The sequence below is a fragment of the Typha angustifolia genome, chromosome 13, assembly GCF_048772165.1.
Source record: "Typha angustifolia cultivar Huaian chromosome 13, ASM4877216v1, whole genome shotgun sequence".
NCBI classification, from domain to species: Eukaryota; Viridiplantae; Streptophyta; class Magnoliopsida; order Poales; family Typhaceae; genus Typha; species Typha angustifolia.
In genome coordinates, this window is record NC_133251.1 from 7,194,596 (window position 1) to 7,338,774 (window position 144,179).

The 144,179-nt window shown below is 35.4% G+C and overlaps 2 protein-coding genes across 2 annotated transcripts; one reads left to right on the plus strand and one right to left on the minus strand.

Annotated features, from left to right (window-relative positions):
• The first annotated feature begins 25,153 nt into the window (after positions 1-25,153).
• LOC140773597 (translation factor GUF1 homolog, chloroplastic) lies at positions 25,154-72,757 on the plus strand. Its single transcript, XM_073116231.1, has 22 exons — positions 25,154-25,548; positions 26,965-27,141; positions 29,587-29,673; positions 31,881-31,937; positions 32,100-32,165; positions 36,378-36,440; positions 36,603-36,647; positions 36,789-36,889; positions 40,803-40,899; positions 45,581-45,652; positions 45,779-45,933; positions 46,025-46,082; positions 47,346-47,426; positions 47,538-47,624; positions 53,313-53,384; positions 53,470-53,604; positions 54,536-54,609; positions 60,747-60,834; positions 63,153-63,230; positions 68,267-68,342; positions 68,537-68,577; positions 72,205-72,757. Exons 1-22 carry the CDS (start codon positions 25,294-25,296, stop codon positions 72,298-72,300), a joined length of 2,061 nt encoding a protein of 686 aa, XP_072972332.1. The 5' UTR covers positions 25,154-25,293; the 3' UTR covers positions 72,301-72,757.
• Positions 72,758-88,179: 15,422 nt separating this feature from the next.
• Positions 88,180-127,107, minus strand: LOC140773331 (uncharacterized). Its single transcript, XM_073115826.1, has 27 exons — positions 126,854-127,107; positions 126,632-126,747; positions 126,428-126,554; positions 125,656-125,754; positions 125,471-125,539; positions 125,258-125,392; positions 125,107-125,175; positions 119,908-119,957; positions 119,537-119,696; positions 116,295-116,459; positions 106,996-107,080; positions 106,714-106,917; positions 106,485-106,576; positions 106,357-106,399; positions 100,426-100,583; positions 97,341-97,451; positions 94,735-94,803; positions 94,460-94,603; positions 94,222-94,296; positions 93,968-94,144; positions 93,798-93,883; positions 93,147-93,201; positions 90,786-90,911; positions 90,558-90,671; positions 88,949-89,065; positions 88,633-88,780; positions 88,180-88,538 (listed from the first exon to the last, which is right to left on the minus strand). The coding sequence occupies exons 1-26, from the start codon at positions 126,983-126,985 to the stop codon at positions 88,715-88,717; spliced, it is 2,844 nt and encodes a 947-aa protein (XP_072971927.1). The 5' UTR covers positions 126,986-127,107; the 3' UTR covers positions 88,180-88,538; positions 88,633-88,714.
• Between the last annotated feature and the right edge of the window lie 17,072 nt (positions 127,108-144,179).

Genomic DNA, 144,179 nt, shown 5'->3' on the forward strand with positions numbered 1-144,179 from the left:
TGTAACACTTGCCGGTTGATCACATACATGCCCACATGCTCGCACGACATACGTGCGTGACAAAATGGATGGGTCAGTCACATAGAAGTAGCTGTGTACTTAAGATAATTCATCCTATAGGAAAATTATACTATAATCCAAATAAACTATTTAATATATGAACATCCAAATTCACAATTATAATACTAGATCATCACATAATTTGGTAGGATTCAAACATGTCATAATAAACTATCAAATTTATGACTAATATTTGAATAAAAATACGATTTAACATGTACAATATCTCCTATTATACAAATATAATCTAATATAATAAGATACAAATATGTAATATCAATACAACTTTACTCCCATATAAACTCTCATATACCACCTCACTTCTAGCCCACCTCATATTTGCTCTAAAATATTTTTTTTCTGATAGTTTAAATTAATATCAGGTACCCTATATATGAGAGTTAGAAAAACAAAGAGAGAAAAAGAGAGTCATAAATTAAGGACTCGATAAATAGACCTTATCCCGAATTAGGATGTCAAATAGAGCGTAAATTATATAATAGATATATAAATTAGAAAAGACCATCATGTCATACATGAACATGTAAATGTATTCTTAATAGTATGTAAATATATAAGAAGCACTATGTCATAAATGAATATGTAAATGTATCTTCAACAATATATCTATATGTTAACTGTATATATATCATATGATATAATCATATATAACATCCTCAAATATAACAATTTATGATACATGACGATCATGACCATGTTATAACAATTCCAATAATAATCACTACATGACAATCACTTAATAATTATGTACATCAAAATATTAAAATTAATTTATTTCTTAATATCTTAATTATATGTTAACTGTAAATGACAGAATTATACTAGACCACCGTATATGACCTATATCCAGTACTCGGTCTCACAATTTTTGGTTGAAGGCTTAACCATACTCTATTAATCATACCAGTATATCAATCATCCAGCCAAACAGATGCACTAATTTAGCTAATAGAAAGTACATGAGGATAGTTTATATATCAACAAACAAAAATAACATATAGTTTACCATCATATATAGTGGTCAATATAACATATAGCTACTCAGTACATATAGCGATTGATATAATATATAGCTATGTCATACCCATCACATATCACGATTGATCTATATTGACACAATATATAATTAATATACTTTGATATAATATATAATTGTCGATCACATATAGTAATTGATATACTTTTATATAAGATATAGCTACCCATCACATATAGTAACTGATATACATTGATATAATATATAGCCACTCGTCGTATATAGCGACTGATATAACATACAACTCATGTATTCATATGCTTTCTATCAACCATCCCAGTAATATATTTTTATGATTTCTTTTTAAATAATAGGTTATAAGTATTCATCCATTACTATAATATATTATATGACCCAGAAATTTAAGTGGTAAAGAAGTTAAAGGAAACTATGATGCTTTCTCCAATCATATATTTATTATATTACTGATACTAGAGATCAACATAATCAATAAAGTATGTATAATATGTCTATCTCTAATTACTTCTATATCATCTCCACACTCATGCTTGAGATTAACTTAATAAATAAAGTATAAATAATATGATCATCTCTAATCATTTCTATGTAGGATCATATAATCATGTTCGATATAGACATGATCATTGGGCGGGTCGGGCCGGGTTCAAGCCGGGCTTTTCGGGCCAACTAGGCTTAAATAGTTGTTCATGACCCAACCCACCAATTACTTGAGTCGGGCTAGAATATTCTAGCACATTACCACCCACTAGCCTATTAGATATTGGGCTTAGGTTGGATATAATGGCTCTAACATAATGGGTTAAATATAAAAATATTACATTTTATTGGGTCAAGTTTCATGGGCTTATATGGAGATATTTTAGTTATCTTTCATGGAAACATACTTATATAAAAATCCTAATTTAGGAACGATGTCTAAAGGGTAAGATTACTCGTCGCATGATCATAGAATACAAAAAACGTGTATTTCTTACGTCCATCAACAGACATCCCATTTCTAGTAGATTCCACAGGATCTCAAATAAGGGCTCGAGATCTAAAATTAATTATTTAGATAGTATGAAGTTAGTCATTTATTTAATTAAAATCTACGGATAATTTCACTTAGGCCCCCTGAACTATTACCATTTTCTAGATACACTTCCTAAACTTTTATCATTTTTTACCATATACACTCCCTGATCCAAATTTTTTTTTTTTGGTTTAGAGATTCATATAGTTAATTTTTTCTTTGTTCAAGGGGTATATATGGATATTTTTCTTAGTTTAGGAGGTGTATATGGATAACAAAAAAGTTTAGAAAATATATGTGAAAAAGGATGATAGTTTAGGTCTAAGTGGAATTATCCATAGAATCAATTCATATAAAATATGCTTGTCTATTAGGTTTCTAATTACTACTTTTTTACTTTTATTAAGTAACTAGCTTTATAGTATATATTTAATTATGATAACATTAATATACTATTACTACAAACTATATTTACTTGTTAGAAAGAATCGTTTGCTAATTATAAAATAAGCATCTAATGGTTAATCTCTTTCTATATAAATAGATAAAAAGGCTAACTGTAGATATAATCTAATAAAAATTACAACATCTAATTTGTAATTTAATTATTTTGTAATTATAACTCTTGCTTAACTAATCATTAGTTACACATAAAATAATCATTATCCAATCATGTAAAATAGATATGTAAGCTTATTATTTCACATTATACATAATAATATATGATAAATACTAAAAATACATATATGTGAACATGAATTGGAATATATATGAATTTAATTATAATTAATAGAACTATGTATTTATCTAATAATAGTATATAAGCTATAGAGATATTCATTTGCAAATATTAATAATTGTACAATTACATTTAGTAAATATTTATCTTAGTGAGTATATATTCTTAAAATAACAAACTGTCCCCAATAATCTAATTTACATAAATCAAAAAATAAAAAATAAAAGAAAAAGGAACATAGAGAAAATTTCCTCTATTATAGTAAGAAGAAGAAGAAAGGGGAGCTAGGCCGGTAGGCAAGGTTCGACCACTGTTGGGAGGTCGGGGGAGGGGTCTGGCCATTGCTAGATAGCAAAATGGTCGACCTCTTGTCGGCGGATTCATTCTAGGCAAATTCGAGCCCGATAAAGATAGCAAAAGAGAGAAAAAGAAGAGAGAAGAAAGGAGAGAGAGGGAGAGCTCATTGGCGAGGCTCAATGACAGTATCCGAGCACTACTCTATGGTGATGGTGCTGTTGGTAGCAGAGAAGAGAGAGTGAGTGATAGGGGAGGTGGATCAGAAAGAATGACACAGAGAGAGAGGGGTGGAGAGAGAGGCGATTGGAGTAGTTGGTGATAGGTGAGGTGGATCGAAAAGAACGAGAGAGAGGAGGGAAAGAGCAGAAGAGGGAGAAAAAGAGGTAGTTAGGGCAGTTAGTGATGGGGGAGGTGTGTCGAAAAGAATAAAAGAGAGAGGAAGGGAGAGAGAGAGAGAGAGAGAAAAGGAGGCGATTGAGATAGTCGACAACTATGATGATGGCACTATTATCGACTCCATATACATGGCGGCCCTAGTGTTGCTCACTATTCCTATCAAGTAGGGATCAGCACGAGGCCAGCGGCCATAGTGTGGCCTGTCAAGTCATGCACAAAAATATCATTTTTTAAAGACTGGGTTTATATGATTCGTAGCAACATACCATAAACCAGAAGCAAAGGCCATCTAATCATAGAGTAGTTAACTGAGGTGAACTTTGAGCAAGAGATGTACAACATTAGATGATGGATTATCAAAGAAACATTCTTAATTCATCACATCCCTCCTACGTGAGGTTACCCTCATGTAAGGTTTAGGTCGAGGTTGAGAGAATTAACTTACAAAATATACATCATCATGAAATAAGACAAAAATAGCGCAAACAAGAATAAAGCCTTCAGGCCACAACAAGTTCATTAATAATATAAAAGCGAGTGGAGCCCCCGAGTACAAAACTATATGCTGAAATTAAGCAATAAAATAGTCCCACTAGCCTACAAAGTAGCTGCTACAAAAGCTCCCACAAGAAAAGCAATCAATCTGCATCACATGTCAACTACGGATAATCCTAACACTTTGCAAGTGACACTATCACTAGAAGAATAACATAGATATATACACCAACAAAGAATGTGCATAAATATATATATAGTTTATCATCAAAATAGAAAATAAGCCATATACACAAATATATTAGTTAGCATGGTTCAGTTAGACACATGCCAACTCTATCCATCCCCAGCATAACTACTCAACACAACTGAAACTAGGCCCTACTGGCCATCACCTATACTCATCCACTAAATCTCCCCTCAAGTGAGGGCAGATCTTAGTGGTAGAATTGTCTGTCCCTCACCCAATAAACAACATAATTAATTATTTATCATCCAAACTAAGGACCTCAATTATAGGCCTATGAGTCAGCATTGCACCTCGATACCATCCATCTGAATCCTCGACTCAATATCATCACACTACTTGTGCAAAAATTATAAGCTATAGTTCAAGGACACTCTCATCCTACATCATTTGGTACCACTAAATTTATGTCATCTTACTTTTTGATCTCCAACTTATATCTTACTCTCGTCACTAAATAGTGTAATCGTCTATCACTCAGTAAACAACATGTCTAATTATCTAGGATCCACAGACTAAAATATCAAGCGTATGTTCTACTATATAATAATATAATATACTATAATTTCATCACTCTTTACTCTCGTTGGGGAGGTGTAACGTACTGTCAAGATGTAGAGGTCATTCTAAGTGCACATGTGCTAGTATTGTGATATTATATAGTAAAAGTAAGCATAATAAAAAATATCATCATCATGGAGTAATATGTGCTACCAATATAAGTAAGCTAAACGATATGCATAGCAATCATGGTAAAATAATCATATCATCTAGCAGGTTAAATCAACATATACAACTACAATGTTCCAGCTATCATATCATAGGTAATTATTTTAGAGTATAACTTACAATGTCACATCAAGCAATAATAGGGAGGGATGACACTCCACTTACCTAGAATCACAATTTTTCTCCTAATGGTGAGGAGGCTCCACAGTAAACTCAGTTTGATCTAGGGGTTCCCACTAGTCCCAAGGAGATCGGCTATGCTAGTTGTGATACCAACAAACTCATAAATTACAATGAAAAAAAATAACCTAATCATAACAAAAATGGTTAGCCCAAAGGCAAAAGCCCATAAACCCAAGCCCAAGCTAAAGGTCCAGCCTACAAGGGACTCGAACCAACCTATTTCATAAAGGGTGGGACTAGTCCAACTGCAAGGGGTTGGGGCTAGGCCAGGTCAACCCAAAGAAAAAGATCACGCTCTTTCTTTTCCTCCTAAGCATGCCACAACAACCAGTCAGCAAGGGGAGGAACTCCAGCGATTGCTCATCGCTAGCCAACGAAAGGGTAAGGAAAAGAGAAGGGTCCCAAGGAAGCAGTTTTGACAAGGTAGAGTTCCTGTGGGGGTGAGATTAGGGAAGGCATGCGTCGATATGGCCTAGGTTTTTGAGAGAGGAGAGGAGGTGTGGCAAGGCACTAGGCCGGGGCAAGGAGGCCGAGAAAGCTAGTGGTGGAGTTGGTGTGGCCCACAATAGACGATGGCGGCTCGAAGCACCACTCAAACTATTACAAACTAGATTTGAACCAATCCAGAGGTAAAAAATTATAAAAATATAGGTGACAGCCTCACAAGATAGAGTACTAATGGCTTTAGTTTTATGTCAATCGAATATTTAGATGAAAAGATATAATTTAAATAGTGGAGCAACGTTAGAACGGGGCATAACGGTAAATATCCGACGTTGCAATGGTCGTTGGAGGGTGGCAGATGGCCAAAAGTGGTGGTGGACTGCCATAAGGTAGGGTGGCTCGTGTAGGTGATGGCGGCTATGGTTTGGAGGTAGAATTAGAGTTTATACTTTAGATATACTCCTAATAAAATAAACGACTATGGTTAACTTACTTCTACTCCTAGATTATTTACTCTTACTCCTAAGATAAACTCAAGACTAAAATAATTTCTCAATGTTTGGATACTTGGATGATTAAATAAAAAAGCCTAGCCCCTCTATATATAGAGGTCGGAAATAATGAATCATAATCGTAAAGGCTTACATGACTCGAATTAGGACTTACATTATATGCTTATATAACTTAATTAGTCTTACCTTAAAGACTTACATAATTTAATTAGGCTTACCTTTTGAGGCTAACATGACTTGACTATACTTAGCCTAAATTACAATAGTAGTTGATATACACAAGAGAAAATGCTCCTTACATCTCAAAATTGAATTGCTATCATGCAAACAAATTACAATAGTCAAGGCATTTCCATACTCAAAGTTATCCGAGAGTACCAAAAGAACATTTTCAAGGTTCAAAACCTACATCCAACATCTCTATATGATAAGCCACTGAATAAAACTGATGAGGTGTGAGGAGTAGAGATTCACTTTCTTTCAAGGCTCAATAAACATTTTCTCTCCCCTTCATCTGATCAGATCTATTTGTCGGTTTGGTCCTCCCAGGAGGAAAAAGCTGGCAATGTATTTATCTTATTTCTTGTTGCTTCTTACCTATTCATAAATATATAAACAAATTTTTATAGTTTTATTATGTAATTAGCAATTATTATTCACCTCATCTCTATAAAATCATCTTCACAATTATAATAACTTTCATTCTTTTTATTACATATTTTAATATTATATTACCAAAATTTGTTGTTGTTATTACAAAATTCACAATTCTTGTCTATTTGTTTGTATAATTCTAAAGAAATTTTACCTATCATTAATGTCATTCTTATTTAAAACTGTATAAAATATAGTTAACATGTTGATACAAATAATAATCATGTAGAGTCATGCTAAACAAAATCCTTTAACATCGACACCTTGGAAGTCTCTTTCCTAACAATAATAACGCACATCTCAACCTTAAGTCTAGCCATGTCTTTCTATGTAAAACCAATTTTTTGGACTCGGTGGATATGGCTAATATAAGCCCTTATAAATATGGCATAATCGACCTCTATGGATGAATGAATGAAATATGAATTAGTTATGATTTGAAGAATGACTTACATTATACTTACTATTTTCTTCCTTCACCACCTCTCTATAAAGGATATCATATATTTGCAAAGTTAAAGTACTCATCAGTTTGTTGACCCATCCTAGCCAAATATATAATTAAATTATTCAAATATCTCACTACAAACACTTAAGTAAATGAGATAAAAAATAAATTCATCATTTTTCTTGCAGCCTATGCATATTTAATGTCCATAGAGAATTGTAATGAATGCCCTTCCACTTGTGTATATCAACCACTAAAAGATCTCAATAGTTACAATTATGAATAGGGATAAACTAATACCTTGAATTCTTAAGTTCTACCGGATAATTTTCAAACTCGAGTCATCTACACTTGAACCCCTTGATCAAGAAATCTTGATGAAAATATAGTGAAAAAATTGATCACTTTATCATCAATTAGTTTATAATTACTTAATAGAGACAGAAGCTGCTACTTCTCTACTATTGCTTGATTATCTTTCCAAAGGGGGACCCCAGTATCAGGAAATGAAAGCATCAATTTAATCAAGCATCTGTCATCTTTTGTTAGAAATTAGTTTCTAGAATAAACAAATGTGATGCTTTTCTTTTTTTCCTTTAGAATATACTTTCATTTATTTGCTAGCTTTGTCTTCCAAAGGAATTTCACATTTGCCGTAGAGAATATTATTTATCGATTAAATAAGTTCGACAATAATTAATGGATCTGATTTGCAAACATTACAGACTTTCCTCACTATGCCACTAGACTCTAAGTCCACCAAAGGCAAATTAGTTTTCGATACTTATTGATTAGATGCTTTTTTATTCTCTTCCCCTCCATTTTTCTTCATTCTCTTTCCTATCTTTCCTCTATTCAACTCCATTCTCTTCCATCTCAACTATCTCTTCTCCTTCCTTATCTTCTTTCTATTTCTTCTCTTCCCCTCCCTTTTTTTCTTCTTTTTTCTTTCTTCCTATCCTTTCTCCTTCCTCTTTTCTCCTCCCTTATCTTCCTTATCTTTCTCCTCTTCCCTTTGCTTATCTTTTCTCTCTAACGCTCACATTTCTTCTTTATCTTTCTCTTCTTCCCTTATCTTCCTTCTCGTTTTCCTCTTCTCATCCCTTCTCTTCCTTCTCTTCCTCTTCCTTATTCTCTTTCTCTTCTACTTCATTTTACTCCATCAATAAATGCTCGCTAGGTAACTAAACAATGGTGGGTCTGTTGCAAAGCATGTAATTAAGAACTTTTTGTAAGTCTGAACATCTCATTTAGGTCCATGATAATTGACTCAACAGGTGAACCGATCCACTAAACAATAGAAAGAAGACTCATTTGTGGACTAAGTACTACTTGACCAATCCCAATAGCCTTCTCATTTTTTTCTCCTGAAAACATCTCCTCAATTTGATGTTTCGGCCTTCAATTCCATATTTTTCTTGTTCCATTTCGCTCATCCTTCTCTTCAAATCATCCATCTCATATGTTCTACTTTTTAAATCATTCACAACTTTAAATAACTTGCAGATGGATGATTCTTGCTTGCTAGGAATTTCTAAGATGGATCACTACTAAAGAAAATAATTTTGCATATCTATAATTTATAATTTTATTGATAATCTAATATCAATTTAGCCTACAACTCAATCTATACTTAGATCAGTCTTTTTTCGTTTCTCAACACGTACAAATTGTATTCTCAATAGAGTTTAACTTGAACCACAATCTAACTTTAATCATTCATTTTTCCTCTTGAGTAATCTGAATGGGAGGAAGAATTTACAAAAGATAAAGTTTACATAAGCATGCCATGCACAAGATTAATTAACTTTGTAATAAATAATTTTATTATTAGACCTACCTATCTCCATCTTCAAACAGTAGCCACTATTTACCTCCATAAGCCACCAACTCATACGGCCGACACTACCATCCCATAGTTGTTTGCTATTCTCCAATGACCTCCGTAATATCAATTTTTTCTATTTTTATCCCATTTTGACCTTGCTCCACTATTTAGTCATAACTTTCTATTTGGATCTCTAATTGACTTTATTCTAAATCTTAGGATCATTCTACTAATAGATCATTCTAGATTTGGTTCGTAATATCTTTTCATTGTCCAAAGATCGACACAACCTTTATTTGCTTTCTCACTATTGTTATTCCATAAATATAATATCTCTTTATAAAAGGAATGTTATAGACTTTGCATCAAAGTACGCCTTTCTCTTTGATGGAGGGATCTGACTTGGCTAAAGTTTCATCAATTCATGCTTTTGAACTTTAGCACGATAAGTGAAATCTCTCTTCCTAGTCTTTATCATTAGATAAATTTAAATTATCTATACAAATTATAAGAATATAAAATTTCAAACAGTCAATGGGGTTATAAGTATACAAACAACAAATTATACGCCTCACATAAATTTTAAGAGGTTATACCACCAACTCAACAACAATGAATTCGTAATAAACTTCATTTGGTAATTAAAATGCAAATAATAACTGCAAATTTTTTCAATTGTGAAACCAAAATTATTGTGGCAACTTTGGTAATTTAATTACGAAAGTAACATTATAACTGTGATTGCAACTTACATTCACTAGTAATCCCTATAAATGCAAATTATAACTATATAAACTACTGGTCCTAATATTATTAACAGTAAAAAAAGCCCTAAAACAAATTAAATAGTCTTAGTAAAAGTACCATGAAATTAAGAGAGTTTTCTCAATAAATAGTCCCACAACAAAATGGGTATATATAATATGCCTAGTTGTTTTTTTTCTTCATTATGAAAGACTGAAAAAAAAACAATGAATTAAAAAGAATTTCAAAGAATTACAACGTTACTAAATATCAAAATTAACACCCTAATACATAGTGTAACAACCTATCCTTAAAAATAAAAATAAAAATAAACAAATCTGTTATGGGCACAACGTGGTTGGCCACAGTATGGCTGGCCTCGTGCCCATGCAAATGGGTGCGGCATAGGGGTGCCACGCACCCCCTAGCGCCACCGCAGCCAACCGGTTGTAGCCAACTGGCCGCAGTAGGCCCCAACGATGCCACAACCGCTACCAACCCCCACCGCCTCTCTCTTTTATTTCTCTCCCCTCTCTCTCTCTTACAGCCTTTCTCTCACTCTCCTCTCTCTCAAACTCTCTTTCTCTATCTCTCACTGTTACTATCACTAAACTACTGCTACTATTGCAATTGCCATGGTGGCCAAGGTGAGCTTCTTTTCTTCTCTCCGCTCCTCCCTTCTCTTTCTTTCTTTCTTCTTTCTTTCTCTCTCTCTCTTTCACTCTCGGGTTCACCAGAATCGAGCCACCGGCAAGAGGCCGGCTGCTAGCTGGCCAACAACAACCGAGCCCCCTCCCCGCCAGCCTGGTCCCCTCTCTCTTTCTGCTCTTCTTCTCCTCTTCTTCTTCTTTCTTCCTCCTTTCTTCTTCTTCTTCTTCCTCAGCTTCTTCTCCTTCTCTTTCTGCATAGTGCTAGGCTCGACCCAGCACTGTAGCAGGCAGTGCTAGGCCGAGCCCAGCATTGGTAGCAGTGTTTTTTTATTTATTTATTTATTTATTTTATTCTATTTTATTTTATTTATGTTATTTATTTAGGTATTTCCTTCTTAATTAATGCAAATAGATCATTTAGACATTAATTATTTTAATAATAATATATATTCTTCAATATGGTTATTATTAATTTGTATAATTAATGATTAATTAGGTATAAATATAGGTAATACTTATATTTATTTATTTATTTATATCTTTATTAGATTAATAGATAGATTTGTAAATTATAGTTATCAAATTTATATACTAATATTCTTGTGAGATACATTTTAAGTTATTCTAATAATTTATTATATATTATTATTTTGTAATGAATAAAATACTAGGCTTATTTATTTATTTATTTATTATTTTATAAAGTAATGACTACATAGTCCCTAATTAATCAAGATATAGTGAGAACCATAATTTAATAATAATTATTTTTATCTATATTTATATTTTTATTTATAATTAAAACTCTAGCTAGTTATAAAGATAAGTAGAAATTCTAAAATCTAATAAATCATCATATTTTACATGAACGGATTTTAATTAGATGAACGGCTAACTTCATGCTACTTAAATATTTCAAATCCCAAACTCCTTATGTGAGGCCCCGTAGACCCTGTTAGAATGAGTTGTCCCTCGATTGCCGGATGTGAGGGATACTTGAGTTGTGTCTTCTAATCAGAGGTGAATAGTCTTATCCCATAGACGCCTTTCTCAAATTAGAATATATTATATAATTATGTATATGCATATTTTGGCCTCCAGCATGATTATATGACTTTATCTAGAGATGATTTCAGTCGAGCATATTTTATTATTTATTTAATTAAACTGATTTGGGATATGAGTATGCTGGTGATATATAGTGATGGTTGGAGATGATTATATTGTTATGATATTATGTCGAAATGATCTTTAGCATGAGTATGCAAGTGATAGATGTATGATTCAAGATTGTATTGCATTATTTTTCTCTTGACTTTTTTATAACCTAATTCCTAATATGCACGACTTATTATAATACTAGATATGCACATGATCTATCATATAGAAGAAAATGTATAAATCTCATTGATAGAAAAGTAAATAGAAAAAGCATGTGGGTACCCAAGTAGGCACTAGGGTTAAGGATGCCTAGATTAATGATTATGGTCGTTGATATGCGATATCTCGTGGTCCACGTCCGAGGTTAGTTAAGTCTGTGCACATAGATAATCAGACCGGCCGTTTGCCAGGGCATGTGTGTGGTGAGTTATCCTCATGTGATTTCTATTAACTGGTGGGGTACCTAATCTAGATAGATTTTGATATACCCTTAACGTATGACAGAGTATAATTATGACTAAGATATCCTTAGCGTATGGTAAGGTATGATTATGACTAAGATACTCTTAGCGTATGGCAGGGTATGCTTTGAGCATACGAGAAGGATATTGAGATCGGGTACTGGATGTTGACTATGCATAGTGGTCTAGTATGATGATATTATACTGAGATGTCAATGATGAGGGTAATGTTGAGAAATACATATGATTTTATTATTATTTGATTTACCTAATTTTCAAGTGGTCATTATACGTCATATATGAGTGAATTTAGTATCATAACATAGTCATAGTCATCATGCATCATATCTGTCATATTGAGATAGTTATGATGATGGTATGACATGGAGATATGTTTATTCATTATTGAGAATTATATACTTTTATCAGTTATAACATGATATCTACCTTTCATTTATGTATTATTGAGGATACATTTATATATTCATTCATGACATGATACTCTTTTTAATTCATATCATCCAGTACATGATTTTCTCTTTATTTGGCATCACTAATTCGGAGTAAGGTCTATTCACTAAGTCTTTTGCTCATGACTCTCTTTATTTTTCTTTTCTAACCCCCTAGATATTATGGTAAGTGACAACAACTTGAAATATTCTGAGAAGGTATTTTTAGAACAAAGATGAGGTGAGCTATAGACGTGAGATGATATAGAAAATAGTTTATCCAAATATTAAGTTGTACCATTATTTGATATTTATACTTTATTGTATAGACAAGAATTTATATAATACAAGTCGGGTTATAGTGTACTCATGTATTAGTGATTTTAATTATATCTTGATTGTTTGTCGTGGCCTGTGTTGGTTCTACCAGATTATATAGCTGTCTAGTATAGTTGAGATATTCATATGTTAATCAGTTTATTTGGTTGATAGTATGATTGATCTCTGAGATGGATTACGTTGAGAACAAGTGTATCTGTGCACGATAGGCCCTAACCAATTATCGTGTGCACCGCGCATGCCGTGTGGGCAAGTGGGCGTGCACGTGCCTATGCCGGGCGGGGGCGTTACATTCGCACGGTTAAATAAGTGAACAATATTAACAATAAGGATGCAAGACAACTAGTCAAAATAATAGAGTGGAAGATCTTGCTTGCTTCTTGGTGATGAAAAACAACTTTTAATGAAAACCCTAGGTGAGATTTTTGGGAAGCACACAATTGATGGAGCAAAAACTCTAAACCTATTTAGAAGATAACAAACAATAGGAATGATGGATATCCCCCAAAAAACCATATTTCCTTATTAATTATGAAAATGTAAAATCAATTTTCTATTTAAACTCATTAATTGTAATCTTTTCAACTGTCCAACCATCCTATCGTACAAAATGGCAAAGTTGAAAGGAAAAAGAAAAGGTTTATGCCTCATCTACAATGGAAACCGATAATGAGTTTGAGTTATAAAAAAAAATCTACCATGTTTTTATTGCAAATTCCCATAAATAGTCTTTTTAAAAAAAGTTAAAGAAAAAAAGAGAAACAATAAACTCGGTGAGATGCATTCTAATTGACAATCTTGAGTTATGAGCTCCACCAGCCAGCCTAGGAGCTCTTCTCACGCCTTTACTCCAAAAGAGCCCCTTGATCCACCTCATCTAGATCCGCATGTTGCATCCCCCTTCGAGGAAAAGTCTTTGTTGTTTGAGGCGAACGTTAAGGGACAGACAAAAGGGCCATCCAGTAGTTAAATAGGGAACTACTAGTTAAATCTTTGCTAAAGGTAGGGGCAGGAGGTCCTACATCCTGGGCCCAGCTATTCAAGGGTGTCCATACTAATTTAGGGAAAAATGAAGCGGGGCAAACTTATACATCTATTCTTGAAAGGCTTCAATCGTCTTCATCCGGTAAGATTAACCTGGACCTTGATTGATTAAAGGAAAGTCGTGTTGAGTGGAGATTTAGCCTATTTGGTAAATTTTTGGGTCATCCTCCCCTACCCTCCTACCGACCTACTTGATCAAAGAGATGGGTCGCCACGAGAAGTTGGCCAAATCTTTAGATGTTATCGATATGGTTGCTGGTTTGTTTGCTTTCTGGTTCTCATATGATGCCAATATGCTAAATATTTTGAACTAGAGGCCCTTGGTTATTTTGGGGTCTCGTTCTAAATCTCATTCATTCCTTAGGGGCTTAATTTCTAACCTCTAAGTGAGGAGATCTTGATGGTGTCGATGTGTGTTGAGTTCTTGGGGCTCCTAAGAGAATACTGGTCGAAAGACATTTTGATGAATGTTGCCTCCAATATAGGATGCCTTATAAAAATTGTGTCTATACTAAGGCTAAGACTAGAGATAAGTTTTCTCGAATTTTTATTAAGATAGATTTAACTAACCCTCTTAAGTAATCAAAGCATGTCGAGCTTGATAGGGAAAAGGTGTTTCAAGCTATGGCTTATGAAAATCTTCCCGTGGTCTGCTTCTGGTGTGGGCAAATTGGCTATAATTTGAATAATTGTTCGAATTTAAGTTTGCATTGGAAATCGAAAGATCTTATGGCGACTATCCTTACCTAGGATCCTCACAGTCGGGCTCAGCTGACCATGCTGCTTGAGGCTCCTCCATCAAACTCCTTCGGTCCTTAGATCTGAATCCCCAAAAAAGTCCACAAGAGTCATAATACTAGTGTTGTTGGGTCAGGCAGTCTATAGTAATGGCTATCCAGCCATCTCTACGAGGCCTAGCAGGACCATTATGGGAGTGGTCTTCCAGCATCACCAAGTGCAATGATCAAAGATCAGCTAGTGGTTGAGGCTTCTCATACCCTAGGTAATCGTACAATCTTTAGCTAGCATGCGTAGTCACATGGCCTTCATATACATGGCAAGCAACAAGGATGACCCATGTGCTATCTCAGGTCATCCCCAAGGGTATAGAAATTCAAAATGGCTCTTGTTTGGGTTCCCAAACTATTTCACATGTCACTTTAAATTTGAAGCCCCATGCTCAAAATCTGTCCTCACTTCGAGCCTAACTCGCTGACATTCATAATAATCATACCACTTTACCTAGAAGTGCCTAAGCTGCCTCACCTATCGCTTTGAATCTGAAGCTCTAGATTCAAAACCCTCTCTCGCCTCAAGCCAACTCGCTGCCACTCATAACACTAGCCAACTATTTTGCCTCGAGCTCATTCCATTGGCTCTACTCAAATCACGAGATTTGGAAAATTTACTACCATTAATGCTGCTATCCCTTTGAATGATGGGACAACCTCTAGAAACTCGTTCATTGACTTGACCTCCTCTTGCAGTGATTGGATGGTCATTGATAACCTTTATATCACTACTTTTGCCCTCGATCCTAATAAACCCTAACTCGATTGCTCTCCCTTTAGATCAATCTATCTTGCCCAACTCTTTTTTTCTCTCCTCCCTCACATTATTTTAGTTTTCCTCCACATCTTTTCATCCTTTCTCCCCCCTTGCAAATGATCATACCGAGATGGTTCTCCTAGCTTCCATGGTATCCAACAAGCTCAGCAACGCACCATGGAGAATATTGTGGACATTCCTGAAGAGCCACATGATTCTGATCTTTTGTTGCCTCTTTGGTTGGTTTCCCGTAAGCAAAGAAAAGCCTTGGCAACTCATTCCTTTGTGAAAGTTGGGGCTCTACTTAGTCCTCATAAGAGCAAGAGTAATTAAAAAAAAAGAACTCTTCCGAAGTTGCCTTGGGGTCATGGAAGAATGTTCTAAAGACTCCATGATGATGCAGCAGGAGACTGACATTACCATGGTGGATTAATGCGTCTTATATTCTAGAATTGTAGGAAGCTTGGCAAGGAGGGTCATGCTTCACTCTTAAACTTTCTTCACTATTTTAATCCAAATCTTATGATTTTGTTAGAAAGCCACCTCGCCGCTAACAAATCTCATGGTTTTCTTTGTACGTTCAGACTGACATGAGAAGATGCCTTTATGCCGGGCTTTGGAGCAACCAGAGAGATTAAGTTCTCCTTAGTACACTCCTTTTCTCAGGCTATGCATGGTATCATATCCCAATTAGGTAAGAACTCTTGGATGGTCTCTGTGATCTATGCTAGTATTCATCTTATCATTTGTAACTGGCTTTGGCATGAAATGGGTTTCTTTGAGGTTGGTACAATTTTCTGAATTTTAGTATGTGATTTTAATTGTATGCTCAATCATGATAAATTAGGGGGTGCTCAATTCATATTAACTTACTCCATTCAAGTTTTTCAAAATTTTGTGGCTAAATATACTTTTATTGATTTGGGTTTTGTTTGTTTACTATATACCTTGTGTAATATTCGCTATGGTAGTAGTAGACTTCTTGTTTGTCTTGATTAGATTTTCATAAATAGCAATTTCACGATCAAGTGCCTAATGTTACTCATCTTCTCCGTATTGCCTCTAATCATTGCTATTTACTTATCTCACTTGTCCCTGACCTTAGGGCGCTGTTTAGATTTTAATGGTTCTAGTTGGATTACCTAAAGGTTAGGCAGCTTGTTGTTGATCATTAGGTTGACAATCGAGATACAAATATGAATTCCCCTATAGCTGTCATTCACAAGGCTCTAATTGATATCGAATTTGCTATTATTAATTGGAACAAAACTTGCTTAGGGAAATTTAAAGTAAATTTGCAAGATGTTAAGGACCAAATTGCTGACATTGAATCTCGCAAATCTTTGAATATCCTTTTAGATTATGATAGTTTAAATTTATCCTTTTACAAAAAAATATATTGCTCTTTTTTGACAAATTAGTATCAATTGGCAAAGTAAATCTAAGGTAAAATGGATTGCTGAGGATGATAACAATATTGCTTTTTTCATCTTGCTATTAAAATTTGTCGTCATGTGAACCATATTTCTGCTATCAATTCTGGGGACAACAATAGTAGATCTGATCCCCTAGATATTGAAAAAGAGTTTGTTTCCTTTTATAAGAGGCTCTAGCTCAATGAGGTCAGGCGAAATAATCCATCGGATGACATGGCTGGCCTTTGTGTCCTCGTCTTGAGGATGTCTGCGATGATGACTTCACAAATTTTTTTGTGAGTACGAAGTGAAAAAGGTTTTTGGTCAATGCTAGCTAGAAAAGCCTCAGGCCCAATGGGTTTCATGTTGAAGTTTTTTAAAATATTGGGATATTATTAGGACTAATTTTTGTAATTCTTTGATTTTTCTTTCAAAACTTTGGTGCTTTCCCCTTTAGCTGGGGATAGATGTTTATCACTCTCATTCCTGAGTGAGCTAATCCAACTTGTGTCGTCGATTATAGGCCTATTTCCCTTTATAATGTTATCTATATGATTCTGGCTAAATTACTCGCTGAGATGATTAAGCCTATCTTGGATACTATTATAAGTCCTAAGTAGATTATCTTCGTGGCGGCTAGACATATTCATGATAATATTGCTATTGCGCAAGAAATTTCTCACTCTATTAATCTTAGTAGCAATAGCAAAAAGTTTATCTGTATTTCCTCTGCTAGTTTTGTTTTGAATTTGAACGGTAGATTCTCTCAGTGGTTCAAAGGTGAAAGGGGTATTAGACAAGGTGACCCCTTGTCCCCCTTACCTTTTTTTGATGATTTGGAGCTAATTAGCCAAGCTATCCTTCTACATGATATCTCCCCTTTTAAATAAAATCATATCTTTGAAATGTATTTCTATTTGACAAATATGTGTATTAATCAACAAAAATAAAAGTATTTTATCTAGTAATTTTGCACCTGTTGATAAAATCGATATTTCAAATATGCTCTAAATAAGGGAAGGAAGTTTTTTGATACGGTTCGGACATCACCGATGTCGTCTCGAGCATGGATATATTTTATGAGTGTCTTTGTTTCTTTTTTTAATGTTTAATTTTCAAGAAAATAATTTTTCTGTAAGTTGCATTTGAACGCGGGTGAAGTGCATTTGAACACGGTTGTGAACGCGGTCGTGAACGTGGTTGTGAGAGTGTGCATTGTACATTCGAACGCACTGTGAACGCCTGCATCGCGTTCGCAAATCTAGAGAAGAGCAAACTTGGTGCGTTCGAACGCGGTCGATGAAATTGTATTGTTTAGCGTTAATTTTAAGTTGTTTGGTTAGCCTCTAAAAGGGATGTGAATAGCAACTAGAGGTCATTATTGAAGAATTAAGTTTTGCCTTGCCTCCTTCGTCTTCTTCGCTCTCGTTCTCTCAATTCCCCAGCGACACCACTTCTAACCTCCCTCGACCGGCCAACAACCCTAGACCCTTAAAGGCGGCCCTCTCCTCCCTCTTCTTCCAATCTATCTAACACTTGCCCTAACCCTTCTATCAGCCATAACCCTTCCACCACCACTTTTCACCGGTATCACCCCATTAACGCCGGTCCACCACCAACCACCATCATCTAGAATCTCGTGCCTCCATCCACGGATCCTGATCAGACCCCCTTTCATTAGTTCACTAATCGGACAATATCTCGTGATTTCCATATTCGATTCGTCTGAAACTTGATTTGTTGGAAAGCTCATTTTTGGGGCTACAACATATCCAAATTTTACGTCGATCCGACGACGGCATCTTTTGGGATCTTATTATAAAGTTCCATGCCAAATCAAGTCCAGATCAGAGAATTGAAAGAGATCGAACCTTAGCCTAAGGGGAGATCATATCAAGCTTTGGTATCAGAGCCACCATTCCTCGGACACGCACTTCCTATGACGACAACCAGATCCATGGCTGCACGGCGAGATGAAGAAAAAGAGATTCTCCCAATAGAGAAGGGGGAAACGGTTGTAGGGACTTCCACCCGCGGAACCGCCCGATCTAATCAAAATACGGAAGAATCTAGTGTTCAAGTTGTGTTGGGGTCTCTTTCCGAACAAATGGCCACCAACAACTAGATGATGATGGAGATGATGTGGGAATTACAAGCGACGAGGGAAGCCATGGCAAATGGGAACGCACCATCGACTCCACGACGTGAGTCCACTTCCATGAACCCACCACCGCCGGTTCCGAATTTCCAACCACAAGAGCCGTTGCTGCCACCACCCTTTGGGCAGAGGTAGGCAAGGATGGTTCCACCAGGCCCAGTTGCAAGTGAACACATCCGACAAGCAAACCACTATGGATATCACCTTAGAGATCAAGATCCGTGGGCGGGTCAATACAATTCGGAACCACGGTGAGTTAATCAAAACTGAAGGAGGATCATCAACCCTTCATGGTGCATCCTCCCCAAGTTAAACAATGACTTGGACATAATCCGGAATGAGACAACGGCATCCGTGGATAAGTCGTGCATCTGAAATTCCCCAAGTTCAAAGGTGGTGACCCGATCGATTGGTTGTATAGGGCGGAGCAATTCTTCGCATACTAAGACACGGCGAAAGAATACAAGGTGACGCTTGTGAGCTTCCACCTTGAGGATGTGGCGCTTCATTGGTTTCGAGCAACCAATGCCATTGAGGCTATCGAAACTTGGGCTTACTTTTGCACCGATATTACACGACGATTTGGAGCATCGGGGTATGAAGACTTTGATACTCTCCTCTTAAAGACGGTGCAAAAGACCACGATTGGGGCATACCAAGAAGAATTTGAGAGAATAAGTAGCCGATGTCATCCACCATGGATGGATCAGCAACTTCGCAGCACCTTCATCTCCAGGCTGCGGTGAGACATACAAGCCGGTCTAAGGGCTTTAAGGCCTAGAACCTTAAAGGAGGCCTTCGAAGATGCGGTGCTTATGGAAGACAAACATAGGGCCGGTGCTTATGGAAGACAAACATAGGGCCATGAAGTTACACCTGAAACAAAGTTGGACGAGCCAAGGAAGCTGCAATCAAGCTCAACCAACCATAGCGGCGGAAAATACCATTTGAGTACCAAGAATTTTTGTTGTAGTAGTACCTTCTCGAGCACCCTTGAAGCCATCCTAGGATGTGAAGTACACACCTAGAGGTCCGGGATGAGCACTCGCACCTCTTCAAGTGGAGGAACGAGGAGCCAAAGGCCTATGCTTCCGTTGTGATGAGAAGTATGTATCTGGGCATCACTGCGCTAAACCGATGGGATCAGTGATGCTAATCGATGAATTGGAGAAGGCTGAGGATGAGTTTGCAGCTGAAAATGAAGATGTGACTAGACATCAAGAAGAAGTAGCTGAGGAGCAACCCGTGGAGGACATGATAGCCGAAATCTCCCTCCACGCCTATCCGGGGACAGTTGTGCTAAAGACTTTGCGGGTGAACGGTGTAGTCAAGAAAACCATAGTGAGAATCTTGATTGACACTGGGTCCACCCATAACTTTATTAACAAAAGGCTCCTTAGGAAGATTGGGCTCGAGTCGGAACCTACGGAAGGGCCGACATTGGCTTTCCTTATGCAGGAGACCGAGCTCTACTATGCAATGACTGTTGCTGAACCTAAACATCCACCACCAAGGAAAATAGCCACTGACATGCAAGAGCTGCTGCAGGAGTTCCAGGATCTCTTCGAGGAACCCCGAGGACTGTCGCCGACCCGTCGGCACGACCATCGCATCCAGATCATTCCACGGGCTAAACTAGCAAATGTCTGGCCCTATTGGTACCCGCATGTCCAGAAGGAAGAGATCAGTAAATTGGTGGTGGAAATGCTCGAGTAAGGGATTATTCAACCAAGTAGAAGTGCCTACTCGTCGCCGGTGCTGCTGGTTCGGAAGAAATACGGGAGTTGGCAGTTTTGCGTCGATTACTGAGCCTTGAATGTAATTACCGTCAAGGACTGGTATCCAATACCAGTGATCGAGGAGTTATTGGATGAACTCACAAGGTTGGCTTACTTTAGCAAACTTGACTTAAGAGCGGGGTACCATCAAATCCGCGTCGACCCGGAAGATATGCACAAAACAGCGTTCCGAACTCACGATGGCCACTATGAGTTCTGAGTCATGCCGTTTGGGCTCACCAAAGCACCGGCCACCTTCCAAGGGCTGATAAAATGACCTTTTCCGCTCGCTCTTGCATTGATACGTGCTCGTCTTCCTTGATATTCTAGTGTATAGCAGGAATTGGAGCGAGCACTTGCGGCATGTGCGGGAGGTATTAAATATCTTGTGACAAAACTAGTTAAAAGTCAAGATGAGCAAGTGTCTTTGGGGATAGCCACGAGTGGAGTACTTGGGGCACATAATCTTAGCAAGAGGAGTGGAAGCCGATCCAAGCAAGATCAAGAATATGGTGGACTGGTCGATTCCTACTAATCAGCGGGAATTGAGGGGATTCCTTGGGTTGACGGGGTACTACTGGCGATTCGTTGCCAACTACGGTAAAATTGCTGCCCCGCTGACCTCCTTACTCAGAAAAGGTGGGTTTCAATGGATGGGCAGGGCGACAGAGGCCTTCGAAGCCTTGAAGACAGCTATGTCTACCGCTTCGGTTCTAGCACTGTTGGATTTCAGTAAGCCCTTCGTGGTGGAATGCGACGCTTCGGGTGAGGGCATTGGAGCAGCTTTGATGCAAGAGGGCAGACCCGTGGCATATATGAGCAAAGCATTGTCAAATCAGTCGCGACAGCTATCCATCTACGAGTGCGAAATGCTAGCGATTCTACACGTCGTCACCAAATGGCGATCCTACTTGATTGGCCAACGGTTTACTATCCACACGGACCAGCGTAGCTTACCCTACTTCATGGAGCAAAGTGTGCACACCCCAGCCCAACAACGGCGGGTCACGAAACTCCTTGGGTATGATTACAAATTAATATACAAAAAGGGGATCGAGAATCGAGCGGTCGATGCCCTTTCGCACCAACCGGACACAAGTGAGCTTGCCTCTTTTTCAGTACCAACATTTCCTCTATTTTCAGATATGTGGGGAACTAATGCAAAAGATCATACCATGGAGGAGCTGGAGTCAGAGTTCAAAGATCGCTTCTCAAATTTCAAACCTTGAGGACAAGGTTGCGGAAGCATGGTGGATTGATACGATTCAAGCTTCACCGATGTCGTCTCGAGCATGGATACATTTTAGGAGTGTCTTTGTTTCTTATTTTAATATTTAATTTTTAAGAAAATAAGTTTTCTGTAAGTCGCGTTCGAACGCGGGAGGAGTGCGTTCGAACATTGTTGTGAACGCAGTCGTGAATGTAGTTGTGAGAGTGTGCATTGTGCGTTCGAATGCACTGTGAACGCCTACATCGCATTCGCAAATCCAGAGAAGTGGAAAACAGACGCGTTCGATCGCGCCGCATTCGCGAATCCAGAGAAGTGGAAAATAGGCGCGTTCGAACGCCTGCATCGGGTTCACAAATCCAGAGAAGAGCGAACTTGGTGCGTTCGAACGCGATCGGTGAAATTATGTTGTTTAGGGTTAATTTTAAATTGTTTGGTTAGCCTCTAAAAAGGATGTGGATGGCAACCAGATGTCATTATTGAAGAATTGAGTTTTGCCTTGCCTCATTTGTCTTCTTCGCTCTCGTTCTCTTAATCCCCCGGCGACACTGCTTCTAACCTCCCTCGATCGACCAACCACCCTAGACCCTGGCCCTCTCTTCCTCCATCTTCCAATCTAGCCAACACTTGCCTTAACCCTTCCCTCAACCATAACCCTTCCACCACCACTTTTCACTAGTACCACCTCATTAACACCGGTCCACCACCAACCACCATCATCTAGGATCTCGTGCCTCCATCTACGGATCCTGATCAGACCCCCCTGATGTTAGTCCACTAATCGGACGATATCTCGATATCCCCATATCCCCATATCTGATTTGCCTGAAACTTGATTTTTTTGGAAAGCTCATTTTGGGGCTACAACATATCCAAATTTCACATCGATCCGATGGTGGCATCTTTTGAGATCTTATTACAAAGTTCCGTACTATATCTAGTCCAAATTAGAGAATTGGAAGAGATCGAATCTTAGCCTAAGGAGAGATTGTATCACTTTTCTTTCTCCTATCTTGGAGATAAAATTTTGCCCAAAAGATTACTTATCAAGGATCATAAAGACTTTCTTGCCAAAATTGAAGGTAAGTTTGCTAGTTGGAAAAGGCCTAATCTTAAATAGGCGGGTCGTCTTTACTCTTATTAATGTTGTTATTAGTTTTATGCCTATGCATTTATTATCTTCCACTTGAACTTTGATTACCATTAGGAAGTTCTTATGGGCCAAAGGGGATGGGTCTGCTAGCCTTCATCTGTTGGTTTGGGATATTGTTACCGGACCCCGGGTTGATGGTGGTCTTACCATCTGTAATCTTAAAATGGTACGTCTGTCCTTAATTACAAATAAGGCCTTATCGATTTTGAACCAAACCTTAGATCTATGGATTGCTTTAGTTTTGGCCAAGTATCACATGCGACATCTGTGGAAGCATACTTTCCATAAGTGATGTGCCTAAAGTTGAAGTTTGGTTCTTAACTCACTTTATGTCATTAAAGATGGCTCTGCAAGGTTATTAGTAATGGTAGATCTACTTATATGTGATTTGACCCTAGTTAACAAATATGCCGATGGATAAGTGGCCCACCTATGCTAATCCTATGATATGGGATAAAAATATGCTTGTCTCAGATCTGGTTCATCGTCATGTCTAGAATGAAGATAAAATTAGACTTATGTTTAGGCCTTGTCTTGTTGATCAAATTATGAGTATCATGTTACCTTTGGACAACATTGACGATTGGTGGATTTTGTAACCTCACCTCTCTAAGGCTACCTCTAAGTTCACGTATTAATTTTTTATGTCCATGGTTGAGATTGCCTTCGTGGGTGGTAGACCAAATGAGGGTTAGCTGCTCGAAGGTGATGCCCTGCCTAAAAAAAAAGCATTTTCTCCTTATTTTGATTGGTACTGTCCATTGACAAATATGGAAGAATCAGAATGAAAAATTTTTAATGGAGCATCTGAGATCCCTTTGCAAGTTTGGAACTATGCTTTAATCCTAACTCGAGAGTATTTTAATATTTTTACACCGGTATCTTCAAAGCCAATAAGCCTAATTCTATCATCAGATGGATACCTCCCCCTTTGGGGTGGATAATGGTAAAAATTAACGAGTCCATTAAAGACCTTTTAGAATTGGGTGGTCCTAGGTTTGTAGCCCGGTGGTCTAATGAATTGGCTTTAATTGCAGGGTATAGATGTTAGCATTTCTAGTCACCAATTGAAGCTAAAGCTTGGGTAGTTAGAGAAGCGCTGATCTATTGGTCATCCCTACTTGTTTGGATCGAGAGGGACTCTTAGCTGCTTGCGGATGTGTTGAATTGGCTGCACGATTCAGGATATGCTATCAAATGTATAGCTAATGATGTTTTTTTTTATCCTTTTAAACTATTTTCCACGATGTAAGATTTTTCATGTGCTCCGTGAGTCTAATCATGCTATCGATTGGTTACCGAACATGGAACGCCTCTCAGGTTTTGGGTGCTCTTGGGAAGGGTTCTTCTCTGCTACTCTCTTGCAGCTTTCAGATAATGGTAAACATTAACGAGTCTATTAAAGACCTTTTAGAATTGGGTAGTCCTAGGTTTGTAGCCCAATGGTCTAATGAATTGGCTTTAATTGCGAGGTATAGATGTTAGCATTTCTAGTCACCAATTGAAGCTAAAGCTTGGGTAGTTAGAGAAGCGCTGATCTATCGGTCATCCCTACTAGTTTGGATCGAGAGGAACTCTTAGCTGCTTGCGGACGTGTTGAATTGGCTACACGATTCATGATGGGCTATCAAATATATAGCTAATGATGTTTTTTTTTATCCTCTTAAACTATTTTTCATAATGTAAGATTTTTCATGTGCTTCATGAGTCTAATCATGTTGTTGATTGGTTATCGAACATGAAACGTCTCTCGGGTTTTGGGTGCTCTTGGGAAGGGTTCTTCTCTGCTACTCTCTTGCAGCTTTTGACCGCTAATAGTAGCGGATTTTCCTGTATTCTCGTGGCTAAGTTCTAATATATTTTTTCGTTATTTCTTTTTAACAGAAATATATTAAAAAAAAAGATGCATTCTTAGTACGTGTAACGTTGCGGGATACCCACTTCTTATTCCTGTGGCTAAAATATGCCGCGCCTATCTAATGCCATTGCCAACTCCAGCGGCAGTGGATAGACCGGCGCCCCCTCCACTCCAACGAGAGCAGAGGAGGCAAAATCCAAAGCCGGCGACGGGTAATCCCCTAAATGGCCACAGACTTTTGCCGCGTCCCCGACTTCCTTCCGCATCCCAAGACTCCGCAAGCATGGAGGCATCGTCCGCGCTCGGCTCCTCATTCTTCCAACGAGACCCATCTCTTCCGACGGCGGCCTTTTAGTCCCCTCACCACCGCCACCACCACCTCGCCACCTTCTTGGTCCCCGCGCTTACGCGGAACAGAATGTAAGGCCGTTTCCGATGCCGGAATCGCCGCCGATCCCGGGCAAGACCGTCTGATGAAGGTACTCTCGTCACCTACTTACGCTTGAGCTTTAAGACGAAGGATTTAATCTTTAATTCTTGGAAATTGGACAGCTTGGTGGTTGACTGTATAATGATCTTAGTTGCGACCATTTTAGCAGAGTTTGGTGTAGAATTTTCACACAATACCTTGAATTGTCTAGCATTTTTGCTGGGAAAACCTTCCATTAACATCTGCTTCTCCATATCTTCCCACGAATAAAATATTGACTTAAATTCAACATGTCCAGAGGGAATAACTCAGGAATTTCTTGAAATTCTTAAAAGCTTTAACTCTAGAACGAAGATTATGGATTTATTTGGAATGAATATCTCATGAGAACGTATATGTGATACCTTACTGACTTCTTGAGGGTTTGTAAATTTATTATATAAGAATTACGGCTGTATGAGTTTTGTTATCCATCTTCTGTAGTGTCTCTGGAGCCTGAAGAAGGAGGGTTGCACCACATTGCCTGACAACTAATATAAAGCAATAGCCTGCACAGACTCTTTATAGAAGCTGATATTCTCTTGATGATTTGATGAGAATAGTCTTTCTCAAGTGATCTTTTGGTTCTACTATGGAAAACCTTGTAGGATGTCATGTCTGTAGGCTATCCATCTTATGGTTGCGTATGAGATCCTTAGGATAAGGGGGACTGCGAATCTGAGGATTATCCCATTGGATTGCTAATGTTGTGTTTATCCTCTTACTCTTTTTTGCATCTGAACTACGCTGGAGATAGAATGAAGTAATGGAATCCAATCCAATGCCATATGCCATTTTCACTTAACCTAAATTTGATGACTATTCAAAAGGAAAACATAATTGAAGTCAGTTTTTTGTTCTATATAGTCATCAGATAAATATCACAAGGATGAAATTATCATGTTTAATTATATATTGAATCAAATCTGCAAACATGTCTGAAAATTTTGAATCTGCTGTATACAATTAAAATATAGAAGCAAGTAATATCACCTCCAGAATCAAGCAATTAGTCAACTTTTATATTACTAAAAAGCATGCCTTTTATGACAAAACTGGAAAATATAACCACATAAGTGAACAATGTCCTAGAAAACCATAATTACTAAATTAAACATAGTAATTAGAAAGTTTCCTACATCAATTATATTGATTAGGTCAAGTATCCTCCCCATAAATGAAACTCCGATTGCAATATGTACTGATTTTATTGGTTTAAGAGTTGACAAACCATGGGTAGGACAATGCCCTCTCAAAAGTGGCTGGAAGAACATTTTGAGTGGTCATGTGATGTCAATGCTACCATAGTGATTTCAAACTTATTCGCTTGTCAATTATCAACTAGTTTTTATAAAGCACACCATCATTAGAGTACTTTTACAATATTTGTAGTTGCAGACTAATAATTTGGTCTTCTTTTGTGCAGGTTCCCATACCAAATATTAGAAATTTCTGTATTATTGCTCATATTGATCATGGGAAGTCAACCTTAGCAGATAAGTTGTTGCAAATGACTGGCACTGTACAGAAGAGGGAGATGAAAGAACAATTCCTTGATAACATGGATTTAGAGAGAGAAAGAGGTATCACAATAAAATTGCAGGTAAGCTTGATAATGTAATCTTGGCTATTTATGAACTATTATGGAAACATCTTAATTTTGGTCTATAAGTTTTACGGATACTTATGTTTTGGATAACTAGCAACTAAATTCTATTTTTTTTTGTTTACTCCTTGTTATATCTGCTGAACTTTGTCATTTTCTGTTCTTTATATTGTTTTGAGTTTAATCTATAATTTTACTTTATAGACTTTTAGTTTCTCAATAGTAGAATAAGGGTGTCATTGACAATAAAGCTTTTCTCCATGTACCCAATTGGTTATGGTTTGAGTCATAGTAACTATTGCTCCAGTAATGTGGGTAACACTGCAAATATCTTCCTCTTCAGACACCGCACTTTCTGGAGCCTTATGCTGTGAAATTCCTCTCTCTTCTTGATTTGAATGCAAAATTGATCTACTCATGAACCGATTACAATGACAGTCATCTGAAGAACAAAAGATATTCTCATAGAGTCATAGTTATCCCTTCATAACTAGCAGGGCTTAAAATCTGCATTTAGTTTCTCAAATACACAATCACCTATGTCAATATAAGTAAGAAATGACAACTTTGCGGCCAAATCTGTCATCCAAATCTGAGATCCCTCTCCATTTTCCTTAAATAGCCACTTTATTACTTTATTTGATTATTGCATTCTTACTATAGGAACTTAGCCATCAAAAGGGTATCAAAAGTGGTATATATGGGCCTGTAGAATTAGATGATCATCCCTCTGTTAAAGAAATTCTGTAATAGTTTGATTACATTGCTGTGTCCCATTTTGTTGCATGAATCCTTTGTGCAAATTTGGGTAGTCGCCACAGCAATATGCCAATCTACCAGGAGTTTAGTCCTACTGAAGTGAAAATGCAGATGTATCCCAACTATCTCTCAATTTCTCTACCTGATTGTATTATGATAATATATCTGCATAGTTGGGTAATCACAACATTTCCTGTTGCCCTTGTTTTATCTACCGTCCTATCAAAAGTTGAATTGCATTAGGGGCCAGATGGGGAAAATTGAAGAGTAGAAGATATTAAGGGGTTTATTGTGCAAGATATCCTGGAAATCAATGTCCTCTGAATGGATGATTGGGTAGCTATTCCAACAATGTGAATAGAAGATTCCTAGTGGCAAAAACTTTCTAGTTCTCATAATCTTTAGTAAGTTATAATGCTGATTCTCAAAGATCTGGCTGTTATGACCTTTCTAGCCAGACAAAGTTATGTAGGCCATTTCTAGGTAACTAAGCACTAAGGTTGGTTCTTCTAGTTCTGTAACATATGTTCTAGGATACCAGCGCTAGGAGCAATAGTGTATATGGTAGGCCGATGAAATAGGAGAAGAGTCAGAGGAGAAAGAATAGTGTTGTCAAGAATTTGACGGTTAAATAAGCAACATCAAGCAAGATATCTGAGACAACCTTCTGAAGTGTACTTGGGATAGAGAAAGATCTTATGGAAAAAGATGGTTCTCGGTTATTTTTTCAGGATTGGAGGCAACTACTCTACTGCAACTTTCAGTAATAATCACTTTTCGTTTGTGTGCCAAATACTTACCAACTAGATAATTATCTTTCACAACATAGACAATGAGATTTCAGTAGTTTTGTTAAGGAGGGAAGGAGCAAATAAACCTTAATGCAATAATGGCTACGTGAAGTTGGCAACCTGATATTAGGGTCAGTTAGAGAAGTTTAACCAGTTACCCAATTGATTTGGTGCTTGCCAAAGCAAGAGCAGTTGAGACTAAGACTGTGGAGTTCTAGCAGCATTTCAAAGAACAATATTAGCAGAGAGACAACTGGTCCATAGTCTAGTAGGTTTAACTATAAATTCCTGATTAATTATAAAGGATGGCTTCTTTTCCAATGTCAAAGGCGAGGAATGCCACCTGTCTTAAGACTTTGACAGGCAATGGATGATGGTGTCCCTTTTGAGATGAAGATGTTTGCTCTCCCTTTTCATTCAAAGAAATTATGAAAGTGGAGTTCAAGATTTTCAAGGAGATCGAAGTAATTAAGAACTAGGAACATATGTTACAATTTACAACTGCTTGTAGAAAATATCAGTTGATGAAGGTAAGCTTTTCCAGCAAGGAAAAGAAGTTCAATTTTCTAATCCTAGTCTTTATTGAGCCATTTGCTTAATCTAGGTAACATTGCATGACTAGGAAACAAGATAGATCTTGTTCCAAGTTTTACACTTGAGAGATGCGATTCTTGAGAGTTGTGAACACAACATGATACAAAGAAGTTGATAGAAGTCCATATTACCTGTGTCCTCTGTTACATTGATTTTCTGTTAATAATGCATGTGCATGTATTATATTTTTCTCATATATTCTTTATCATTCATGCACTTTATATGATTAAATGGAACATAATCTTACTTAATAATTTGCTTTCTTAGATTTAATGTCATTCTGTTTCATCCTCTGTAGGCAGCTCGCATGCGTTATGTAAGAAACAATGAGCCATACTGCCTTAATCTAATTGATACACCAGGACATGTTGATTTCTCATATGAGGTAGGGTTCTATTCTTTATCATTATCTTATAAATTTAGTTTAGTAGCGGCAATTCGTTTCTATTCTCATAATAAGTAGAACTTCATTGTCTTACAAATCTTTATCTTCTGTCATTTATGAAAGTATTCAAAGAGATTAACATAGTACCTAAACAAGCTGTGGCACTTTCCAGCAGCTGGCTGTGCAGACATCTTCAGATTGGCATGGTTCATGCTAGTGCTTACATTTGACACCTATATAGATTATGGAGGAGTTTCTTATAATCCTTTGTAGTGATATTATTGATTGTCAGAGCTCTTAGGGAAACATAATTTGGGACAGTGGAATCTATTTGTCTGGAAACAAATGGATGCATTCTGCTCCTCCCCATTAATAATTCGGAGTAATGGATGTCATTCTGATTATTCTATTACTATTATGGCTAGAAACAAATGCAGGAATTTTCTCTTCTAGGAGTTTGATGTTGTAATGGTAGCATCACATACTACATGAAATCATATATCATAAGTTGATATCAGAATTTTCTTTTGTTTTTTGACCTTTCTGATAGACTCCACAAGATCGATATGTAATCATCAATCAGTTACAAGTTAATTGGAATAATTTTATTTCATGTAAGTAGAAATTTAGATCATGGTTCAGCTGAGTAGAATTCCTTGAGGAAATGAAAATGCATTATTGGATAGATGTATAAACTATAGCATGGTAGTGGCAAGTACTGGGCATTTTTAAGTTGCAAGCTGATTTCAAGATATAGTATCAACCTATGATATATGTTAATTGGTTTGGCTCATTAATATAATTTTCTTTCATTTTATAAGTTCTTTTTTGTGATAGTATATTTACATCATAAACTAAAAACTATGATCCAGTATCACTTATACCTGAACTAGAAACTGGACACAAGGACCCCCTGAAATATTGAAATGTTTCAAAAACCCCTTCTGTTAGTATGCTTTTTTTGTTTTCTTTCTAAAATAAGCATGTGATTATCATGTGAATAGTTGTAACTCCCATTACCCTTCAGTTGGAGGGAGAACTAATATTTGGACTACATTATCCTTCAGTGGGAGGGAAAACCTTTAGCTCTCCCTCTTTTGCTGACCTAACTAACCCATTGCAACTTATCTTATTCCATTTTCTCCTCTTTCATTTAACCTTTCCCACTTGTAAGCCCTCCTAATCTTTCAACTTCTCTCCTTCCCCAATCTTTTCTTCCACTAAGCAGTTTCTCTTTAGATAAATGTAGCCACCTCTCTGAGGTGACTTCAAGCACATGTAGTATGAATAGGCAGCCATGTGGGGAAGTGATGTGCCATTGTGAAAATAAAACAACAACAATGAGGATCTCATTCACTAAGCAATACCCTGGAAGAAGGTTCTAGGGTTGCTTTAATTTCAAGGCAATTATATCAATCAATTAGATTATTTTCTAGAGTACATTTTACTCATTTTCGTTACATTATATACATAAAGTAGATTTAGGTGGTTTTTCTTAATTATTATTTTTTTGGGTTGATCCACCTAAAGGAAGGGAGAATAATTCGATAGATAAGCTTGATGCATTGTAATTGGAAAAGCAAGTCTTAGAGAAATTGTTAAGCATGGAGGAGGCTAATCAAAAGTTATCTAGAAAAAAAATGTTGTTATGTTTGAAAATTGTAGGATTAGAAAGAATCGCAAAGAGTTTAATAGGGTTCTACATAGAAGAAAGGAGGTTGATTTAGGGAAATTCTGCCTTCAACCCACCTATAACAATGAGCAATATAGTTATTTTCCATTTTACATCCATTAGCCAATAAGAGTCGGCCATGTATTTATAAATATAGGGGGCAATTTAGTAAAGTTATCCGTTAACAGGGCGTAACTCCCTATGAGATTTTCAATAGTTCAAGGAGTCCTCATTTTTGGTTTTTTAGTTTAGGGGGTATAAGTAGTACTAGGTCATAATTTAGGGGGTGTAAGTGTAATTTAGCTTATATAATATGCATATGTATGTTTCTCCACATAGTCTAGTCATAATGTCCCAAAATATATGGTTTCTACTTTCAACTTATTGAATTTAACATTCTCATAGTTCACTTACGAAATACTCATAATTTATTTCTACTAAAGAAATGTGTACTTGTGAATACAAGAAAATGTTGCAATTAGCTATATTATATCTAAAGCATTCTACTAAGATCATGCATCCTATTGGTGGCTAGGTATCCCGTTCTCTTGCAGCGTGTGAAGGTGCTCTTCTAGTTGTTGATGCTTCCCAGGTGCAATTTTTTCTTCTTTACTAGTAAGTTTCAAAAATCAAGTTTTGCCATAAAAAGTTACATCCAGTCATCTGGCACTGATGTGACTAATTAGATGCTTCAGAAAATAAACATATAGATTACATTGCCATCGGTTTTCATTTAGTTGTTGTGATGATTCAGGGTGTGGAAGCACAGACTTTGGCTAATGTTTATCTGGCCCTGGAAAACAACCTGGAGATTATACCTGTGAGGGCATTCTTTATATCTACATTATCTTCTTTTTCAAGGTTTTCATAAATGGTGTCAGATATCTCATAATTTTGTGTTACAACAAATAATTCTTTCAACTAAAATTTACCCAAGTACAATGACTAAGGGTTACAGGTCAGCAATCTGTATCATCCTCACAGCAGTAAACTAGGTTTGTTTTATTTGTTTTAGAGCTGAGTCTAATCCAATCAATATTTGAAGAACCCTGTCATAAGCCATCCTTGTCTCAAGTTGGTGTTCTCCAACCTTATCCGAAATCAACCATATGTAGTTCCTTTTAGGATGGGTCAAGACAGTTTTGTTAGATCAAATGCAAGATGAAAGTCCTTAATCTATTGAAAATATGCTCAAATTGCAATAAATCAACTAAGAAAATATGTGCTGGTTATTTGTAGACCCTAGGTCATCGTGTTGCAATTTGTAAAGTAAGTGGCTTTGATTAAAAATCATATTGAATTGCGCATCAAAAAGACAATAGATTCATTACATCCAAGTATTTGAATTGGGCTATGTTGGACTAGATCTCGGTTGGGTTTGGGTTTCCAACCTAAAGCAAGGCAATATCTTGAGCCCATTCCAAGCTTATACATTCTGTTGGTTAGAAATTCTTCATTCTTGTTCCTTTAGTTTACTTTGCATTTGTATGATACCGCTTACAATCCAATCATAGTGTTGTATGCTTTTTCCTATTGATATCTTCATTGGATTTTTCGTTCGCTATGTTTTCTTTCTACTCCATGAAACATCAATAGCCATGTTAGGCAGCAAGGTCGGCATAGGTCTGATTGTAAATCATGTCAGCGAATTATCGGCATTGATACAAGAAGAGTATCGGATACTCTCACGTGCACCTGTATCAACCCTTGCCACTAGGTATTTAGCATATCTTAGTTCAAAGAGACCATCCCTTTCGATTCCCTTTTCCTTCTCTTGCTTAGTCTATATAAGTTACAATTGAAATTTTAGAAATCAAAGGTGCAATTTTTGTCTCAACAAAATTAATTGCTCTAATTTGAAAAAATCCAAATAATTTAAGGAAAATCTCAAATTCGATTATAATTCCTGTATTATTCAAGTAGGTCTTAACACTTTCTATTGGAACTTGGATGTGTTCCACTAATATCTAGTGCTAAAAGACTTTACTTTAATCCCTAAAATCTATTTTAAGACTATTAATGCCTTTAGTATGGCAATCCCTGCCAGAAGGTCTTGCTCATTAGCACTTTGATATTCTGGTAAATTTGTTTAAAATATCCATATTATGGATAATGCGTTAGGTGAATTGGATTATGGGTAGTCATATTAAGGTTGTCTTTAAGCTCAAGTCAAGAAGAGCACTATTCCTTCGAGTATAAAATTTCTGTCAATACTGACAACTCTACGGCTGGGTTTAATAAATGTGTTGTGTAAAGATCTTAATGCTTGTAATATAATAGACTGAGTTTTAAGGAATTTTCACTTAGATGTGAGGACTTCAGGACTTTATAATTAGTTTATAGCCAAATACCACCTATTGGTTCCTGTTTGGTTGAAGAATAAGGGACCAATATCTAAGGATTGTCCTGCCAGTCGCATGTGCCATTTGGTACCCTTTTGGCACGGGCCTTTGGCACTGCCATCCTTGCCCCTATGCACGAGTTTGAGATCTCTTGTTTATGGTTTGTAGCCAAACAATCTATTTTTTATAGTTTGTAACCAGACATCACCTAAATCTAGCATAACTATATCATACTTAGTAATTTAACGTTCCTATAGTATTACTAATTCCAAGGATACAAGACTCTTTATTCCTATTTTCTAATTCCAACTTAGAATTGGAATAACGGAGAGATGCCTTAACCATGTTTAAGATTAACATAGATATTTATCAAAATGTCCCTGAAAGAAGTTACACTCTTTTAAAAGCATCAAAGATATTTTTGATATTTGGCCTAAGTCCTCCTTGTTTTATACTTTAAATAATTAAATACCTCTTTATCCATGACGCCCTCTATTTTAGTATTATAACCAAACATAAAAAAACATAATTAAGGATAATTCTTTTCTAGTATAACACTAGTCATAAATTACCTTAATTCTTTTAACAATCAAATACCTTATTCTTTATGAAATTTCTTAAATACCTCATTATCCATTACATCCTCTATCCTAGTATTGTCAGTTTGCAACCAAGCACGAAAAGCATACTAAGGGATTATTCCCCTCTAAACCATGAATAAAAAATGAGTATAACACTACCCATAAATTATATCATTATTCAACCAAACAAGGCCTGGCTTTCCTTAAGAAAAATTAGAGGGCTAGGAAATTGTTTCTATTTGAGTGTTGGTCGATATTTTTGAGGGAAAACTTTTTACAGGAAATCCCCCTTTCCCAAGGAAAAAGTGAAAAAAGAAAAAATAAGTCAAACTTTTTTCTTCACACTCTTTCCCTCACTCTTTTCCTCAATCTCCGTTTCCCATCTCTCCCTGCCCCTCTCCTTCTCTTACCACTGCTCTCTTCACTCCACCTATCACCACTTCAACCTCCTCATCCTTTGTCCACCACTACTGCCACTACCTCCTCCCATCTCTCTTCTTTATAGTTTTTCCTTGAAAATTTCCTAAACTATCCAAACAAGATAAACTAATGCAACTCAAAGAAAAAAAAATCACAATGATCTTTTAGTTGCAGTTTTTCATTCATACATATTGATATTCTTATGAATCTCTTTTCCTAATTTATCCAAGTAGGCCCTAATTGTTAATGCATTCCTTCCTATTGAGGCCATGAAAGCTAAAGTTAGAGGTTCAATAAATACTTACATTGGTACTATGTTTATGAGATTCACATGAAAGTAGATAAGGCAAAGACCAAATTGTTTAGTTACTTGATTATGCTATGCAAGGATTGATGTGCCAGTGACACATGATGTGTCAAACCTAGCTCAGAACAACTTAGTGTGCTGTTGGCACATTGGCATGAAATTAAGCAGGTTTTAGACCTTTTTAAGTTTTTGTGCCTAAAATAGGCTTCAATGGCTAAATTGAAGAATTTAGCAGTAATTATTGGTGTAACAAATGCAATTTTGTATAGAAGTAAGAATATGACTTATTGTGAAGGTACATTAGGGGATCCCATATTTTAGATTCATGGCTGAAAATTGAACCGATAATTGTAAAGTTCATGTTGAAATCAACTGTTATGTAATACATGAAATGGATGTTACTACAATTAAGCTCTAATTTTATTTCTTACATAATTTTCCCTTAATTTTGCTCCTTTTTTTATTTTTATTTTATCAGAATACCTAGTTGCATGGTGTGATATCTTTGGTTCCCTTGAGCCCTATGCAAATACTCTATTGCAATGACATTCCTTGACATACATTTTTCACCCTTACTGAAACCATTGACATAGTTGTAATTCTGAACAGTTTTAACTATCGTTGATGGCTTCTAAATTGTTAATAATCAATTTTTTACAAGAAAAATAATTGTTGGAGATATGCAGGCATCATTACATACAATAGGCACTTCATATGGAAATTTAATACCTTTGTATCTTGTGATTGACATATGCATTAGTTTGTGATATTGATCAATCTGTTGAAATTGTTATTGACTTGGTGTATGTAGGTTTTGTCTCTTGTTAATAAAATTAAATGTTGGAGGGTATGCAAAGTAATTGCTAATTAGTGTTCAATTTGTTGATTCTGTTAGAAATAAAAGCAGTGGTATCTTGTAAAATCTGAGAGTTCTTCAATCCTACTGTTTAGCTATTCAATACACATGGGAGGAGGTTCTCAAATTATTCTCAAATTATTCCTTTGAAAGAAGAAACTAGTGTTTTAGAGTAAGAGATTCTACCAGAAGAAAGATTGCTTATAGCTAATGCCTATTGGATTGCTATGAAGTATGAACTAAGAGAAGCCTGTGCTTTTGTAGATAAGCGTTTCTGCACTTGCTGATTTTAATTCTTGAAGTTATCATTGAAAATTGAAGTATCGTTTAGTATGAGTTCGCCCTTTATTTTGGATGCAATAGCAGATAATTATTTAGCACTGAATTTGATTATTGAACTAACAACCTCCAAATTCAGATCTTCTGCTAGAGCTATATCTTTGTGCAGGCATACATGTATTATAATCTGAGAAACTTAGACTAATTTGAAGATTCTATGCAAATTATGGCCTGTGTCGTAATGTAGGTTTTGAACAAAATAGATCTGCCAGGTGCTGAACCTGATCGTGTCTCACGGGAGATTGAAGAGGTTTGTGAAGAGATCTTTGATTTACTTACCTTTCCTAACTTTATAACCTTTATCAATGTTTTCTTATGAAACTTAAACTTGCTCTTGAAGTATCCTTTTGTTAGTTTTGATGGCTGCAAGCCTACAACTTAGTTCTATAAAATGATTTTGTAAACTTTGCAGATTATTGGATTAGATTGCAGTGATGCAATCCGTTGCTCAGCTAAGGTTAGTTCCTCTGTAGATGATCTTATTAAATTGAGCATGTGAAAAATATTTGATCAGTGGTACATGTTAGAGAGTAGAGAGGTTCTTTTGCCAATTGATGAACCATGTATTTTACTTCTAGTTGTTTTGTCTCTTATGCAGGAGGGAATAGGCATAGCTGAAATTCTAAATGCTATTGTTAACAAAATTCCTCCTCCAAAAGATACCGCTAGGAGCCCTCTAAGGGCTCTTATATTTGATAGGTACTTTCCACAATTCTTAGTCTTCTTAGATATACTTGTATCAAATGTATTTCATGAATATCTTTGTATGCTCTTGTTGTGCATTTTTGTTGACACTAGACTAATGATGGCTGCACTAGTGGCATGTGCCGTGCCGTGCCACTATCGGCACCACACGGGGTGTGTCGAGCGGCATGCCTTGGCACGCCTCAACATGGCCGTGCTAGTGGCATGCATTTGTAATATTTTTAATAAAATTTTTAGAATATTTCGAGATGTTTTTGGATTTTTGGCATATCAATTTTTGGGTTTTAATTTAAATATATGTATTAAAATCCACATTATAGTATTTTATTTTTAGATTATTTTTGTAAATGACCTATTTTATTAAATATAAAACAATAGCTAAATATAAATATTATTTAACACATATTATGTTTGAATACATTTATATAAACTAATATTAATGATCGAATACTTCACAATATGATTGAATACTCCGTAATATAATTGAACACATAATAACATTCAACACATAATATTAATTGATAATAATTTAATAATTAAAATTAATATCTAGTTGAACATAGCATGACGAAGAGGATTAAAGGTTTTATTTTTGGCACAAAAATAACACAATAATATTGCACTAAATATTGTCGATAATATTCAAAACTTATCTACTGATAGTATTGCTTGTTGTAACGTCTCACATAGTCTTCATATAAGTAGAAATGTAATTCTCTTATAATATGATGTAAATATTGAACATGCATAGGAACTAAAGTTGATTTGATAATTATTGATAAAAATAAGAAATAGAAAAAAGGGCTTCACATGCCGTGCTGGACTATGATGTGAACTGGGTCAAATCGGATCGCATAATAAGGATATTGGGCTCGATGGATTGAGCTTATTTATTTTTTAATTGATTTATTCTTATGTAAGTCCTTAAGTTAAATCATACAAGTTACTAAGGCAAGTTCAATTAAGTCATGTAAGCTATAAGCCACCAACGCAAATTTAATTAAGTTATGTAAGACTCTAAGACAAGTTCTAGCTCAAGTTGTATAAGCACTTAGGGTAAATCTAAGTAGGACTTATTGTACTCGACCTTTATATATAGAGGGGTTGGGCTTTTTTTGTGAAGCATTCAAGTATCTAAGTATTAAAAATTAATTGAGTTACGTTATTTTTTTATTATCGCATTTATTTTTTTTATTGTAGCTGTTACATTGTCTTTATCTTCATAGGAGTAAATCGTAATCGTAGAACCCTTCTAAGCACCCAATCCCTAGCCACCACTACCCTTTCAAGCACCCTACTGTACAGCCTTCCACCATCACCCTTGGCCATCCACTACCTTTCGACGACCACCGTAACGTCAGATAATTATCGTTCTGTCCTATTTCGACCTCCCTCCACTATTTTATTTATATTTTTTCATTTAGACTTTTGATTTAGGTGAAACTAGAGCCATTAGAATTCTAACTCACAAGGCTACCACCACCTAAATTTTCATAATTTCTTATGTTTGAATTAGTCTAGATAGGTTTCTGACATTGGTATCAGAGTCCACGCTTCTTGGACGATGATGAACATGTGATCCAAAGCTAAACCAAGGGAGATCGTGGCCATGGAGGATCAAGAACTCATCTCAATGCCTGTGGAGATTTCCTCATAACCACCACCAATTGCTAGCAATGAGCCACCGATGTGGGTGAAGGCAACGGTAAAATCCATAAACTCGTTGCGAGAGTCATCAAAGAGAGCAACAGAGAGCTCCAAGAGGATCGAGAAGGTTGTCCAAGCCTTAACGACAATTATCCTAGCTTGACACCACCCCCCTGCGCAGCTAGAACTGTCGACCACGTCGAAATCAGCCACCCATGACGAGACAAACTCCACCCTTGAAGAAGATGGAGGAGAACTCCAAACCACTACAACTCCGACCGCGGTGGAGGTCCCTCCACCATCGCAGACCCCCCAAGCCGCCCCTACTGAGCCGGAGAAGCCCCTAGCAACGGCCTTAGCACCGTCTTCTTCAGCTATGGTGGAAGCTAGGGCTGAAAACCCGACCTTTCTGACTATCCAGGTACTTTTGGTCCAAGTCACCATTGTCGGCACCTTCTACGGGATACCCGCACTCGAGCCATGGCCTAAAGTATATGCACTAGTATCTTGGCTCGAACCACTCATGGCTAGAATTTGGCTTGAGCCACCCGCGGCTAGGATAGACTATGGCCAAATAAGTGGGCCCTTGAGCAGAACCTATCGTGGGGTCCTTCTCGTAGCAAACGAGACTTACGCGGAGATTGAGGACATGTAGTTTGAGAGCGATGGAAGATATGAAAACCACTATGGACACTTTGAGGAAAGGTGGTTGGAAGCGTGGTGGATTGATGCGAACTGGGTCAGATCGGTTTGTATCACGAGGATATTGGGCTCGATGGATCGAGCCTATTTATCTTTTAATTGATTCATATTTATGTAAGCTCTTAAGATAAATCTAGTTAAGTCATGTAAGCCATTAAGGTAAGTCTAATTAAGTCATGTAAGCCACTAAGGTAAGTCTAGTTAAGTCATGTAAGCCACTAAGGCAAATTTAATTAAGTCATATAAGCTTCTAAGGTAAGTTCTAGTTTAAGTCATATAAGTTTTTAGGACTAAGTCCGAATAAGACTTATTGTACCGATCTCTATATATAGAGGGGTTAAGTTTCTTTTGTTAAGCATCTAAGTATCTAAGCATTGAAAATTAATTGAGTTAAATTATTTTCTTATTATTGCATTTACCATTTTTAACATAGTCGTTAAATCGTTTTTATTTTCATAGGAGTAGATCGTAACTGTAGTATCCTTCCAAGCATCCAAACCCTAGCCACAATTTCCTCTAGCAGCCAACCTATTATACGGCTGTCCACTACCACCCTTTGCTGTCCGCCACCCTTCGACGACAGCGCAACGTCGGATAATTATCGTTGTGCCCTATTACGACCTCCCTCCATTATTTTATTTATATCTTTTTGTCCAGATCTTCAATTTAGATGAACCTAAAGCCATTAGAACCTTAACTCAAGAGGCTACTACCACCTAAATTTTTCATAATTTTCTTACGTTCGGATTAATCAGATCTAGTTCGTAACAGACCAGCATAGCTCAGCACAAGGGTGTGCCACTACTGGCAACGGGGTGTGCCGACCAGCTTGGCCATCCTTGCACTAGACTTCCACATAGCTGTGATGAACAATTTGATGTAGGTCAATATAGATGATATAATATTGCTTGGATCATATGTGAGGGTATATGGATAAATTTGCAATGATGATTTGAGCTTAAATACTAATTAAATTAGAAAGAGAGTTTTGCATTTCTTTTTAGAAATGTAAGAGTGAAATTATCGTGAATAAAAAGATCCCTTTTGTTTCATTGTGTACATGTATCTTTATTTGTTTTCCACATAATTAGGGTAAGTCCACTTTCTTTTTTCTAAGCTAGAGAAATCTGGAAACGTAATAACTGATCTAAAGGTTAGAGAACTTTCTTCTATTGGGGTTTTGTTGTATCTCTGATGTAGCTTTCTACTTTTTGTTACTAGTATGGGAATCTTGTAAATTATTATGTCCTGCACAACTGAATTGGGGGTCGATCCATATATTAAGAGAGTATCATCTGTTGCATACTCGTATGTCTATCAATATGTGCATTTGTGTATATGGTCACATTGTGAATTAAAATATTGTACCAAATTTAACATCCCTTTGTTGTTATTCTACTCCATTTATAGATATGTATGTTTTGGACCTGCGTGTATACTCAAATTATGCACGTGTTCAGTTTCTAAATTCTATTCAACATTCTAGTTGTTAAATAATGCAGCTGCTTAATTCTTGTACTTTGTGGCTGACTCAGTTATACTTTATATGTTTTTGTAGCTATTATGATCCATATAGAGGTGTAATTGTTTATTTCCGTGTGATTGATGGGACTATAAAGAAAGGCGACAAAATATATTTCATGGCTAGCGGAAAGGTAAGTGTTTCCTATAGCTTGACATTTCATCAAACTCATGTTCACATTTTCAAAGATATCAACTTCATCTTGCTTTTGGTACTTTATTGTTTATCTGGTTTGTACCTGAATTGGCTCTGAATCATCTAAATTGATATGGTTTTGGTACGGCAAGGTTTTGAAGATCATTAATTTAAGGAGAAGATTGGCTTGACTTAACTTTTATCACATTTGTCACGACCCGAAATCAGAACCATGACCGGCCATGCACCTTAATACTCTTGAGATACATGAAGCCTTACTAATACTTTCTAAATGTACAATGGCAAAAATAAATAAACAAAGAAGATCTGCTTTATTAAATTTAAACTAATTATAATAAAAATAAAACAATATTGTCGTTAGTGGAGGTAGGGTCTCGGTTTATCTCGGTTAGTCGTCACACTGACCATTACTTGAGATAATAAAAGAGAGAGAAAAAGAAATCCATGAGCTAACAACTATAGCTCAGTGAATGGAATCTACTCAAAAACTAAATAAAATTCAAAATTTTATAGTATTTAATAAAATCCAATTCAACAATATAAATGACAAATTTCTAACAGGCATACTCTTAAAATAATAACAATGATAACAATAGAGAGTTATAACTTGTAGCCTTGCTTAGTTTTAACATATTAACATCATTCCAATGTTTATAATATCATTTGTCTCAATTGGTCTATACCCTATAGATCCACATCAACTAGAAGTCACATCGAGATGACGCTCAGATCTTTTCCTTATAACTGATCTGGTTAGCATCATCAGGAGGTGTCACTATATGATCAATACACTCTGTCTTTTCTATTAATCGTTAAGAGAGGTTAGAGTCACCTTAGGAAGTTTCTGACCCATCCTGGGACTATTCCCTAACTCCGCCAGACCCCGCCATAGTCATCTAAGAAAATCACCGCAGTAATCTAATATAGGATTTTCTTTTGAACTTTTATATAGACTTGAGTCACTACGAGAAGCCGCAAGTGAACTATACCGGGACTGTTATCTAAGTCATACAAATACTAGTTTTATTTTTTTTCCTACTGAAATTTGTAATTTGCACAAGGTATGGCAATGCATTGAGTATGACAATTAAATGCACATAAAAAATGTAATAAATAAATTTGCACATAAGAATGAAATAAATAAATTTGCACACAACAAGTTACATAGTCTGATAATGGCACGAAATATAACATAAATAAATATGTGAGTGAATCCACTCACATGAGTCTAGGTAAGATAGTTGAAATTTCTAGTCTCTAGCTCATGTGCTAAAAATCATCACCTTTAAACAATACAAAAATAACAATAATTTTATCCCTCATAAAGTTTTCTGAATTTTTAAAACCAAAAATAACTACAATGGGTTGAATAAAACTCATTGGATTGGACTGGGCTGCAGCTGGCTCGCAGCCCACCCTTCCACCTCATGCTAATTGGATTGGGCTAAGGCCCAACCCAAAGCCAACAAGGAATTGGGCTGCAGGTCGGCCTTTAGCCCATGACTTAATATTAAAGGGTTGGGTCGGGTTCGCAACCCAGACCCGAACCTGAGAGAACCCGAGCCCAACATTTTCTTCCCTAAAGAGATAGATGAGGGAGAAAAAGAGAGAGGAAAGGAAAGGGAGAGAGAATCGCCGCCGGTGACCACCGTCGCCGGTGGCCTATTGACCTCGCCAAAGCCTTCCTAGCGACCTCGACGACCTGAACAAGAGGAGGGAAGATTAATCATGGCGACTAGTAGTGGAAGACTTTCTACCCATGGTTGACCACGACCCGAGCCACAAGGGCCTTTCTAGAAGGTATCATCGACATAAGGCTTAAAGTACGAAGCTTCCAGTGATGGAACGGTCGCAACCCGAAGCTGTCGGTCGACGAGGTTCACCAATAAGGCCGCAACACCGAAATTAGGTATTTTTATTTTAATCCATTAAACTGAAATTAAACTTGAGGGGTGGTAGAGGGCTTACCAAGGAGTCACGTGATGATCTCCACTCTCTAATGGCTCCGGCAGCACTCTTGCAGGCTGATTCCACGGCGTGACTCTGACGATGAGAAAGAAGAAAAGGGAGAGGCTGGGGGTTAAGGGGAGAGAGAGAGAGAGAGTTAAGGGTTTAATTTATAGAGAAAATTCAAATCTAAATTAGATTTGAATTCGACAAGATCTCTGCGACCGCCTTGTCGCGTGTCGGAGAGGGAGGGTAGGGGCTGCATATGCATCCTCTTCTCTCTCAAATATATATATTTTTTTAGTTCTCACAACATTTCTTTTGTTTTTCTTTTTTGAGAGTTAGTGGGATAGACACATCTATTTTTTCTTAATTAAAAGGGAGGAATAAGTGAGGGAGAGAGGGGGAAGTTGAAAGATGGTCAAAATAAATGAGAAGCGGGAGGATAATAGAATTTCCATTGGTTCTGGATGTCACAAAGGGAGATTTGCAACTCAAATGGAGTTCGAAGTATGGATTAAAATTTCGGTCAATACTGATCTGCATTACCGAAATGGATTGGCCAACCCAAATCTGAATTGTCCAAAACTGACAACCTATACGTCGATATGACATATATATATATATATATATATATATATATATATTGTCTTTTCAAGCGGCTATTTTCGATCCCCGAAGCTGATACTTAGAGCCTTAGTACAAACCTCATCTTTGAAGATCCTATTGTTTCTCTCAAAATAAACCGCCAGAGAAGCACTACGAGGATGTAGCAAGATAACAAAGCTAACTTACAATATTCTTAGGATCTATATGAAGTATAAAGATAAATATATTAAGGAGCATATAAATTTTTTATAGTGTTTTCATGATGGACAAATTGAAAGAATAGTTGATAAAAAAATCAACAATGATTGTGCTAGTGGCACATGCTGTGTCGGTGCCACCATTGGCACGGTATGGGGCGTGCCTAGCGGCACACATCGGTATGCCCCATCGTCCTAGTGGCACACCCCTGTGTGCTACTAGCACATATTTTTAATATTTTAATAAACTTTTTAGGATATTTAAAGATATTTATAGGTCTTCGATATGTTAATCTTTGATTTTTAGTTTAAATATATGTAGTAAAAATTTAAAATCTACATTATGATGCTTTATCTTTAGATTTTTTTTGTACATGACCTATTTTAATAAAGATAAAACAATAGTTAAATATAAATATTATTCAATATATATTATGATTGAAGATATTTATTCAAACTAATATTAATGATTGAACACTCTATAATATAATTATATACATAATATTAATGATAATAATTTAATAATTAAAATTAATATCTAGTTAATGTAAAATGACGAGAAGGATCAAAGACTTCATTTGTCCAGAATAACACGAGAATATTATATTAAATGCTATCGATATTCGTCAAAACTCATTCACTGATAATATTACTTATTGTAATATCTCATATAGTCTTCATACAAATATGAATTTTATAATTCTCCTATGATATGATATAGATATTGAACATGCATAAGAATGGACGACACCGGCATAAACACAGACAAACCATAAACATATATAGATTGTAGATATAGAGTATAATAAAAGTGTTTTGGCTCTAGTGGGTGTGATTGATATGATGATAATAATGAGTATATCATCCTGTTGGTGCATCTCTCTTAATGTCTTACTACCTACAAACTCAAATTCTCTATAAAAATAATACATTTTTGAAAAAGTTGTGTAATAGGAACACATGTCTTATCTTTATTATCACCTCTAGCAGACTGAGTCTTGTTATTATCACCATCACTATTACTATCAACATTATCATCATCATCAATTTTATTTAAGCTTTTTAAATAATCAATTGATCAGTTGATTTGATAATGATTGATAAAAATAGATTTTTTTTTCAAAAAAGGACTCCACATTGCACAGACAGGGCACGCGGCCGTGTGGCTCTGCATGGGGCGTCCGACCGGCATGGCCATCTATGGGGGAACCATGCTTCCCTGTATTATCTTGTGCCTTATAGTATCACATAACCTATGATATTTATTACATATCAGCATTTGACAGTTCTTATTGTGGCCTTACTGTTGAAGCTTTTCATATCCATATAATATGTTGACCAGTGATGGATAAAATGAAGTCCTTTCTATCTGATTACAAACATCTGCACCAATACATGGTTGGCAAAGTGGGCACATGCAAACTAAGCCAGCTTGTGTGGTTCCATTGTGCTGTTGTCAAACCATGTAGTTGAAAAAAGGGCACATACTAAGGGGTGTCTGTGTTGCAGCATTCCAATGTTTCATGCCCCTGCCACACATAAATCTGCTCTCTACAGGACATGATCAGAGTACATTTGATTCACTTCTTTCTACTTTTTCCAACATTAGAATCTCCAAAAAGTAAGCTAAAGTTGTATTATTGACTATTGAGTATTGAAAATCTCATTATAGATATTCGTCTCAAGATAGAAGTTAGACAAAGCTACTTATTAACTCATGAAAGTCTTCGTACCTAGTTCAAATGGAAACCAATTATATTCCCAGCATTAAGAACATAGTTTTCTGTTGTTGATATTCTTTTTGTGTTATATAATATTAAGTAAAAAGTATCATCCTCAAAATGTTTAGCACTCTGAGATCATCAAGTATATGCACTGTACTAAGCTTATTCTGGACAATGTCAGGATTATATTGCTGATGAAATTGGTGTACTGTCTCCCAATCAACTGCAAGTTAATGAACTCTATGCTGGTGAGGTAAATTAGCAAAAAATTTGTTCTGCTGGACTAGTATTTTCCCTTTTCACTTCAAGTCTTCATGCAGTTTGTCATTTTGAATTGTAACATGTATTTTGGACCTTTGTCTCGATCGTTTCTTTACAGGTGGGTTATCTTTCCGCTTCTATAAGATCAGTAGCAGATGCTAGGGTTGGTGATACAATTACTCATTTCGGGAGAAAGGCGGCGAACTCCTTACCAGGATATGAAGAAGCCACTCCAATGGTCTTCTGCGGTCTATTTCCCATTGACGCGGACCAGTAATGATCTTTTAAATCCTTAATTATTGTTGTCAAGAAGATGGTGTATGATTTCTCTTCCAGGTAAAGGTTTTCATTCACTGCTTGATAGGTTTCCTGAGTTGCGCGATGCACTGGAAAAGCTTCAGCTAAATGATGCAGCTTTGAAGGTGGGTTGGCAAACTGCATTATTCTTGTCCGTATGGTTTTTATCGAAGCATTGAGAATTTTAAAGAAGTTGGAACTAACTTCTAAGAGTTTTAAAATTTAGATGTACTTTTGTTTAATATTTCCTAAACCTTGTTTATTCCAAGGTTTTATTTATGGAGCATTACTGAAAATATTTATAAATTTTTGCTAACAAATATTTAAATTATATCATATTAAAACCATAATTAGCTACTAGTGCAACATTGCAACCTATTGTTGCTAACAAATATTAGAGAACTTACGATTAAGTAAGACTAGAACTGTTTAACAATGCAAGGAGTTGAAGCATTAAAGAACCACAAGGTCTTCTCTTAAAATGTAAATAGAACCCAATTCAGCTTCAAGTTAACAAAATCAACTTAGTACTGCGAAGTATGGCAAGGCAGAAAAGTGGATCGACTACTTGACATAGATAAATTATGAAGAGGTCAAAAGACAGGTCTAGGCTTCAAGAAAGCATATATGGTTCGAGGAATTTCTGGTAGGACATCAGAGGATCAAGAGGGAATGCAAAACGGTGGTAGAAAACTAGTCAGATCTCACCTGCTATGATGGTTTCAACCTCAGGTTTTCTCCTTTCTCTTCAACACCGGGTACCAATAGTGCCCCTTGGATTCCAAGGACAGCAGAAAATGCTTGGAAAATTTTGGGGAGAAACCAATTTCAGGGAAAGAAACCCACAGGAGTCATGGGAGGCCTGTAGGATGCATCAAAACTAACAAGGTTGTCCAATGAAGTTACATAGACAGAAGAGAGAAAGAGAGAGAGAGACATGGAAGGAGAGTAAGCAGAGATTTCTTAGAGGACACTTGACAGCCTCAAAGATAATTCCTCTAGGGGCTGCACTGTATTTACAATGAGAAGGAGAAGACCTAGGATTGAGGTGTGTTAAGGGTTTATTTAGAGATGCAGCCTATTAACCTAATCTAGCCCGAATTGATTACCTAACCTAGTAACTGATCCAATGATCTGGTGCTACAAAAAGCCTCACAAAAGTCTAATTAGACCAGTCTAATGGAAATTGATGATCGCATCAGCCACGTTTGATGATAATACCTGCTTCTCCTCTTTCTGTAGGACTGTAACTTTTGAAATTACTTCCTTATGCAAAATTACCTAAAGAGTAAGTTTGCGACTCATTCAAGAAAATATTCAGTTACTTCATTTCTCTTACTCAATCACATTGCATTTGTAACTCTGTTTGCTTGCTAACTTCCCTGCAGTTTGAGCCTGAAACTTCTAGTGCTATGGGCTTTGGCTTTCGATGTGGTTTTCTCGGCCTGCTTCATATGGAAATTGTGCAGGTTTGATATGTTTTGTTCATCAATAAAGCCAAGGAGCACTCGTAATTGATGAACATGCACTCTATGATTCTATTGCATAATCTTGTAGTGTTCTTTTCTGTTCTTTTGCAGGAAAGGCTTGAGAGAGAGTACAACTTGACCTTGATAACAACCGCACCTAGTGTCGTTTACCGCGTCAATTGTGTCAATGGTGATACTGTAAATTCCTTGTTATCCTTTGACCTTTTTCACCTCATTTGGTAGTCCTAATCTGCACTATGCACGACATCCTTCTATGACTTCAGTAATTTGTTTGGTAATTGTACTCTAGGTAGTAGGTATTGTGCTTATGCTTAAAAAAATTAAGCACTTAATACATATTTGTTGCATCTTACTTAACTAAAGAAAATGATTTAGGGGGAAAATACATTTCACCACCTCTTGGTTAGGCCAAAATTCAAAGTGCTTCCTAGACTTTCATTTCTGTTACTTAACCCTCTTGTAGTTCTAATTTATATACAACCATTAAATTTTCACTTTTCAGTCCAAAACTAACAATGAAGGTAATACTTTGTTAAAACTGTTGAACTTTTGACCATTTTGTTCTTTATATTGTTTCTTTTTGGAAGATTTTTGATGCCCAAATTGTAGAAGCAAGAAAGATTGAGATGAAAGAAGCATAAAGATGGACAATTTTCACAACAAAATAACTTTTTTTAATTGTTTGTTGCAAAGAAAGAGAGGGAATTTGGTCTTTCTATATTAAAATTAACATCTGTCAGCCTGCATATAGGTAAAATATATAAGAAGGCTAAAGTTTCAGAGTGGGAGGGGGAGCACTCTGAAATCTGGCCTAATCATATGGGTGTAAATTATATTTTGTCCAATGTTTTATCTATTAGTTTCTTTATCGGTTGGATCAGATGGGGTATCTTTTGTCCAATCCAGATTGTACTTTTGTCTTTTATCAGATATTGGCTTATACCACAATAGGAGAAGTCAGAGTCAAGGTGGAAGATGATTAGTGTGTGAATTAACATGCTTTCTGAATTTTGCATAACAAAATTAGACCAGTTCTCTTCCTAGATGACTGCTTGGAAACACAGTTTATCTACGTCAAGTTGCACACATGGCCATTAAATGAATAGTTGAGGAGAGGTAGTGAGTGATTGTATGATCATGATGATGATTAGATCTAGACCTAGGTGTGATTATTAGAGTGACTAGCCGAGGCTCCACAATTTTGGGTGAGATGTCACAGATGCTTTGGGTTGGTTTGGTACTTTGATGTTCAAGTAGAATATTTAGATAATAACTAATAAACATGCAGTCAACTTTGGTTAAGACTTAGGAGCCCAAACACTCTACAAATAGGCACAAAGGTACGAGAGACATGATAGGCATAATCCATTCACAATTTGACATATAATGTTACATGTTTCTTTAAATATATGTGCATATTTTATGTCTTTGGTAGCTTTATCTATATTATGACTGTACAAACAGCCTAGTAGGTATACATGGCATAGTAGTGTATTACACCTTGTGTGTTTGTTACGAACCAGATCTAGACCGATCTGGACGTAAGGGTAGTAGCCTTGTGAATTAGGGTTCTAATGACTTTGGTTTGGTACAATCTCCCCTTTAAAAGGGTTGATCCGACTCGCAACCAAATCTGGGTAGGAATTTGCACAGTTTTTGAGATATTTCCTGACAAATCTAGTCATAGGATCGATGTGAAATTTTAATATGTTAAAGCCCTAGGAAAGAGCTTTCCAATAAATCTAATTTCACTTGAATTAGATGACTATATCGAGAGATATCGTCGAAATAGTGTACGAAGGTTGGAAGGTCTGAACTGATTGAATTTAGATTTTAGCAGAAATTGAGATCCGTGGTTGGAGGTATAGATACCTAGGTGAAATATGGTGGTAGTAGACCGGCGATGATGGGGTGGTATTAGTAGGGTTGATGGTGGTGGAAGGTTAGAGATGGTAGATGGAGTTAAGATAGGGGTGAAAATGAGTCAGATTAATTCCGGGCCGTCCTGCTACCCGACCTAATTCGGATGGGATTTGGATAAAAATTTCTTATTCGATTTAGATATGGATTTAGATGTAGATAAAATTTTCGAAAGAAACCCAGATACGGATTCGGATACAGGTCGGATATAATGTTCAGATTTGAATACGATATTGGATATCCATTTACGCGCATATTTTTTTAAACGATTTACAGTTTTTAGTTTGCTTATTTAAAAAGTGAATATTGATATTGTTACTAATGATATGTTATATATTATTTGTAGAGATTAATTTTTCTAATTTTATATGTATTTGACATACAAGAAATTTATTTTTTTGTGAAACTCTTAATATTTTGTATCAATAATATCTAAATAAAAGATTATAATTCATTAAAAATTCAATCAACATTCGTTTAAGATCTGATCCTCTATTTTTAAAATTATCTATATCTGTTTAGTTAGGATATAGTTTAAATATCCATATATGAATTTGTATTCGGACTAAAAATATGGATCGGGATATGAGTTGAGCACTATCTGGTCCGTATCCGATTTGTTTTCACCCTTAGGTTAAGGCAATAGTACGGAGGATAGAAGAGGGAGAAGTGTGCATGCCCCCCTAAAGGTTTAGGGTGGTAGGCCAGTTGACTGGGTTAGAGGCGGCGTAGCTGTGGTGGGGAGGAACAAGAGAGAACGAGAGGAGAATATTTGGGGAAGAAACTCAATTCCACAATAAAATTGCCTTCCATATATTTAGAGGCTAACCTAAAAAGCAAAATAAATAAAAGATAATCTTAGAAACAATGCATCTTTATCGAGCGTGTTTGAACGGGGTTAGGCGCGTTCGAACGACAAAATATGTTCTTTGTATTTGTGAACGTTGTAGGTGTTCGAACACAGCAGCCAGAATCTTTATTCTTTGAAACAAAAGTCCTCATTCACAACGCGACAAACAGAATCCTTATTCTTTGGAGCAAAAGTGATTCAGCTCGAGACAACTAGGTCCAACACCAGTCGTATCATAGTTTTACAGAAATTAGAGGTCGGGATGAAATGATATAAATAAAAGAGTGGAGTAAGGTTAGAACAGGCTAGAATGGTAAAGATCCGACGTTGCTGTAGTCGTCTAAGGGTGGCGGACGGATGAAAGTGGTGGTAGACGGTCGTAAACTACGGTGGCTAGGGTTTGGAAATTTAGGGGTTATTTGACTATGATCTACTCCTAGAAATATAAATATGATCTAACTGCAACGGTAAAAGATAAAAACGAAAAGAATAATTTGTCTTAACTTAGATTCATTCAATGATAATAACAACTCATGATCACTCTTATTTATACGAGTAGAGTCCTAGCGGATCGGATTCACATGCGAATTATCCGATTTATTTGAAATTCAAAATAATAAGATAAAGCTAACTAACTTGACTCGACTTAACCTATGTGGTTGGATCGTAATAATCCATCATGCTTCTGACACTTTATTCTAAAGGTGACTAGTCTCTCACATTCTTGTACTCGTATAGCTTATCGTGCCAATTAGTGGACTCGAATTCATCCTCTTCAAGTCCCCTTAGGAATATGACGTGGCTAGCTGATGCTTGCATTTATGATCAGGGGTAAATCGGTTATAATAGTAAAAACACAAGCCTTTCCTTTTGCACTCTTCCAAGTCACTAGGTACAAAGCGGTGCCAGATCATTTGACGGTTGGGCTGAGTTGTCTACGTGGGCTAGGTCGGGGCAGGTGCAGCCTTTAGTGGCCTTTGGACCTAGGCTGTCTTTCTTCTCTCATCCTTGTGGGTCTAGTTTAATTGATCCAACTTGGTCTCTATTAGAACAGCTAAGGTGAAGGCCTCATTAGAAGTAGTGGGCCTCAAAGCCTTGACCTTAGCCTAAATGTCATGCCTGAGCCTATTAATGAAAGTACTATTCAGGGCCGAGTCAGACTAGTTAGTGACTCAGTTGCAGATTCGCTGGAATTCCTCCTAGTAAGCTTGAACTGTTATTGACTAAGTCAGCCTAATCAACATATCATGAAATTTCTTATACTAAGTTAGATCGAACTGAGCAATAATCGTATCTGCATAGTCCTGCTAAGACTCGAATGGTCGAGTCTGCTTAGCAGACTGGTACCACCTAATCGCCATGCCTTCAAGTGGAATGATGTTAGCTAGACCTTCTAGTGGTCGAGCGTGCTGTGGTACGTAAAAAACTGCTATACTAGATAGGTCCAATCTAACAAAACTCTAAAGAATTTTGGAAAATCAAGCTTGACGGTCTGAGCTTGGATCTTAAAATGTGGTCTGTCATTGCGGGCAAAGTGATCTCATGGTCGTGGCTGGTCACGTGGGTCATGAGCCTAAGGGTTCGGCTCATGTCGTGCCTCGGTTGCATGCAGGTTTGGCTCAATTCGATGGTGTGGACCCACCAGGTCGTTCCACCAGTCATCCACATGGTCATACTCAGGCTTGGGGTCATGCACATAGGTCCTAAACTATTTCACACTAGGTGGTCTAACTAGTTCACAAAAATTTGGCTTGCCTCGACAATCGTGCACTTCATCATCTCCATGCAAGTGCCCTAGCCCTAACCCTATGGTCAAATTTTGATTTCGGCCTGGGGACGCCACCACAGGCGTCTGTAGCGTTTGTGGCGGCTGGGCAGGGTGGTTGGCCATCGGTAGTCGCCATCAGGTGGTCTTCGTAGCAGCGAATGGCAGTGGATGGCCAAATTTAAGCTCGGGCTCAAGCTCTTGCAACTGCGGCCACGACATATTGCCAACAGGGCCACTGGCCCCAGGCGGCTGCGAAGGGACCTATGGCCTTACTGAACGGGAGTGGCGGTGACCGGAAGCAGTGGCATGGCCATCCCAACAAAGGGATAGTCTCCTGTGGCTGTCGGGTTCGGCCACTCGACAATCGCCGATAGCTGTGGTGGCCACTACTGGTTGGCATTCAGCCCAAGGAAGCTAGTCGTGGCTGCCGGTGGTTGTAGAAGCGTCGGACTTGGGGCCATCGGTTGCGAGTTTGTTGCACAAATAACCGCTATCGTTGGTAGTCTTCTGACGGTTGTAAAATAGGATGGCTGTTGGAGGAAGATGGTGGTTAGGATTTAGAAATGGCTATGGTAAAAAATAAAGTTGAAAAGAATAATTTGGCTAAACTCAGATTCATTCAATGATAATAATCAACTCAATGACCATTCCTAGCGAATCGAATCCACATGCAGATTATTAATTTATTTAAAATTTAAAATAATAAAATAAAGCGAACTAACTAACTTGACTCAACTTAATCCATGTGGTCGGATCGTAACAGTGCTATTATATAGGTGCATCATATTCTTGTAACACATTAATATTTCACTAGCGCGGCATCGAAATGAGGTTCTTTGCATGGTAGTATATATAAAAGGGGACTTCCTCAAGAAATTGATAGTTACAAGCTTACAGTAGTAAATAATAAATTTCTAACATCTCCAGCCATAAAAGGTCGCCATAGATTAATGTCAAGTAATATGCAGCAAAATATGGATTTATGTGGTGATGTGTCTTCACAAATTCACTCTGTTTTGCAAAGTATTTATCTTGCTTGGGAAAATACTCTAGGATGGTTATTATCAACTGATCACTCGTGTCGGATGTCTTCTTATTGCCGGCCTTCTTTTATATGAATTGAACTTGCAGGTTGAAAGTGTATTTTCCCAAACTCTGGAAAATAGATTTAATCAACTTATAAATTTTCCTAACTAATGGATTTCTGTTTTAAAATTGATCTTCAAGACAAGAAAAGATATTTTCTTTTACAAATTCTCTAGATTACTGATAGTTTGATATGATTAACAAGTGAGACATAGGTTTTGACTGTTAACGTTTTATGCAGATTGAATGCTCCAATCCGTCTTTACTTCCAGAACCTGGAAAGCGAAAGTCAATTGAAGAACCATTCGTCAAGGTTGTTCTTCTGAGAAATTTTCTCTCTATTCGTGATCTCATTAACCATTGATATATCAATATCATGATCCAGTGTAATTTTGTAGATTGAAATGCTCACTCCGAGAGAGTATATAGGCTCTCTTATGGAGCTTGGTCAAGAAAGAAGAGGAGAATTCAAGGAAATGACGTATATTACAGAGATCAGAGCCTCAATCATATATATGCTACCACTAGCAGAGGTACTCTTTGTGGTGACTATACATTTTAGCATTTTCAGCAATCATGACAAGAATGCTCATAACTCACTTTCAGCAGTCATTACAGGAATCTCTTATCTATGTCCACATAATTCTATGCATTTATACTTATTTACCCATGCTTTGCAAGTATATGGATATATAGAGGAGCAAACAAGTTACAATTATGATTTAATAATAAGATAACTACAGATTCTTTTTCATCAAAATTAATTGGTCTTGTGGGTCATAATAGTTATGTGTTTCTTTTACTTATTTGTGGTACTTCCATTTTGCCTTATTTAAACTTACGAGTTACGAGTTAAAGTTATGATCCAAGGACAAGACAAGATTTTTCGGTTAGTCTTTGATTGGTCTTGTGGGTCATAATTATTTCATTTTTTTTGTAGGGAAAAGTTTAGCGTTTTTAGTTAGTCTATTTGATTTATTTGTATATTTTCCTTTATTTATTTGCAGTACTTTCACTTAGTCTTGATCAAGTCGTTAGTGTTTTGTTATGGTTTTACTACTAGCATGGCCATCCTTGGCTAGGACCATGTTTAGTTGGTATATAAACCTTATACACGAATAAGAGATTTATGCATATTTTGGTAAAGAAAGGGGTGTGATAACTTGATCACACCTCCTCACGTAAGATAGGAAAATGTGCATAACTTAAAGTTACATATCTTAGCCACACTTATGAACATTTTTAGAGAGAGTGGTATTTGGGTACTATTTACAAATAAGAGGAAATAAATTTGCAAATAAGATAAGCTTATGTACCAATCAAACGAGGCCTAAAGTTTGTGAGTCAAAGCAAGGATATTCACACTTGAAGTTTTCATCTTGAATGGGCTAATTTTCCATTTTTTTTTCCATAATCATTTTTATAGTAAGACACTGCTTATATCTATTCTCTGCTAATGTACAGATGGTTGGGGATTTCTTTGATCAGCTAAAATCTAGAAGCAAGGGATATGCTAGCATGGAATACTCATTTGTGGGGTACTGGTTTGCAGAACCATGAACTTTTGAGTTCTATAATTTTTTTCTGAAATCTATATGTTGTGTTCGTTTTCCTCTTTTGTCATGTCTGATACTATGCTAAATTGCTAATCTTATTGTTAGCTGGAAGAAACATTCAGTCTATAAATAATGGTCATTCATCCTGCAACTCAGATAAATAAATTTAAACAGAAGAAAAGTTTCCCACTAGTACTACTGTAGACATATACTCAGGTGAGTACTACACCAAAATTCTTTGAAGTATAAAAGGTTAATAAATGGGAGAGACAGACAGATTTTGGGAAAAAAAAAGAGATCTTTGGAAGTGTAAAAGTTTTCTTATATCTGAGTACATATTCCCTCCCTAGATTGCACTTGGAGTATTGTACACTTGAGCACCTTGTTTTACAATGTATCATTTGGAAATTCAAAATAATTACCTCCCACCAGAAAGTCATGTAGGACTTTTGGCTACAAATTTGACTCAAGTAGTAGGAAATTCGAAAGAGGGTGTCATCATTTACTGTAACGGTAAGGCTAGCCCTTTGCATATGTTAAATAAACCAATTGACCTAAAAACTTAAATTTGCAAGTGCAATTATTTCGTAATGATAAATTCATGGACAAAATCACATATTTTAGAATTGTATAAACTAGATTCAAATGTATGATCAAGTCGCATAGCTTACTAAAGATCAGATGTCAAGAAATTAAATAAAAGTGATAAAAAAAAACTAATTTAGTGTACAATTTCAGAATCCCACCTAAACAAAACTAAGGGCTTCCAAATGTCGGCACAAGAACACTTAAGCTAACTTAAGGACATCTAGATGACACTTAAAAGGGCATTTGGATGACATGCATAAATTTGAAAAGGAAATTTTAGAAACAATTTAAGATTTGGAGTTTCCTTTAGTGGATTCTCCTAGTACTCACTACAAATCAACAATGGCCATACCGCACACCTACATGCCACTGGTATGCATCGGGTTACTTTTGACACATTTTTAATAAAAATTGTAGAGTATTTAGAGATGTTTTTGGGTCTTTGATATGTCAATGTTTGATCTTTAGTTTGAATATTTGTATTAAAGCTTACGTTAGGATTTTTTATCTTTAGATTGTTTTTGTAAATGATCTATTTTATTAAAAATATAGCAATGGTCAAATAGAAACATTTTAGTACATAATATAATTGAATACATTCATTAAAACTAATATTAATGATTGAACACTCTATAATATGATTGAATACTTCACACTATGGTTGAACATATAATATTAATTAATAATAGTTTAATAATTAAAACTAGAGATAATTTTCTTTTTACCCTCTAAACTATCACCATTTTCTATAGTGACCCCTAATTTTATTTTAGTATATAATGATCCTATAAACTATCAAAATTACTTTACCCCCTTGACACCGTAGATGGAATTGAAAAATTAACCAAATTGCCCCTCCATTTCTAATGGCGGGATAGTTAAGTGGTTAAGCTAATATAAATATTTTTTTTGAAATTCCTTCTTGCCTTCATGCCCTTTGTAATAACCCGGAATTTTAAAACATAAATAAATAAAATAAGTAGAAATATACATTTAGATAATGAGTGATTTTATTTTATCTTTTATACTTTACGATTTTTATTAAATTAAATTAAATTTTAGGTATATCTTTTAAGATATTAGAATCCTTATTCTAATAGGATTCTTATTATATTATTCTTTTAACTATAAAAAAGGGGGTCTAGAAGAAAACGCAAGAGGAGACTTAAAGGGAGTAGTTAGGGCGGCACGGTAGTAGTACTAGTGTACCGAGAATAGGAAAAAAAAAGATAAAATGATTTTAATTTAGCATATATGGATTTTAAGGTAGTAGGATGTGGCCATGGGTTAGAGTGCCCATTAATGAGATAATATGACATTTTATTAGTTTTGGCGGGTTTTCATGATGATATACTTTTGGCAGAGATCGACTCTTTTTATATTGATTTATTTAAATTGAGATATTATGAATGATTTATAATTTGATTTCTATGGTAATACACCTTAGTGGAGATTGATTCGTTTTATATTAATTTATTTAAATTGAGATATTATGAATTTATGATTTTAATTTAGCATATATGGATTTTGAAATTCAGTATAAAAGACAAGAAAATTATTTATTTTTTAAGACAACTTATATATATTATTATGATTCTTTTTCTGCTACTATATGTATTACATGTTGATATTTGTCATTAGACCTATTATTAGTAGAGTGGGTGTCACGACCCAAAATAGGAATCATGACCGGCCATGCATCTCAATATGCTTGAGATGCACGAAGCCTTAATAATACTCTCTACGTATACGATGACAAGATAAATAAATAAAATGAGAATGTGTTTTATTAAAATTTTATTACTAAATGCAATTGAAATAAAATAAACAATGTTAATGTTTTTGAGTCTCTAAACTAAAATAAAATAAAATAAAATCTTCTAATCTAAAGCACAAAATCTAAAAGAGCGGAAAGGTAAATAGGTGAATCCTAAGTGGAGGTGGAATCCAGGTACATCACGCTCAGTCGCCCCGCTGACTATTACCTGAAATAAATAAACAAATACAAAAAAACAATAGAACTTGTGAGCCAACAACTATAGCTCAGTGAGTGGAATCCACTCGAACCAAATAAATTTTAAAACATATTAATGCTGAATAAATTAACTAAAAGCAACAATATCCATCATAGTATGCAATAGGCATGCTCTCTACATAATAACAATGGTAACAATAGAGAAATGTCACAACTTGTAACCTTGCACGTTTTCCAACATATTACATCTTTTTGATATTTATATTGTCATATATCTCAATGGGTCTAAACCCTGTGGATCCACATCAACTAGAAGTCACCTCGAGATGACGCTCGGGACTTTTCTTCATAGCTAATCCGGTTAGGGTCATCAGAGGGTATCACCCTGTGATCAACACACTCTGTCTTTTCCTCTAACCGTTGAGAGAAGTTAGAGTCACCTAGGAAGTTTTCTCATTTTTCCTAGGACTGTTCCCTAACCCTGCCAGAGTCACCTAAGGAAGTCACCGCAGTGATCTAATTTAGGACTTTCCCCTGGACTTCCAGATAGACTTGAGTCACCACGGAAAATCGCAAACGATTTATACCGGGACTGTTCTCTAAGTCATATCAATACTAGTCTCATTTTTCTTTTCACAAATTTCAATATTAGCACGAAGTATGGTGATGCACTGAATATAATAATTAAATGCACACAGAAAATAAAACAATTAAATTTTCGCATGTACGGATGAAATAAATAATTTGCACACAGAAAATTTACATGGTCTGACAAAAATACGAAATACAATAAAATAAATATGTGAGTGAACCCACTCACCTGAGTCTAGGCAAGACAACCAAAATCTCAAATCTCTAGCCCACGTACTAAAAATCACCACGGGGGAGTCGTGTGGTGGTCTCTGCTGGCTCCGGCGACGCTCCGGCTGGCCGATTCCACGGCGACAACTCCGTCGGTGAAGGAGGAAGAAAAGAGAGAGAGATAATTAAGCCTAATTTATAGATTAGAGAGAAAATCTAGACCTAATCCGATCCGGATTAGGCGTGATTTTCTCTCTCTCTGCGCCACGATGCGTGCTGGAGAGGGAGAGGGGAGGGCTGCACGTGCAGAGCACGTGCACCCTCCTCTCTCAACCTCCCCCCCTTTTTTTTTATTTTATTTTTAATATTCTGGTTCTGACAGTGAGTTACTTGCTAGACGTCTAGCTCATGAGGATTTATTATTTTGTAAGAATTTAAAAAGCTGCTTAATGAGAACTCTGAAGGTGGAGTACAATTTCCGTTGTGCCAATCTATTTTAGGAATTGATTACTATATGAGCTTTCATATTTTGTCCGGATTTTATCCTAGAGATTCACGGCCGTCATATTCCCGGATAAGGGCGTGACACCCTTATCCCCTTATCTCCCAAATTTGACATATCTCTTCTCTTTCTCCTCTCTATCTCCCAAGCATATCGCACCCTGAGCTCTTATCCTCTCTTATCTCTACTATTCTGAGTAACATCTCTTCCCCCTACTATTATTCCCTCCTCTCTTCCTCTCTTCCTCTCCTCTCTCTACCCCAAGCAAATCCCTATCTCGAGCACTCCTCCTTTCTCGTCTCCACTACTCCAAGCAACATCCCCTCTCGGTGCCATCCTGCTCTCTTCCTCTCTCTTGCTGTTTTATATGAAACCTATCTATCATCTATTTGAAAGTTATTTATGTTAATGGTTTGGATTGAATGTTAATGGTTTTAGAGAACTTATTGATTTATCTGAAACCTATATAATATGCTTTCAATTGGTGGATGGTCTTGTTTGTTACCAATAATTTGATGGCTTGTATCATTTTTAAAGAATGTAACTTGATGGGTTGTATAGAAACATCATATTACATATTGCATAGAAACATCATATTACATGTTTGATACTAAGGTTTTTTTTATTTCTCACTTAGTTTTTGTTTCTCCCGCTCTCTATCTTTTTTTTCTCTTTTTTTCTTCACTGCACCATAGTTTTTCTTTCTTTTATTTGTTTTTCTTCCATGCGCTCTCTGATCTCTTCTTTTCAATTTTCATTGCACCATAGTTTTTTTTTCTTTATTTTATTATTTTTTCTTAATTTTAAAAAAATATCTGTATTTTTAAATAATATTTAGAATTTACGTAATTAAAAAAAGTCTGATGCGATCCAAGCGACTGATACAGCCGATCTGACCAATATGTATTATTTTTCCGGAAGACTGATCCCAATTCCGATTCTGATTTTTTGAACCTTGTTTTAAACCTCATGCGACCCGTGTCAATCAGCATGAGTGCATACCTCGTGGTAGATGCCATGCCACCATCTACATGGCAAGTGAAGATTAGCATGCCCCACTAATATTATTGCTACAAATAATCCCCACCTCTATTTAAAGGACCTAGAGGCTTAGAGGAAGGCATCAAAGTGAAGGAGTACTCAAGGAATTTTTATCTTTATCTTTAAGATTTACTCAATTTTCCTCATAAAACATATTTTTTATTATGTGTGAGAGCCATCTATACATTTCCAAGTGCTAGTTTAAATCAGTGATTGATCATTAAGCATTAGAGGAGATGAAATAAGTAGTCTACATCGACTACCACCACCAATCATCGAAGAGTTTGAGGAGTGATTTGTAGCGACATATGCGAGCTAGAGTCGTAGATAATATAATCATTGAATAGTTAGACAAAATTCGAGCAAGAGATTTAGACTTCAACACTAAGACAACAAACTATCCAGGGAATTATAATAAGTATTTCTTGTTTCTACGAACGATATAATATAGATTGATCTAGTTTGTCTGGATTCATTTTTTTTATTTTTTCTTTTGACAGAGTAGAGGTTTTCTTCGTTAAAAAAGTCGTCATGTGATTACTTTTCTTATTCTTTTTCGGTTTTGGTTTTTACTACTCTTATTTGGTCTTTTACTTTCCCACCTGAGTTCTGCTTTTTATAGTTTGAATAATATTTGGTTTTTCTAGCCCTAGAAAGATTTGGCTTTCCTAATCCAACTAGGATTTGAGAATGGTCGTTTGTTTTGACTTTGACTTATATTTTGTCTTTTACTTTTTGTATCTTCTTTACCTAGTCAAAGTGAGATTCTTATTTCTCCCCCTGATATTTCAAAGCTGGTAGGTAATATATCAACAGTGTAATCATACTTTTAGGATACTCCCCCATGTGTGAACCCTGTACATCTGATGTGAACAGAAAAAAAAATTTAGGGTGTGCAACCCTTTACACCACAAAATAGATAAATAAAAAATAGTGGACCTTACAAGACGAGTGGCGTACGACCTTCTGGGGTTTCCTATTATGCAATGGTGGACCTTATGGTAGAGATGAATAAATATAAATTACTTTTCAGCATGTCAATACTGTTTAGTGTGCTAATGGCAGACCAGCTAGGCACGCCTGATGCCACTAGCATGGCAATCATAACATAAGATATTCCAACTAAGTTAAAGAACTGGAGGATGATCTAATTATGTCATATTAGGCCAGTTTGTAGAGATTTGTCTTGATTGATACTTTCTCAATTGCCAGGTATAGGGAAAGTGATCTGGTAAAGCTTGATGTCCAGATTAATGGTGAGCCTGTAGAGCCATTAGCAACAATTGTGCACAAGGACAAGGTGCTATAACCTCTTCTATTTCCCGCTATTTTTATAATTTTTTATTATATACTGCTGTAGATCTTGTGATTAAACAGTACTCAAAATAAACTTTATTTTGTTATCCTTTTGTAAGGGTTGATGTTCTTGTTATTTATATGAAAAAGGAACTTGTCTTGTTTCTTCGTGATCATCTAAAATCTTAGTATCTGCTTTTGGTCAAAATATTCCACATTTATGGCTTATGTTATTTAAGGTTCAAAATATCTAGTTTTTGCAATCCTGTGGAGTTTCAATACATGAAACTTCTGCTGGTTCGTCAGTTGCCTTTAGGTTTTGCTTAAAATGTCTATGAATTCAATTAGGAATATTGATAATTTGGTACGACAATATACAGATTCACGAAGGATATGGAGATCATATATAGTATATCATGTACATATATATTTCTTTGTGTGTGTGCATGCATATCTATGTATATCTCAGCAAACAAAACATATATTCTGTATATCTGTATTTTATTTGAATTAGATATACTTAAACACACCTTTAATGTTAGCCATGGATGTTAAGAGCAAGAACACTGATCTATAAATCATGAGTTGATTATGCATTTGTGGCATGAAATCCTAATATTGCTTCCCTTCAAATTCATAGGTCACGAATAAAATGACATCTATGGTCAATTTGTTACGTATAGTAACTTTCCTGTCCTAGTTGAGAAGTATCCTAGAAATTTCAAAAAAGAATAAATGACATCTCGAAGGTATTTAAAAAGTAACCTGGAGATTTCCAAAGAAAATCTATATTTTCTTTCTTGTTTTCAAAAAATTGTACATATAAAGGAAGTATCCGACATGTATCCTTAAAGTATTTGACAAGTATAATATTTGATATGGTAATTGATATGGTTACAGCTAGAGTTTTTGAAGTATTTGAGTTTCTTAGTATGCAAAGGAGTCAACTGAGAAATTTATGATCCAACAAGTATCATATCGATATGGTATTTTATATGATTTCTCTGGAGTTCTAAAGATTGTGTTCATAGGTTTTCAGCTATTCATGTATACTAGCATGAAATAAGCTAAAGCCAACTGAAAGATAATAGAAGAGAAACAATATTTTTATTTCTGAACTTCATGTGCCAAATGTATATCAGTCCATGAAAAATGGTTGATATAAATATGTATGGTTAGTTGGTTACTTGTCATATATTGTGAATATTGCATCATAACCATGACTTAGTAACCTAGTTAGGAGAATTTATATTAAATTGCAAACAGCATCTTCTTGTCCTTTATATCAAAAAGATTCTTCTTCTTTTTTTGGAGAAAGTGTAACATTTTAGTACCTACCTCATTTCTGTCTTTTTTTCTCTTCAGGCATACCAAGATTTTATATCCACTAGTTCCAATTTGTCTAGATTTCTCTCCTATCCATTTTTTTTAATAGCTTTATACTTTTCCTAAAAAGCATCCCTATATTTCATGCAGCTAATCGAAGTTCTTTGCTTGCACTCACCACATTGCTCACCTAAGTGTTTGTATGTGTTATCTTGTAGGGTGTTATGCTCCTCGTTGCTCATTGCTACATCTTGGTAGTGGGGATGCAATGCATCAGTTGTAACTAGTGATAACCTAGCATTAACATTGATTATTCTAGGATCCATTTTCATAGTTTTCTTGAGAAAATTTTTACTCTAGCTATCAACCTATCTAATGCAACTCTCCTTTATTTGGGCTTGGGACTGGACTGCTGAAATATGTCACACGAAGTTGTTATAAATACAAGAAATTGCTTCAATTGATCCAACCAAGTTAGTCTGGTTATAATTGTTTCCTGAGTTGGGTCTTTCTAGTAATTGGAAATTTATTCAAATCTTGCCATAAATAATGATGTGACAACTTGGTGGCTACCTATATTAATTATGATTCGGCTTTCCACTCATAGAGCAAACTCTTCAATTACAAATAAGACTGTTTTTATAAATTTTAAATAAGGATTTTTAGACATGTTATAATTTATAGAATGGTCTAAAATGACGGATGGCTCTATAGGATTGAGCCAAATAATTTGTTTTAAACTAGCTTTGTTTCAATTTGTATTTTTTTCCCAACATTCAATATGTAATATCAGATTATAAATAAATAAATTATATATATATATATATAATATATATAGTCTCCTGCAGACTTTGAACTGTTGCAATATTAGCTAGAGTCCATGAAGCTAATTTCAGGAGTTGATTGGATTCTTTGTGGTAATAAGTAAAGTTTATATAGCTCTATTTCTACCATAGAGTTTATATCTCATGCAACTCATTATTTCTACCCTCGTAGGCCTATTCTGTTGGGAGGGCACTAACTCAAAAACTAAAGGAACTTATACCTCGACAGATGTTCAAAGTGCCAATCCAAGTAAGATGCTTTCCTCTTCTCTACTTGTTTACTTTTTTTTTCTTTCTTTTCCTTTTGATTGGAATGGGTGGGGGAAGTGGGGAAAAATGTTGAGCTCATGTGACAAATCTACAAATCTGGTATACTTTCAGAGCAGTTTTAAGTTTTAACATTCTTATTAATTATAGAACTGTCAAAAGATTATGACTCGATAAATTTCTTGTTTACGATTTGGTAAAGTTCTTATGGATAATTTACTAACTTGTCATATATTTTGGCTTTTTAATGCAATTTAGGTTGCTAGATTATTCTCTACTTATTGATGTGAAGGAAATTTTGGTAGAGTTAAAAAACTTAAAATCATGAAGCTCTTTGCTCATGAACCAAAATTGACCATTAAGGCTAAAAGTTGGTTAACTAGATAAGGTTGTGACCTGGAATTTGAAAGAGACAAATTTCAACAATTAAAATTTGAAAATAGGCTGTAAAAAGATGGAATAGTTTCAGATCTCACCTGTTTGGATGCCGTTGACCTTTGGCTCATGATGTTGAACTTTAGGCCTCTAACAACTATTTTGCAGCAGCAAACTCATTTTAAAGTCTGGCAGTCAAGCAAAGGGCAAAGAAAGGAATGAAGAACATTAATGTAGATAATTTTATAGTGATATAAAGCAAGGTTCTGGAACTCGGTATTGGGATCAGGATAGGCCGTTAGAAAAAACAATACGTATCTGTCGTATCGGCTATATCAGTTATATAGACCGCTCATATCAAATCAGACTATTTTTAATTATATAAATAATAGAAAAATAAGAAATAGAAGTTAGTCACATATGAACTTTAAAAACTTAAAAAAAGAACTCACTCAAAACTATAATGAATTTTGACTTTGAATTAAACAAATTTTTACTACAAAACAACATGAAGAGCAAGATCTCTCTTTACTGTTGTTTTATAGCAGTAAGAAAAGAGGAGTTAAAAAGTGAGTAAGAAAGAAAGAAAGAAAATAAGAAAAAAATCTCATCCGAGTTCACCAAAGTGTAGACTAGCTAGAGATGCTCATCGGAATGACCGCCTGTTACAAACCAGATTTGGACTCATCGAAACGACCGCCTATTACAAACCAGATTTGGACAAATCGGAGGTAAGAAAATTATGAAAATTTAGGTGGTGGTAGCCTTGTGAGTTAAGACTCTAATGATTCTGGTTTTACGTCAATCGAACATCTGGATGAAAGATATAATTAAAATAATGGAGCAAGATCAGAACAGGACAGAACTGTAAATATCCGACGTTGCGGCAGTTGTTGGAATGTAGCCAAAAGCTGAGGGTGGTGGTGGACGGCCGTATAGTAGTGTGGCTGCTGAAGAAAAGTGGTGGCTAAGGTTTGGATGCTTGGAAAGATTATACGGTTACGATATACTTCTATGAAGATAAAAATAATCTAACGGCTACGATAAAAATAGTAAATACGATAATAAGAAAATAACTAAACTCAATTAATTCTCAATGCATGGATGCTTCGATTAATAAACAAAGAAGCATCTCTATATATAGAGGTCGGGTATAATGAATCATACTTGGACTTAACCCTAAAGGCTTATATGACTCGAACTAAAATTTGCCTTAAAATTTACATAACTTAATTGAACTTATCTTAGTGGCTTACATGACTTAATTAGACTTGTCTTAAAGACTTATATAAGTATGAACCAATTAAAAGATAAATAGGTTTGATCTATCGAGCCCAATGTCCTTATGATGCAATCCAATCTGACCCAGTTCGCATTAATCTATCACGCTTCCAACCACCTTGTCTTCAAGGTGTCCATGGTGGTTTTCATACCTTCTATCGCTCTCGAACTGCATGTCCTCAATCTCCATGTGGGCCTTATCTACCACGAGGAGGGCCCTATGGTAGGTTCTATTCTAGGGCTCACTTATTTGAGCCATAATCTATTGTAGCCATGGGTGACTTGGGCCAAACCCTAGCCATGAGCGATTTGAGCCAAGGTGCATGCAGTTTAGTCCATGGCTCGAGTGCGGATGGTCCAAAGAAGGTGCCGACGATGGTGGCTTGGATTGAAATTACCTAGATCGTCGTCGGTGAAAAGCTAGGGTTTTCGACCCTAACTTTTATCATGGTTGGGGAAGATGGCGTTGGGGTCGTTGCTAGTGGCTGGATAGCCGCCAGTGGAAAGCTAGGATTTTTGGCCCTATTGTTTCATTGTGTGCGGGAAAGATGATCTCAACCCTTGCGCTAGCAACATCTCCAACACGACAGCGACGGTAGTAAGTGTCTACCAATGCAGTGGGGAGAGGGCTCCATGGAGATCGAATCTCGTCCCCTCCCTCATGGCTTGGATCATTCACGCTGTGAGGGTCGATTTCGGCCATGATCGACGGCGCAGGTTAGCCGTGCTGGGCTAGGATAACGGTCGTCAAGGCTTGGATCGCCTTGATCCTTTTGAAGCCCTCCTTTGATGATTCTCCCAACGAGTCCACAAATTCTATCAATGTCTCCGCCCACGCTGGTGGCTTGTCCCCAGCAACTACCGGTGGTGGTGCCGGGGAAACCCCCACAAGAACGGAGATGAGTTCCTGATCTTCTATGGTTGCTCCTTGTTCGTCTTGAATTGCGTGTTAACCATCGTCCGAGGTACGTTTGCTCTGATACCAACCGGCTTGACCTAATTCGAATAAGTTTCTGGACAGAAATTTGTACGAAACTTACAGAGAGTTTGAGGTAGATTTGGTCGTTGGATCGATATGGAATTTTGATAGGTTGTAGCCCTAAAAGCGATCTTTCTAATAATCTAATTTCGCGCAGATCGAATGGCTAGCTTAGAAGATATCTTCAAAAAAGTGGATGAAGGTCGGAGGTTCAACTTTGATACCAATGTTACAAACCAGATCTAGACAAATTCGGATGTAAGAAAATTATGAAAACTTAGGTGATGGTAGCCTCGTGAGTTAGGATTCTAATGGTTCTAGTTTTACATCAATTGGACATCTAGATGATAAGATATAATTAAAGTAATGGAGCAAGATTAAAACGAGGTAGAACAGTAAATATCTGACTTTGCGGCAGTCACCGGTGGGTCGCAAACAGCCAAGGGTCGTGATGGATGTTGGCCATAAAGTAGTGTGGCTGCTGGAGGAAGGTAGTGGCTAGGGTTTAAGTGTTTGTAAGGATTTTACAATTACGATTTATTTTTATGAAGATAAAGACGATTTAACAACTACGATAAAAATAGTAAATGCGATAATAAAAAAATAGCTAAATAATTAATTCGCAATACTTAAATGCTTAGATTAATAAACAAAAAAGCCCACCCCTCATATAGAGGTCGGATATAATGAGTCTTATTCGGATTTAGCTCCAAAGACTTATATGGCTTGAACTAGGATTTGCCTTAGTGGCTTACATGACTTAATTAAATTTGCTTTAGTGGCTTACATAACTTACTCGAATTTGTCTTAATGGCTTATATGACTTAATTAGACTTGCCTTAATGACTTTCATAAGTATGAATTAATTAAAAGATAAATAAGCTCGATTTATTGTCCTGATCGCATCAGACTCAGTTCATATCACCGCCAAATAAACTCGGTAAAGTGTAAGAGTAAGTGGAGAGTGTGTGTGAAAGATAGGAAGTAAAAAACTAAAGACTTGAAAATAAAGCAGTTGATGACATTAATTATTAATGTTTCCTAAGTTATATTTTAGATTCGACCTGAATCTTAAAAAAATTAATTTCAATCGATATTATTGTTTTTAGTCGATATGGTTAAAACTAGCTGAAACCGGCTGATACTGGCCAAAAATCAGATCGTAACTGGTTTGATTAGGATTAGTTGTGGCCGATCTTGTTCTGGATCGACCAATCCGACTCAAGATCGACCGATTTAGGATCCATGATATAAAGTGAGCAGGTACTCAAAGAGAGAAAATGTATGATCTTAGAGGAAGATGAGTGAAACAAGGTGAAGAAGGAAGATGACAACCCTAGATGCCAAGGAAGGAGTAATGGAGAGTTGGGGTTGTAGGTTCGTCGGTATGTAAGGGGACGGAATTGTTGACTTACATTTTCTTCAGCAAATTAATTCTCCCTCTTTCTAGGTTGTTGGTTATTTAATAAAGGTTTGTGGCTCCTAGTTTAGTCCGGAAAAGGTTAAGGTTTGCTTTATGACTATGACACCTATTTGATCCTAAGCAAGTGACTCGCTATAGTATATATATAAGTGGCTGCTATCAAACATGTAGATGGCCCTATTTCTTTCTACGAATAGGGTGGTTGCTATTTTTTATTGGTTATTGTTTAACATAATATATGGGTATAGTGAAGTTATCCAAGTAAAGTAGCAAATTCAACCATAAACCAAGTTAACCGAAATTTGAAGTCAAAAGCTTATATGACAGATCTGATTATTGAAGTAGTAGGTCTATTTTGTGATGGAAATGCTTGTGTTAGGCATGGCAGACCCCTTAATGTAGTTTGTGGATCAAGTGGTTGAGAGAGGTCCTCTTTTCCCAATTAATCTGTGGTTTCCCAATTATATAACTACCTCAACCTAGCACCCCAAAAGAGTTGATCCTTGATGGGATTTATCACATCCAATTCTTTCATCTTAACTATTCTGGCTAGGAACTCCTGCTTTTAGAACTAAGCTACTATTTGTCTTGCCAGCTTTAAAGCCTGTAACAGCCATATGATCAGATTTGCTTTTTGGTTCCTACATTTAGTTTCTACCTGTATCATGAATTCCAAGCAGAAATTAGAATACTGTTTACTTCAAACATAGATGCTCTCTTGGAGAAGCCCTTTTCTTTTTACTCTCTAAATGCATCAAATTTACTTGATAAAGGTCAAAGTGCTTGGTTTGTTAGCTATTGATAAATTGAGGAAATAGACCGCCATGAAACTGTTTTTTATTCCCCATTGTAAACTGATTGCTGGTGGTTTCTGATTATGCAATTGACCACTTGTAGTTTTTGTTTCTGATAGTTTCTCTTTTAAGAATACTGATATGCAAATTGTATTATTTCATGACAGGCTTGTATTGGTGCAAAGGTGATTGCGAGTGAATCCTTATCAGCAATTAGGAAGGATGTTCTGTCAAAATGTTACGGTGAGTAGAACGTTACATGCTTCCAAGTATATATAGGTCCTGTAACCCAGCTACTCGTTTCATTGCTAAATCTTTTTTGGGATCTCATGCAAATCAGATGCAGAAGGTTTCCCCTGCTTAAATGTATCGAGACTGCTGTATAGTTTCGTACTTAAGATTTTATTTACTACTGCAATTGTTCACTTCTCATGCAGGTGGGGATATATCAAGGAAAAAGAAGTTGCTAAAGAAGCAGGTGACTTTTTAACTGACACTTTCATCTTGTCTTGTTAAATATGTCCTTGCCTCCTTGCAGTTGTAATTTTTCAATTTTGGACATTTTATATGCTTTCTTGCTTGTCATCATCTCTGAGTTGTCTTTTTTCTACTATTACTAATTATGTAATGCATTTCTGGGTTATTCAATTATCTGCTGTAATCATTAGTTATCAAGTACATGAATCAAGCTCAGAAGGGCCCGCCATAGTGGGAAATCTGAGAGAGACTGGAGTGGGTAGTCCTTGGTTTGAGATCTTACAGATCTTACAGAAGGGCCTGCATGACATATAGAAGAGTGGCCCTGCGTCGGGCTTGCCAATCAATCACAGACCTTAACCCAAAAAGGGTTAGAGAAAGATGGGCTTGACGCAATTGGGCCCAATAAGATTGAACTCTAAAACATATGGGGAGTTGAGAACCTGAAGCAACAGCAACAGTTTCATGATCTGCTAGCATTAAATGCCAACAGCTAAAAGGATCTCGGTCAACATGGCTGTCAGTAAAGGGGGAGGCTAACTAATCATGGTTTGGGTGATCTTTGAAATGTTGCATGCGAGATCTTACAGATCTTGTTACCCTTCTAGTTTTACCTCAACTCAATGATTGGGTTCACCACTCTGGATCCAAAGTTGCTTCCTAGACAGGCTCAGCGGTCAAGAATACATGGTTTGATTAGATGATTCTGATGTCACAGACCCAACAATCTCCACCTTGATTACAAAGTCATCAATCCACCATCTTCGTGTCATCTCAAGGTTTATATTCCTCTATCAAGTAGATCCTTGTGTTGCTCTTGTAGCATAGATAGATCATGAACCTTAAACCTCCAAAGCTCAAACATTCTCTTCCCATCAAATTTCTCCACTTCAGCCCATAATGAGACATTTCGTCAAACATCTTGCACTCATGTCGTGAAACTCTGATACGATGAAGGGAAAACTGGCATCCTCAAATCCGAAAACAAGTGTAAAATTTCAAGGTTTTCCTACACTCAAAATTGCATGACTACAAATGGAAGCAAGATCAAAGATAATAACCTCACAACAAGGCACCCAAACAAACTTAATGCTTATAGCTGATAACTTTCATCTTAAAAAATAAAGAAACAAACTTACAATACAAGCTTACAAGAGTGGTAAGAGGTAATTGAAGATCACCCACCTTCTATCTAACAAAACCCCAAGATTGGATCTTTTTCCCTTCTCTTCCTTTCCAAGATGACACCAATGAAAAAGATGACTTAGAGGTTGTCATACTAAAGTCTTCTTGCACACTATAGCTTATTTAGTTACATGACTTTACAAGACCATTAAATAAAAAATACAAGCTATTCCCAAAGTGCTCCTAATAATTAATGACAACTATCAAATTGATTGTGGTAGTAATATACTAATTAGATAAGAGAAATAGCATGAGAAGCAAGTGAAGCACTAATTTTGAAGACTCATTAGTGCAAATTTTCAAGTAAATAAATCGAGCATTCTTTGAAGTTCTTCAATCTTGGCCTTCAGAAGAGCTTTAGTAAAGATATTGCCAGGTTCTCTCGAGAGCGCACATCCATTAGCTCCATGTCTTTTTGAAGCATTTTCTTTTCTTTCATATGAAGTGCTCCACTTTAATGTGTTTTGTTCTTACTTGAAAAATTGGGTTTGTCACCAATTTAATTGCATTTTGGTTTGACAACTAACCTTCATTAGATAGTCAATCTCCTTCTGAACATCACTAACTAAAGTTTGCAACCATACACATTTTTCTTATGCTAAAAGAGTCACTGCTTTATACTCTCTTTCCGTGCTAAAGAGCGCCATGGTATGCAAACATAAATATTTCCTCTCATGCAAGCATGACTAACCTAACCTAGAAATATAACCCAATGTCGACTTCCTCTCCTCAAGATCACCGACCCAATCTGTATCAGTGAAACCTACAAGCGTACAACTTGTGTTCTTCTTGTAAAGTAAACTAATGTTAAGAGTGAAATTGACAAACCTAAGAATTCTCCTGGCGTCATCCAAATTAAGCTTTCTAGGTGTTTGCATATACTGGCTCACTATTCCAACCAAAAATGCAATATATGTCTCTATAATTGTAAGATACAATAAGTTATCTACAAGTGTCTGAAAAAGTCCTAGATCTTCAAGAATCTTGCCATCGCTTTTTTTCAGTTTGACATTCACATTCATGAGAGTAGAATATAATTTACTTCCTTGTAGATCAAACTTCTCAATAAGCTTTTATGCATAGTGCTTTTGAGAAATAAAAATATTATTAAAACCTTTATCTCCAATGCAAGAAAATGATGGCTTCCTAAGTTCTTCATTTCAAATTGGATAGAAAGGTCCACACAAAGCTTATTAATCTCTTTAATCATTTTTAACAATCATGTCATCCACATAAAGTAAAATAATAACATACATATACCACCACGATTTTTCACAGACATGCTTGGATCAGAATTTGAAACATAAAAGTCACAAAATAAAAGAATCAAGCAATTTTATCGTACCAAACTCTAGGTGCTTGCTTGAGCCTATATATCTTCTTCTGCAATTTGGACGTATAATTTGGAGAAGTCTTCGAAATAGGATCCATAGTCAGTCTACCTCACCACACAAGAAGGAATTCTTGACATCAAGTTGTCAGATCTTCCATCCTAAGCTAGTTACCAATAAGATGAAACCGAACATATGTCATCTTGGCCACCGGATTAAAAGTGTTACATTGTTGTGCGAACCCACGAGCCACCACCCTTGCAACCTATAATTTGTATCTTTTACATCCGCAAAGGATGTGTTTCAAGGGTGACTGGTTAAAGAACTATGTGATTTTATTTTACTTTTCTTATCTTGTTGGGGCAAAGGCAATGCTAGAAAGGAGGATGCCTTCCCTCATAAGGGCAGTATAAAGTCAGTTATGCCTATATGTGGGTTTTCTTCAATATTAGAAGTAGTCATCAATTAAAGGAAACCCTTATAAATCATGTTGTGTGGAAATCTGTGTGCGTATTAAGGGTTTAGTTTCTTATGGATGAGTCATGCATCTATAATGTTTTTGATGTTCTTCCACAAGGAATAAATATGACCACTTTACCAATGCATTAATGGTTCCTTTGTTTTCCTGCATATTTGATTTAGTCAGTAAATCATCCTTTTTCTGAGTAAAAATATACAGTGCATTAAACAGTCACATGTATTCATAAAACACCTAATTCATGCTGAGTACCCCTTCACAAAAGTAGATGCATACACAAAATGATACACTTAAAAAAATCGATAAATACATATTAAGGATCTAAGATTATGCAATGTGTTGTCTCTTGATAGTTATCCCAGTGGTTGAGACACCCAGTTCACACTGAGGTTGTGAGTTTGTTTCCTCAATTTATGGTTCAATTGAGATGCCATAAATTCCCATTATCTCTCAAAAAAAAAATTCTATTTTTCAAATTAGCAAATCTCCCTCATGTTTCTTGTTTCAAAAATTTGCTCTCTGCCATGTATTGTCAAGGTTGCTAAGCTGTCTAGACTGGAAAGCTGATGTCTTGAGATATATGAATATGACAGTACTTTGATGAACTAACACTGACCCTTTTCATTATTATCAGGCTGAAGGAAAGAAAAGGATGAAGGCAATTGGCAAGGTTGAAGTACCACAGGAGGCTTTCATGGCTGTCTTGAGACTCGAGAAGGAGGTTTTATAATATATTTTGCTCATCTAACAGCAGTTGAAAGACCTTAAATCCAGATTATGACCTCTGCTTAACATGGAAGCTTAATTTTAATCAGAGACGAAAAAATGGAAGCATATTTCCAATTCCATGCATTTATGATACTCCTTGGTCCTTATAGATTGAACAGATGGGAATATGAGCCTGGAGCAATCAGTGCACTGATTCTTCAATATTTGTGATCAGTCACTAATGTCTTGCATGATAGATGCCTACAAAATCGGGAGGTAGGCACATTGATGGTTCTGGACCTGCAATGTTGAAAGGATCTATAAAGTCTGTATCGTCTGTATCACTCCCTGTACATTATTGATACAAAATGTGTAGCTCAAGAAGGAATGACTTCAATAGTTTTGTTCCCAAATAGTTATTGTATGTCATATCCTCTTCTTTAGATAATTTAGTGGAATATTTCATTTTCTCAATGTAATTTTAGCAGTAAAAAGTACTATGAAACATAAAAATTGACAATAACTTTTGCCTGCTTATCAAGTTAAATTTATTATTGAAATAATATGTCAGCATATTAAATTCTATAATTTTTTTTGAGAAGATTTTTATAAGCCAGAATAATTTATGTGTTTGACTCACTATCCATTTTAGTTTTCCATTACAGCTTTATCTATTTCTGTTGTGAATTACCGTAATGCCCTTATACTTAAAGTGGACTAAATCATCATATGCGACGTTAAATGTTGTTTTTATTTTTTATTTTTCTAGTTTTATAATTTTCTCGGATAGTAGGACTTCCATGTCCTCCAGAGATGTGATAATTATATCATGAATTCAGGGGCGGGGTGGTGTTGGCAGTAAATGAAATAATCGGTTGTTTCTCTCTCCCAAAAAATTCACCATATTATGATCATAAGCATGTGTAAACTTTTGTCGATAGGAGTAGGGATAGATGCCCTTCATTTAGGTAGGCTATTCGGAGAAGATGGTCATGAATAAATCTGTCGTCTTGAGTATAGTATGGTGAGCATATCTAATGATGTTTCTTTCTGTCGTTAGACATTTGTCACCCAAGAGAGATTGGATGTCCTGAAGCTCCTTTGTAATTGTTGCTTCTGACGTTGCCCGCCGTGGTAGCCGGAAAAGAGAGTGAGGTTCTCTTCAGTTCAATCTCTGACATAATAGTGTCAGGCTCCCTGTGATTCATGTGGACCGATGGGAAAAGTGTGGCAAATGAGATGTCCGAAAAGCCCACGTATCCATCAATGGATCTATCCATTCCCCATTCTGTGCATTATATTTAAAGGGTAATTCTATTTTCACCTTCTCTTAATTATCACTCTTTTTTATACCTACCTTCTTTCACTTATATAGAATATGAGTCGAATAAGTATAACTATTCTAATTTTTAATACAAAAGGAAAAGAGTTAATACTACTATAAGCTTTCTAAAATTTAGTTCAATACTAGTATAAGAATTAATAATTATATTTTATATGATATAAAGTTAATATTAAAGTATTGAAGAATAATGATATTGTATTCGAAATTTGTGATGTTTTATTCCAAATGATGAAAATACATTTAAGTATATGTTAAAGTAATAGTAGTAAATGATTTTTTTGAAATAATATTAATTTTTTGTTATAAAATACGAGCTTATAATGCTTAATATATCTGCATTAAAAATAAATATGGACTTATAAATGCATAGTAGTGCATGACAATGTATTGGCTATACAGTAGCGTTTTAGTGTGTGGTAATGTGTTAAAGTGCATAACAATGCAGAGATTATATAGTGCATGGCAATGCATTATAGTACATGACAATGTAGTGACTATGTAGTGCATGGCAATGCATTGCAGTGCATGACAATGCAGTGGCAATGCAGTGTAGTGCATGGCAATGCGCTATAGTGTGTGGCAGTATAGATATCTAAACTATAGTTGAGGTGATGTGTAATCAAGTGATGTCTAATCTAAGAGCAATATTGTAATTGTGGGTTATTATTAAATAATTTGCTAAAAATTATATGAGATAAAATGAGAGATAATGATAAATTATTATATTAGAATAAGCTAAGATGTTGTTTAGTTATTACACTATAATAAGGAGGCTTATTCTAGAATAAGCTTATTCTTATTCCACAAATGGATGAGTAAATAATAACCCATTAACGAAAGGAGTCAAATGAGGTATTTTTAATAGTTCGATGGTTATTATGTACTACGAAAATATTTAGATAGTTATTGTGAAAAAGGGTGATAGTTCAAGAGGTTAAAAGAGAATTATCCTTATAATTAACTCCAATTTGAAACAAAGCCTTTATCTTCAGAATACTTTTCCAAGCAAAAGAGTAAGGAAAAAGATGCATTTCTTGCAAAGAGTTTCTTTTGCGATAGTATGATGGTAGTATGGGATCTTTCAGGGTAACATGCTATCATCTTTAAACAGTTTAATTTCCATCACCACTTTGCTAGTAGTATAATATTTTGATTTTTAAAATTTAAGACTCCCAATACTGTCAGCTTTGCTATTGCATATTTTCTCTCAGTTAACTAAATATTAGAATCCTTTGGTCTCCTTTTTTCTTTGTCATAGAAAGGCTCTTCAAATGGAGTCAATTTGCGTAGTTAATAGTCTAACGGGTATCTAAAAAATCAAAGCAAAGTAGGACCATAATGTTGAAAGAACTAAATTTTACAAAATTAGCCTACCTTCAATTGAGAGAGATTTTGTTGTCTAGCTCTTAAATCCCTAGTCGAACTTGTTGATGACAAGATACAAATTCATTGAAAATAAAACACCAATTCTGAGCGATAACCTGAGATATCTTATGAAAAAAAATTTAGCTAGTCATCAAAGTATCTCCGTCCATCTTGTCATGTCACTCCTCACTATATCCATAACACATGATTTTGACAAATTTATCTTTAGCACTAAAAAAAGGAGGATTACATTTTTAAGGTTGGTGGCTGAAGCAACTCAACATCACTCCGTTACTGTTTTTGTCAATTGCAACGAAGAGTTTTGTAACATACTCTTTCTTTTTTACCTCTATAATAAAAACAGCTAAAAAACCTTATCTTCAAACCTTCATGCTACCATGCTTTTTTTCACATAGAGTGTACAATAATAGTGGATCAACATAAAATATACTTTTGTTATGAAGGTAGAAGTACTCATCTTTTACACATTAGAAATACTTTCATCATGCTAGAAGTGAAGGCAAAATTTAATAAAAGAGCAGCTACATATCTCTTTCCGTTGAAATAAGTTGATTCATAGTTATTAATTATGAAATTTGTAGTTAGTAACTATGGACTTTATAGTAATTAATTATGAAATCCATATGTATTAACTATAAGAATCTATTATTGGTCACTATATATAGATTTGAGCTCAAATGAAAATCAATTATACTATCTATAGTTTGTGTTTGGAGTTATTATCACTCTAGAATCTCTAGTTAACCCTAGGAATTTATAGGTAGTAACTATGAAATCTATTGTTATTTATTATGAAAGTCATAGTTAGTAACTATAAACTCTATAGTTATTAATTATGGAATTCATAGGTATTCAATGAAATTTCTTGTATTATCTATAACAGAGTATATTTAGAATAATTATCTCTAGAATCTAGTTAGTATATTAAGAAATCATAATTATTAACTATAGGATCCATAGTTATTTACTATTGAACTCGACATTAATATATACAAAATCTGAAGATACAAACGATCAAAACCATTTAATATGTATGAAATATGTTATTGGTTACTATATTAAACATTGAGTTTAATAAAATATGTTATATTATATATAACATAGTATATTTTGAGTTCTTATTTATGAAATCCCAAGTTAGTATCTTAGGAATTCCTAAATAATAACTAGAAAATATAAAATTATTAATTACAAAATACATAATTAGTAGCTACTGAATATCTATCCTAATTATTTCACCACTATCTCTAATTAGTCTCTTAATGTATTAATTACTATCATAATTTCGTATTTGAATGTAGAATTTGGTAGTTAAACTAGGAATTATACGTTTCCTTGAAATATAGATTTTTAATCTAAGGAAACTGTAAATATAGAAATTCTAATCCTTAAGAAAGGTTTGCATCTCCTTCATTGGTCCTCTCAACAGGTCTACTGACTATCAATGCGTTTGCCTATGCGAGTGATCCGTAGTCGGTGGTTGCCGATGGTGGAGGTGGCATTGAAGAAACTGTCACAATAACGGAGAGGAGTTCCTAGTCCTCCATAGTTGCTCCTTTCTTAATCTCGTGTTAACTATCAGTCGGGAAATATTGCTCTCATAACATATTACGAATTAAATCTAGATCGATCCGGACGTAAAAAAAATTATGAGAAATGTTCTGGTAGTAGCCTCACGAGTTATGAATCTAATCACTTTTGTTTTAGTTAAATCCAAGATCTAGATTTAAAGTTACAAATAAAAGAGTGAAAGAAGATCAAATCGGTAAATATCCGATGTTGTGGCAGTTGTTGGAGGGTGGCAAATGGCCAAGGGTGGTGGTGGACGGCCGTATAGTAGAGTGGCTCATGGTGGAAGAGGGTGGCTAGAGTTTGGATGCTTGAAGGTAGATTTAAGGTTATAATCTACCTATAGATAAAAAATGATCTAACGATTCTAATAAAAGATAAAGGTGATAAAAATAAATTTGCTAAACTCAAGATTAATTCAACGATTATAATTAACTTATGATTGCTCCTATTTATAGGAGTAAAGTCCTAGCATATTTGATCTACATGTGATTATCCACTATATTTGAATTGAAAAAAAATAAATAAATCTTACTAACTTGACTCGACTAACTTGACTAACTTAACGCATGTGGTCGGATTGTAGCAGACCAATTCAAAAACGATCAATCAATTCCACTAAGCAACAGAAATAAAACTTACTTACAATCTCTTCCAGCAGTCCAATGTCTAAGTGTTTAAGTAACATCTTAAACATAAAGCTATCCAAATAAATACTCTTGTGAAGCTGAAGGTTTTTTTTTGGTAAGCATCCGACCTATGAATCAACTCATAATCCTCATGTCATTACGGTAGATGTCAAGGTAGACAACTCAATTCGGCTCATCAGGTGCTTAATGACATAAATATATAGAATGCTCTCCTCACACTTGATTAAAAATGAGCTCTTCGAGGGAAACCAAATACTCTCTAACGATGAAACTAGAAATATGTTGAGCTTTCCTTGGATTGGCTCTAGGTTGATGATGACCTGATTTAGCTCCTTTATATATAGAAGAAGAGAAATACTTGGACAATTAACTCCACACAATGATAGAAAGTGAAATTTCTTTAGGTAAGAGATCTTTAGATGGATAGATGGATGGATAGATGTCTTTGATCTGCCTCTGGATCTCTTATATAAGAGTGAGGAACCTCTGCAATTCATATTTGGAGAATCTCAAGAGAAAGTTTCAAGTTAAATTGTTTTTAATATTTTCTTTTCAGTTTCCGCATGCCTCCAGATACCACTTGTATTACCTTAAGTGATAATGTGCTGATGTTTGGACTCTCTTAGTCCTCTCTGGATGGGATTCTGAAACAACCATACTAAATTTGTTTTTCTTTTCGTTGTAATTTGATTTCTTGACACGACTTGATCTTTCATTAGTTATGTGACATATCTAGACACTTGAATTTAATTTGTACAACTCTAATACATATAATTTTATCCACATATTTACCATGACAAAATAATTGTAGTTATAAAGTCTATTAAATAGGTCTCTCAGCTTATGGCTCTTTTTATTTTGTAATCCATTAGATATATGTGGAACTTGATAGTAAATTGAGATGTGGTAGGGCATTGTTATATCAGAGATAAGGTGAGCTATGAGTTATGAGTTTCGTAGCATAAACGACAATTTTATGTGAAAATAGGGTTATAATAGTATTCGTATTTTTGTATTGTAATAGATCATATTGTAGTTTGTATAGCAAGAGGCATTGCGCATAACTTGTTTGTATATTTGTATTTACATCCGTTATAATTTTGATGGTTTATCATAGCCTATTAAATCAGGTAGTGTAGTTGTGGAGTAGTGGTCTTATATTACTTGTTACCTAGTGATTTTGGTTGAGAATGTTTATATACTTGAATTATAGTTTACTAATATTATAATTTACAGGTTTAACTTTGTGGTAGCTAGCTATGGAAGAGTCGTACTAGTCGTCAACGAGTTAGTTATTGTTCATGCCATGCGTGAACTTATTGCTTATTATACAATAACAATGTCGTTGCTGATCATCCAAATTATATATGATGTACACTGAATACAAAATGGGAGTCACCTCAACGTATCTCAAGTTCTTAAGCTGACTCTTCTTTTAAGTTGCCGTTGTTTACGTTGCTCTCAAATAAACAACCAAATTCTCCAATAGAATACTTATTAGTTTATAATATTCTAACATATCTAGCTTGGTGTGGCTTGGTTAGGATTGAAACCTGGAGTAAAGCATCCTCTATCTTCTTCATTGTCATCTGGATCGTGGCTGAGTCTTTCTCCGTCAGTGTGAAAGAATCTACATCGATCTACTTTCATATATATTCTTCCAGCATGCAATATCCTGAAACTTTTTGGCTCTTTAGTGACGAGATAGCTAGAGTGCATATCTATCTTATATATGGTCTATATATTCTCAATATATACATACCCACTCACGTACGGCACGGTGTCTGCAGCGTTCACACATATTAAGCCCATCTATTTTATGATTTCACGTACAGGCGACTTATTAAACCTTCCATCCTCTCCAACTATAAAGATAGAAAGAGAGGAAGAGTTACGCAATGATCATATATAGAGGAATTCTAAACAATGGCAAGAATAAGTTTCTGGCTCATGTTTGTCTGGCTTCTCTTCTTTGGATTAGCAACTGATGCCTCTCTAGGTGGAGAGATTCGTAAGTTCACTGTGCGTTAGCTCCGGCAACAACTGCCATTGCCAATGGTACATGCAATTCCAGGGTGGAGATCTATGGCTACCAATGCGAAGAACACACTGTAATTAATTATCCCACTTTATCACATTAATTTCCATACAATAATAACCAAAGAAACACTAGAAATGTGACTACTAGCTACAGTGGTTTTGTTCTTCTTTTATTTTAACTCATAATCCTTGAACTAACTAATTAGGAATAATTATACCCAGTCCCTTTGAACTGTTTGCATCATATACGTACATTCCCTCATTTATTTTTTGGATATATTCATATTTAATTACCTCCTTTAGCTACGTAGAATCTTTGAAATGTCTCTCTTATTAGTTATTCTTTTAATTTTTTTTTCTATTAGAAAAATATCACGTGAATAATGTTAATCGTATTAGAGAGTATTATTTTACTCTTACTTTAAAAATAATAAAAAGATGTTGAGTGTAAGATGATTATTTGATATTTTTTTATTAATACCATCAGTGATTTAGAGAGATATCAGTCAGATAGATAGTTGAGAGAGTAAAAGTTTCAGAACAAATAATAAATAAATAAAAGGTTTGTGAAACTGGCAACAGTTCAAGAGGTGTGATTATAGCAATTTGTGATCATATAATTAACTACAAATATATGATGCAGGTAACAACTAAAGATGGCTATAGTTTAAGCATACAAAGAATTCCCACAGGTCGTCAACCAGGTGGGGAAATAAGACACCAGTACTACTGCAACATGGGCTTATGATGGTAAGTTTGGTTGTAATAAGAAAATTAAAATTAAAAGATGGGTAAATTATAATATTTTACCAATTATGGTTTGGCCTATTTTAACTTACAACTCCTTTATTTTGAACTTAGATTTGACCCTGTTGTCATCCACATCAAATTGCTACTCGTAGATTTTTCATGACATAAATACATTTTGCTCCTCTGTATTTTGGATAAAAGTTATTTTATTCTCTAAACTTTGTTTTGTATCATTATACTTGCTTTCCGGCACATTTGTTAAGCTATAATCATTAGATTTTCTATCAAAACTTAATAGTATTTGTAACTTTTATTTTTAAAAGTAATATTATTGGCTTGAACAAAACTCATTTTACCTCCTTAAATTTTTATTTTGTACCATTAGGACTCTTGAAACTTTCTCTCAGAATGCATATCTATGTCAACACTGTTTGTATTTGCAGTTCATTAGTTGACTGAAAAATATAGAAGAGCAATGAAAAAGATATATTTAATTTATTTTTTCATCCAAACTAATAGTACCAACGGCCAAACTACTCTTTAGCAGCATTAGTGCTAATTATTTTTCATCATAATTAAATTACTAAATGATCAAACTACCTCAACCATCTTCAAATCTAATTATATTTCTGTGAAAAAATTAAGCGTTTTTATATTTCATTTCAATCAATGGGCGACTTTATCGGTTGTTATTTGGTTTAGACCATAAGAAAATAAGCACTCAAGATTAAAACATGTAAATATAAGTTGAAATCGGGCCAAATCACACGTGGGATAAAATCGTAATTTTTTTGTCCTCAAAAAGAAAAAAAAAAAAAAAAGAAAAGGGTTTTTTTCTAAAAGAATTTAGCAAATTGGAATTTCCTGAGTTTGGAGACTTAAATTTTGGCAGGATGGAATAACTTGGCTACTGAATTCAGCCTTGCTCACATTTCACTCTCCCCAAATGATCCGGTATTTATATATATATATATATATGTTAATAATAAACCAAAAAGTAACAGCAAGGGTATTTGGGTAATTTTACATAGATAAGAGGACTAATATGCCATGAAAAATAATTAAAGGGGACGACTATGTATAGATGGGCAAATAGCTAAGAGGATTATTATCTCTTTATCATATATATTGTCTCTATAATCTGCTTCTCATCAAGGTGGTAATTGCATGCATGCATGCATGCTTTGTTGATTCTGCAGGCATACTGGGATTGGTCATGGGATGAACTTACTGCCTATGATCTTCCTGCTACTCTCCAATATGTTTACCAACAGGTAGGGAAACAAAAGTTGCACTATGTTGGCCACTCTCTGGTACGTAAACTCCATCCATAGTTTTAATTCTTACACATTTCAGTAGGATTTGTATATATGTATAAGGATCAAAATAATAACTAATAATCTCACTCTTTTTTGTTAGGGAACTCTGATTACCATTGCATCGTTAAGCAAGCAGTTTGAGTCCGCTTATCTCTAGCCCGTGAACTTAGTTGATACTATGATAGCACCGAATTTTTCCAATTCGGCGGTTCGATCTATGATTTATTATTCATGGACGTTGATAAGATCCTTCCATTTAGCAAGAAATATAACTGTCCATCGGATACCTATATTTCCTAGGAGAAAGTGATCTCTGACCGCATGCCTGTTGAAGAATGAGCTGGCGACTCATAGGCAATGGCTTGGTTAAGGGAACCCACCGAAGCCAGAGCGAAAGCAAGTCTTCATAGGGCAATTGTCACTGCTTATGGACCCAAACCTAGGTGATCTATCCATGACCAAGATGAAGCTTGGGTGAAACTAAGTGGAGATCCGAACCGACTGATATTGAAGAATCAACGGATGAGTTTGTGGTTAGGGGTGAAATGCCACTCAAACCCAGAGCTAGCTGGTTCTCCCCGAAATACGTTGAGGCACAGCAGTTGACTAGACATCTAGGGTTAAAGCACTCTTTCGGTGTGGGCCGCGAGATGAAATCATGGGCATGTTAAGGTCTGCTGCATTGCTGTGCCCAATAGCTTACTTGGATCAAGTTTCATCTCCACTTATTTGAGTGTTGGCTGAATCCTTCGTCGCAGAAGTAAGCCAAGTTTTCAAGTAGAGATATACTTTGATTAATTTTAAGTATTTGGAAAAAAGGAAGAAGTATTATTTGCACATAATTGATTGTATAGGGTGCTAATTAATTGCAGGCTTATTACTGGTTGGGGCTCCATGAGTTTGATCCAAATGGGTAATTAATTCTTAATGAACTCAAATATGGCATTAAGTCTTATGTTTTACTTTTATTATTGTTTACACCTTATTATACAGATATTTATATTTGAGGGCTATTTTTGCTTTTAATACCTCAAATTTATATACCATGATTAACTTTAATCTCCTGTAAGACAGACTAAATGACATGTACTATCATATATGCAAATTAATTGTGAAGTTATAGAGATAGCCTATGAGCAAATTTTGCCCACCAACATGAACATCATAATCTTCTGCAAGCAACCTGGAATTAATTGCAACGATTTGATGACAATCCTTACTGGTACGTGGAATATATTACACATAACGTAGATATCATGTTTACTTAATCTTAGAGGCAATATAATCACGTTATATATATATATATATATCTTTTTTTAAAAAAAATTTACATTTACCACCCTACCTTTGCATGTATTTGTGGTTTACGACTGCATTTTCAATCTTTACAAATTGCACCGTACCCTGTATTTTATTAAATATTTGCATAGCATACCCTGAGTTAATATTTCGTATTAGTTCAAACTATTTATTTACTAAAATGACTAGAATATCTTTCTTCTTTTTTTTTCTTCTTTTTTTTGGGAAATCTCAGACTAGAAATGAAAGGAAATTGGATTAGTCTCTCAACCCTTTCTTCTCCTCTATTTTTTTATTTATGAACTTTATTTTTAGTTTTTTCCAAATATTTTATGTGTCAATTCCTAGATTATTATATTTTAGATTGTAGTGGAGATAAAGTTCTTAGTGTGAATGTAAATTTCAGGCTGGGTAAAAGTAATTTGGTAATGTCCTTCATGTAGTTAACTTAATCTAGGATTTAATTAAGTTGAGTTGGTGGGTCTAATGACAGAGTGTGTTACCCCTCCCCTGTCTTCTAACAAAATTAAATCAATGTAACAGGCCAGAACTGTTGCCTAAACTCCTCCTCAGTTGATGTTTTCCTTGATCATGAGCCGCAATCGACTGCCACAAAGAATATGATTCACCTGGGTCAGAGTAAGAATTCTTAATGAGCTAATTAACAACTTTAAATTGGTTGCTAGCTTTTATTTCAGGCTTCTTCCTCTGTATAGATTAATTGCTGAGTTTAAAATGATCTTGAGAGTAATTTGCCTTCTGATAAATGTTTCTACTGATAAAAATAAATTATAATTAGATTAAATAATATAATTCAAATGATATAAATCTTTTAGTTCCAGCCCAACGACAACGATTTAATTAGGACACCGTTAAATTATCACTTTTCTAAATAAATAAAAATATAAATGATCTTTTAATAGGATTTTAGGAAAATTTGTGCTTTAGAAATTTAATTTAATTAGGAAAGAAAAGTAGGACAAAAATATAATTTACAACCTATAGTTAGGCCAAAATCAAGGAGTCTTTTTTACTTTTAGTTTGTATTTCTAGCATACATATAATTCTCGAGTTTTTCACCAAAGTGTTGCTATAGTAAAAATTATTTTTCAAAATATAATACTATTCAAATTATTTTTGAAACTAGTACAATAGTGAAATCGCTCTCTCATACAACAATTCTTAGTAAATTAATCAGTTTTTCAATAGGCTAAAATATTAAAAAAAAAATAGATTATCGTAATTTTATGTTGAGTTATTCATTTTGGTCGTAAAATATGTGATCGTGAAGATATGGAAAAAAATCTACAAAATAGAATAATATAATTTATTCCCCTCAACCAACTATGCTTAGAATCCAAAATAAAGATCATAACTTTTCCAAATTTTAATTTTAAATTTATTATATAATAATTTATAAATCGCTTTCCTTGAAAATGATTTATATGTAAATTGCTTTCTCTGAAAGAGTTTATATAGAAACAAAGGTGAAAAAAGTTTATTATCTAAGATAATAATTTTTCTAATAGTTTTTTAATATATTAAAAAATTAAATAATCTAATAAAAAATCAGATAGCGATTTCACTATTGTACTAGTTTAAAAAATAATTTAAACAATAATATAGTTTGGAAAATAATTTATACTAATTAATATTAATATAAAATGATTAAATTGCTAGTTTAGGTAGAAAAACTTAGTCATAGATTAGAAATATCAAGCAATCAATTGACACAAATAAAAGTTACTTTAAAGTTTTGCATAACTACGAGAGGCTAACTTTTTCCTTTACATTAATATATACTTCATGTCGTAAGATGTACCTAGGTTACATACCACACATATACTTGGCTAATTAAAATTAGAGACGATTCCACTTGGATCACTAAACTATCATTATTTTTCGTATACTTTCTGAGTTGCCTCATTACTCATATATATCTTTTAAACTGAGAAAAAAATTTATATATATTTTTTAAAATAAAAAAATTTTATATATATATATATATATATATATAAACATATGTAACTGTTGAGACCTCTTAACTAAGAAACTTTTGAACTCAAGGAATGAATATATTGAAAATGGTATCTTATTATAATATTATAATATTATAATATCATATCTCAATCTTCACATAATATTATTATTTAAAATTGTCTCTAACACATTAATATTAATAAATATATACAACTATATATTGGATAGCAGTACTATACTATACAATATAGTGTTCGAACAGTATGATCCATCCTTATACATACAATAATATTTTATTCAATAAACAGTGATCAAAAGAGGCATCGTCGCAAAGTATGACTATGACTCTTATGACATGAACATGAAACAAATACGGGCAAAAGACTCCACGCTTACAACATTTCTATCATTCCTAATGACTTCCCCTTATTTCTAAGCTATGGAGGTCGAGATTATCTTTCAGATGTCAAGGATGTTGAACGTCTTCTTAATGTCCTCAAGTTCCATGATGCTGACAAGCTTATGACTTAGTATGTGGATACGTGGATAACTATGCCCATGTAGACTTCGTCATGGCCGTCAATGCTATGTGAATAGTCTATGACCCTCTCATGGCGTTCTTTAAGATCGAAGGATATCACTAGCTAGAAAGTAATAGAATGTATGTGCCTTAGCCCTTTCTCTCTTCTAAGCTCAGCTAGACTTTACTTTAAAAATTGGAAATATTATATTTTAAGTAACATATAAGTCTAGTAGGATTTAAACTCAAGATTTCTGTTTAAATGCTATGCTAAATCATAAACTATTTTAAAGGCTTAAAGTTGTTAGAAAACGGTGTTTCTTATATTAGATTCTAACGATATGTGTATATGACTGGAGTGTTTGCAATTTAATTACGTTACGTTTTTCAATTTAGCATATAAAATTAAGTGCATATATTTTTTATAGTCGATACACATTTTATTGTAATGGAGTACGCATAATTTATATATACGATGCACACTAAAATTCATACCACTTATAACAATCATTTAAATTTCAATCATTTACAGATTGACTAAAAGAAATTTTAGCCATTTACAAACTAAAAGGAAAAGGCATGGCTTTCCTTTTTTCTCATACATACCACTTATATAATATATTTTCTTTTTAACAATTAAAAAGTCATTTGGTTTTATAATTTTAAGAAAACTACATCTATATACATCTTGAAACACTCCTAAACCTACCACATGCCCTTCACGTGAGATTGCCTCATTTAAGACCACATGTAGGTTGGAAAAGTTAGCAATATACATATCGTCATTAGAAAAGATCAAAATAGCAGTTAAAGCCTGCAAGCCACAATAAGTTCATTAATAGTATAATAACGAGCAACCTGAATGTCGTGCATGCCAAAATTAGCTATAACAAAGGGAAAACATGTCCCAAACAAAACTACAATAGAAAAGAAATAAGAGAGGCCTATTGCTCTACTAAGTAATTGCTATAGAAGCTCTCGCCACGACCTTAATAAAATGATAATAAATAAAGAATTCTATGACATGACAAAACTTATGTATTCACACCCAATATAATAAATATATGAAATAGTTAAAAAAAATGATGTCAAACAATCTCAAACTCATCACGATGTTATATGTATACTCATCCTAAAAATCAACCCAACAAATAACATATAAATGATATATTCACCTTCAAAAAATATATATATTTCCTATATAAAGGCTCTTGCTTCTCAACTTCTCCTCAAGTCTAGAGTTCTTCAAGGATGATGACTCACCCCCTCTCCAGTAGGGATGATGACTCACCTGTGCCAAAATCTCCAACATCTTTGGATGAATAGGCCTGAAACAAGAGGGAGACCTGCAAAATAGCTTCTTGCATCTTTTGGGTAGAAAGGATCTCATATTGTAACATGGCGGGGCCTAGCATGAGTTTATTTCTCAATGAAAAAGGCCTAGCCTAGAAGGATTTGAGGAAAATAGGCATGCAACCATAGTTCCAAAAAAGTTGATAGTAGGGTTGTTAATGTAGCTCGTTATTCATGAAAACCCCTTATTCAGATCGTAATGTTGTTTGAGACTGATTCGCTCATTTAATAATTGAGATAAATACAAGCCAAAGTTTGAGCTTAAAATATAGATGAGTTGAGAATTAGGAAAGATAACTCAAATAATATACATGGGATACTAACACTTAACCGTGTGATATGGACCAAAATGTAGCTATTACTTTTTTCATCATATTTGATGGTACCTACTCTAGACCAACTTCTTTTGTCATAAGATTGACGACAGCACCCCTCCGGCAAAAAGGAAAATACTATTCACCTTGACTTATTGTACAAAATCCTCTTATACTCTAGACTTAAGTACATGGTTACCATAATATGGACCAAAATGCAATTATTACATTTTCCATCATATTTGATGGTACCAACTCTAGACCAATTTTTTTCATCATAGAATGATATTTATATGACAAGCCTTTTCAGCAAAAAGAAAAACACTACTCACCGTGACTTAATATGTCGGTGTAAAAATAATTTACCTTTCCATTAGACGTCGAGTAACAATTGACTTTAGTCTAGATCATAGGGATTAATGGTTTAAGTTGAAAGTACAAGAGGTTCCGTGCAATTAGGCCAAATAACACAAGATAAAGTATACATATATATATATATATATATATATATATATGTATACAGCGCATTGCCACTACATAGTCATGATTGCCACTGCTATATTGTCACGCATTGACGACTATATAGCCACTGCATTGCCATTGCATTGTTACTATATTGCCTTGCATTATCACGACTACGTAGCCACTATATTATTATTGTATAACCACATATTACCTACATAACCACTATGTTGCCACTGCATTGTCACACAATATATAGCTACACATTATCATGCATCATAATTTCATTGCATTGTCACACATTGCCACGCATTGCATAGCCACGCATCATCATGCACTCTAGTGCCACTATAATCACTGCATAAAAAATGCATTGTCACAAACTATCATGCACTACTATGCACTATCATATATTGTATGCATTATCATACATTACTATGCATTTGTAAGTCTACATTTGTTCTTATTGCGAATATATAGAGCATTTTAAGCCCGTATTTATAATAAACAATAATATCATTTCAGAAAAATATTTTTTATAATTACTACATTAAAATATAATCGAGTATTTCTATCATTTGGTTCAAATTCCCAATACAATTTTATTATTTTTTAATATTTAAATATCAATTTTATATCACATCAAATATAATTATTATTCTTTATACTAATATTGAACTAAACATTAGAATAGCTCTCTTCTTCTAGTATCAAAAATTAGAATAGTTATATCTATTCCACTCTTATTCCACAAATGTTCACAGCATAAGATAATCAACTTGATTTATGTGCTCATAACAAGAGTGACTCAGCAATATGAATGTGAAAACTGTATTAAGATCATTTCAACCCCTCAAATTTCCAAAAGATCACCAATGCAACAACCCAGTAATTTTGATTCAAAATGAACTTGATTTTGCTATAAACTTCTTTTTTATTTAATTAACGTAATCTCATTGATCTTACAGTTTGTTCTGGCAATCAATAGCCATAAATTCAGTGAGTGCACCTCTTAAATAAGGTTATATGCACCGATTGCATTTTGTAGGAATCATCACTATCATACAAATTTTGCCTATATAAATAAATTTTAAAAAAAGAAGAAGAAAGCACTGACTACAAATTTTCTGGCTTGTGGCATATTGGGAAGTACAGCATCTGTTATGATTGCGACCATGCTGCTATAAATTATTTGGGATTAATTACTTGCCAAAAAGGGGTCAGCTGTGTCTGTGACGTCGCATCCTTTATGATACAGCAAAGTACGGAAACCCTGGATGAAAAGGAGAGAATGCTTACATGAAAAATGTAAGATAAAACTAATTTAAATAAGCTAGCAATCTAATGCTAGAGTATTTCTTTAGCACCTCGTAGATTTCGAGTCCGTATAACAAGTGAGTTGGAGGACAATGTAACGTTATGCACTGTTAGCTTAGGCAAAAGAACTGGTCAGTGGCGCTTCCTTTGGTATAATGAATAACCAACAAGAGCAGACATCAAGATAGTCCAGAGAACCTGCAAAAACAAAGCAACGCTAAACAATCTAAAAAGAGAAAGGTACAATAAGGAACGATGGTATTGCATGGCATACACTTCTTCCTTTTTAGAAAATGCAAGGCTTATACATACTTACTGAATAAATAATGAAGTTCTGTAAGTAAATAATCAAAGAGAAATAGTTACCATATTTACAGTATTCCATCTTTCAAGCTTCCTAATCCTACATTGCAAATCTTCAAGTACACCATCCGTTGGTGAAATTTCTCTACCTAGTGAAGATTCTGGACTCAAACTTCCTCCCTGCGTGTTCTTTAATGGATTATGCAAATCAGAGAGAAAATATTAATGAAGGAAAACAACCAGCGGACACAATGAATTTTCAAACAAGGTAAGCCACTATTCAAAGGGATTACAGTAACCATTTTCTTTAACCACATATAAAAAGTATCTGTTCCCGTTTGTATCAATATTCTAGTCATATATGATCATTTTCTCCCTTCTGAAGAAATGACTCTCCATGTCCTAATAAGCTCAATAATTTATTCAACTGGTGGATGAACAATCCACCTGTATTTCATCCTTCAGGAATATCAAATGGAGAGAGAAGAAACAAAAAGCAATCTCACGAAAAACTTTTCACTTGTTACCACTTACCAAAATCCCTATTATATTAGTCTCCAAAATCCCTATTATATTAGTCCCCGTTCACTTTATGAATAACTTTTCCTTTGTTCTGGAATATAACCTCTTATTCTAAAATAAGGGCTAAACATGATAAAAGTCATATTCTAGAATACAAACATTATTTATTAAAATTATATTTTACATCACAAATTAATTCAATTATTAACTTATCTTTGATATCTATCTTATCAATTTACTTCATATTAAATCATAAATTATTTATTGTAATTTCACTAAAAAAAATTCATATTTTTTTCATATTTTTCTTCACTTTACATCACATCAAAGGTAATTATTAGATTCTTGTTTCAGAATACAAGTAAATACAGAAATGCTACTCCTAGAATAAATCCCTCAGTTTGGTTATATTAAATAGGAATTGTTATTTCTATTTTGGCACTATTCCACGTGTGAAATAATCTCGAGTATAACCAGTTTCAAATCCCAAAAGTAAACGGAAGATAAGCTTCTCTGAAATGGGAATCCAAATGATTACAGGATTCTCATGACAAGTTCTTTTTTTTCAGTATTCCCCTCTAATGAAATGATAACTTACAACAAATAGCATGATGTCAGTGGATGCACCATAATTGTAGTCAATAATGCTAGTGAGAATGACTGAGCAGGACATAATTATATCATAATAAATAGTAATACTGATGTAAAACAAATGGATCATTAGGATTCTAGGAACAATGATGGTGAAAGAAAGAGAAAAAATAGAATTTCACACCTCCATTCTTAATTAGGATTTCACATCCAAAACTGACATTAGAGATCTCAAAAAAATTTAATTTCTTCATTAACCCCGATTGAATAAAAGCTGGCTTATTTATAGATCTACAAATGACAATAAACAAATAACACCCTAAATAATTGCGAAAAAGCAAATATAACCCTAAACACTATAAAAAAGCAAATGTATAATAAAAATAATTGACTTAAGACTAATTTTCTGAAAGAGGAACTGCACTAACACATGCGCCTGTGTAATATGTCACTAATGTCTACATCAGACAAATGATAAGTTACTATATGACATCTCAAAAGAACTAATTGGCAATTGCCATCATATTATGGTGCAGAAATAACTTGTAAGATAACATACTTGAGATTGAATAAAATCTACTAGTTCCTGCAGCCTTGCAGCTTGTTGATTATGAATACCATTTGATCCTTTTTCAACTGCTGGCAAGCTCTCAAGAATAATTTGAAGATAACTCTGAAATATAAGGAAAATATATATGTTATCAAAACGTCTTTACAAGATTGCACAAAGGAAAGAGAAGCAAATATATGATTGATATAGACTGACAATTTTTCCTGAAAATCAAACCTTTGTGGTGTATGAACCATCCAAACAGAGAATTGATGCAGCACTGGAAACTATTTCTTTGTTTGTTCCTTTGATTTGAAGGTAAGGACTGGGAACAGCTTGTAGATGATCAACTTCAATAAGAATCTACAAAGGAGTAGAAAGGAATAAGCAAAAAAAAAAAAATGACCCTATTACAACCAAGGAATGTCTTAAAGAAGCTGCACGGAAACCTTCCCTTCCCTATCCTCAAAATCCTTATCATGAGGCCATTTTTTGGAGCTTTATCCTCACTTTTTTTTTTAAAAAAAACTCTCCCATTTGTTTTACCCAGTATGGAGCAAAGGCTCTTATAAGAAGCAATAACAATTAAGATGCTCACAACCATTATATTAAGAATGTGCTGTTAACAAAGGGCTTCTTAAATAGGTATCTCATTTTTATAGTTTTGGATGCAACATACAGGGAAAAGAAAAAACATTAGTGTAGAACTGAATATGTGGTTTTCAAACAGCTTCTTCATAATGAAGGTAATGGTGTAAGTCTGCCTATGCCCTCCTTCTTAAGATCCCTCATAGGTAGGGCATCATGCACTAGGATGCTCTTTATCATTTTGCTTTGAAAAATTCTTCTTTTAGAATTAGTCAATGTTGTTCCCTCACAACAGTTTAACTCTAAAGCAATTTAATGTTTCCTTAATATTTACAATTCTTAATTTTAAGAAGATATTTGAGGTCACAAGTGGGGTAGGTATATGTGGAAGACTGAGTTACAAAAGTCAACTACTCACATTCTTTAACAAGACAGTTTTAGACAGTAGTATTGGCCCTGTAGATATTGGAGACATTACTAAAGATCTTAAGAAGACAAACCTCTAAGAAAATAACAGCTAAAGCATATTAAATCATTCTTCAGGAAAAACATTAGATGGAGATAAAATCCAATTAATTATCATAGAAAGTACAACTCACAACTGCTGATCTGCTTAAGCTTTTGGAGAACATGGTGTCAAAGCAAAAGGAACAGATAGGGCTACAGCAATCAAATTTTATTAGACTACCAATCCTATTATTTAATCCATTACTGTTCTAACTTCTAACTCTAAAAGTCATTTCTGTCTAACAAAATAAGAGAGGGAGGGAGGGAGGGAGGGAGAGTCTTAAAACACAAAACTCATGACTCATAAGATTTTCGAGAGTATGGTTGTTGAAACTATAACCATAACTACTAAGAGTATTTTTCTTCCAAATAGTAAAAGTGTGAAACTTCTAGGAAAGACAACTAGTTTTCCTAAAAATACGCTTCCTGATGGTAATCTCGCATTTTCTCTATCTAACTTAATTTCACAAACCCAACTAGTTTTCTTTCTCTTAATTCGAATCAAATGCAACTAAATCTAGTTTAGCATAAATTGGCAGCCAGAATGTAAACAGATAAAGTAATAAAACATACGACACAAAATAACATGTAAGTTTGCTGGGCAATATTTTCTCATTTTCTGTACTAAAGTCAATCTATCTTATTAGACTGCAAATGTGCTAGAAACAACACAAATCATGGAAAGATCAGAGTACTTCACAATATGATTCAGTAGTTTGGGGGTCTCTACCTCTATCTCCCACTCCGTCTTCATGCCCTTTCTTCCAACCTCCGTCAGTCGGGCCCCCAAACCGTTCCCTCTAAACCTCTCTAACTCTAAATTTCTCCCTCCTCTCTCTCTCTCTCTCTCTCTACATATCTATACAAATATAATATATATATATATATATATCTATATATGTGTGTGTGTGTGTGTTTTACAACCTTATCAATCTTGATGATTCACTTCAGCCTAAACCAATCTAACCAAGGTGAGAAACTGCCAGAGAAACAACACTTGTAGTATAAGCATAGCAGATTGGGATCATAATCTAATAAATCAAGAAACAATATAGCATGTCTAATTTATTAGGAAGGGAAGTGTTCTATGAGTATAATAAATCAGGAAATCTATAAATAATACCCTGTATTTTGTGTGTATAATATTTAGACACCTCTTCATGGTCTAACCACTGCCATTTCTTTTATTGCCTAAAAGCACCCTCTTGCTAGTCTTCCTAATTTATAGTTACTGCAGGAATAGGTTAAAGTAATTGCAATTGAAAAATAAAAGAAACACAACCATCTTTTTCTTTTGTACCATTAAGTTAGCCGATGTTAGCTTAAATTTTACTTGGGATATTTTTCAAGTAATAGAAACTAAAGATAGGGTAATATCATGAAAATCCAAAAGATAGGATGTAAGTGATACTAAATGAAACATGAAAGGTGTTTATTTATAAATTTCCATAAGAATTAAAAGAAAATGATGATCATTCAAGATATTTATGAATAACCACAAACCTTTCCATCTTGGTAAATCAACGCAGAAGCTTCAATATATGCCACAGCTTGGTAACTTGCAAGACAAAATGTAAATGCAAAGTCAGGAACCTATGATATAATCTTTGATCCTAAGAGTGCGTTTCTTAAGTACAATCCATGCGACATATTCATTGCAAAGGTGAGACCCTAGTGATGAACAATGAGGTAGTCCCTCAGGTGCTAGATTTGAATCCCCTGTGGTATAAGAAAGGCCTTTGCCCTCAGCATTACAATTATATGGATATAAGGTTACTCATATTTAAATACATCTATGTATATCTTTGTGAAAATTTTGAAGATACATATCAAAATGAAATATATATACCAACTTTCAGTAGGTATTGGAGGATCCTTTCCTCATTATAGTAAATTGCCAGAGTAGAACAAAGATAAGCCCCACCACATGGATCGGAAATTCCATTAACAAATTATTTATGTTTCACATCAACAAGAAATCAACCATGGATAAAGAAGAATGTAAGGATGAGAATTTCTATGATTCATCTACTTGACTGAAAGTTTTTCAAAATAGGTGAAGAATGGAGTTTCCAGGCAGGTGAAAAGTATTAAACTGATTTTCATGTACAGAATAAAAACAAGGAAAATTTCATAAAATTCTGTACCACCTACCCAAGCTTGAGAAGCCCAGCAACAGTGCTAACACTGATATCAAAATCAACTTTAGGTTGTATAATAAAGTTTCCCTCCCGTATCGGCTAAAATAAAGAATTAAGAGAACAAAAGGTCAGATCCTGCAACCAAAAAGAAAGAACAAAGAATGACTCAATTAATTCACTGACCTCCCGTATCAACAATGCAAATCTTCCTTCACATATTCTCACACGTATGCATTCAATTTCTGCTAGTTTCCCATTTGTAGGTGTTCCAGGAAGTCTTAAATAGATGTCAGTAAAATTCTGGACAGAGCTGCAAACCTTCCCAGGATCTAACACTTTCAATATGTCTTGATAGGTCACCTAAGAATCAAACAAAAGATAATATTCCATAATAATACAACAATATTTGGTTCAGTAGAAAGGCTGTTATAGGACACCTTCTTGTTACTTTTCAGTATGAAGAGTGAACTTTCGGGAGATAACACTGGATCAAAATCATTCCGAATCTTGAGCTGCAAGAATAAGAAAAAGAAAATGGCAAAACTCAATTTCTTTTCATGAAGATAAGGTTAGAAGAAAAGGCATTGAGAATTTGAACAGCAGTGGTGAAAGGAAATATGGTGATGAGCTATGACAGAAGATAAACAAAAATAGAGTTGTTATGGTTGTACCAACATGTGCATGCACAAGATGTGGTTCAATGTTCTGCTGAAACATGGGAAACACAGTAGTCATTATTTCATTCTGAGATATGGAGTAACCAACACGATTCTTGTCTCTTTGAACTCTTGCAATAAGATGAGAATGGACACCACCAACCTAATGTAAATTAAAAAGAGCAATTAGTATAGGAAAACATGCTCGCCTATATACTCACCTATCTAATAAGCAAACAATATAGTAGCGAAGAAAGGTCAGGAAGTTATAAAGGAACAGAAATTGAATCTTACAACTGCAATCCATAAGTCAAGTGATTTTCGTATAACAGGATGTAATGCATATACCCCTTCAAAAATTACCTGGTAGATAATGAAAAGTTAATACACAGAAAAAAGAATTTTGAGTTTAATGCATAATGTACAACTACTTAACAGCAAATTATCTAGCATCTAGCATAACACAACTACTATCTGTCATGGTACATTTTCGCAGAGGGAATATTAATCACATCTGGATAAACTCGCAATCAAGGGCAGAGCCAGACTTCCATCAAAGAGGGGGTGCAGCAACTCATTTGTATGACCCAGTTTTGGCTTCCCCCTTGGATGTATGTAGCTACATCACTACTTCATGCAACACACATACTGCCACCTCTATACATTATTTTGCAAGCCAAAACAGTTTTATCTCTAGATTACTATGTCCTGCAGCAATTCATTTGTATGACCAAGATTTGGCTTTTTCATATGCAATGATCCATAGCAGAAGAATCCTAATTATGTCCCATAAAATGGCATGATTAGGCCCTAGAAGAAATTCAGTTTTCACAAGTCATTTTGCTCCAAGATCAAAACAGCAAAACCGACAAAAACCTCATATTAAAAAGTCACAAGTTGGTCTTTGGTGTCAATTAAATCAAGCCTAGCTAGGACTGAGTTTATTTGGGTTATTTTTCCATTGCAGTCACTTATTTGACAATTTTTTGTATATTTTCGTAACTTCAGTATTTAGGTCAGTTTTAGGCTCGATAAAGGTCTTACTAGTCAATAACTTCATACCTTAAGGTCTCTTTGACCTAATCAAATTAGGAATTTGATGCAGTCCAACTAGCTCCGATATCAAATTGTTGCGATCCAATCAGCTCTGATACCACTAATGATGCAACCTGGTGAAAAGTTGCAACCGAATTGGTCTTAGATAGCAAAAGAGCTTCCTTTGGCTGCTATCAAGGTTTGGGGAACACCGAGCTGGGTGGGTGCACATCGGCTCAGGCTGTCAATCTCGATCTCCAAAGACAGTACACACTGATGCAGGGCTAAGAGGCTGGATCAGCTGATCTGCCTTACATGTGCATATAGAGCTTTAGGTGGTGCTTTTAGGGATTGGAGGAGGCCTATTGGTGGTGATTGGACCCAAAGTAGGGATGCAGAAGGCCTAGCTATTGTGAAGATCTATGGTTGGATAAGGTAGATGGATGGCTAGGGCTAATGCAAATGATGGTGGTAGATAAACCAGTGGCGCTATTAAAGTTGTGCATAGCTAGAAAGAAGGCAGCACAGTGAAGAGGAAAACCGCAAAGAGGAGAGGTAAAAAAAGCACTCAATTTTCAAAAGCTCAATCGTGCCAATTAGAAAAACAACAGCAATTAAATTGCAAAAGCCCCTTGCAGCAACCGCTATAATTTTGCCTTCAAGAAATTACAAAAAAAAAAAGATTTCGTTCTTCTTCTTCCTTCAAGTGAAGTCTTCAAGCATTGATTAGTGTGAGGCCGATCCTCCAATCGTGTTTTTATTAAATTGCCCCCCTATAACCTTTCAAACCCTAATTCCAGATAGCCTTCCTTATTCACGCTACCATCATCTCTTAAACCCTAAACATAACTCCAGCCTATCCCCAAAGCTTCCTAAAATCCTACTGGATCAGATCTGGATCCCACAAACTTTCTGTGAGCCCACTTCTACTGATCTCCAGTCCTGTACTTTTCTCTACTGCAGGAAGTCTGCAATAACTGCAGAAATTGTCAGACTGGCCCCTCTTAATCTCTTCTAAGCAAACTTTACCCACAATACCCTCCTAACCCCTCTTGTGGAGGGTACACAAAAACATAAATTAAATTTAAAATAATCCTTATTTGAATCATATTTTGTTCTAGTACTATTTATTGTCCTAACTCTTTCGCTGATCCGATCCAATCCTTATACCTATCCTACATCAGCTTGGTATTATAGCCATATTATCCTGTATCACCTTCACTTGATCTTACTCTGACCCCCTTCCTATATTGTCCTAGTCCTAGTTATCCTGGTACCAGAATCCAAAATGATCCTTCACCATCCTTCCTATCTCACCTTTATCATGATAAACTAACAATTTATTTTCTTTTATTTGTTCCAACACAGGTAGTATAGTAAGTCCTCTAAATTTGTTCCCTTTCTTTCTTCTCTTCAAAAGCTATGGCCTAGCAAGATCAATCAAACTGGTCCGGCCTACCAAGTAAAAGCCATGAAACAGACCTCTCTTGAAGCTAGTAATGGCAGAAATAGTAGGTAACCATATCCGAGGTCTTCTTGCTTTTAGCCAAATCAAATAGAAAATGTCATCAAAATTTCATGCAAGGATTTTTAGCAAACTAAATACTTTTTAACCATGTTGAGTTTGCATTTCACTTGAATAGTCATTTTTTTAATTGATAAGTAAAGATGGTCAAGTGCAAGTGTACAAAATCTGCAGGGCCAGCTCAAGATTCTAAATATGTAAGCTAAAATGTCAAAGCTAAATGATTATCCAACAGATATATTATTGCAGAGAGGAGATCATGTTACCAAAAATGAAGATCAAGAGAACATCTCACACTAAATGAATAAATACACATTATCAAGCACAGTTGGAGCTTTACCACGCCACAGTCCTCAGAAACTTGAATCTCCTTGAATTCATTTCGACTAAAATTCTCAAAATCAAAGCAAGGAACTTTTGCTTTATGATTATTCCTTATCTCCTCAATATTCTGCAAAATATTTTAACATTAAAATATTAACATAATCAAAGTGTAATATTCTTTAATAATGACCAGGTATGAGATACTTAAACAAATAATAGAATTAACAAAAAAATGTTAAGTACACAATGATCAACTTTTCAATGAGGTACATTAATATGCCTCAAGTTTCATGAACAAAAAATAATAATATGTTTATGATTGAGATGAGATTTAAGACTTCAATCTATGATAAGATAGCATGTAAGTTTTTCTTTCATATAAAAAAGCAGCTAAAACTTCAGACACACAATAACATGACGTCGTAAGTCGTGAAAGACCAATCTTCTGTAAGAACAAACCAATGAAGAAACTTTTATAACTATCGGAGAGAACTATAATAGTGGAAAGAAGCTGAAGGAAAGAAAAGATCTTGTTCCTCTTAAGTGTTGCACAAGAAGAGTGAAGATGCCAGAGGATGGAGAATGGAATATTGGCAATTGTTAGAGACATTTAAATACTACAATAGAGTAGCGGTGATCTGATTTTAAGAGCATATTAAAGTGATATCGTGACAGCTATAAACCTATTCATGACTTTCCACTGATATTGGATTATGTTCTTCAATGAGCTTTGGTTTTTCAATCCACATTCAAATCATTCAAATTGGAACGTGATTGCCTATCTGTGCTAAAAACCCTAGTATGCAGAACACTAAATTTTAATGTTTCCAGAAGGAAAGGTAGCATCATATCTAAGTTTAAAGCAATTCAGGACTGACGCTACTGTTTCATCTATCCTTTCTGGTATGTATGTCTCAAATAATAGCCTTCTTCTATTATGAATATAATGTACTTCTATGATATGACAAATAATTTTCTCCATACATTGCTTAGAAATTATACTAAGGCCTTATTTTCTTTGAGATTAAGGGAAAATCTAGAATAGCTATTTTAGATTTTTATTCCTAAAATTGTATCTCTAATCAAGAGTAGGGTATTTTAGGTGGCATTTGGTTTGAGTTCTGGCTAGTCCCTGAACTTACGGACCCGTAGTTATGTTTAGTAACTAAACATGAATTTTTTCTTAGCCAAGTTTAAGGGTGAAAAAGGAGACAGAAAACATAATAAGTGTGGTAAAAGAGAGGAGAGAGAATTAGCTACATGTATGGTAAGTGTATGGAAAAATTGAGCGAAAAAATTAAGCGGGAACTTTTGGTTTGTAGAGTTAGATACATGTATGGTAAAAGAGAGGAGAGAGAATTTTTTTAAGTAAACTATAGTCAAATTAAGGATAAATTCGTAATTGGGCTTATGTGTGAAATAACATGGATAATGTTTAAAATCTATAGTAGGGTAGTAGGGATAATTTGATGTTTGCTTTCTAATCTAGAGTAGTGTTTCCTAATCAAGAATAAGGAAAAAGATAATCCTGAAGCAAATCAAGGCTAAAGTTTTAGCGCACATGATAAGGCTTGCACAGTGCAGCATGACTACCTCACATCATTGTTTAGTCTTTACCAACTACCAACATGTTACACAAAAGGTAAGGAAGAGATTTAAAGCCTTTAAACTACATGAAGGCCATTTACTTACGTATTATTCTTCATAAGTCATTCCATACAAATAATATGCAAAGCAAAATAGTTTCTTATGTCTACAGTTTATTGCATCGTCATTAAGCTTTTCCCCAAGCAATTTAGCCAGAGCAAATCTAACATGCCCAAGCTAGTGGCCAACACCAATTTATGAACAGGTAAGGACTTTTGCCTCATGCCATCATCTTACTGGCAACATAACAAATTAGCTCCTAGTCAACTATCTTAATGTCAACTTTCTAAATGGAAATGTGAAGGTTGTCATATTAGAGCAAGCACCCTACACACTTGTGGCTTATGACATCAGCAAAGAAATGCAAGAGTAGAGCAAGAAACAGGAGAAATAAACGGCAAAGTGCCATCTGATTGGTTCAGCTAGGGGAAAGAAACAAGTGCATACAAAAATATATGGTGGAAAGATGTACCAAGGTTTGTCGTGCCGGTGGCCTACCAGCACCTAGCACAGAATAAGAACAGGTAAACCACCTGTACAAAAACAGCATCCTATCGTAAACTCTAAAATGTTTGTTGGATGTTCCACTTGCAGCAACTTCATACATGTGGTGCCCCATGCCAATACAAGTCGTGCATGACCTATAATAGACTGATGCAATAGATGAACTTGAGTACATGAAGTCCCACTAAAGTGGAATTACCAATGTATGAGCTTCTAGGTAATTTGTGGGTTCAATCGCCTTGAGACACAGAATAAGTTCTGTCAGACCATCAACTTAGCCATAATCAAGGAAGTAGTAGCCTATAAATAGTACCTACTTAATTGGTTTTCTAACCTAGAAGACCTTTTAGTTTGTATGTAATAAAATATCTTTAACTGAACCAGACATTGAACAATTCAAAGTAATCCATGATAATTTTAGGCAAGTTATTTTAATGTGCACGAGATTCCCAATGTGTACAGGTGCAAATTGGGCGTAACACTAGATTATACTGCATGTTGGTAGCAAATGCAAAGAGATAAGTACCACGACTACTGACATATCTATAGATGACGCATCCAATCCTCGACTTCAGCATAGACATGCATCATGTCCTCCATGTTATTAGACTATGATCTCCTATATTGTCAAAGTAAGATCAAGACCATGAGAATTTTGAGACTTTTAATTTAAAAAAGATGCAAAAAGTTCGGCTTTAGAATCTCGTAAGTGCAGTGGATATATGTGCTATTAGTGAATTGCTTGATCAAACATCTTTAATCATGAAATAGGAAAAGAATATAACGTTGGAAGCATGAGTTTCCCTGACTAGGAAATCTATATCTCCAACTAAGCTACCTCTTGACAATCCAATGTCATTTCAAAGGCAACAGGAAGTCTCAACTAATTTAGTCTGTTGTATTTCAAAATTACGAGAAAGAATAGACTCCAATGCCAAATAAAACAGTACCTTAGTCAGCAAAGATATATCCAAGGAGCTATACTCATCATACTTGAAGTCCTTCAATTGTTCAGGCTTGTAGTAACTTTCTAAGGAAATTACTTCACAACCAACTATATTTGCCATCTTCTGAGCCAGGCTTGTTTTGCCAGATCCACTCGGACCTCCTAAAAATTACACCCTTGAAAAGTATATAAATATAGAAAGTATACATATACATGTCCTTTAAATACAATTAGTCGTAGAAAGATGACCAAATTTGCCTATAGGTGTGTTTGCAGTATTATAAAAGAACAAAGCAGAGATGTACAGATAACACTCAGATTAGCATTAACTAGAAAGGTTCTCATGGCAATAACTTGAGAAGATATCTTCTGAAAAAGGAATGGAACAAGATGAACAAATTTTGTCATATGTATCATATATACATATTTATTCCAGCCCTCTACACAAAGTACAGATTTTCTCGACAAATTTGATCCCATCATCATCTACCTATTAAGATGGTATCTAAACTGTCAAGGTAGACTGGTCCTTCAGAATCTCCCTTTATATATGTTTACACCATGCACAAATGTGGTCTCTTTGATGTGACATCACCATAGGCACCATAGGAAGGAAAGCATAGATTTGCAGTTTCCAGAAGTCCTTTTTCTAAACCAACAGAGGAAGCTAGTGACTGAAGAAAATCTGTCATGGAAGACTTTTATCTTCTAAAATATCTGGTATATCCTGTAAAAGTGTATGTCTGTCCCTTAAATTTATCTGATGTTGAGCAATTCAATAAATATATGTTCTCTTTAAGATTTGCATGAAAAAACTTTTTAGTTATGGTATTGGCAATTTTGGGCTCCTCAATTTTCAAATTACATTTTTGGACATCTTTTACTCATTTAGCTCTAATGAAGTAAAAAAAAGACTATTGTATTCTAAAACTACATATAAAGACTATACAAAAAGTACACATTCCAAATCTAGTATGCAGAATCCACACTTTCAACTTTGTCAAAATATGGATCTAAATACATGCTTTCTATAAGGGCCAAATGAGTATAAGAGCCCATATTTACTATTCGAAAACCGAGGATCCCAAAACTGCCAATACCATAACTAGAAGGTTTTTTAATGCAAATCGCCCCTCTTTAAGTTAATAATCAAATAAGTAGTTTTATGATATATCTATATTTTATCCAGTCAGGAACTTGGTGATATATAACAACCCTCTTAAAACATAAAATATAAATTACAAAATATGAGAACAAAAAGATAAATCAGGAAATAAAGTGGAATACTTACATATTAATTAAAAAATTATCCAGAGAGACTCTAACTTTGTCGCAGGTTAAAGAAATTAGATAATTTAACCTCCAGTAATTGAGGATATCATGACTCAAATAAAGTTTAATTTTAATATGATAGTTGCAAAATACAAACTCCAAGTCTTCAACAAGCTTAAATGCAAGGATGATTCCAGGACTCTAGGGAAAATGAAGCATGTTGACCATAGGCCAACAAAGTGACAGGCATGAACAAATTTAATCCCTTTCCATCTCTCCCAACATATGTTTGTTGTTGTTAGCAATCCACCCTATGCCCGTTGACACTATACAAGGGACAGAGGGTATTTCTATACCAACCAAATGGACCTTGGGGCTCTAGCAGATATAAATGCACTAATGTGTCATTCTGCATGTGTAAACCAGTATAGGCAATAGTTAATAAGGGATTTCTGTGCAACAGAAAGAATCAACGAACTGAGGAAATTTCAATACCAATAGCAGATTCAGCAGCTAGCTCTTTCTTGAAGAATGGATTAAGGATGCTTACTTGGTTAAGTGTCATAAGTCACAAGTTAAAGAAAAAAGGACAATTTTATATCATCAAACCCTGTAACATCCCCATCTTATATCCATGTTTCACCAACCACTAGCACACAATGCCAACCATATTACTATGTAACTATGTACCAACAATTAAAAACTTTAGCTCTTCCAATGCTGATGAATAAGCATCTCCTCATCATTTCCTTGATATGAGGTACCATCCTCAACTTTCGGCTAATATCACTTGTAAGATTGAAAACTGGTTTGTCTGTTTGTGACTTCACAACCAAGGAGAATGATGGTTCTATTATTATCTATAAAAAATTACAAAAGCATGTTGTATACAAAGACTAAAACTAGATTTAAAATGTAAACATGTCAAGACGTTTGATATTTCCACGGTTTGAGGTCGAAAACAACTTAATTGACTGAAACAAATTTCTTTTAGTATCATATCAGCTGTATCAACCAAAAAGATGGCAGTTTCAGCTGATAACAAACGAAACTAGTTTTTTTATAAAACAGCTTGATTGTGGGTTAGATTTTAAGTTGTATCCATACCAAACCCAAACTGAAATATCAAGTAATTGATGTCCAATTTCCAGGTGGACCGGGAAATCAAATAATTGGCATCAAATTTATCAAAACCGTGGTTGTTATGATAGTGATGCTCCAGCCTCCAAGTGATTCATCTAGTTTTATTCACTCCCAGGATAATAAGCTGATTTTGCCAGTGATTGTGGGTGGCAGGTTCAACAAGAACTTCAATTATCTGATTTTTCATAATTTATATGATATGACTAGCATGATAACATCTATCTTTGGATTAACTAGACATCATTAATTCTATTCCTATGAGGACAGTGAGTATGGAATCTATAGGATGCACCCTAGAGTTCAATGTGGTTCTAAGTATTTTTCACTCATCATACAATATCACTACTATCTTATGTAAGTAATCTATAATTTGTTATTTGTTTGCCATTTTTTCTGAATTTTAGGGTATCCTTGGTTTTATATCATTCCTTGGAATTTTAAAAAATTAAAAAAGATACTTAAATTTAAATGGCCAATGAACAAGCAGAATGTCTGATATGTATCATTTTTTTCAAGGACCGATACCAGCCAATGTGACAGTGGGTCCACATTGGCTCGAAGCGGCACTTGACACGCTACATAGCATGTCTCATGCCTCTGGCAAAATAATCCTTGAGTAAATATATAGGTATGAGGGATTAATGAGAAGAAAAGAAGGCAAGAGGGAGTAAGTGAAGACTAGAAGCCAAAACCTGGTCAAGGAACCTTGGTTCAACAAAACAGAAAAAGTAATATCACTAATTACTGCTGAATATTTCTTTTTCACTTTTTCATAGGTTCCATAATGACAAATCCTACTACAATTTTGTAGTGCACCTGATATTATGTCATTGTCGATGAATTGGATCATCTATCATCCAATCCTAAGCGTTTCCTAAAACCTTAAAAACAACTACCTTGTAAGAACTGAAGAGAGAGAGAGAAGAGAGTGCACGTGCAACCCCCCTTCCCTCTCCTTCTCCGTCATGCAATGGGAGAAGTGGCTACGGGATTTCCAGCCACTCTAAATCAAATCTAGATTAGGATAAGATTTAAAACCTAACCTATAAATATAAATCCTAACCTTACAATATTATCTCTCTCTCTCTCTCTCTTTCATAACCCTCGTCAAAGTCTTCACTGTAGAATTGAACTGTCGGAGCAATGGAAACCACCACACGACTCGTCGGTAAACCTTCTCCCACCTCTCAAATTTAATTTAAGTTTCATAGGTTAAAATAGAATACCTAATTTTGTTGCGGCCTCGTCCGCAAATCGCGCCAACCGACAACTTCGAGTCACTATAGCTCATGCACCAAAGCTTCACATCGTTGTCCTCATGCCATGGTTGCCTTCAAGGAGAGTCCTCGTGGCTCGGATCGCCATCGGCCAAGGGATAAGATTGTTTGTCATCGTCAACAACTTCTCCTCCACCTCGTATGGTCGGCGTGGTCGTGAGAGTGGTGGGAAACTTGGGGTGTGGCCGGTGGACTCTCCCTCTCTTTCACTTTTTCTCTTCCTCGCGTCAACCTCCTCAAGGAAGTGTTTGGTTGGGCTCTGGTTAAACCTGAGCCAACCCTTTATTAGTTTGTGCATTCGGGTTTGGATTTCAGATCCAAAAACCCGACTCGAACTAAATTAACAAATGGTGGGCTACAGGCTAACCCACAGCCCAGTTCATTCTCTATTATTTGGTTGGGCCTTGGCCTAACCCGTTTAATAGAATTGAGTGGGCTACGGGCTAGTCGCAACCCAATCTAATTCAATGGGTTTATATCAATCCATTTTAGCCATTAATTTTAGTTTTAAAAATTCAAAAACTATATTAGGAATTAAATTAAAATTTATGTTTATCTCTTTATTATTTAAAGGTGATGATTTTTAGCACGTGAACTAGATATTAGAGATTTCAATTATTTATCTAGACTCAAATGAGTGGGTTTACTCACATATTTATTTATTATATTTTGTGCTTTTTATCAGACCACGTATTTCTTTGTATGCAAATTTATTATTATATTTCTATGTGCATATATTTTTGTGTGCAAAATATATGATTCGGTGCATTGTTATACTTCGTGCAAATAGAAATTTTTAATAAACAAGAATATTAGTAGAAAAACATAACTGATATTTAATATGACTGAGAGAATAGTCTCGATATAGATCGCTTATGACTATCCGTGCTAACTCAAGTCTACCTAAAAATCTTGAGGAAAATCCTATTTTAGACTAAGGTGACTTTCTTAAGTTACTCTGTCAAAGTTAGAGAACATTCCCAGGTTAGATCGAAAGACTTATTTAGGTGGCTCTAATCTCTCTCAACAGTTAGTGGAAGAGACAAGATAGTGATACCTCCCGGTAGCCCTAACCGAATCAGCTATGAAAAAATGACTTGAGCATCATCTCAAGGTGACTTCTAGTTGATATAAATCCATAGGACATTAACACAATTAAAACAAATAGCATTATTATTATTGTGAAAAATTCAATATATTAGAACTAAACATATTATGAGATGACTTACTCTATTATTATTTGTGCAATTATTATTGTTCCTATACTCATGCTTAGTGAAATTATCATTTTATATCGTTGGAGTTGGATTTAGTTTAAGTTATGTTTATAAATTTAGATTTATTTGGCTTTTAAGTGGATTCTGCTCACTGAGCTATAGTTGTTGGCTTATACGATTCCCCTTCTAATATTTTAGGTACTAATCAGCATGGCGATTAAGCGAAATGCACTAAGACTCCATCTCCACTTAAAATTTATCTCTTTTTACTTTTCAGTTTTTTTGGTCTTTATGTTTTAAATTATCTTTTAATTCAATTTTGATTAGAGGCACCTTAGTAATGACATTGATCATTTTCATTATTATTGAATTGGGTTTATCGAAGTCAGATTTTTACATTAATTTTTATGATTGTGAACTATGAAAATATTAGTTAAAGCTTCGTATACCTCAAGCGTATGGATATACATGGCCGATCATGATTTCGATTTCAGGTTGTGACATACCTCGTCAATCCTATATCTACACTTACCTTCTCAAATATTCCATTTCAAACATGTATGAAATAATGGAATTCCCTTCTAAGTCAAAGTCATCTGATCTACAAACAATTTTAAAGCACCATTTCCTAAAGCTTCAATATATCTGAACAAAGACAAACAACCTTCGCACTAGTGAAACATTCAAAAGCAATACATTGCAGTGGTTCAAAAGCAATACATTGCAGTGGGCATCCTCAAGAGAAAACAAGTTGCTCAATCAGTCAAGAACTTCAGGTTCCAAACATTCCCATAACTTAAACAAAAATAACCAACAAAAGGTATTTCTAAATTATATCCCCTAAACACCAAATAATAGAAACAGATTTTACTTAGGTCATCCTAAGCATACTTATCAAGCAAAATACAGCAACAATATCTCTGAACTAATGCAATAATTGAGGATAAGAACTATATAATTAGGTATCTTTCTGTTCTAACTTCTAAATAATTAAGTTATTTTAGAAGTTGAAGTATCACACATTACCAATTCCAACAATAACAGGAAAACCCTTGTTCTCTAACAATGCCTGCAAGATAGTAAAGCAAGAAATATCACAGTAAATATGTTGATAATTTTTCAATGGAAGATGTGTTTCTTAGAGAGTTGCTCACCTGTATTGCTTGAACTGAAAGGAGAAGACCTCTATCCAAGTCATATGAATCAGGCATTGGAGCAAGCAGGATGTTACCCCTGGAAGAAGAATCTGCAGATGTTCATAAACTTCATCACTATTAAATGTTCTCTTACTAGATATTGCACTTTATCTGACTCAAGATTTGACTGATACACAAGAATTGCAACTTAGAGGAAAGAAATCCAAAAAGAAGAGTTGAAAATAACCCGAGATAAAATGCCATTTTCCCAGAACAGGCTCAAAATCAGATCTTTTTGTGGGAGATCGAGTCCATGGTTGTGTGAGATCCTCGAGATTCGCCACAATATGGGTAGATAGGCGAATTGGTTTAGGTGCAGCAATTTTCTTTTCTTGACTTTCAGTTAAATGCGTATTAGACAGTGGTGGTGGTGTGTTAAGACGGGGAACACCTGATACCAATTAGCAAATGTCAGAGTAGACATTCAAACGAAATTGTAATACCAAGTTAGAATTGATGTAAGATCTACCTTTCCCCTCTAGTATCATTTCCAAATATGACTTTGTGATCCATGGTCCCGTGATACCTAGCCTAGAAGCTTCTGCTCCAACAACCTGAATAAGTAATATAAGTAGCTCAGAAATTCCATCTTTAGTTGCTTTCTCATTTTAAAAATGAAAAGAAAAGGCAATCATAAATCTCAATATTGCATGTTCATAAATACTAATGGATATGATGGAGACCAGACAAAATGGTGAAAGATGTTCAGAAACACTAGAAAGCATGTTAAATACAAAAAATGGTGACTTTCAGTCTTATGTATAAAAGATGACCTTATTCAACTTATCATTTGAATAAATAGACAACAAAGTTATCAACATTTTGTAAGAACTCGAAAAAAATATAAAAAAAAGAGAGAGAAGAGGGTGCACATGCGCTCTCCCCTCTCCCTCTCTGGCACGCGACGAGGCGGCCGCAGAGATCTCGCCAAATCCAAATCTAAATTAGATTTGAATTTTGACCCTATAAATTAAACCCTAACTCTCTCTCTCTCTCTCTCTCTCTCTCTCTCTCTTCTTTACCCAGCCTCCATTCCTTCTTCTTCTTCTTCTCCTTCATTTTCTTCTTCCTTACCGTCGAATCACAACATGGGTTCGGCCCATCGAGCATCGCCGGAGTAAATAGGGACCATCATGCTCCTCCTTAGTAAGCCCTCTCTCATCCCTCAAGTTTAATTTTAATTTAATGAAATAAACTAGAAATACCTAATTTCGGTGTTGCGGCCTCATCGATGAATCTCGTCGGCCAACGGCTTCAGGTCGCTGTCGCTCCACCACTAGAAGTCTTTTGTTATTGGCCTGGTGCCGTGGATGTTCGCCTTTGGAGCCCTCGTGGCTCCGATCGTCGTCGGCCATTGAGTCGATTGTCTTCGATAGTTTCTCCTCCACTCGTGAGGACGGCAACATCATAAGGATGTTGGAGAGCTCAGGGCGCAACTGACGGACAATCACCGGCAATCTCTCCTCTTTTTCTCTCTTGCCCTCGTCGATCCTCCTCGGGTCGAAGGCAAACTCAAGCAACTCGAGTCTGGCCTTCTTCCCTTAAGTGTGGATTCGGGTAGGGTTGGATCCGAATCCAAGAGACCGACCTGATTCGATTAACTTAATTGGGTGGGCTGCGACCCAACTGCAGCCCAGCCCAACCGATTGGGCTTGTTTTGGCCAAAATTGATTTTTTAAGTTAAATTGTAGAAAATTTTAATATTATTTAATTTAAAAATTTTATTGTTATTATTATTAAAGGTGGTGATTTTTAACACATGAGCTAAAGATTTGAGATTTTTGTTGTCTTGCCTAGACTTAAGTTAGTGGGTTCACTCATATATTTATTTCTATTATACTTCGTACCTTTGTCAGACCATGTAATTTATTGTGTGCAAATTTATTTATTTCATTCTTACGTGAAAATTTAATTGTTACATTTTCTGTGTGCATTTAATTATTACACTCAGTGCATCTCCATACCTTGTGCAAATTATAAATTTTAGTGAAAAGAAAAATAAAACTAGTATTGGTATGACTCAGAGAACAATCCCGATATAGATCGCTTGCAATTTTTCGTGGTGACTCAAGTCTATCTGGAAGTCTAGAAGAAAGTTTTATATCAGATCATTGTGGTAACTTTCTTAAGTAACTCTGGCGGGGTTAGAAAACAATCCCAGGATGAATTAGAAATTTTCTAGGTGACTCTAACCTCTCTCAACGATTAGTAGAAAAGACAGGGTGTGGTGATCACATAGTGATACCATCTAATGATCCTAACCAATTCAGTTATAAGAAAAAGTCCCAAGCATCATCTCAAGGTGACTTCTAGTTGATGTGGATCCACAAGGTATAGACCCATTGAGACAAATGACATTATAAACATTGAAAAGATGTTAATATGTTGAAACTGTGCAAGGCTACAAGTTATGACTCTATTATTATCATTGTAATTATTTAATAGCATGCTTGTTGGAAATTGTTATGTATATTGTTGAACTGGGGTTTTATTTAATACTATAAAATTTTAGAATTTATTTGGTTTTTGAGTGGATTCCATTCACTGAGCTATAGTTGTTGGCTCATGGATTTCTCTCTTTAATTATCTCAGGTAATAGTCAGTGTGACAATTGAGCGAGATGCACCGGGACCCTCCCTCTACTTAGGACCTACCTATTTATATTTCTACTCTTTTGGTCTTATGTTTTAGTTTAATTGTTAATTTAATTTCGTTTAGAGACAGTAATAATGACATTGTTTATTTTCATTGCAATTAGTAAAATTTAATAAAGCAAATCCTCTTCGTTTATTTATTCTTGTCATTATACACTTAGGAAGTATTAGTAAAGTTTCGTGTATCTCAAGTGTATTGAGGTGCATGGCCGATCATGATTTCAATTTTGGGTCGTGACACATTTCCTATCTAAAATCAGTTGTCAATTCTTGGACCAAAGAGCTCCTGGATTCAAAAACAAGAATTCGTAGTCGATAGTAGATACATCTAATAACTTCCTCAAGCTATTATCTATTTTGATAAGCAGACACCTAATTTGTTACTAAAATATATCGGGAAAAAAGTAAATTGACTAGAAGTAAGAGGAACTACTTAGATTTTAGTCATTCTCGTTGTGAGAAAAAGTAAAATCAATGCTATATAAGGCAAACTTTTTAACACCAATATCAAAGCAACAAGTCAAGAGAGCAAGGGTTGCCACCATACACCCGGTGGTAGCAGTTCGATGCATAGGATAGTCTCTCCAGAAATGGAGCTAAGACTGCATATAACTCCCCATACTACTTTGGTAGGAGCCTCATGCACTAACAAACTTTTTAAATAAATCACGTACTCAAATTACTACTAGGAAAAGAACCATTTCACATTCCGATTGAATGACCATGTCAGCCCCCAAATGCATGATACGGTGGAAAAAAAAAACTACCATCTAAGTTAAAGATCATAATAGATAGGTGAGCAAGAAATGTTGTTGGTATTCCATGAGACAAGAAATCTCTAATCTAATTCATAGTTGCTATTACAGCCTATCCTACATTTCACACACATAAAACCATCCATAAATGCATATATACTCAAATAGAAAAACATACAACAAATAATCCATTGAGTGCTTGAGCAAACTTTGAAAGCCTTAGTTATTCAAGAAAATTTAGAAGGGTTAAAGTACAATACTTCTGATGTAGCAAAGCATATAAATATTGATGTTGTTGTCCTCAAACATAAAGGCCCCTAATCAAGGATTTCTGCATCAAGTGGCACAAGGTATGCTGCCTGAAATGTAATGTGTCGATAGGAAATTAGCACCACTACACGGAAATTAAGCATGTGCCTATAAGTGCTGACCTATGGTACCATGTATCAACTCAGTCCAACCTCGTGTCACTCTATGTTGAACTGGCCCAAGTTGTTTGTCATGATTGTTGAACCATGGTGACCATGCTAGTCAGCACGTACGGAGCAAATGGCTTAGCGGAATGCCCCATTGATGAAGGATGAAGTCTACATTAAAGTATAAATAGGTGTAAGGCGTCGAGTTTCTAATTACTCTTTTTCTTTATAGTATTTAAGTATTATTTTACTGACTAATGTAGTAGTACTGTAGTGTTATTGTAGCAACCACGATACTATAGTAGTTAAGGCCTCAAGGTATCCAACAATTATTTAAAACTTATTTTCTTAAAGAGTCCTAACTAGCCCAAATTAGGGTTTGTAGGTAATCTAAAGAGTCCTATTGCGGGTCAATAAGGTTTTCTTAGGGATTAGTTAGGGTGTTCTTATATAAGGCTACTATAATAGATTTATGAAAAGAAGCTTTCTTTTAGCCATGTGTGTCATGTTATCTCTTCTCTCTTTAGAAAAATACTCTCTCTTGTTCACTTCATCTTCTACCTCTTTTTTTGTTTATTCTTTCATCTCTAATAAAAGGTCCATATCTATTCATTCATCTCTATCAAAAAGTCCATCACATAGTATGACCTCATATTTTGTCCGACATCAATTTGGCATCAGTGCAAACTTTTTATACTACAACACTTCAAGTATGTTTTAATCTTTTTAATCATGGATGGTTGTGTCGGTCTGCACGATCCGTGCTGACTGGCGTATGCCGTGCCAGTAATGGCACGGCATTTCGCACGAGGTGTGCCAACAGCACACCCCTGTGCCGACCAAACATGAGTGCGTGCCATGCCGAGCCGTGCTGATCCAGCACGGCCGTATGTCGGTCATTGTACCATGTGGAGCCTTTTCTTTAAAAAAATTTCTATTTTTATTAATCATTATCAAATCAACTGATCAATTGACCATTTAAAAGGCTTAGATAAAATTGATAATGATGAATAACGAGACAAGTCTGGTGGTGATGATGATAGAGATAAGATGTGCATCCCTATTATATAATCTTCTCAGATAGGTATTATTTTTATAAAGGACTTGAGTCTGTATGTAGCAAGATATTAGGAGATGTGCACCTACAGAATGATATAAGTTCATCATCATTACCATTATATCAATCACACCGACTAGAGCCACAACACCATTATTATACTCTATATCTACAATATGTATATGTTATGGTGTGCCTGTACCTGTGCCTACGTCTATGTCGGTGCTGGTTATTCCCGTCCATATTCAATATTCATATCATATCATAAAATAATTATAAAATTTTTATTTGTGCGAAGACTATGTAAGACGTTACAACGAGAAATACTATCAGTGAATGAGTTTTAAGAATATCAACAAATAATAATGCAACATTCTTGTGTTATTCCTATGCCGGCAAATGAAGTCTTAGTTTCTCCTCGTCATTCTACGTTCAACTAGATATTAATTTTAATTATTAAATTATTATCAATTAATATTATGTGCTCAATTTTATTATGGAGTATTCAAGTACATTCTAGAGTGCTCAATCATTAATATTTATTTTAATAAATGTATTCAATTATATTATGTGTTGAATAATATTTATCTTTAATGAAAAGATCATTTATAAAAATAATTTAAAGATAAATCACTATAATGTACGTTTTACTCATGGTTCGCCAGATCGGTCAATCCCGATTTGAATCGGCTGAGCCTGATCTCGATCTAGGCCCGATTTGAACTCTCTCTCTCTTTCTTCTCTCTCTTTCTTCTCTCTCTCTCTTTCACTCTTTTTTTCTCTATTTCTCTCCTTACCATACAACCATTCTTTCTCCTACGAAGAAATCTAGCTCTAGTAAATTCCGTCAAACTCCAATATATATTTTTTTAATTTATTTCTTTATTTCTCTCACTTTTTTCATTTCTTCCACTCTCTCCCTTTTTTCTTTTCTTCTCTTCTTCTTCTTCACTACACTATGGTTTTTCTTTTTTTTGTTTAGTTTTCTTCCACTCACTCTCTTTCTAATCTCTTCTTCTTATCAATTTTTATTGCACCATAGTTTTTCTTTCTTTATTTTCTTATTTTTAATAATTTTTTTCTAATTTTTTAGAAGCTTTCCTATATTTTTAAATAATATTTAGAATTTTACATAATTAAAAAGTCTGATTCAATCCTATCGATATCGTACTGACAAGAATTGTCATGCCAACGACACAACCACCTCCCCCCACCCACCCACCCAAAGGGCTAAAAATCTATTTTACAAGTAAAATACTTTGTAGAAGCTTTTTTGCAGTCTCATAGAGGAGCCGGAGAATTTCGTCACTGTGTGAAGAAGAAATAAAGCTCTCAGCCATGGCAACTAGAATTTTTTTTTTTTCTTCATCGTCATGTGGAAAAGAAGATAGGGGAGTTTAAAGGACAGTGGAGAGTGGATGCAATCCATTATTATAAGTTACTATCTATTATCGCTTTTGGATCACTGAGAGGGTAGAACAACACATATGAAAGTTACAAATTCAATTCCATCAAGAGGACCCATTGCTTGATGATAAAGGAGATCTTCCTCAACCTTATAAATTTAATGTTGAAGAGGCTAGAGTGATAAATGTAGAAGGATGGGCTGCAAAGTACGTAGGAATGACTCAACTGTTGGGAAAGTACAGCATGGACATAGGGACATTCAGATGGAATACCAAGAGAACTCAAATCAAAAATTTGACTATAACATGTTAGTTCAAGCTCGTCAAAGCCAGACATGGATTCAGATCTCTAGAGACCAAGCTAGTGGTGGTCATTTAGATATTAAATGAGGCCAACAAGCTACTATTAATTCAGATCATCTGCTCGACTGTTTATTAGTTGAGCTAGATCATGCCGATTTTTTACTAGTTGATATGGATCATCTTCATGACCGATTACTAGCCTAGCTAGATCATCTTCACGACCAATTGATCCCTTAAAAAGGATAAATATAATTGATGATGATGAGACTCAGTCTGGAACCAGTGGCAGTGATGATAGGGATAATAGGGATGAGACATGCGTCTTGTTACACAGTTTTATCAGAGAGATTGTTTTTACAGAGAAAAAAAACTTTATACATGCCACCCAAGATCAAGACCATGGGGTGAGACCTAGAGGTCCTAGATAAACATGATGCAGAATTTATCAAAGATAGAGGAAAGGAAATGAATCATCTCAAGCTCTACATGATTATAGTCAAATAAGGGAAGAGCTCAAGTCTATAGTAGCAGGACATCAGGAGATATGCGCTCACAAGATGATATAAATTCATCATTATTATCATCATATCAATCACACCCACCAAATCAACAACACTTTTATAATGTTTTATATCCATAACCTACATATGCTTATGGTATACATGTGTCGATAGTTCTTATACATGTTTATTGTCTATATCACATCATACCAAAATTACAAAATCAATATTGGTATGAAAATTATGTGAGATATTATAATACTATCAATAAGTGAGATTTTAAAATTATTGATAGCATTTGATGCAACATGCTCTTGTTACTTTTGTGCCAAAAAATAAAGTCTTATATCCTCCCTATCATTCTACGTATAATTAGGTTTAGTTTAATTATGGAGTTATTGTCAATAATAAATGTCTTCAATCATATTATGTGTTAAATAATATTTCTACTTGATTATTGCTATATCTTTAATAACATAGGTCATTTACAATAAGGATAAAAAACTTTAATGTAATTTTAATATATATAATTAAATCCAAAATATTGTTAATTATCCTAAAAAATATATTAGAAGTGTTTTAAAAGCATGCTAATGCGTATTAGTGGCACACAGACCAACACGCCCCGTGCCAACCTAGAATAGGCACAGCATCTACCTTCTGCATGACAATCCTTGCATACCTATAGTGTTGTTTTTGAAAGTTAGTAACAGTATAACTATGCAGAAATTTAATCTTATTTATGATCAAGCACAAGGAGAGTAAAAGTAGTCATCTAAGTTACATTAGAAACTCCTTTATGGTTAGAAATTTTGGAAGTGATAAATAGTTACATTACAAGTGTATATAATTGTGTTTGTAATTATAACTTGTAGATGCTGTTAGGTTATACAAAAGAACATAGTAGTAAATAATCTAAGTTTTCTTGATCTAATTACAAATGATGTTGTGCATAGTTTATTGTAAAAGTAGTTCCTTGATTGCATTGGTTGAATAAATCCTTGATAACGCGTGCTCTAGTGAAAGTAGTTGTATACTTGTATAGTCAAAGCATTCTGAGATAATCATTAGTCTTACTCTAGTTGTGCTATCATGGATCTTTAAATTCATAGAACGAAAGGATTCATGCAAACATTGAAGGTTCATAAGAACATAGTCAAAACTGTTATCTCATTGATAGAAGAATCTAAAAAAAGTGTATAGACATAGTTATTTGTAGTAAGATGTTACATGTTCTAATATTTTTAAGTTATTTACTCAAATTCACCACGTCTTTAGTGGTTGATGACTGGGCTATTGGGGTTGAGTACCTCTCTATAAGTACCTTTCCTAGGTGCTGTAGTCCAAAAGAGTCCATGCTTGACCTTATGTTAGCATGAGTAAGGGGTGCACGTGAAGTACTAATAAATATATATCAATAAGGTACTCAGTGATAGAGACAAAGCTACAAGCAATTAGTTTACCAACTCTAAACGGTAAACACATGTATGAGCAGCGACATGTTTCAACATTATCTCTTAATAGTAAGTTTAAGAGAACAGTAAAGTTCAAAACTTTATTTAAGACAGAAAAGAAAAATCCATATGTAGTAAGATTAAGTTCTCCCTCTTCATTGTTTCTTTGTGGTTATTCTCAAGGAACTGTTAAAGTAATATATTAAGCTTATATACATTCCTTAGGCATTTAACAAAGAGTTTATTTTACTATGATAATGTCTTACATACTAATATGAAATGTGCCCCAATAGAAGATGTTGCTTAGTTAAATGTCTATACTAACCAATGTAAGTTCTCATTGCACTTATGCAAATGTAATTTGCAAGAAATTTTCCCTATGGAAGATGTCACTTAGTTAAAGTTCTATGCTAACCAATGCAAGTTGTCATGCACTTAACACTTTACTACAAATGTAATTTTCCTATTAAGTTGTCCGCTCATTCAACACTTTTGTGTCAACATTTTCAAATATCAAAAGATTTGCACATGAGTGGAGTAATATTAAAAAGACAATCATATCAGAGTTTCTTCTTGGATTTTCCCATTGCAGAGTTGTGTAAGTGTTGGTGACTTTATTTTTTAAAAAAAAAGTATTATTCATTGAAAATTTTTATTTATTTGTGGAGCTATGGTGGAGAAATAAGTGTATGTTTTCAATAGAGCTACTAATTTCTTTTAGAACTTGCATGTGTTACACAGATATCTAAAGCTAAAATACATGAATTTAGCCATTAAAAACATATTTTCAGGCCCTCAAGGTATCTTCATGCCCAAAGACACAGTTTTCCCTTTTTCCACTGGCAGTGGTTTACAACTTCAATGCACATACAAATGCTTCCTCAACAAGTATTTAGAAAGAGTTATTTCTCTAGTAACCTAGTCATTATAGAAAGGGTGACAACAAATGATAATGGTTTTATGTCATAATTGGACATTGTTTAGTCTATAAATGCTTAAAAAGTTGTAATAGATGCTGAGTGAGAAAATTAATTTTGATGAAAGCAGAATATAAATAGAGTCATCAATATTGCAAAAGATCTCTAGGATTTAAAATATAAGTATATATCTAGTGAAGGAAGCTATGAATCAACAATTATAACAACAACTTGAAGCAAAACAGAAAATTCATAAAATGACAAATATAGGAAATACAAAACAGCAAGCCAAATACAATTCCATACTTTCCTGCTTGTACCCTTCAACACGAGAAATGTCTCGTTAAGAGTCTCAATGCTCTCTAGTGCTATCAATAGTTGATTTTTATTGACTGCTGTACATGCACGCTTGTAGCTAACAACAACATTGTAGCCTAAAGCAAGCAATCCACCTAGAGTTGTTCGTCCAACCTGAAGAAGGAACTATATGTGAGCACTGAACTTGTATGTTTCAATTGAAAGATAAGCATTAAAATAGCAGTGCTAAAAGTAAGCATTGGGGTTGATTAATCCCACCATGTTACTATGAGCTGTTGTTTCTTCCCTGTTGATCATGAGAAAATCAGTCACAAGCCAATTATTATGCAGATCAAAAAATAAAGTTTTCACTAGGACGTTGATTTAGCTTATATATTTTCATTAATTGATTTGTTTTGGTGGATTGTCAATGAGCCTGCATGTATCCATTGCTTTTGTAACTCTACACATTCAAGTCTCCTCGTAATTGAGATCATCTCAAGATCCTTAGCAGTAATATATGTGTCTGTGATGACTGATGTAATTTTTCTCTCTCCTAAGTCAAGAAAGTTATTTTTCTTGTTTTCTCTTCTTCCAATTAGCCTCCCAAAAGCTTGGTGGGCTTTCTTTTTCTCCTTTCTTATCAAAGCCTAGTAGAATTCTCCAATCTTTTCTATCCAATAAGATCATCCATATCCATCTTCTCAATTGTGCTATAACGTGCTTGTTTGCTTTGTTGCCAACAAGACTTGCCAACCAAATAACAATATAATATATGTTCATAAAACCAAGGATTATTGCACTGGCCAGATGGGGGAGAGTTCACCAGCACATACTGTGTCAGGTTAGTGCCTCGACATGGCATAAGGGTATGATGAGAACCTATCCTACCTCCTCCATTGCCACTGGATTGTCTTGTTGATGCAATCTGCCAAGCAGATCCTATATAAAAACAAATCATTGATCATTAAACTATTTTAATGATCCGCTTCAAGCAGATTGATAGTCATCTTCACTAACAAGAGACCAGCAGCTATGGAATAGGCTAATCAAGTGGATGTTGACACCGCCACATTGGAAGGGAGGGAAAATTAGAAATTACTGTGGAAAGTGTCAAAATAAGAAAAGACATGATAGCTCTTGGCTTGACGAATACTGTTGGACTAATAGAGATTAGTAGAGAAAAAACTGTGCATGTAGCCAACTCCAAATAATTTTAATCAAAGGCTCGGTTATTTTTGTTGTACAAAATTACTAAAACAAATGATCATTAATATAATTATAACACCTTAATTAACAAAATTATGTGGTTATATATGGAAGAAAATGGAAGGAGGAGGCATAAGATGAATTAGAGTCAAGGATTACATGAACATGGCATGGGGCATGCCAAAGATACTTCCTTAGTTCCTTGTGCCACTATGCATCAAGCATAATTAAGAAAAGTTAAAAAAAATTAAGAGAAAACAAAAAATTGGAGCTTTATTGCTGTGATATTAAATAGATTTATGACATAGAGATTAATCATAACTCAATTGCTTTAATAGATTCAAATTTCACTGATAAACATATTTTGCCCAGTTTTTCTACACTATTATCAGAAGTGTGGAAAGTAAGAAAATCATCAAATTGGAGTCTCATTGCCATTGGTCTAAAACACATGTATCTATTCTATACGGATCATTTCCAACATAAATAGTAATTTATTGGTTAAAAATGAAATCATAAATAGAAAATTATGGTTTTCCCAAACTTGCTTCTGGTTAAAATATATGTTGAAAAGAAATTAGGGAAATAATCAAATTGTATTTTAATGGTTATATGGTTTAAGTTAAGGCTGTCAAAATAAACGAGCAGCTCGGGCTCGGCTTGGTTTGAGCTAAGCCGAGCCCGTGCCATCAAATCTGGCTCGAAAATGATATCGAGCCGAGCCTGAGCCTGAGCTGGAGCCGACTCGCTCAAGCTCGGCCGAAAAGCTCGATCCATTTGACACATGGCTAAAAGAAAAACCTTCATGCATCCTACCTACTTGCCTAGCCTCATAATTACAACTCATTACTCCATTACTCCTCTTTCCTATCAATCACCAATCCCATTTCCCAAACACCACTTAATTCCTCAAATAACCAACAGTTCAAAAATAAAAAAATAAAAAAAATGCTTCTTCTTCTTCCTCTTAGACTCTTAGTGAGTGTTGATAGTTTTTCTCTACCTCCTCCGCCACCACCGCCTCCACTCCAACACCATCTTGTCTACCTTCACCGCCGAGAAACCTAGCCTAGATCTGACAATCTTAGCCTCGTTCCCGATGTTGCCCTTCGAGGCGCCGCCTCGGCTTGATAGGCTTGGCTTGGCTCGGTCTCGGACTCGGGACGGCTCGGCTTGATAATAGGCTCAATTCAAGCTCAAGCTCGGTTTAAATTGAGCTGAGCTGAGCCTAAGCCTACAATTGAGGCTCAAAATTAATTTTGAGCCGAACCTAGGCTGGAGCTGGCTCGCTCAGGCTCGACTCATTTACACCCCTAGTTTAAGTATATCTATTTTCTTTTTTTCTTTGATAATGAAGTAAATCCACCTTTTAAAAAATGTAATATTTTGCTTCATGACACTTTTACGCCTTAATGATTACTCGTGTTCCTATTTCTACACAAAATTAAATGTGTTACACCAAAATCTAAAGCTAAAAGACTTTCATTTATCCACTAAAAGTTACTTTTAGCTATATAAAACCTTAAACATCTAATAAAGAGCATCTTGAGACCATGGCCCCAACAGGCACATTAGGTCGTGCCTATAGTTAACCCAGCATGTGTCGAGGCACATGCCATGCTGAGCCAATATTGGCATACCCGTTGCAACTAGAATGGGAATCCTTGACTAAAATTACTCTGTTAATTGTATATAGATGAAAATACAAAGAAAAGAACAAGAGTTATTCTTTTACGTCTGTATTCAAGCAGTAGTAAAGAGATCTTTCTAGCACTAGAGCACTACTTTCTGGGGATTTAAACATAGCTGTCATATGAGGATGAATTTGAATATCAAAAGCATGATAGGTAGATAGAAAGTAGTATCTATTTTACCATAGAAGTGTAGAACCTTTCACATCGAGTTGTTACATATTGCAATTCAAACTTCTCAATAAAATGTAAATAAACAAAACAATTAAATTAGCTTTAAAGGAAAAGTCTAGAAGACAAAGCAACAAGACTATACAAGAAGAAACGCTCACTAAAAGTGATGTGATCTACCTCAAACTCAGCTTTCGGTCGTATTATAAAGTTCTTGTCAACAATCCTCTGATCTCCAAGTGATAAATAGTATCTTATTCCGCTTTGTCGAACTTTAATCCAGTCATTTATTTGTGCTTCTTCAGAAGCAAATGGTGACCTAAGGTACATCTCAATAAATCTGAAAAGTTTGCAAAGGAAATGATAAGTTTATAATACATCACCAGATATGGTAGCTCAAAGGTTCACAAAGCTAGCAAACATGTCAATAATTGAAAACCACCCAAGGTACTGCCAGAAATTGGCAGAGAACTCGAAAGTACTGCTAATCATTTATAGTAACATGTAGTGTTCAAAAGAAATAAAGTATAGCATTCTAATGGCACACTTACTTCTCAGTTTCTACTTCACTCCCATCAAAAAGTTTCTGTCCGTCTGGTGACTGTACAGATATGAAACTGTAGTTAAAGAATGAGAAGATAGTAACATAAAAATCCACATATGTAACTGAGAGTATGCATAGATAAAAGCATAAGTAGCTCCAATAAAATAACGGAAGCAAATCAACAAAACTTGCTGAGACATGCATCACTGTTTGACAAATGGATGGCAATATGAAACAGAAGTCAGAAATAGATCATTTCTTAGAAAAGGTGCAAAGCCCTCAAAATAAGAAGGCTGTACAGCATAAGAATTCAGCAAAGTCTAAAAAGAACGCACACAAAATAATCTAGCTGGAACAAAGATTGTAACACCCCAAATATTTTTAAAAAAAAAAAATCCCGTGACACACGCGCTGAGCGCGTGCGTCACAGGCGCCTGTCACTCTGCCCCCAGCGTCCTCCCTTCCTTCTTCTTCCCCTTTCCTTTGCCGTGCACGCTATCACCACCACCCCCCCCCCTCCTTTAACCTCCCCCTTCCCGTCCCCGGACCGCGCCGTTTTCCTCCACTCGCTACCTCTCTCCCTCTCTCTCGTGGTTGCCGATGCCGGAGCCGCCAAAGCCGGACCAAGAGCGTTCGAGCTTGCCGGCCATGGAGCGCTGCCTGTCGCCGTCGGCCCTCCTCCTCCCCTCTTTCCTTTTCCTTTCCCTTTTACCCCTTTCACTTACCCGTCGGTCTTGTGGCCACCGCCGGCCTCGTGCCGCACCGCCCGCAACCCCGCAACCTCATGGATCCCTCTCACTGCCTTGACCTCCTTCCATCAGGAGGAGATGGGGTGAAGGGGTAGGGGTTTAACCCCCACCCATTCCCCCCTTAGTGGGCTGCAGTGGTCTGCAACCCACTAAGCTGGTTTTGGGGTGGGCTACAGGCCGCAGCCCACCTAGGCTCGGGTGGGCTGCAGACCGCAGCCCACCAGCTCGGTCTGGGTGGGCTGCAGGCCGCAGCCCACCTGGCCTTGGATCCGGGTGGGCTGCAGGCTGCAGCCCATTAGCCCAATGTTGGGTGGGCTGCAGTCTGCAGCCCACTATTCCAACCTTGGTGGGCTGTGACTAGGCCCCCAGCCCACCAAGGCCCTATTGCTTTTTGGGTTGGGTTTGAGCCTACCCATTGCCTCTAGCCTAGCCCATTTGGGGCCATTTGGACCCTATAACCATATTTATCTTTTGCACCTGATTTAATTAGCCTGATCCCTCGTAATGATAATTTAGTATCATGTGAATCTTACGATAACATAAGACTCGCCCTAGGAGACTCTTGACTCATATAATTGCCAACCATAAATGCACTAATAAGATAATTAATTCTATTAGTTCGCTAATCTTACATATGGCTTACTTGCGTGAATTAATAGAATTGACACCGCGTGAGGAGGATTTTGGGATTCCGGAGGAGCCGTCTAGCTGACGAGTTTTACCATACTATGGAGACCCCCCAGACAAGTAGAGTTATACAAATCTAGAATAACATAATTACAGTCATTATATTTGTCATGATACTGTAGGAAATATCGGTATTAATGCATGCAGTTAGTACACCTTGTTATATCTTTTGCATATGTAGTTATTGATAACCTGCTCATCATTATACTATGAGAATGTTAATGTAGCATAAACATTAGTGTGATAATGCTTTACATGTGTCCTGTATGGTATACCATTGCATAGATGTATGATTACTGTGAATATAGAATATAATGATCATGATGACTATAACATGTTTTATACACTCATAAACACTGCACCACTTCGACCTATCATTAGTAGTCAAATTCTGACTAGGCAGTACCATTACTCACTCAGCCCAAGGTTAAGGGTAGAGTGTATCTTATATGACTATACTATTAGCGGCCTACACCTGAGGTCGGGAAGCCTGTGTGGCATTCAGGTAGTTATACTGCATAGTTAGGACTAGATTATGATGATAGAAGAACATAATTGTGAGGCGGGGATATAACTCTAGCGGTACCCGACGACGCAGGGTTAGGGCGTCTGTTGATGAGCTGAGGGCTCCCGATTCTCCCGCCGAGGGCGGTGATGATTTAGAGAGAGTGAGATATGGGCTTACGACCGGGGTTCTGAGTCTGATGACCACAGACAACCGATCACATGTAGTGTCGCCATACACGTGTAGGTGACATTACCGCTAGATGTGTATATATCCCTCCTCGATGGATGATTGTTTCTTGAGAGTATTTACCCTATGTGGTGAATAGCTCGGTGAGCGATGATAAGTATGATTAATGCTTTGGTAGGCCTGAGATGACTAAACTGCTATTTTATTGCTATGCATAACATGTAAAACCTATGATTAAGATATGTACGAATAAGAGATTGTATCAAGCTTTATATCTGTGTGAACTTATCATGATACGTTTAGGAACTAGCACGTTCCAGGATAGTGAATGGTAATCTTTATCGATTGCATTGATTCAGTAAATTGTGGTAAATCTTTTCAATAAGCATATCGTTATCGTTAGCAAATATAGGCATACATTGGATATACACATGTGATTTCATTATTTTTAGATTGTATGAATCCTACTCGCTGGGCTGTAAGCTCACCACCTCGTGATGGTATTATTTTCAGAGCTAGGGGATGCAGGTGCGGGTAACAAGGAGTAGTTGCTTTTCCTTTTCAGTAGGTTTGTTAGTTGTGTTAAGCCCCTGCGAGGGCGTGATGACGATGTTGTATTTTGGACTTTAGCATTGTATTTTGGATGTATATTTGGAAGGCTTGTTGTGGCCTGTGGACTTGAAACCGGACTCTTATAATTGAGTTTATTTATGGTGAAATTATGCTGTTGTATGCCTTGTGAAATCCTTGTACTGACAGGTCATGTGATGCACCGCGTTGGGGATTTACCCACGCAGTTTACACGTGTATTTGGAGGTTTCGGTGTTTCAAAGATACTATACATTAATTTTGATTTGACTATGAGAACTCATTTTAGATGAACTTTATGAAGTTAACTCAACAAACTGATATTCCTAAACATATAGAGCCTGTAAAACAAGAATCAAATATTGTATGTTGTTACTACAAAATGTGTGACTAAACCTGAATTAAGTGCATGAGCAAAATCAAAGATCAAAATGTAATCCTGATATCCTTTAAGAAAATGAAGGAGTCTATTATTTCATTTATATCGAAGTTAATTTGAACTAACCAATCACTATGTGATAGAAGCTTCTTGATCCATGCCGATGACCTATTATGTAACAACCCAGAATTTCGAAATTAAATAAATAAATAATAAATAAGAAATTAGAGATAATCATTTAGATAATGACAGATTTAGTTTTATCCTTTATATTTTAGGATTCGGATTAAACCAAATTAATATTTTTTTATTAGGTATATCTTTAAGTAAGAATAGATTGAAATAATTATCCTAGGAGGCCTCTTAAATCTTTGATCTATAAAAAGGGAGGCTTAGAAAGAAAAAGAAAAAAAACTAAAAGAAAGTTTTTGGGTGATGCAACTGTAGCAATGCTACAATACCGACAAAAAAAGACTAGGTTTTATGAGCGGCACTGTAGAAATGAGAAGGTCATCATCTCCTACTTCCTCATCTAAATTATTTTTGTTATATCCTTACCTCGTCAGATCTACATTGTCGGAGTCGGCCATCAGAGAGTTGTTGGAGTAAGTGAATAACATCAAACAAATCGTATGTCAAGAATTTTTACTTCGTTGTTAAGTCAAGCTATTCCACTTACTCACATAATTATCATCTAGTATGTCATACTATGATTCTTTTGTATTATTATTCATGTAGTAATATACTACATGAATTATCATTTTTTTTTGCTATATTGTATTTCCTATCATACTCTATTTCGTGCAATACTTTAGTTCATCAAATGTTAATCTTTATAAATGACATATTCTTCGTGCAAATAGTAAAATATTGGCTACGAGTTGGTAAGACTTTAAGAACAAACAAAGGCTAGATATTCTTCATGTATCTCTCTATGGTGACTTAAGTCCATTTTGAAGTCTAGGGGACAGACCTATTCCTCATTAGTATATGATCTATTTATGGTGACTCTGGTACAATTAGAAAACAATTTAGGGGAAAGACATATTTCTACTTAATACATGATCCGTTTAGGTGACTCTAATGTAATTAGAAAACAGTCCAGGAGACAGACCTATACTTGATCAGTATATAATCTGCTTATGTGACTCTAACGTTGTTAGAGAACAGTTCAGGGGACAAACCTATTCCTGATCAGTATATGATCTATTTAGGTGACTCTATCGCGGTTTAAAAACTGTCTCAAGCTAGATCAGAAATCTCCCTGAGGTGACTCTAATCTCTCTCTAAGGTTAGTAGAAAAGATAGGTTGCATTTATTGTATAATGACACCTCCTAGTAACCTGATCAGTTATGAAGGAAGACTTGAGAGCCATCTCAAGATGAATTCTAGTTGGTGTGAATCTACAGGCACAGTCCCAGACAGAGTTGGCAATAATGATATTAAGAAAACTTGTAGAATAAAATTGAGCATATTATTAGCTTATTAATCATATTATCATCACTTATGCTTATTATTCATATTATGAGCATGCTGGCTATTGTTATTAATTATTGAGCTTTAGTTAAAATTTCATATTGGATAAAGTATAATTTCTCTATCTTTTGAGTGCATTCACTCGCTGAGCTAAAATTATTTGCTAATTAAACTCTTTTAATATTTTAGATGCTAGTCAGCATGACGTGGGCACCGGAACTTTACATCCACTTAGGATTTTGAGCCTTTACATCTTCACTTATAGTAGTGGTTTTTAGTTTCAAATTAAAGAGCTAAATAGATTTAGTGATATTTGAAAAACATGATTGTATAATTTGGATATTTTGTCTTTGAAGGTTTTTGAGCTAGAGTTACTAAATATATTGAGTTTCATTATATTATGGATAATTAGTTAAAATTTTGTGTATCTCAAGCCTATTAGGATACATGGCCGATCATGATTCCTATTTTGGGTCATGACACGTTATCCTTAAAGTCCTCAAAAACTTTTCTAGACACCAAATATCAAGCTTTTTATATACATGTAGGGAAACTAATGGCTGATCGTTCAGAATAGATACTAAAACATATTAATAAGATTGAACAAAGTGAGAACAAGAAGAAATACAAACCTCACTTTTGCATTTCAATTTGTAGTAAGGCTCTCTAAATGATGAAACAAAGCTGTTGTTGATTCGAATCTATGAGACATTCACGGAAGCAAAGTTAAAGTAAAAAATCACAAAAATATCATTCAACTCTCAAGTTAAATGAAAAGTTTACTTGGGCATGATGGAGATCTGGCTCAATGTGCTTCCTGAATAAAGGAAATATGCTATCGATGAGGAAATCCAATGAACAAGAATCTCCAATGTCGTGTCGAACTTTAGAGAGCAAGCTAAAATGAACGCCACCAACCTGAGGTTAATATTAAAAGTTTACTCAAAAAGATTATCTTTTGCTGTAGCAAAGTGAATTGCAAAGCTAACAAAGTACCACAGCGACCCTGATATCAAGAAGAGATCGTAAGGTTGAATGCAGAGCATAAGCGCCATCAACAATCACCTGCAAAAGAAAAATTTTAGAACAAACATATAACAAGTAACAACAGAACCACCAGAAATGAACTTATTGCTTATTCAAAGTAAGTTCAAAACAGAAGTTGATAGGGAGAATCTCACTACTCCAGATGACAAGATTTTTAATTGCTTCCAGCCCGTCCGTTTCTTCTGTTGAAAATCAAGCAATGGCATCATAGTATCCTTGCCCTTTAACAGATCCTGCTTTGCAGGCACTAATAATTAGCTATACCTTGAAAATAAAATTTGTGAATTAGTGAACTCAAGTAGAGATTATACTACTGGGGAGTAGGACAGCCATAAAGTCTATTAGAGCAAGCCACAACTTCTAGGGATGAAAACAGATGAAAAAATGAGTTCTTTTGTCTTCTTTAGGTCTACGATTGGTCATATAATATATGACTCAAATGGAGACCTCTTTGGACATATTCCAACAAAATAACTATTAAGTTGGAATACAACAATCCAGATGTCTATGAAATTATGACTGTACAATCAATGGATCTATCATCTAAATTCCAATCATGTTACTTAAGTTTATTAGCTTGAAACCGTTGATTCTAACTTCAAAAAGCTTCAAGTAGACTAGACTAACGTTTTAATCATCATGATATTTAGTTTATGAATGCAGATGTCCACAACCAAACTAAACATTAGTTACTCCATACTATTCATGAAATAAAAGAAAATGCAAACATATGATTGAGAAACAAAAAGAAACCACTAGGGTATAACTCATACAAAATGTAATCATTTTAATTCATTACCTGTGTTTGTGTGTGTGTTGTGTGAGATTGCCTACACTCAACTAATCTTATGCAAAAAGTGGAGATGGAATGGATATCAAGGAAGCTAGTCAAATCTTAACAAGCACCTGGAGGTTCCGAACAAGGGCATCAAAGTCTATCGAGTCTACATCATTGGCGTCATCAGCTCCAAGGCGGTAGTCCTCCATGGAGATAACCACACATCCGAGGACGGAAGCCACCTTCTCAGCCAAGCTGCGCATGAATACATGCCTCTCATATACTATTCCTACTTTAGAATCAAGAAATGATTACAATTAGCCACTCACTACCTGGATTTACCGGAGCCACTGGGGCCGCCGATCCCGACGGTGACGATTTGCCCATCCTTCTTCTCGCGCAACTCCTGAATTGCCTTCACTAGCAGGTAATAACCGTGATCGAACGGCTACCGATTGATGTTCAATTCAAGATGAAAGTAGAAGAAGATGTCAGTGATCGCCCACGATACGTCACGCGAGTAAAATTCCGGCGAATTCGTCAATTTGACTTACCACATGGAGAGGAAGGGATTGGAGGATGGAGGAAGAGGAGGTGGATGGGGTCGAGGGAGGGGGTGAGTTAGAAGGAGCGTAGTAATCCCTGCCTCCCTCTTCCAGAACCCTCTGCAGGACCTCGTCTTCCATGGATTCGACTATGCGGGTAGAGCGAGATCAAGTGGAAAGGAAAGAAAGAGGGGAGGGAACCGAAGGAGAGAAAGGTGGTGGTTCGGTTTTTTTTTCTCTTTTTTTCTTTATTTTTTTCCTCGAGACCGGGCGGTCCACGAAAAGAGAGTAAAGAACACATATATGTTACGTTTTATTTTTTCTTTTCTTTTCTTTTTTTTTTCTTTTTTTTTCTTTTTTATTTTTTTTTTTTTTTTTTGAGTTTATTGCGATACCTGTAGTTGACTTTTTGACCAAACTATTGTGTGTTTAGTTAGTATGAAAAAGAGTGAATGCTTTAGAAGTAGAAATTTATGGAAACTTACTTTCTAATAAAAATTCTAACACTTAATATTTGATGAGACAAAGCGTGAGAATCGAACTATGAATCTTTTACTTTATATTGTTTAGTTAAAAGCAATGAAAAATAAAAGTTAGAACTTTAGAATAAAAATAAAAAATATTTGTTTACATCTATACCCCTCTTAAGTATTTGTCTCGGTATGCATACCCTTTTAAATTTTATTATAAGTTTTGCATAATATATATATATATATATATATATATATATATATATATATATATATTTCATCTTAGTTTTAACTAATATAAGTTAAAATCTTTAGAAAGTATCATTAACTAAAAAGAGTATAAAAGCAAAATAAGGTATTTTGTCCCTTTAGCCAAATTGATGAAATTTTAATGATTACTTAGTTGAGGTGTATTCTAAAAAAATATTAAAAGATATTCATGTGAAAAAATAAAGTATGAATTTTTTTAATAGAGATAAACATAATATACATGTAAATAATATATTTTTAGAAGGAATATACAAAAATAACTTGAATAAAAGAATGTACGTTATTTTAAAAACTTAGTGATCACATGTCTTGCATATATTTGGAAACTACTGTTGAGAAATAGATTCTTCCTTTTTAGCAAGAAAGTGGATTTAGCTAAAATAGCATATTTGGTTGTAGGAAAGTTGGAAAAGTAAAGCGAATAATTTTAGAAATTACACACATGTTAATGTTTGATTAAAGAAATTGAGTTGAAAATTAAGTTATTATAATTTGTTAAATCATATGACTTCTCTATTTTGGCAAAATCACTTCCTTTTGAAAAGAGGCATAGTTGAGTTCCCAACTAGTTCCTTAAATAATTTATATTATTTTATTATAACTTATTTGTTATTACATATATACCCTTCTAAAATCTATTATTCAAACTAAACTTATTGTTAAAATTTCATCGACTTTGACTAAAAAGGCAAAAATACCATCATTTTTTTCATTTAACAATATTTATGTCTTTTATAATTTAAATACTAAGATTTCTACTTATATTTGTTAAAAACTGACATAAAAGGTATATATATATATATATTCAATAACTATAAATATTAAATAATATATATATTAAATACAAGGCTTAACTACACTTCACATCTCATGGTTTTATTTAGTATCATTTTGGCCCCCTATATTATAAAGCATATGAATTGCCTGCCTCCTAAACTTTTAAAATCCTACGAGTGAACTCATATGTTAGTCTTCTATGAACAAAAATTACATATCAAGCAGGTGGGTGGTAAATTATTTTCATATAAACTAAATTACCCTTATGAAGGTCAAAAAATAATTCGTGGAAAATTTTGTCCTCATCTATTTCCTCAAGCTAAACTAAAGAGGCCAACCCTCGGGTACTTCCACGCCGAGGACATTACAGGTTGACGGACTCGTTAAAAAGCATTGTGTGCATATCCTCATCAATTCCAGGAGTACACACAACTTTCTAGACAAGAGGTTAGTGCGGAGATTGGGTTTAGATGCTGAACCGACCACAGGGTTTGACGTTTCTATTGGAGACGGCACGAAGCTTAAGGTGAAGAGCTTGTGTCGCCGAGTCGGTATTCAGGTGTGCAAAGTCACGACATCATTGTGAACTTGTATCCGTTGGCGCTGCTAGGAGCGGACATTGTCCTTGAAATTTAGTAATTACAAAACTTGGGACTCGTCGCTTTTGATTTCCGGAGCATGTTGATGAAATTTAAATAAGGAAACAAAGATGTGCGGCTTTATGGCATTCGATCTCCGCCAATTTCTACGATGCAGTCGATGGTGGGGCTACCATGTGCGAGTAATTTGGCCTATTTTCTTCAGTTAGGACCAGCAGGAGATGACCCTCAAATGAGTCTAGATACTACCATTGAGTTGTCTAATTTATTAGACAAATTTGCTGGTCCGACGAATGTGAGGCCATATCGTTATCCACATGTGCAAAATGAAGTTATCTCTAAGATGGTAGCCGAGATATTGGAGCAAGGCCTCATACAACTAAATAATAGCTCATACTCATCCCCCGTGCTATTGGTACGAAAAAAAGACAAGACATGGCGTTTTTGTGTTGACTATCGGGCGGTAAATGCTATTATCGTCAAAGACCGGTATCCCATTCCAGTTATAGAGGAGTTGCTAGATGAGCTTGTCTATATTCAACAAGCTTGACTTGAGGGCCGAGTATCATAAAATTAGAGTTCACCCGGTGGATGTACACAAAACTACATTTCAGACTCCGGACGGGCATTACGAGTTCCGGGTGATGCCTTTTGGTCTCACCAATGTTCCAACTACTTTTCAAGGCCTCATGAATGATATATTTTGGCCTCTACTGCGAAGGTATGTCTTGGTATTCTTTAACGACATTTTAGTGTATATCAAGATTGAATTGGAGCATTGGTGGCATTTGGAGCATATGCTGAATATGTTGAAGCAAAACCAATTAGAGATCAAGAAGTCCAAGTGCCTATAGGGAGTACCACAAGTGGAGTATTTAAGTTGCATCATCTCATTGGAAGGTGTAGCGGCGGATCCTTAAAAAGTTACATGCATGACCGCTTGGCCTATTCTTATTACCACCACATGATTGAGAGGATTTTTGGGGCTGACCAAATATTATCGTCGTTTCATCGCCGAGTATAGCAAAATCGCTGCTCCTCTCACTTCTTTGTTCAAGAATGACTCTTTTAGATAGACGGATAAAGTCACTATAGCCTTTGAAAAACTAAAAACAGCAATGACGACAGCGCTCGTTTTAACGCTACCGGACTTCACCAAAGAGTTTATTGTGGAATGTAATGCGTTGGGAGTTGGCATAGAAGCTGTACTAATGCAAGGAGGATGTCCCATTGCCTTTCTTAGCAAAGCTTTATCACAAAAATCTAAGCAATTATTGACTAACAAGAGAGAGATGTTGGCAATTTTATATGCGATGACAAAGTGGAGACCTTATTTGATTAGTAGGCGATTCATTATCCGAACCGATAAAAGAAGCCTTCCATACTAAATGGGACAGTGTATTCACACTCCGACATAGCAAAGATGGGTCACAAAATTGCCAAACCGAGGAGGTCAATCGAGGCATTAAACAGTACTTGATATGCTTTATTGGAGAGATGCCGAGATAATGGTTGGAGTTCTTACCATGATGGGAGTGGTCTTACAACAGCGCCTATCATAGTAGCTTTGGTATGACTCCATTTGAGGTGGTGTATGGACGTATGGCTCCGACATTACGCGCTTATGATCCAGTGGCATCTGCAGATCGGACGGAGGTGGACTTAGCTTTGATGGATAGAGACACCACATTGAGAAGGTTGCGTGCTAATCTTAAACTTACTCAAAATCACATGAAGCAAGTTTATAATCATAGCAACAAGGAGTAGGAGTTTGACATCAACAGTTGGATGTTTGTGAGGGTACAGCCGTATCGACAGGTGACCTTATGTCCGATGCGTAACAAAAAATTAGCTCATCGCTACTTTGGTCCTTTTCGGGTGTTAGAGCGTATTGGTCTAGTTACATATCGTTTGGAGCTACCGAAGGGGTCAAGAGTGCATCCTGTTTTCCATGTTTCATTGTTGAGAGAGTGGATTGAAGATCATGAGGTCGTTGGATCAATTCTACCAGAGCCATTGGAGGAGATAGAAATCGTAAAGCTAGTTCGTGTGCTTGCTAAGCGCCGCCGACGACATGGTACCAGATTGGAGATGGAGATTCTAGTTGAGTGGCTTGGCAAGTCATCTAATAAGGCAACATGAGAGTTGGAGACCGACATTTTGGAGCGTTTCCTCGACTTTACACCTTGAGGACAAGATGGGGGAATTGTAGTGATACACTTAGTTAGGAGCTTTTCTTATTACATTAGTTATTTATTTTTATTAAAAAAAATTTCTATAGGTTGCGTTTGAACATAGGAGCGGTCGCGTTCGAACACCCTTGCGAACGCCAACATTAGGTTCGCAAATATAGCGAACGCGAAAAGTGCGTTCGAACGTGGTCAGGCGAGTTCGAATGCCTGCGTTCAAACGCCTGCATCGTGTTCGCACATAGAGAAAAAATCTTTTGTGCATTCGAATGCGATCAGCGGGAATCCTCTATAATTAGAGCTACTTATTGTTTTAAAACTTTTTGGCTAGCTTCTATAAATTTGTGGATGGTAGTCAAATTCATTATGCTATTGGGTTATTGATTTCTTGCCTCATATCTTCTCTCTAGATTCTCTCCCTCCTCCCCCTTAACCATCTTTTCACCGTTACCATTGGCAAGATTTCTCCTAACTTCTAATCTTTCTCGACTATCGAGACATCCCTATTTTTTGGGATCTCGACCACTTCATTCTCTTCATCTATATCCCTTAACCACATCCACCATCCACCTTTCATCTCTATACCCATCCATAACCCTAACATCCACTTCACCCGTCACCACCACCATCACTCACATTATTTCGTATTTTTGTCCTAATTGAAATTCGAATCTATGAAGAACGTAAATATGAAAGTTGTAGATCAGGAAGTTTTGAATCTAATCCACTTAGTTTCGTAATTTTCTAACTATAAAAGAATATTTGACGAATATTTTTCCACAATTGCACGGACAACTTTCTATAATAAATTTAAATCATAAAAGAATTGTTCTGTAGCCAACCTTTTGGTACAAGAACCCATCAGATATGTAGAGATAATTAAAGATGACTATATTGTTATGACTATATATTGATGTGACCTCTAGCATAAGTATGCATGCTATAGACTAGCATAAGTATGTATATGATAGACTAGCATAAGTATGCATGTGATACATATTTTATTGGTGATTGCATCACTTCATATATTTCCTTTGACTTTTCTACCACCTAAATTCCTAATATGCATGACTTGTTATAGTACTGGATAAAATACATATGATATATCATTTAGAAGGAAAGTACGAAATTTGATTGATAGAATAGTTAGTAGAAAGCATGAAAATATCCAAGTGAGTGCGAGGGTTAGGGCGTGCCTAGCAATGATTGATCGCTCGATATAGTCGTGATCCTGTTGACCTTACGTCAAAGGTCAGTATTTGTGTGGGCAGCAGATATTCGGACACATACCATTCATCTGGGCATATATGGTGAGTTATCCTCATGTAGTTTCTATTAACTAGTTGGGTACTCGGGTCTGAATAATGATGATACTCTTAACGATTGGCAAGATATGATTATATGATTTAGGTACCCTTAACAGTTGGTAGAGAATGCTCTGAACCTTTGGGCTAAATTATGAGATCGAGTACCGGATGTTGACTGTGCATAGTAGTCCAATATGATGATGACATTGAGGGATTACATTAGTGATTGAGATGTTCAGAAATGCATATGATTTCATTATCATTTGATATACTTGATTATCGAGTAGTCAATATACATTATATGTGATTGTATTTGATATCATAACATGGTCATGATTATCATGCATCACATGTGTATATTTAAGAGAGAGTTATGATGATAGTATGATATGGAGATTATTTTTATATTATCGAGAATTATATACTTTGATGAGTTATGACACAAAATTTATATTTTATTTATATATTATTGAGGATACATTCATATACTCATTCATGACATAATCCTCCTCTGTGATTCATATTATCCAATACATGATTTACTCTTTGTTTGACATCACTGATGCGAAGTAAGATCTATTCACTAAACTTTTTACTCATGATTCTCTTTATTTTTTTTTCTAACCATCTTAGATATGTGGTACATGATAGTGACTTGAGATATCCTAAGAAAATATTTTAGAATGACGAGATAGAGATATAGACGTGAGATGGTATAGAAGATAGTTTACCTAAATATTAAGTTGTATTATTATTTAATATTTGTGATCCTTTGTATAGACGATGATTTATATTATACAGGTCAGATTATAGTGTACCTGTGTGTCAGTGGTTATAAGTTGTGTCTTGATCGAGCGCCGGTGAGCTCCTCTCTCTCTCTCTCTCTCTCTCTCTCTCTCTCTTTCTTGCCCGTGGGTGGGCTTGTCGGAGCCGAGCCACCGGCGAGAGGCCGGCCGCTGGCTGGCCAGCAGCGGCCGGTGCCCTCCCCGCCGGCCCGGGTCCGCAACCTCCTCCCTCACCTCCTCTCTTTCTTCTCTTCCTCTTCTCTTCTTCTTCTTCTTCTTCTTTCTTCTTTCTTTCTTTCTTTCTTTCTTTCTTTCTTTTTCTCCTTCTTCCTCAGCTCCTCTTTTCTCTTTCTGCACAGTGTTGGGCTCGGCCCAGCACTGTAGCAGATAGTGCTGGGCCGAGCCCAGCACTGATGGTAGTTGTAATTAATTTATTAATTAATTAGTTTATTTATGTTATTTATTTAGGTATTTTTCTTCTTAATTAATGCAAATAGATTATTTAGACATGAACTATGTTAATAATATTATATATCCTTCAATATAATTTTATTAATGATAATTTTTATCATTAATGATTAATTAGGTATAAATATATGTAATACTTATATTTATTTATTTATTTACATATCTATTAGATTAATAGATAGATTTGTAAATTATAATTATTAGATTTATATTCTAATATTCTTATGATCTACATTTTAAGTAATTCTATTAATTTATTATACATTATTATTTTGTAACAAATAAGATAATGACTACATAGTCCCTAATTAATCAAGATATAATTTAATTATAATTAGGTTTTTATCTATATTTATATTTTTATTTATAATTAAAATCTAGTCAATCATAAAAATAAGTAAAAATTCTAAAATCTAATAAATCATCATATTTTACTCGAACGGATTATAATGGGATAAACAACTAACTTTATGTTACTTAAACATTTTCAGATCCCGAACCCCTTATTTGAGACCCCGTTGTCCTTGCTAGCGAGAAGTGTCACACGGTTGATGGGCGGATGTAAGGGATACGTGGTTTGTATCTTCTGATCAGTGTGAGTAGTCTTATCCCCTAGATCCCTTTCTCAAATTAGGTTATATTATATATTATGTACATGCATGTTTTGACCTCCAGCATGATTATATGACTTTATCTAAAGATGATTACCGTCGAGCATATTTTTATCATGCATGTAATTAGGCTGATCTTTGATATGAGTATGATAATGATGAATAAGGATGGTTGGAGACTACATGGCATCATTTTTCTCTTGATTCCTGTTCCACCTAAATTCCTGTTATGCATTGACTTGTTATCGTACTGGATATATGCATATGATTTGTCTTTTAAAAAGGAAAGCATGAAATGTGATTGATAGGATAGTTGATAGAAAGCGTGAGGATACCCGAGTGGACGCGAGGGTTAGGACGCGCTTGGTGGATGATTGATCGCTCGACATGGTCGCGATCCTGTTGGCCTTACGTCCGAGGTCGTTAGTCTGTGTGCGCAGCAGACATTCGGACACATGCCGTTCGCCAGGGCATATGTGGCGAGTTATCCTCACGAGATTTCTATCAGCTAGAAGGGTGCCCGATCTGGATGGATGTTGATACCCTAGCGGATGGCAGGGTATGGTTATATTTGAGATACTCCTTGCGGATGGCAGAGTATGCTCTGAGCCTTCGGGCATGATGTTGGTACCGGGTGTTGACTGTGCACAGTGGTCTAGTATGATGATATTATACCGAGATGTCGGTGATGATCGTGATGTTGAGAAATGCATATGATTTCATTATCATTCGGTTACCTGATTATCGAGTGGTCAATATGCATCATATATGGTTGCATTTGATATCATAGCATAGTCATGATCGGCATGCATCATGTGTCATATTTGAGAGAGAGTTATGATGATAGATGACATGGAGATTTGTTTACTCATGGTCGAGGATTATATACTTTTATCAGTTATGACGTGTTATCTACTTTTCATTTATATATTATTGAGGATACATTCATATACTCATTCATGACATGATACTCTTTCTGATTCATATTATCCAGTACATGATTTACTCTCTGTTTGGCATCACTGATTTGGGGTAAGGTCTATTCACTGAGCCTTTTGCTCATGACTCTCTTTATTTCTTTTCTAACCCCCTCAGATATGTGGTACGTGATAGCGACTTGAGAAGATATTTTAGAGCGATGATGAGGTGAGCTATAGATACGAGATGGTATAGATGATAGTTTATATAGAAATCGAGTTGTACCAATATTTGATATTTGTACTCTTTTGTATCAGACGATGATTTGTATAATACAGGTCGAATCATAGTGTACTCTTGTATTAGTTGTTTAGTTGTATCTTGATGGTTTGTTGTGGCCTGTGTGGGTCCTGCCAGATTATGTAACGATCTAGTGTATATTATTGTGGACTTTGATATTCATATGTTAACAGGTTTATTTGGTTAAGAGTATGATTTATTTGGTGATGGATTATGTGATCATGGATATGTTAGCATGTGTTATTTGATGATGTCATGAACGTATGTGCACAGGAGTGTATCTGTGCGTGACGGGCCCCGCCCGACCTGTCGCGTGCGCCACGCGTGCCGTGTGGGCGCATGGGCGTGCACGTGCTCGTGCCGGGCGGGGGCGTTACATTGATGGTTTATTGTGGTCTGCGTGGGCTTTGCCAAATTATGTAGCTGTCTAGTATGGTTATTATTGATATAAATATATATTTGTTAACATGTTTAACTTGATGATGTCATAATTTATGGTCTAGTATATATTATTGTGAACTTAGATGTTCATATGTTAACAAATTTATTTGGATTAATAGTATGATTTTTTGGTGATGAATTATGTGTGCACAAGAGCATCTGTGCGTGACGGGCCTTACTCGTCCTATCACGTGCGCTGCGCATGCCGTGTCGGCGCGTAGGCGTGCACGTGCCCGTGCTAGGCGGGGGCATTATAATGTTGGCATATATATTATGTGGCATCTTTTCTTACACCAATTTTAGACTATAGAGGTGTATACTTGCTGAGCCTTGTGCTCACTATCTCTGGTGAATTTTAGATTAGTAGATGAACCCGAGTCAGACCGTCGCGATCATACATTTCTTCAATTTATTATTATTTTGCCTTATCTTCTCTAAGCTCTCAAAAATGCCCAAGAAGGGCTGGCCAAATAACTCCATCATCAAACCAAGAGAGCACTTTGTAGCACGATGCCCCAACTTGTGACACTTGTAACACAAAATGCTATTGTGGCACGATGCTGCCCAGTGGCTTTGTTCATTGCACTAAAAGCACCCTAATCATCTCGTCCTTGCTGCACCGAAATCATTGGGTGTTTCCTAAATGCTAGGGTTTGATCTTGAGGACTCCCCTACCAAAACGTCATAGTATGAAGGTTTGCTAGGTCCGTTCTCTGCCATCTTTGATCCACTCTCTCGCATTAGACGTACACACGCAAGAATGCCACCTTTATCGTTTGCTTCGATCACGTCCATCGAATTCTTTATCCCTAGATCTGCATCTCGCTCCAACATTGCTCGAGAGATCCGCTTGGGCCAAGCCTTGGGCTTTTAGGGTTTCAAAATGACTTTCCCTAGAGCCCATCATTCTTTTAGCCAGTAGAGCAATAAGGGTAGTTTTATTAATTTTAATATTTGCTATAAATTGATTTTAATAAAATGAGGCTTTGGTCTAAGAGTACATTTACTAATTGCTTCTAACGGGGGATCAGTTCTAAATGGTAGTATCGAAGTAACACCATAACATTTAAAATGCTACAATTAGACCCCATAAACTACCATGGGGTGTAACGAACGGATGGTACTAAAAAAAAAGGCTGAATACTTCTTTATTTTCCACATCTACATGACATTAATCTTTATTTATATTGGTTGTTATTAGAATAAATGTAGATTATTAATTTTATCCTGGGATGTGATTTGATTTGGGGAGAGATGGCATCAACTTTACCTTTCTCTTCTTTTCATCATCTCCATCTCCTCCAACTCAACCACAATGACATCCTCTGAGGATTCTAAACTACAAATCTCCATAGTTTGTTGTTGGCAAAGGCGACAGTAGTGGAAGAGAGAGAGATCGAGAAAGCTGAGAGAGAGAGAGAGAGAGTGGGGGAGAGAAAAATAAGATAGTGAGGGGGCAACCGACTTCAGTAGTGGCACACTCTCTCTTTCTCTCTCTTATCCTCTTTAGCCCCCTCTTGTCTTTCTTATTTGTTATCCTTCTCTCTCTCCCTCTCTCACAATCCGTTTCAACCTCTCTCTTATAGTGGGGTGGCATTATTAACTTGGTAATTTGATTCGTGTAATTCGATATAGGCATTGTTCTAATTGTGATTTGCACAATAATTGTAGGTTTTTTTTACAAATAGGCCGCAACCATCGTTTAATTGAAACTTAAACACCATTCACCTCTAAAGAGGTTAGTCCACAAAATTTGTTAAACTTGTTAGAACCCGAGAGAACTCTACAAGATAAATAAAGTCAACAATCGAAATTTTAGAAGTTTTACCACTATCCAAATATCACAACTAACCAAGAAGCCACAACAAAACTAAAACACCACTAACATGAACAAACTATAGCTCCTCATATAGGAGCACATAAACGAAGTAACTAAACAAAAAATTAAATGCCAATTCCATTACAGCACGGAGTACAACTAAGATACTAATACTCGAAATCCCAAAGAGCAATAACAGCTCCAGATAAAGGTTAGCCGCATCGTCACCGTGCATTTGCCAACGAGCTCTCTTCACCTCCTCAGCCCCTTGAATTTCTACCTAGCATTGGAATAAGGCCGTTACTTTGTGTAATAAAACCTCCCAAATTTTAGAGCAATTGTTAAAAATGTTTTTATTCCTTTTTAGCCATATAGACTAGAATAAGACACTCATCGAGATCAACCACCACTTTAGCTTTCCACTTGTCATCTTCACATTCTTTTTTTCAAACCAGTCTCTTACATGCTTTATTTTACTTGTTATACCTCATTCTCTTTTCATTTTCTCCACCATATTCTTCACATATCCACATCTAATAAATAGATTATCAACAGTTTACTCATATGCACAGAACACACAATGTCCAACCCTTGACCATTCTTTTCTTTTTAGATTATCTCTGGTTAACAGCCCTTGACCATTATTACTTGCAAATGCTAGAAATGCTATGACCTTTAAAGGTATCTTCATTTGCCAAAATCTTAGCCAATCTTTTGAATAAAATTCTACCATTTTTTAAAAATCTATGCGAAGATTTCACCGTAAAAATTCTATTCTACTCAAGCAGCAAGACAAAATTATCTTTTCCATCCTTGATTTGCACCTTGTTGTTGTTAATCCAGTTTGTCATATTTTTTTCCTCCAAAATCCACTATTCAATTAAATTCCTATGGAATTTAAAATACTAGTTTTGCCCATCCCAGACCTCTTGAACTAGTATTTTTCTCATCCCAAGTAACATTACAGAGCTAAGGAAAGCATGTTGCCAAGGAACAATATGAGAACTAAGAAGGGAAAAAAAAATGAGAGAGAAGAGTGTGCACATGCAACCCCATCCCATCTCTCTCTCCGACACGCAAAAAGGCGGACGCAGAAATCTTACCGAATCCAAATCTAATTTTGATTTGGATTTTTGCTCTATAAATTAAACCATAATTTTTTCTCTCTCTCTCCTGAATCCCAAGCCTCCTTTCCCTTTTTCTTCTTTTTATCTTCTTCTTTCTCGCCGTCAGAGTCACGTCGTGGAATAAACCTGCTAGAGTGCCGCCGGAGTCATTGGAGACCACCACATGACTTCTTAGTAAGCCCTCTCCCACCGCTCAAGTTTAATTTCAGTTTAATAGGTTAAAATAGAAATACGTAATTTGTGAGATTTCGGCTTCGTCGGTGAATCACACCGGCCGATGGCTTCAAGTCGCTGCTACTCCACCACTGGAAGCCTTTTGTCGTTGGCCTCATGCCGTGAACATTCACCTTTGGAACCCTCGTGGCTCCGATCATCGTTGGCCATGGAGTCAATCATCATCTGTGGTTTCTTCTCCACCTCATGAGGACGACGATGTTGCGTGAGTGTCAGGGAGCTTGAGGTGTGGCCGTTGAACCGTCGTCGATAGACACTCTCTCTCTCTCCTTCTCTTTTTCTCTCTCGCCCTTGTCGATCTCCTTTTGGGTTGAAGAAGGCAGACTCAGGCAATCCGAGTCTGGCCTTCTTCCTTTAAGTTTTGGATTTGGGTCGGGTTGGATCCGTATCCAAGGGACCTAACCCAGTTCCATTAACTTAATTGGATTGGGCATTTGGCCCAATCCATTGAAGTGTATGTTTGGGTGGGCTGCGGGCCAACAACAGCCTAGCCCAACTAATTGGGCTTGTTTCGGCCCAAATTGATTTTTTGAGTTAAATTGTAGAAAATCTTAATATTATTTAATTTAATTGAAAAATTAATTCTTGTTATTTATTATTAAAAGTGGTGAGTTTTATCACGTGAGCTAGAGATTATAGATTTCAGTTGTCTTGCCTGGACTCAGATGAGTATGTTCACTCACATATTTATTTATATTATATTTCATATTTTTGTTAGACTATGTAATTTGTTTTGTGCAAATTTATTTATTTCCTTCTTATGTGCAAATTTATTTATTACATTTTCTATGTGCATTTAATTATTATACTCGGTGCATTGCCATACCTTGTGCAAATTACAAATTTTAGTGGGAAAAAATATAAAAATAAAACTAGTATTGGTATGACTTAGAGAACAATCTAGGTATAGTTCGCTTATGGCTTTATGTGATGACTCAAGTTATTTAAAAGTTTAGGGAAAAGTCTTATATTAGATAATTGCAGTAACTTTCTTAGGTGACTATGGCGAGGTTAGGGAAACAGTCATAGGATGGATCAAAAACTTCCTGAGGTGACTCTAACCTCTTTCAACGGTTAGTGGAAAAGATAAGGTATATTGATCACATAGTGACACCTCGTAATAATCCTAATTGGATCAGCTATCAGGAAAAGACCCGAGCGTCATTTTGAAATGACTTCTAGTTTATCTGGATCCACAGGGTATAGACTCATTAAGACAAATAATATTATAAACATTGAAAAGATATTAATATGTTGAAATTAAGCAATGTTACAAGTTATGACTCTTTATTGTTATCATTATCATTATTTTAATAGCATGCCTTCTGGAAATTGTAATTTCTATTGTTGAACTTGGGTTTTATTTAACACTATAAAAGTTTATAATTTATTTGGTTTTCAAGTGGATTCCGTTCACTGAGCTATAGTTGTTGGATCATAGATTTCATTTTCTCTCTCTTCTATTATCTCAGGTAATGGTCAGCGTCACGATTGAGCGAGATGCAGCGGAACCCTACCTCCACTTAGGACCTACCTATTTACCTTTCCGTTTTTTTGATCTTACGTTTTATATTAATTGTTAATTTAATTTCATTTAGAGATACTGTAATAATAACATTGCTTTATTTTTATTGCAATTAGTTTAAATTAAATAAAGCAAATTCTCTTTGTTTATTTATTCTTGTCATTGTACACTTACGAAATATTAATAAGGCTTTGTGTATCTCAAGCTTATTGAGGTGCATGGCGGGTCATGATTTCGATTTCGGGTCGTGATAAATAATCTCCAATCCAAATATAAACCTTGAATTTAACTTTCCTCCCCTCATTAATTTGCCATCATATGTTAGCCTTGAAAATTAATCCATGCTAAAAACCATCTCTCCAAAAAGGAGAGATTCTACTGGAATTCATTAGCTTAAAAGATACAACCTTGACTTTCTTATAGTATCTTCTGCATCGCAATCATAGACCACATTTGGTTTTCCAAATTCATTAACCTCCACCACTATTTTGCTAATAAAGCCTCATTTAATTTTTTTTTAATGAAAAATACCCATGCCATCATATTCTTTCCTCCTACATACTCTATCCCAATTGACTAGAGCATAACCATTTTATCTATTGAAGCTCCATGCCACAAAAAATCCCTTCTCAGCTTATCAATCTTTTTTTTAATCCAAACTAGCATATTAAAAATGGCCAGACAATATAAAGGCACGACATTTAAAGCCAAATTGATGATAGTAATTTTTTTCCCCAAAGAAAGTAATTTTCCTTTCCACCTCGTAAGTCTTTTCTCCACTTTCTCAATCACCAGCATCCAATCTTGCTTTCAAAGTTTACTGCCATAAAGAGGGAGTCCCACATATTTAATTGGCAGTTCCTCCTCACGACAATTTAACAGTTTCACCAACATTCTTCCTTTTCCTTTATTCTGACTCATATAAACTAGGGAGCTTTTTCAGAAATTTATTTTAAGCCCTAACACAGACTCAAAGCAGTACAAATTTTTTTTAACACAGATACATCTCTCTCGCTTGCACAAACAGTAGTGTGTTATCTGCATTTGGCGGATTAACAAACTAATTTTTTTCACATCACTACCCAAACCTTTAATTAATTCTTCTTGCTTGGCCCTTTATAATATTCTATTCAAACCATCTTATGACTGTAGTCTAAAAGACTAATCGGCCTAATCTCTTTTATCCTTTTAGTTTTACTAGATTTTAGAATTAAACATATCATAGCATAGTTCAGCCTTTGAATATTACAATTCTTTGCATGAAACTCCCGAAACAACTCCAAAACTTCATTTTTAATCAAAGACCAAAAATGATGAAAAAAAATTCATACTAAATCCATCTGGATCTGGTGCTTTATTCTTCGCTATAGCAAAACTATCCTCATGAATCTCCTCCTTAGTGAAAGACTTCACAAGCCTCTCAACTTGATCAAGATTCAATTTATTCTGCTGCCAAATTTCATCGGTTATTCTCAACTGCCAACTTCTAACTAAGCGAAACAACCTTTTATAGAAATCTGTAATGTGATTTCCAATCTTATTCTAACTGATCTCATAAACACCCTGCACTAACAAAGAACATATTATATTCCTCATCCTTCTCCCATTAGTAATTATGTGAGAATAGTTAGTATTGAGGTCCCCCTAGGTTAACCACTACTATCTAGCTCTCTACTGCCATCTCATTTCCTCTTCCTTGTAAATCTGCTACACATTTAGCATAGCTCTTCTCTACAATTTATTTCCTCTTTAGTTAGATTCCTCTTTTCCTCCATCCTATTAAGATTAACCACTATCTTCAACAAAGCAACCTTTTGAGCCTAATCAGCCTTTTTAATTTTGACTCTATCCTCTCATGCTCTTCCTCAGTCTTTTAATTTTTTTCAGTCCAAATCTCTATAACATTTCTGCCATATGTTTTTCTCTCCCATCATTTCTGCACTAAAGAATCAAACTTCGGCTTACAAAATGAGAAATGTTCAAACCTAATCATATATTTTCTAACTTCTTTAAGCCAAATATCTAACATTATAGGAACATGATCAGAATTAATGCGAGATAAAGTAGTAACCATTATCATAGGAAAACTATCTTCCCAATTTGCTGTAACAAACACCCTATCCAACAATGTCAAAATTGATTCCTCCATCATATTAGACTAAATGTATTTTCTACCATTTAATTTCAACTCTTTGATTTCCAAATCATTTATCACCATATCAAATATTCTTCTTTCTATGTTATTGTTTTTCTTTCCTTTTTTTATCTTCCATAAACCTTGTGGCATTAAAGTCTCCACCAAGCAGCCAATATTTACCTTGCTAGTTCTTGACTTCTTTAAGCTCATCTGATAATTTCTTTTTCTTCTCCCAATTTTGAGGACCATACACATTAGTAAGTATCAAATTTAGATTCACCCCTTTGCTATGCACATACACAGAAAGCATATTGTTGTGAACTTGGTCTAGTCAAGTCGAATTGATCGAGTGTGTCTAGTCGAGTAAGGGTTAGTCTAGTTGAGTTAAGTCTAGGGTTACATGAAGAGCAAGTAACCTAGCATGGAGTAGTCACTATAAAGATGGTGTAGTGAGCACCCTAAAAAGGCAAGGAGATTACCCCCAACTTTCCTTCTCCCCCAACTTTCCTTCTCTCTCTCTCTCTCTCTCTCTGTTCCTCTAACCTCAGCTGACTACACTCCAATCCACACTCCCTCTCACTTACTCCACTACTAACCCATCAGCTCATGTGACCGGCAGCGCCCATCACTCTCAACTCATCTTTTGCAACCTCACACATCCCTCTCTCTTCCATTAAGAGCTCCAAGATCCCCCCCTCCACCATCTACATCTATTAAGCCACATTACTCCCATCGAGACTATGACTCCACTGATAAGGACGAGATGTCCTCTTCAATATCTGGATCGGTTGTAGGAAAGTAGCCTGTGTAGCCGAGGATAAATATTTACCAGATATTCTACTATAGTTGGAAAATTACAAAACTAGGGGTGGTCGATCTATAACTTCCTAATCTACGTTTTTGATATTTATGCCCTTTGTAAATTCATATTACAACCAAGATGAAAATGTGCAGGACCAGGGGTGATAGTGGTGGCGACGGGTGGAGGTGATGATAATGGAGATGAGGTTGGTTAGTTTGTGGAGTTTAGGGCATAAGGATAAAGGGGGAGAAGTGGCTGAGATCCTAAAGAAGGAGTACTCGACAGATGATGGAGGTTAGAGGAACACCGACGTTGAGATGGCGCACGGCTAGGACTTGAAGGAAAAGGAAGGGAGATTAGGGTAGAGAAGATAGGAAGGAGATAGAATTCAATATTCATTCATCATAATATTTTTGGTTTCCATCCACACCTTAAGAGGCTAAACAAATAAGCCAAAAATATCAATTATTAACCCTAGAAATAGTAAATTCTTTCCAAACTTGCTTAATCTGTCAACCACCACAAAATAGTTGAGTAGCCATGTACTAGCGAAATG

What these genes read in the sequence shown, in the direction of transcription:
- LOC140773331 (XM_073115826.1), bottom strand. Translation starts at nt 126,985, where the DNA reads ATGGAAGACGAGGTCCTGCAGAGGGTTCTGGAAGAGGGAGGCAGGGAT. An exon ending in CCCTTGTTCGGAACCTCCAG is followed by an intron (nt 125,755 to 126,427) that starts GTGCTTGTTAAG and finishes CCTGCAAAGCAG; the next exon opens with GATCTGTTAAAGGGCAAGGA. An exon ending in AAATCTTGTCATCTGGAGTA is followed by an intron (nt 125,540 to 125,655) that starts GTGAGATTCTCC and finishes TTTCTTTTGCAG; the next exon opens with GTGATTGTTGATGGCGCTTA.
- LOC140773597 (XM_073116231.1), top strand. Translation starts at nt 25,294, where the DNA reads ATGGCCACAGACTTTTGCCGCGTCCCCGACTTCCTTCCGCATCCCAAG. An exon ending in CAATTGTGCACAAGGACAAG is followed by an intron (nt 60,835 to 63,152) that starts GTGCTATAACCT and finishes CTACCCTCGTAG; the next exon opens with GCCTATTCTGTTGGGAGGGC. An exon ending in TGTTCAAAGTGCCAATCCAA is followed by an intron (nt 63,231 to 68,266) that starts GTAAGATGCTTT and finishes ATTTCATGACAG; the next exon opens with GCTTGTATTGGTGCAAAGGT.